Source organism: Xiphophorus hellerii, chromosome 1 (assembly GCF_003331165.1).
Source record: "Xiphophorus hellerii strain 12219 chromosome 1, Xiphophorus_hellerii-4.1, whole genome shotgun sequence".
NCBI classification, from domain to species: Eukaryota; Metazoa; Chordata; class Actinopteri; order Cyprinodontiformes; family Poeciliidae; genus Xiphophorus; species Xiphophorus hellerii.
Genome location: NC_045672.1, coordinates 7,437,654 through 7,547,773, shown reverse-complemented (window position 1 = coordinate 7,547,773; position 110,120 = coordinate 7,437,654). Strand labels below are relative to the sequence as shown.

General features: G+C 38.5%; 4 protein-coding genes across 12 annotated transcripts; 1 reads left to right on the top strand and 3 right to left on the bottom strand.

Moving 5' to 3' along the window:
* Positions 1–2,415: 2,415 nt before the first annotated feature.
* On the bottom strand, positions 2,416–55,646 carry mib2 (MIB E3 ubiquitin protein ligase 2). Of its 5 annotated transcripts, XM_032570250.1 has the most exons (20): positions 55,491–55,646; positions 51,291–51,620; positions 41,069–41,464; positions 39,251–39,422; positions 31,489–31,595; positions 30,188–30,382; positions 29,150–29,292; positions 28,677–28,784; positions 28,473–28,577; positions 27,153–27,315; positions 26,444–26,577; positions 23,784–23,932; positions 22,952–23,108; positions 21,626–21,780; positions 11,016–11,142; positions 10,627–10,887; positions 7,868–8,046; positions 7,375–7,568; positions 6,401–6,466; positions 2,416–6,218 (listed from the first exon to the last, which is right to left on the bottom strand). In XM_032570250.1, exons 2-20 carry the CDS (start codon positions 51,298–51,300, stop codon positions 5,977–5,979), a joined length of 3,063 nt encoding a protein of 1,020 aa, XP_032426141.1. In that variant the 5' UTR covers positions 51,301–51,620; positions 55,491–55,646; the 3' UTR covers positions 2,416–5,976. The 5 variants fall into 5 exon arrangements, with proteins under 5 accessions (XP_032426141.1, XP_032426149.1, XP_032426133.1 ...); XM_032570258.1 differs by lacking the exon at positions 51,291–51,620; XM_032570242.1 differs by lacking the exons at positions 51,291–51,620; positions 55,491–55,646 and adding an exon at positions 48,125–48,296.
* Positions 55,647–58,305: 2,659 nt separating this feature from the next.
* ubiad1 (UbiA prenyltransferase domain containing 1) lies at positions 58,306–63,844 on the bottom strand. Of its 2 annotated transcripts, none has more exons than XM_032570223.1 (3): positions 63,661–63,844; positions 60,634–61,236; positions 58,306–59,200 (listed from the first exon to the last, which is right to left on the bottom strand). In XM_032570223.1, exons 2-3 carry the CDS (start codon positions 61,208–61,210, stop codon positions 58,713–58,715), a joined length of 1,065 nt encoding a protein of 354 aa, XP_032426114.1. In that variant the 5' UTR covers positions 61,211–61,236; positions 63,661–63,844; the 3' UTR covers positions 58,306–58,712. The 2 variants fall into 2 exon arrangements, with proteins under 2 accessions (XP_032426114.1, XP_032426122.1); XM_032570231.1 differs by lacking the exon at positions 63,661–63,844 and adding an exon at positions 62,815–63,654.
* Positions 63,845–67,494: 3,650 nt separating this feature from the next.
* On the top strand, positions 67,495–81,441 carry mmp23ba (matrix metallopeptidase 23ba). Of its 2 annotated transcripts, none has more exons than XM_032575005.1 (8): positions 67,495–68,048; positions 74,196–74,332; positions 75,836–75,975; positions 76,408–76,575; positions 76,669–76,833; positions 77,755–77,865; positions 80,906–81,032; positions 81,111–81,441. In XM_032575005.1, exons 1-8 carry the CDS (start codon positions 67,851–67,853, stop codon positions 81,283–81,285), a joined length of 1,221 nt encoding a protein of 406 aa, XP_032430896.1. In that variant the 5' UTR covers positions 67,495–67,850; the 3' UTR covers positions 81,286–81,441. The 2 variants fall into 2 exon arrangements, with proteins under 2 accessions (XP_032430896.1, XP_032430902.1); XM_032575011.1 differs by having other exon boundaries at positions 67,935–68,048; positions 74,200–74,332.
* Positions 81,442–83,631: 2,190 nt separating this feature from the next.
* Positions 83,632–105,834, bottom strand: cdk11b (cyclin dependent kinase 11B). 3 transcript variants are annotated; one of them, XM_032570192.1, is made up of 21 exons: positions 105,813–105,834; positions 104,189–104,316; positions 103,693–103,832; positions 103,482–103,609; positions 103,232–103,379; positions 102,673–102,735; positions 101,660–101,796; positions 100,852–100,977; positions 100,665–100,763; positions 100,137–100,280; positions 99,981–100,055; positions 98,608–98,837; positions 97,523–97,613; positions 97,315–97,436; positions 97,113–97,218; positions 96,856–96,977; positions 95,248–95,355; positions 94,737–94,853; positions 94,219–94,367; positions 85,986–86,175; positions 83,632–84,144 (listed from the first exon to the last, which is right to left on the bottom strand). In XM_032570192.1, the coding sequence occupies exons 2-21, from the start codon at positions 104,300–104,302 to the stop codon at positions 84,052–84,054; spliced, it is 2,502 nt and encodes an 833-aa protein (XP_032426083.1). In that variant the 5' UTR covers positions 104,303–104,316; positions 105,813–105,834; the 3' UTR covers positions 83,632–84,051. The 3 variants fall into 3 exon arrangements, with proteins under 3 accessions (XP_032426083.1, XP_032426092.1, XP_032426102.1); XM_032570201.1 differs by having other exon boundaries at positions 102,673–102,732; XM_032570211.1 differs by lacking the exon at positions 102,673–102,735.
* Positions 105,835–110,120: the final 4,286 nt, after the last annotated feature.

Below are 110,120 nucleotides of genomic sequence, written 5' to 3'. Positions count from 1 at the left end.
ATGATTAAAATTTTTAAGGGGGGTGAAGCTATTCAAACAAACCTGAAAAAGTAATTGACCCAGAATCTAATAAGTAATTGTGTCACATTTAACAATCGTCAATGGCAACAACTGCATTAATCAGGTCTGGGGTCGGCTTGTGAAACAGTTCTCTAAATAATTGTTGTTAATAGTTGTTTTAATCACAGTTAATTCATTATTTAATAAGGAGGGCAATTACTATTTCACTTAGGGGCAGGTTGGTTTTCATAGTTTATTTTCCTCTAAAGAAATGAAATCATAATTTTGAAAATGCTTTTTGTTTTCACTCCAGATATCTTTATCCGTTATTGAAATTTATTTCATGACCTAAAACCTTCAAGTGCAAGGGGAAAAATATCAGTACATATTTAAGGGGACAAATACCATTTCACAGTACTGCACTCTGGACCGTAACTCTCAGGCCTCAAGATTTATGATGATACGCAGTTTGACACAACTGCTTTATTTAAAAAAAAAAAAAGTTTAAATTGTAAAAATATAAAATGTTTAAACTGAGGACACGGCGTGCAGTTTTTAGCCATTTGAACGTTTTGTTGATGGGAGATAAATGCAGGGTGGTCAGGTTGAAGCTCGCGTCATAATATGGCTTCGGTTCTGTAAACAAGTGCGCCCTCTGTAGGAGACAACATGCCCCTGTCGTCATTTAATTTAGAGATTTAAAAATATATAAACAACACAGATAGCTGATTGTTAATAACAATAAGACAAGGAAAGAAATGTAAAATGTTTTAAACTAATTAAGGAGAATGTAGATTGTTGGTTTGTTATTTAGATCCACACAACAAGAAGTCTCAGTTCATTCTTAGTATTTTTATCCACCACTAGGTGGAGCTCTCCCCTACTGGGTTTCTCCTGTGTTGACAAGTGAACAAAATAAAATCAGAAAACATTTTTTTTTTTATGTTAAAAAAAAAAAGTTAAAATAATACAGAACACAAAGTAATGGAATTAGGGCGATGGTAGCAATCATTACCTCCACATATAATAAGCAACATGACAGTTTATAAATAAATATGAAGCTGTTAGAAAGATTTCCAAGGTATGAAGCAATATTTCTGGAGGAACAAGATCAGGTCAAACCATATTTTCATCATGGGAGAAGTGAAGGTGGTTGAGGAATATAAATATCTCAGTGTTCGCCTGGACAACACAATGGACTGGAGATGCAACAGTGAAGCCGTGTACAAAGAAGAGACAGAGCAGACGGGACTTCATGAGGAAGCTAAGATCATTCAAGGTTTGCAGCAAGATGCTGAAGATCTATCAGTCTGTTGTTGAGAGCATCTTGCACCTGAGGTGTAAATGAAAAAGGAGTAAATGTCTTAGGAGTAGACAAAAAATCTTTTGTCTACTCCTAAGAAAAAGAAGAAAAGGGATCAGGAAACATGTCTCATTTAAAACAAACAAACAAACAAAAAAATCCCTCTGGAATGGAACAGGATCACAAACTTAAAACAAATCAGGAAAGAGTTGACTAAATATAGCACTTTCAAACACATTCTGACACACTAACACAAGTCTGAAATGACAGTGAGTTCGAGGCCACTTGCCAGCTTACGTCACGTTTCAGTGGATGTTTAGTGGCTGCCCTGTAGCTGCTGCAGCTCACTGTTACAGTTAAGCTGCCAAATGCATAAGAACCTAAGTTCATACAGAAAATAGCAGAAAGAAAATGAACAAATCACAGGAAACATCTGCATTCCCACCACTTTCTTCAACCCTTCTGGTGGCCGAGAACAGCAATAATCAAACATTGTAAATCTACCTCATAACGCTGGTCATAAATATTCTTATGCATTTATGACATTTACAGCCAGATAATAAATCAAAAAGAGGACAACCCATTATTTTTGTCAAACATGCAATTTCTCATTGAAAAACTGAACCATCATTTCAGGAATATGTAGAAGATTTTCATTTCAGACACAAAGAAGTTTCTGAAACAACAAACTAAAAGTAGAATTTCAATTAAAGGCGCGTCGCACAGCTTTCGTTACAACAATAACCCATCAATTTAAAATAAGTAAGTTACTGTTGCCTCAAAGAGGTTCATTCATAAAAACAAACTTTAAAATAAGGACTTATGAAGGAAACAAAAAGTAATATGTATTCTGGTTACAGGTATACCCATCAATCAGAAATTTAAAACTAACTCACACTTGATTGGTAAAAAAGAAAAGAATGGATTTTTTTTTTTTTCTGTTCAGCTCCAGCTTAAATCAGAAAGTCAACATATTGGTCATTAGTCACACGTTTCTGGGCAAACTGAATTCTAATTCATCTTCAAAACTGACAAAATATCTCATAAGATAGCTTTAAAACTCTATTCTTTCAGTTAAATACTGTTTCTGTAATAAAACAAATGAGCCAGTCTTTAAGAAACAGTTCCATATTTATTGCAAAATATTTTTGTACAGAATTCAACTGAAAAAGAAACATCAACAGAGGAGGAACGGACAGTAAGGCCAACATCAGAACTCCGAGAGTCGAACTGTACAAACACAGACAGTAACATTTTGCTGCTTTAATTAAGAACTTTTGTACAGAAACCGTTTCGCCGCGCTCACAGCAAGACTCCTTAAAAAGGAGGAAAGGAAATTAAAACAATTTCACACATTTTTTTCTCTTAAACATTATTGCCTCGCCTGTAAACCCATCAACTCAGAACACCAAAGGACAATCTTTAAATACTGAAACTTCTATAAGAAACATGTCCCTTGATTGATAATGTCTCACAAAATATAAATATATATATATATATTATATAAGTACATATATAGTTGTAAAAAGCTCAGAACGGCTCACGTTTTGGGAATGAGAGTAGCGTCTTCTGTCGTAGAGGTTCAGCGTGTGACTGCTGAAGCTAGAAGGCTAACACCACAAACAGAGAGAGAGAAAGAATACGTCCGATCCGGAGTCGAACCCGACGCTATGCTTTGTTTCGCTTTGTAACACACCGCTAGAATAATCTGCCCCCCGTCTGACGTCGAGGGGGGGGTTGGGGTAGAAGAGTGCATCTGTGTAGTAACGGGCGTGCATGTTCATGTTCAGGTTCATGTTCATGCACAACCTCATGCGATTTGGCACTGATGTAAAAGTCATTTCCTCATCATAAACCACAAGGATATCCTAGCTCTTTTTTTTTTTTTCTTTAGACGTTTTTGTTTTTCTTCACATATTAAAAAAAAGGCAGCGTGAGACAGGATACATTATCTCCCCTACCAACATTCAAATGTACATCTTTAACATTGTCTCTCCCACCGTCGGGGAGACACTGAGGACATTAAAAACCCCTCCTGTCTCTGGAAGTTCCAGATAAAAAAAAAAATAAGAAAAAAGATTCAATTAAAATTAGACTAGATTTGTTGTTGTTGTTGTTGTCGTTGTTATATATGCATGAGCCCTTCAAAGAAAACACAACATACAAAAAAAAAAAAACATTTAATAAAACGACGAAGCTGATGTACAATCCAGAACTCCAGAGGAGGAAAAACGGGGCGGCTTGCTTCTGAAATACTCCACTGGTAAGACAAGATGTGAACCTTAGACAGAAACACACAGATTGTTTGTGTGTGTGATTACACATTGCACGATACATCTGATAAAAACTAAAACATACCAAAAAAAAAACAAATAAAACAAAAACAAAGCATGAGCCTCTTTAAATAGGGGGAATCCAGTGAAAAACCCTAAGGAGCAGACCAACACAATCAGACATGAAGTTGTGTGGAACCTTCTTATATTGATTGGGGATGTTTGGACAACACCTGGCACCAGCACCCATCCTGGACAACCCAACCACATGGAAACAACCCTAAATACATGCTATGACGCATTTCAAACCACCTTCGTAGTTGGCCTGCACTCATTGCATCTGCAGTAATTCCTACTGTCTAGACTGTTTTACCATGAGGCCTGAGGATGACGGGAGTGTCATCATCAGTGCTGCTGGCTGTGTGACCATCAAGATTCCCACAGAAAAAAAAAACAAAACAAAACTCGCTCATCTGCAAGGTCCAAGTGGCTCACATTCACAGACTTGGAGAGGTATTGTCAAAGCATATAGTTGAGCGGTCAGACACAGAAATGACCCCAAACTGACCTGACCCAATTTCACTAAAAGAGCAGAGCTACTCAAACTGCTCCTGGATAAAAAAAAAAAAAAAACAACAAAAACAAAAAGCAGAAATAAAAACCTTCATTCTATAAATCGTGTTGCCCTAATCGGCACCGTTGTCGCCAAAATTGGCAAAACAGATGCTTTGTTCTCTATAAAAAAGATTTTCTTGGTTAAAAATGTTGAATAAAATCAATAAAAGACGCTCTATCACAAGTCATGATTTTTATAGATCAGAGGTCATCAGCCAGGGTAACAGCTTACGAGGTTCCTCCTCAGTATTTTATATCTTTTATATTTTTGGAGCTAAATAAGGTCAACAGATTATGAAATAACTCATGAAAAGCACATATAACTTTCTCCATCTTTCACATTTATGCAGCATAATGCTAGTAGCCTAATAACGGTGAGTGGAGCAGCTGCTGGCCGCCTGCAGACCCTCAGTGCTGCGCTCATGATCAGCTTAACTCATCATAAGTATGAAGCAGAAATAACAAAAACATGAAGAACTGATATTAATTTCAACTGTCATAATTAGTGAGGCCTATTTTCTTGTGAACCAGAGAGAATGTGTGTCAATATGAGATTTGTAGTATAATTTGTGAAAAGGAAACTTGAGATGCTTTAGACTAACAGGATAATCCATGTTAATCCAGATTTGGATCCAGTTTTTTTTTTTTTCCATTAGGAAGAGTTTGCACCTTCTCACTTCTTCATTTTGTATGTTTTGAAGGGAAATTGAAGTCTTTTCGCAGAATCTGCTCCGCGACCGTCCACATTCCAACTGAGAATGACACGTTTTGTGTTTATTTTAGTCATTAATGCCAAAATCTATTTGTTTTTGTTACATTTCCTCCTCTTGGTGCTCCACCAGAACAAATCGATACAACGCACTGTAATGGTGTTGGTGTGAGAGTCTGGGGAAGGGCTCCTAAAACATTTATGTATAGTCCAAGTGCTTCCAAGATGCAATACCCTGAGTAGCAGACGTAGGCTTGGGTTAAACCTCAGTAGAAACAAAACACAAAGATAAACAAGACAAAACACCTTTCACACATAAATAAAACTTTGTAGTCAAAGGTACATTGGCAACCACAAGCGTAACCCTAGAGTAAGACAAAACCCTAGTTTATCTGTGACAAAACAAGTCGTTTTCAGCTGGATAATATGCATAAACTCATGCATATATAGTGTCTGTCTCCCTTTGCATATAGACAGAAGTGTTTTGGGGTCTGCATAGAGAGCTTTCAGCTATACCCTCTCTCTGCAGAGCCTTACATTGAGAATGAAGAGATGGATGTAAATGAGAGCGATGTACTTCACGGGCCAAGGAGCGCCAGGACAACAACCGATCTCTGTGCAGACATGTAAACAAAAGAGGCCAGAAAACCACAGAGGATGATGGGTAACAGACATCCACTTAGAGCAGCAGAAGGGTCGGACAAAGTACAACAGGAAACACGAGGAGGACCCCCTCCGCCCCCAGTTGCTCCTTTATCAATCAAGAGGATTCAAAATGGAGGGCCCACTCTGCCTCATGTGATTCCTCAGAGCCTGTCCTGCAGCAGGAATTTAAATTAAAGCAATGTTCCTCCGCTGGTCCAGATGGAAATGAACCCAAAATGTAACGGCAAACTCTGAGCGATCTACAGCAGCGTCTCTTTAGAAAAAAAGTCGAACGAATGTTTGAACGCCGCTGGTGAGGTGCGGCGGCCAGAGACGAGAGGGCACGAGAGCGGCGCACCTCCGCAGCCCTTCCCGGGGTCCGTCTCTGGGGTCTGTGGGCCGGAGGACCCAGGAGGACACAAACCTGGAGCTCAGACAAACAGCTGGATCCGCTCCCGGATGGTCTGCCTGCAGATGGGGCAGGTCTTGAGCGCGGCGCTGCAGTCGATGCAGGAGGCGTGGCCACACTGGAAGACCAGCTTGATGTGGTTGTCGATGCAGATGGGGCAGGTGATGCGCTCCTCCATCTGCCTGTAGCGGGACTGCAGCTGCTCCAGCAGGTTATGCTGCTCAGAGTTCTCGGTGCCGGGGCTGCAGTCCACCTCGGTTTGGTCTGCGGAGTCAAAATCATTGACAATGCCCAGTTTTAATCCAGAGTTTTAAGTGTAGTTGCAGTATTATTGTGCAAGATGAGACTGGTCAGCTGTTTGTTGCCACTCCATTCCAGGAATGGACAGAAGCTAGCTCCGAAACGTTCCGCACACCAGAAAATAAAAGTTTCTAATCTCCTCTTACCTTGCCGTATTTTCTTGGTTATTGTGACCTGACATTTGATGCATTTCTTCATGCGATGTGCACATTCTGTTAAGACAAAACTAGTGTTACTGATTACAGGGTTTCTACAGGTTTCACCAACTCAAACTTAAGACTTTTTATGACCATTATGAAAGATCCTACAGGCCTGTGGCAGTAAACAGTAAACCAGTTAATACCATAATAAATTAAAACCAGCTCCATAATTTCCATTTGCATGATTTATCATTTTCTATTTTCTCTCTCTTTCTACCAAAAACAGGATGAGTCTCAACTAACCCTTTTATTAAAGTACAATTTTGTTTTCAGAGGCTTCATAGGTCATTTTATTTGTTGTTTTGCCTCATTTATGTTTATTTCATTTTGGATATTTAAAAGGTGTTCCAGTTAAATGTTCATTAAAATTGAAAGTTTATTGATCTTTGAGAATGTCTTCTTGCATTTTTTTATGCCATTATCATTATATTACTTTATATTAATTGAAAACTGTCTCAAAACAACATTATCATTTATCACAATAACTGCTGGGACAACTTATTGTCCAGCAAAATGTGTTATTGTGACATGTCTACCTCTATCTCCACAGAAATGTACAAACTTTCTCTGGCCATAAATTTATATTTACCCATCATAGATGCAAAAAAAAACAAAAAAACAAAAGCTAGCTAGCCAGCGAGGGTATGCTAGCATTGAGTCTGAATGAAGATGTCTGTGTGACTCAACCTTTTGCCTGCCAGAAAAATCCCATGAGAAAAATAAACATACACATAGAATATACAATAAAATAATTCTGCCAAGACAAAATTTAAGACGTGTGATCAACAAATTTAAGGTAAATTTTAAGGCCTTAATAGTAGATACATAGATTTATGGCTTTTTAAGGATCCGCAGTCAATCTGGAATACATAGAAGACACTCCTCCCGTCGCCCCTCACCACCTCAGCTTGCAGACGTACCTTCACAGGCCACGCTGTGCTGGCAGGGGCAGAACAGAACCAGCAGAGCCAGCTCAGAACAGATGAGGCATTCACTGGGACCGGCCGGTGTGGGAAAAACCAGGTTGGTCATGGTGTTGGGCGTTGTGTGGACCCGCCGCAGGCTCGCGCTGCTCAGGCCCTGCCCACATGTGATGGCCTGCAGGCGCTGCAACCTGAACGACAACAGACAGCCATAAGAGCTCCTCTGAAATGGCTAACACGTCAACATAAAAAACGACATTTTTTTATCTAAATCAAACTCTCACATGGATTTGTTGTCATAAAAATGTTTCTGTATGAGCTACATTTCATTTCTAGTCTGTCTTGCACAATGTTTCTGCTTCTTGCTATCCAATGAAAATGTAATTTTTTTGGGGGGGGGTTTATTGTTAATTTTATACTCAAACCAAAATAACCTTGTCGTTGCCCTGTAATCATAGCTGACTTCTATGCCAGTTTTCTGAACACGTACCTGTGCTTCTCAGAAAAGTTCTTAATAAGCTGCATCATGGTGCTGTCTCCCACCAAGTCCAGAGGACTCTTGCCCTTGTGGTTGGCGTAGCTGATGTCAGCACCTTCCTGGGCCAGAAAACAAGCAATCGCCATGGCGACGTTCAGCTCGGTGTTCCCCAGGAGACCCGAGGCATTCAGCTGTGGACACAGAAGGAGGAAGACGAGAGGATAAGGAGAAGGAGGACGGAAAGTCTGAGCTAAAACCATTATGATAAAACCATTATAAATGAGATTGTGTTATTCCAAGAGGAAACTCTAAAAACAAAAGTCAAAGATGCAGGAGAATTGAGCATAAGATAAGTGTAAGAAGTTCAATGAGAGTCATCCAGATTTAGACGCTACATAAACCCACATCTAATCAGCACAGAAAAACTCCCAGGACAACTCATCTGCTGACGGTGGCCAAAACGGCCCCGAGCACTCAAGTCTAGCCACCTTCATGGCTGTGTATGGGTGGGTTGGTGTGTGTGTGCGTGTGTGTGTGTGTGTGTGTGTTGGCTCAAAGCCCATGATGCTGAGAGGAGCTGCAGTGTTAGCGGTGATCTGGAGCGATGAGGATGTTCTTTTAAATCATGAAATATTTACACCATGTAATGGGACAGAGATTGTGTGAAATGTTTCACATCAGGGGAACAACAGAAGGTTTTTTTCTAAGAAAAAATAATAGAGTTTGACAAAGGGTTGTGTTAATGCCTCTGAAATACAAAAGGGACAAACATTTTGATGACAGTGCAGTTCTGGTCTGCACAATTCTACCAAACATCAAACTGACTCGATACTTACAAAGCACACTTTAGACACAGATGAGTCGGCTATTGACCGCAAATGGATGATCAACACTAATCACCGACCAGGCTAGTCGTAAACCCAAAAATCTATTTTTGTCTGATCAGTGAACGCACCATAAATAAAGACAACTACATTGAACAAATATCACCCCTCTAGGTGGATGCTGTTATTGAGAGAAGAAGATGAAAAGTTAGCTGATTTTAGCATCTGACTGTTCTATTACTACTAGCCATGCTAATTGGTAGCATGGTACAGACAAAATGCTAACTACATCATATTTGTTCTAGTAAAACCCTGTTTCACAGCTAAAGCTCACACGCAAACACTGTAAAATTACTTCTGGTTCTAATTTAATTAATCAGTGATGACCCTACAGAATATATTTTATTACTATTCTTATAAATTCTCACGCTAAAGTTTGTAAAGAGAAATCTGAGTCAACTAACACTGGAATTTGTAGATCAAAGCTTCAAAGGAAAAAGAAAATACGAGATCAGAAATTGTCCACAAAATTGATGAGAGTGTTTCTAGTCTTCCATAATGGAAACAGCTCAGTAAGCATCAGAGACCTAATAACTAAAGCTTCATCTTGGCTTATTTCCATTCTTGACTTTTCCCTCTAAATTTATTCCCAATAACGCTGTGGATCTCGTACAAATACAACCTTTAAAACAACAGAGCTGTCTGTGACATCATCTTTACTTCAAGAAAGTGAATCTTTTATGTTCTGTACCCATATTTTTACTTTTACTAAACACTGAAACTATAACACATTCCTCAGGTTATATTTAGCTCCACTTCTCTGCACTCTAACCTTATTACTGTCTCTTAAGTTAATCTGGGTTCTTGCGACCTGCTTGCACAATGAACTGAGGTCCTTTTTCCCCAGATAAATCTGTTCCAAGCTCAGCCACCTAAATCCCCATTTTACCTTCTTTCACCTTTCATCCTGCTGTTTACCTGGAACCCAACTAACAGCTTCGTCCTAAACATATCCCAGGAGACTAAACATACACTGTAACATTGATTGGTTAAGGTTTGTTGCCTCACTGTGTTTCCTATATGTTTCCCAGAGCGTCTTTTGTTTTATCTCACTTGGAGACTATATTTATCTCTTTAAGGCTACAAGAATTAGATGTTTCTATTTTAGAGTAGATCAGCAACGTCTGGTTAGGTCTTCATTACTTTATTTAGCTTATGTTGACTTATATAGGGGTTATTTATTTATTTTTACCTCTTTGTTTTGTAACGGTCACTTCAAGTTCTTAACTACATACTTGGTCATTTTGTTTACTTAAATAGACTCAGGTATTACACTTCAAAAACACAAAATATTACTAAGTATATTTGGTGTAGTTTCTAGGGCAAATATTTAAGTAAATTTAAAATAAGACGAAACTAACTGACATGTCATTTTTAAGCAAATAATTTTTAAGGAGCTTGTTTTAAGTCAGCAATTCCTTGTCAACAATATACAAGGAATATAAAATATGAATTTCTGTGTTCGCATAGCCATCATCCTCTCGCAGCTGAAAGTAGATATGCCGAAAAAAAAATTTAATTTTAATTGTATTTTTTAAAGCAAATGTGTTATCTTTAATCCAGAATTTACCAATAACACAGCTTAATGGCATAAAAAATATTGGTACACCTACAATGCAGAGCAACTGATATTTTCTAGACTTGCGCATTAGTTCTGCTAGCTCCATGACGCTTTAAAAATATAATTTACATCCTAAATATTGATGAAAAAGAACAAATTATAAGTGAAATAATCTCCCAGTGCAACTTGTACTTTGAACTTTGTGATTTGAGGCCTTTGGGTGAGTTTCTGTCCAACAATGCCTTTGTAATTCCAAGTAGAAAGTAACAGTAATCTATCATTTAATAAGCCCACCCTCCATGTTTAGATTCCCCATCGACCCTCACCCTGCAGTAGAGCGACGTGGACGAGCAGCCCTCGCTGCCCTCCTCCGTGCTGCTGCCCCCTGCTGACGGGGTGAGCATGACGTTGGCCAGCTGCGGGCGAAGCAGGGCCACGTGCATCGCCGTGTCACCGTCCTCGTCCTCCATGTTGACATCGGCGCCCTCGTCCACCAGCAGCTGCACCAGGTCCGTGTGGCCCTGTGTGACGGACAGCTGCAGCGGTGACTGGTTTCGGTTGTTGCGGATATTGACATCACAGCGCCCCTAACAAGAAACAAGACGAATGAAATGCTTTTTTTTTTTTTTTTTTTTTTACATCAAATGTGGATTTAAATGAATAAATAAAAATGAATACTAAAGAGGCGACACTGGAGCTCTTATTTCTGGCTCACCTCCTTGATGAGGACCTCGGCGACGTCTCTGTGGTTGTTGAGAGCAGCCAGATGAAGGGCAGAGAAGCCGTCTTCCTTTTTAACGTCCACCAGCTGTCGAGCTCGAGCCAGGATCTTTTCTGTGGCCCTGAAGGCAAAATGGACAGACAACTTGACCAGTCACAACTCAGATTATACCCATTTAGAAACTATTTGTAAGCTGGCAGAGGAAAAACCCAGAAAACACGCCATGTCTATCAGATTTGTATGTATTAAAGCAACAGAAGAGTACCCAAAAATTGTACTCAAATAAGAGAAGCACTACTTCAGCTAATTCAACATAGTTTTACTGAAGTAAAAGTAAAAAGTAGCCAAAGTACCAAAAAAGTATTTGGTTAAAAGGCTGCTCAAGTACTGATTACCGTACTGATAAAAAGAGCAATTATTTTATATTTATGTAATATCAATTACATAAATCAGACGAACAAAAGAATGAAGTTATGTGGACATTTTGATATTTTAAAGATTAAAATGAAAATAATACATATAAATAACATAGTTACAAAATCAGGCAAAATGAACTTTTTTTCCAAATTTCTTTCAATACGAAACATATGAAACTAACAAAAACTGCAGGTGTGCATGTCTGGTGAATTTTTGGCTAAAACAAGCTTGTTCATTATTCAGTAAGGCTACTCACAGTGGTCAGCGGTAGAGTAGCGGTACTTCATAATGAAATTACTCAAATAAAAGTTTAAAAAAAACACAGCGTAGTAAAAATACCCCTAATAGTTTTTTTTCTTTTCAAAAAATTACTCAACAAAATGTAACTGAGTAAATGTAACTAGTTACTACCAATCTCCAGTCAACACTTTGAAGGACTATGTATAATTTTCCCTTCACTACAAAATGAAATATTAGTTTCTGCTTGACTGCATCATTGAAAATCCCAATAAAATACACTGACATTTACTGTTGTGAAGAGGAGAAGTTTAAGGTGAATTTTCTTTATTTCGTGACCTTTTTTCATACATCTGATTCAACATGGAGTTGTTGTGTTGTTTTGTTTTCTTTTCACAAAAGCACCGTTGCGTACTTTTCATCATTCGTTTACAAAGCGCATAGTTTTCATAACAAGAGGCCCTCATTATTATAAGTCCAAGTTCCTGACATCTGAACAGAACAGCAGCTGGTTCAAAAGCTGCTAACAAGACAATCTGAGCAGAAAGCGCGCTCTTCAACATGACTCGAGACAAAGTTCCAAATATTAACCTTCCTGTTTGCCATCCATCAGGATTAGTCAGGTTGCGGCGCATTAAGCTGAATATCAGTCTGTTTAATTGCAGAGCGTAATGAGGCCTCAGTGAAATGAGACCATCGCAACTTTGTTTGCATTTTATGCAGTGCAATTCTGGGCTGCGCCGTTTGAATACCCTCTCCTCTCTGCCTGAGTGGGCTTTATGAAATGTGAAATTGAAGCCGACAGCCTTAGCAAGCGCCCAGGAAGCTGGCAAATCACCACAGAGGCATTAGTGTGACATGAACCAAAACTTCTGGAGGAAGTTGGGTTTAATTTACTGCTTGCCTCTGCAGGATTTTACTGTGTGGAAACACTGATGGCACACACGCTGCCATCAGTGTTTGTGCTGTCCGTTGTTTCAAAAGCGAAGAATAACGAGGAGAAGGGCGGAGAGCATCGGCTGATGTGGAAAGACCTCTGTAGAAACAGCTTTTACTAACATGATTAATCGATTATAACAACTCCTTATTCATTAGTTGCTCACTGCGAATGCATTCGGAGATGTGGGCTGAACTCGTTTGTTTGTAGCAGAGTCAGTCAGATGTGACTTGGATTGCCTGTGTGATTTAAAGGCATCCAAAGAAGACATTGCCAGAGGTCACAGCTACCTGCATTGCAGATCTGTAAGCTGGTGGTCCAAGCGCTGACTGAGCCTCTTATACAGCAGTTCCTGCTTTCCACGTCACAGTCAAAAGATTAAACTGCTCAGTTTTTTTATTTAATGTGGCCACTCCTGTCTGTACCAACTCATCCTCAGTTCTCTGCTTTCACATTAAGACCTAGTTGACCATGAATGAATTTTGAGACTTTTTTGTATGTGATCAAAGCTCAGCGAAAGCAAAATAAATTCAAAATGCAAAATAAATTCAAAATGCAAATAGTTCTGAATGAAGTGAGTCCATTCAGACTCACTTTTAAACTAAACCTATTTTGTGTATATGATATATTATGTGAAATTATCAATCCTGACTGTCATGCTATGAAAATATTTGACAGTAGATGGAAAAAGGAGTGATAAAGAGAGAAAAGTAAAGTTACAAAAGGGAGAAACATCATGAAGTCAAACCAGAGCGGCATCTCTTCTCCAGTATAAACCGTTAACCCATTATCTAACCCATTTGCGTCTTCAGAAGATATCTGGCAACATGCCTTGTTCCTTCACTTTCCCAGGCCTCCCTGTGAACTTGGCACATAGCTGTCTTTTTCCATTTCCTCAAACAAAATACATAGACTGATAAACAATCCATTTTTGTCTTTCTGTCACAAAAAAAACAGATGTTCACAGCTGCTCTCTGAAATAACTTCAGTTTATGAATTTGGAAACAACCCTCAATTTATCTGTGCAAGACAAAACATCAACAGATTAACAGATTGTTTTAGTTTGGGGTAAGTGTGAGGTTAAGTGTGAATCACATGTTTTTCCTAGTCCTTTTAGGTCAATATACAGTATTAAAGAGCAGATATAAAAGATCACTGTACAAATGATGGCAGTTTTTTCTACTGGGTTTAAATATGGAACTTGCAAAATTTAACCAATCACTCTATGGATGACTCAATCGAGATAGATCTGGAATATATGCGTTGTATGTCCTAAACTGTTCTAGACTGAGTTAGGAACCCTGTAGCCATGACTACAGCTCACCGTAAAAAAAACCAAATGACTAATTCACACAAAACTTTTAATATTACTAAAATTTATTATTTATAAAAACTCAGACCAGCGGAGATTTGAGAAAACTCTGACTTTGTGTTTGCTTGTGTACTAACTGAAATTTAGGGTGGCGCTCATTAAAGTCTGCCGCAAATAATGCATCAGCATATCCCCATACTTGCTTTGATGTAATTCTCAATCAACATTGTGTTACGTTTGATCAATTTTGTATTCTAACACGCTATTTTTAAAAATAAACCTCCTGGCGCCATGTTTAATTCCTAACAGGAAGCTGTGGTTGTTTTGAAGCAATCAGATTAGCTGACGTAGATTTTAGCTTTGCACCACACCGCCCCCTATGGGTCAGGCATGTTTAAAACACCTCTTTATTTTAGTGGGTTCATGTGGATGAAAACTTTTCTGAAACGGATTCTGTGTGCACAATATTAGTTTTTAAATGACACGGCGGAGATATTCTGTTGGCTACGTGTGTACAAGGTCTAAGAGTTATCAAGTTTGATTTTGTTACAAACCTATGTTTTATGACTCTTTCCAAACCAGTGTTGTATAGTAACGAAGTAAAAATACTTCACTACTTTACTTAAGTATATTTTGGAGTACTTCATACTTTCCTGGAGTATGAAAATTTTTGATGACTTTCACTTTTACTTCACTATATTTCCGAACTTAATTGCGTACTTTTACTCCGATACATTTTCAATGTGTGGTTTAGTTACTCGTTACAAAAAAGCGAGAGAGAGAAACGCAAGTGTTTTGACCCCACCTACTGATTAGCAAGTAGCAAGCAGGCTACCGAACAAAGTCCGTAGCCTGCTTGCCTGGGCTTGTTCATCACCACCAATAGGATACTTCTTCTTCTTCTTCTTTTCTATTATGGCGGATCACAAGCAACTTTAAGGTGCATACCGCCACCTACTGTACATGAGTGTGTAGAAGCATTACTTCATATCTATTAAATTCTACTTTTTAATTTTGTATTCTTAAGATAAATAAACAATGCTTTCCTTAATTTGTGAATATCTGTTATGTTTCCTTCATTTCCTAATATACCTTTAAGATTCCATTCATGCCCCATATTTCTAACTATTCTCTTTAATTCTTCCCTTTCGAGTTCATTTGACTTACAGTTCATCAATATGTGTTCTACATTTTCTTTCTCTCCACATCTCTCACATTTATCATTATTTTTCCTCCCTATTTTATAAAGCATGTCATTTAAGTAGGTATGACCTACTCTTAATCTACTAATTATTATTTCTTCTCTTCTGTTTCGTTCATTAATGCTTCGAATTCAAACTGACTTTTGTACTTCATATAATCTTCTTCCTTTCTTATCTTCATTCCACATTTTTTGCCATTTCTTGATTTCTTTACTTTTAATTAGGATACACCTGTTTCGCTTCTCCCATTAAACACAAAGCAAGTCTCGCAATCAGTAGCAGTCACATGGAAATTCTATCTTACAAAAACTCCCCGTCCAACTTGAAGAAACACATCGAGGTAACTTCTTATGAAATGGTTATAATCCTCCTGTTTCAGTAACTATAGCTTGGTCACTAGGCACTACTGTATTGTGAAATCTTGACCATAAATGAACTTTGTTTGGCATTGTTTCAGTTCCACACGTGGTGTATTTAGCTTAGGCCTAATGTTGACTGTAGCAGGCTACCTAGACTCCTCTGTTCAAGGGGGGACAGAAGCCATAGCGATAGCAATTTAGACTAAATTTAACGAATATAGGAAAGGCATGCAAGTTCAAAACCAGGTTTACAGATGCCAATAAGCTGCATTTCCCTCCCAATTCTTTTTTTCTTTTGCATAATGACCAGTTGTGTGCACCACCTACTGACTGTAGGATTGACTGGTTCACTGATTTGTGAAGTAGAGTAATCGTAACAGCTCTTTTTCTTCATGTTGGCCGCATTTTCTGTACTATTTATTTTTCTCATTTTCAGCACTGACCTTACTTGAAGGGAAAACTTAAGGCTTACAAAAACTTTGTATTTTCTGTCCTGGAGGGTTTACTAAGAAGCTGGTTCAGTTGTAAAGCAGGTTAAGTTAACCTTGTGCTATAGGTAAAGCACCTAATTTTCTTAACTAAATGATGCCTGCAGGTATATCTATTAGCAGGTTTAATTTTGCCTGCACTTGGTTGGGTACATTATTTTAAGTGTATTTGACAAGTTTACCAAAATATAAAAAATGTCATTCAAACTGCATTTGCTTTGTTTTACTTTTTACTTGTACTTTTCATTACATTACTTGAGTACATCCATTTTTACAGTAATTTCCATACTTAAGTACAAGAAGTTTCAAATACTTTAAGACTTTAACTCAAGTAACATTTCAGTCAGTGACTTCGACTTTTACCAAAGTCGTATTTTGGAGAGGTACTTATACTTTTACTTGACTCTGAGATTTCAGTACTTTATACAACACTGTTCCAAACTGAGCAGAAACACTGAAGAATAAAAAAAACACAGTTAGCTAACCTAACAAAGACAAATCACTTAAACTGAATGAGCCTTGACCTTTAAATGTAATGTATACACACACACACACACCCCCACACGCACACACACACCTACACGTGTGTCAGCGTCAGTGCAGTGAAGGACGTTTGATGATACATGAATGAACTAGTAAAGGGAGTCATTCCTGAACACTGTAAATCATGTCTCTCTTCATTGCGTGAAGCAGCTGGTGTCAGGCTGAATGAATGCTGAAGACTGCAGCCTGAACTCAGAGACCTGAACACACGACTCGTGCCAGAGCAGACTGAACATTAATTAAAGAATTGCCTGCAGAGGTCCCAATTCTCCTGCACTGTTCTTGCTCACTTGCAAGTTGTGTCTTTTATTTTGTGCACATGCAAACTCTCCTGTACAGATCTGAATGGAAATTATATTTTTAGAACAATCAGGAGGGTCCGTATCTTTTTAACTAGGTCAGATTTGACAAGGCGGTATGCATGAAGAATGTGACAGAAGTAAAGAGAAATAAAGATAGATAAAATAGGGGGAAAAAGTAATCAGGGGCGTTCAAAGAAATTGCCTGATAACAAGAGTCGGACGATTTTCAGCCATTTGGAAAGGCAAAAATCTGACTTGTTTTTTGTTTTTTTTTTAAATCAGTGAACGCACTACAGCTAAACACTCTTAGGTCACAGTAACAACACTGATACCAACATCAAAATAGTTAAGAAGAAAATGTACCTAGAAAAAGAAAGGCTGAACTTATTGCCTAAAAAATTGCTTTGCTTTTTTCCCCTCTCTCTCCTTTTATCATTTGTCATAAAACAGCTTGTATTTGGAAATATGAACTACCTACAGGAGACACTGACAGAGACTGATGTCTATGCTTGCTAATGATACTCAGACTAATTGTGATATATATATATATATATATATATATATATATATATATATATATATATATACGTATATCGTTCGATCGAAATCAGGACTATAGATATAGATAGGTAGATAGATCGATTGATAGATATAGGCAACATAAAAAAATAAGTTCTGTAGCTTTGCTAAATGTTAAATGCTTAAAAACTATACAGTTCTCACACAAGCTTTTCCAGATTAGTAAGAATGAAAAAAGTCTTCTTTTGCAGAAAACTGACCAATACCAAGTCTCTAAGTCTTCACTAATCGAAGATTTCTAATCTATCCAACAACCTTTGGATTTGTAGGTTTATACAAAATACAAAGTTTTGCACATGTCACCTCAATCCATCTGCTAAATTTCCTTAATTTCAATGATTAAAAAAACGTGAAATTGTGTCCATTGGGAGAGGGAACTTTCCAAATAACCTACTTTAACTATTTACTTCGTATAATCGGTCTTTGGTTAAGAATCTTGATATACTGTGTTTCTTGATGGCTCCTTTAAATTCATAAAGCAAACCAATTCAGGTGTCAAAGCTAGCTCTTTTCCAGATTTCACCTTTTGCCAGTGTAAAGCCTTGCTTTACCGCATGAAGACACTGAAGGAAGTATCCATGCTGTCATGTCAACACTTTCAGATGACTAATTCTCAGTATGTCAACTTAGATAAGTCATTACTTCATTGCTTGCAAAAGATAAAATATTCTGCCATTTGAATATAAACAGGAACTATAAGCAGAGGCTTATCACTCAACTGTTGACCTTACTAAACTGACTTCCTGTATTTTTTGGTTCTTTTCACAGGTTTGACTTTCGGAACATACATCTGTTTATATGTAAACAGATGTATGTTTACATATAAACATGTAAACATGTTTACATGCTATATTTGCATGCCATCATGCTATAAATGATGGAATAGTTCACCAATCTATATGAACAATAGACAGTAGGGCACGTTTCAAAACCCACCATGTTTATTTGGCTTTCAACTGAAGTAGAGATTCACATTTTCTATTTTTAAATTTCTTTTCACTTTACAGTTTTCTTTAAACATTGCAATGTTTATTCCAATTCTATTTTTGTTTTATTGTTTGTATGAGATTGCCTTTGTCATTTTTAGTTTAAGTTGACTTCTCTTTTTGTCCATTACTTTGGCATATTTTGCTTTATACACATGACATAAATATAATATTGCTGACGTTGACATATGGTGGACTTTGGGGGCATCATTTACAATTGATTTATAGGTTCTCAGTCACCAATCAGCAATATGTACTATTCAGGACTACAGTTTAAATATAAATAGTTGTGTTTCAAGCATTTTAATAGTATTTATGAAGAGACTTGGTGGAAATGAGAGTGCTAACTGGACCCAACCTGCTCAGAGAGGATTAAACAACAAAACCAGAAACAAGTAGTACATTTATATCATGTCTGGATGAGACTTTGTCATTGTGAAAACACACTCTGAGTAATCCACTAAGTCTCTTCCTGCCTGGTCAGTGTCATGCCCAGTTTGTGATTGAGATTTACACTCTGTGCCAGACAGACAGAAAACTAAGGAGCCTACAGTATATGTGACCAGTATCAAAGACACTTGGTGGAAGTGTGAGACACTGGTCACATGTAGCCAAGCGTAAAGAAATATAGGCAAGCTTAAAGAAATGAATTTTCTCAAGTATAAAGAAAATGGCTTTCTCCATCTTTCATAACTTGTTGATATCATTCATTTTTACTATGAAAGTAGCATGTTTCACTAGATTTCTCTAAATCTAATAAATTATCAGCTGCGCTAAAATTACAGGAATTCCCTTTGCCCCTAATTGGCATGTTTACAGAGAAAGCTGCGATACACACCTCACACAAATAAGATACACTAATTGCACCTTTCAGGGACAAGCTTTTAAGCAATGGGGACAAGAAGGGATGGCGTTATCTTGTGTGACTAACCACAGGGAGAAAAACATTCAGGTACCTGGTTTATTGTTTTGTACAACAGCAGTAGTCACACACACGTACACACACACACATATGAAGTGAGGACTGGTTGCTATGAGAGCAGATATGAAAAATAGAGACTTCCATGGTGTCTCTTTTGTCTGGAAATTTTTCGTGTCAGATTGAGGCTGCAAAATATATCATAATTTGTCAATATCGCAATATACATATCATGAAGATCTTAATGGGTTGTATTAATATGAGCTAATTATTTAAGTATCTTGGATTCTCTACTAGCATGCATCTGATGACACTTGTTGCAAACTGCTGCAGAAGGCTGTTTTAGAAGCTAAAGAACTAAAATCATTAAGAAACTAAACCAAACCAGCAGATGTCAACAAACTACAACTAGGTATTTTATGTGGCAAAATAGCACATAACTTTTCAATATGGTTGCTTACTTTTGCTAGTGTTCTGCAGCTCTTCAGATGATTATTCAAAATACAGTTAGTGTGAAGGTTTCTGGTAGAAAAAGGGAGCTGTGTTCACTCTTGCAGCCCCGGCAGCAGAAGCCCCATTAAGAAGCAGAAAGATGTCGCTCATTATGCTCCTTTTAATGTCTTTCAGTTGATGAAATTTAAACCATCTGATCTTGAACTGAACATCAAACAAACTCTTTTGGACACAAAAATGAGATATTGAAGGTTTTGGTTTGTTCTTTTACTAAAATGGAAGAAGAGAAAATTTACATTAAAAGCTAAAATATAAAATAAAGTCTGATTAAAGTAAAATTGATGTTTTATTGCAAGCAACATGCAAGGCATGTCCAAAGTTTTTGTCACTTGGGTCAAAATTGTTGAATCAAAAATGCTAGCAAGCCAAAAACAAATGAAATACTAGTTCTTCATTGTAAATTCAAAAATTTAAAAAGGATTTTCTACAGTTGGTGCATTACAAGAAAGGCATCTAGCTTTTTAAAAACGTTTTGCATCAATAGAGTAACTTTATTCTCATGATAAAAGTAGGGTTTAGTTAACTCTCTTTCAAAAATGGTTGTACAAGTTTAATAAATTACATAAAACCTGATTAGGGTACAGCAAAGTTGGCTTTTCCGTAAAAGTCTTGAACATGACTCTACTTATTATAACAAGACGAATATTTTGTACCACACTTAACTTTTTCAGTTGAAAGAAAATGATGTCAGTAACAATTTCATTCTTATTAAAAGCCTCCATCTGTATGAAGCACCTGTGCTGAGTGGATCAAATTTGTATCATTCTTGAATTGCAGCTGGAGGGGCAACACTCAATCAGTCCTGGGGGCATAAATGACCCTCTGCCCGCACTTTGGAGATACCTGCATTAACGCTATTAAAAATGATGTGAACCTTTTCATCTGCTGTTTTTACTTGTTCGTCTTAAATTATTTTGATTAAATAACAATTCTGCTACATTGAAGAATTTTCAGCCATTAGAAACAAAAGCTTGCTCAAGGTCATGCCACAGCATCGTAATACTTAAGTCCAGATGTTGACTAGGCCACTCAACAACCTCGAGTTGATAGACAGATATTCTCCTTCAGAATGTTCTTGCACAAAGCAGAATTTATGACTCTGTTAACTACAGCAAGTTGTCAAAAAAAAAGACAAAAAAACAGAAGATGAAGAAGAGAGGCGACAAATACTTTTCACTGCACTATCCCTGGTATTTACAATATATATTGATGTCAGAAAAGTAAACAGTGAGCTTGTCCTTCCTGTGAAACGTTCTCTGAGACTGTGATGAGAGCTTGTTTGGATTCCTGGAATGTTTTATCTAATTTGCCCCCAAACGGTGAGGTTACTGCATATAGTCTGGGAACAAGTTTGAGTACAAGTGTGTGTGCGTAGAGAGACAAAAAAATACAGATTGCTGCATTTCTGAGAGATATCGACTCCCAGCCTGCTGACAGCAGCAACAACTGTGTGGGAGACGAGCGCTCTGCAAGCTCTCTGTAACAGATAGCGTTGAGAGTTGACCTTGGGATCCTCATTTGAACTCACAGGAGAGATTCCCACACACACAGAAAAAAAAAAAACACATCCTTTCCAAAAATGAGATACATGCATTCTAATGAGATGCTGCAAAAGAGCAGGATACAGAACAATGTGAAAAGTGTAGCTACATAAAAATTACTCTGCATTTTTCTAATAGAAATTACTCTACACTATTATTTGTTTTTTACCTCAAAGGGACTGCTGCTTAAATTGATTAGCTTTGATATCGCCCGATTTTCATTGCTCAGCGATTTCAAAGTTTAATCTTTGGACTTGATTCCCACTTACAGTTTGTTTCCTTTGAGGGCGGCGTGGTGAAGCAGATTGAAGCCTCTGTGGTTCTGCTGGGTGAAGTCAATGTTGGGCACTATGACCAGGATCTCAATGATGCTGCGGAAATCCTTAGCAATGGCATCATGGAGCGGCGTGTCCCCGTATGAATCCTAACAGAGTAAGTTGACAGGCAGCACAGTAAGAAAAGATGTTGCGTAAGTTAAAAGAAAACTGAACCTGGATGCTTTTCAACGATAATTAAAAGCAAACGTTTGTTTTAGTCTGAAGACCTCTGAATACCTTCCATGAAATATTCTTCCAAGTCAGTGCAAAAGCAGACGGAGAAATAGACCATATGCACATTTGTCACAGATAAAACACAAACACACTCCAGGCTGACATGTTTTTAGCTGAGTAGCCACATCATTCAAGCAGAACAAACTGAGTTAGTTAGTCAAATCAGGGCCAGGCTGCAGGCATGTTAGACCATCTGAAAAAAATCTATTCAAACAAATACATTATCTTAATGAGACAGTAACACCGGGTCAGGAAAACTATAAATAAATATTCATACAGAGTTCCAACAATTTTTTTCATTTCTACGGAATTCTAAAGGAAGGAGAGAAAGACTAAAAATGGATGAACGACGGAGGGCAGATTAATTCATCCATGGTCGGTCGGAAAATGCGTAATCTATATCTAAAATTTGTCCAGACAGTGTAGGACCCCTGTATCCATGACTACGATGTCTGATGGTACAAGATTTTGAATTTCTTCCCAAGATATTTCAACAATCCTGTCACTATTTTAACAAGTCAAAGTTGAAACAACAACCAAAAGTAGTACAAAAAAAAGAGAAAAAGACAAAAAAAAAAGAGCTTTAAAAGAAAAAAATATCAATTAGAGTTGGGCATGTCACAATAAATTTTTTTGCTGGACAATAAATTGTCCCAGTAATGATTGTGACAAATGATAATATTGTTGGTTTGAGACCATTTTCAAGCAATATAATGATAATGGCATAATAATGGACCTTGATTTTGTAAAGAACTACTGGAACTTGAAGACATTTCAAATACACAAAATAAAGCCAAAAATAAGTAAGATGTAAATAAAAACCACAAATAACCAAAACCATAAATAAAATGGATTATGATGAAATAAAATATTAATTGTCAGAGTAGAAATTATTGAGCTCATTTTAATGTATTATGTGATAAATTGATTAATTGTGACAAGCTTAATTAGGGTGTTTTTTTTGTTGTTCTTTTCAGGACATGCATGTATAGTACAACATATTGTGGTTAACGCTGGAGAGGTAAGGACTCTGCACCCGCTCACCTGGAGATTGACGTCAGCCGCATGTTCAGTCAGCACTCGCACCACGTCAGTGAAGCCCTTGTTGACAGCGATGTGGAGCGCTGTGCACATGGAGTTGTTCAGTACGTTGACATTCGCCCCTTTGCTCAGCAGCAGCCGCGCAATCTCAGCCTGGTTACTGAGTCAAAACAAAACCAGTGCAGGTAAATTATACATTCTTTTGATTGGCAAGTCTTCATTTTTATCAAATGCCGAATTAATTGTGGACTAAATTAGCAATCGATTAATTGTTAACTGGAGTATACAGATTCAAAAACGGTCAGTTGCTGAAAGAACAACATACTAAGGGAAAGAATTAAAACTGTACAAGAAATATAAAATTTTTGATTTAAAGATGAACAGAAACCTTTGTCTGTAAATATGTTTTGCCCAGAACTCCTGAAGTGTCATAGTTTCAGAATCACCTGGTTCAAATTCTGTTATAAAAAAACTAATATTAAGGACCTTTTGCTATCCAATTATTAATTGATTAATCCAAAAAACAGTCACCAGATTTATCCTACACAGTACTGCTTTTCATGTGTTGATAGCAGAAGCATTTATTTGGCTGCTGATGCATCCTTTGCTACAAATGATCAAGTGCGCACTAGAGGGATTTTATGTTGTTGCATTTTAGGCAATAAAATGTTTTTCTCGTTTAAAAAAAATTCTGCCCACTTTTTTTATTTGATTAATCGATTAATCATCAGAACAGTCGACGGAAAAGTCGGTGACTAGAATGATTGTTAGTTGCAGCCCTAATCAAAACATTTCATCAACTGAGTGCAGCACAAGAACATGAATGCGCCCTCACCCGAAGGCAGTGTAGTGTAAAGCTGTGTCTCCGTCTTCATCTTTGACCTCGACGGAGCTGTTGGCCTGCAGCAGGGTCTTCACCACCTCTGTGTGGCCTTGGTGAGCGGCGACCTGCAGAGCCGTCTTGCCTTGGTTCTTGATATCCACCTGGCAGGAGCACAGACACAGTTGGAGATTCATCCGAAGCAGAGAAGCAGCGCACACCAACAGAGCTGATCAAACACTGGCAGGAAATAATCTGCGTATGGACAACCGTGCTCGTCATACACGTGACGGGAGATAATCCCACCAGGCAGTGGATAGCAGAATGGATCCGTGGGGGCACAACAAACACAGCAGCGAAAGTGTTCATCCCCCTTCAACCTTTCCTCATTTTCTCACTTTAATAACAACAAACTCCAATGTGCTTTACATGGGTTTGAAGTAATTATGGCTGAAACAATCGGATGAATAAATTATTGAAAAAAAGTTGTCAACTAAATTAGTGTACAGGCTCAAAAAAAAGGTGAAGAAAACAACATATTCAGAACAGTCATTAAGCCAAAGCTGTACCAAAAAATATAGACATTTTGCTATAAGATAAAAATGCCTTTGTCTATAAATGTGTTTCAGCCAAAGCTCCTCCAGTAGTAAAGTTTTACCTTCACCAGGTTCAGATTTACTAAAGGAATACTACAGTATCGCATTTTAAGAAAATGTTAATTTTCTTTATTATTTCTTTATTTCCATTTTTAAGGTATTTCTAAAACGGTATAAAAAAAAGGCTAATAGGGTTAAATGAAAAATTTGTAGAATGTGATTTTTTTTATCTGATTAATCAATTAATCATCAGAATAATTGATAAATTAATCAATTTCAAAAATAATAATTAACTGCAGCTCTAGAAGTAGCAGAGAAACAAGAAATGCATAATATATAATAAGTGTGTAATGAACTTGTGTTTAACCCCTCCGGACGTTGACGTGGTTGGAATGTGAAAAAACGTTTAAAAAGTCGATGGGGTGTCAATACTTTTGCAAGGCACCGTACCTGGACTACGCTTTCCGAAATACTCTAAGGTATAAAAAGTAGAATAATCTTTAACAAGAAATTTTATTTGTAAAAAAATAAATAAATAAATAGGCATAAAGATTTAAAAAAACAATATAAAGAGACGTTTGTCAGGACGCAGCATGTTTAACGTCTTTCTCCTCAAACAAGAGTTCAGATTGTTAAATTATTTGTAGCCTCACTTTATAAGTACTGCACATGGATGTGGAAAAGGGCTGTTTTTTCCCCAAATCACTGGGAAACAACTCGCTCTGTCCGACTGAAGGTCGCAGAGCTCCATTTATGAGGTTCATTTAATCCTTAGAAAGAGTTTTCCCTGCACATAAAACACGGCAGTGACGTAATCATTTCTTTGTGAAGCAAGTGTAAAGGTACAAAAGGGTAAAAAAAAAACCCAAAAAAAACAGCATTATCACATTTGTGCCTTTCTAATGTAATTCATTAGAAGGGCGCTCATACACACCAGAAGATATGGTTTTAAAGCTGGGGTCTTCAAGTCCAGTCATCAAGGGCCAATGTCCTGTGAATTTTAGATGGGTCTCTGAGAAAGGGACACATCTTAATGCTGCAGGACATCAGCCCTTAAGGCTTGGAGTAGAAGATCCATAACGTAAAACATTTTTTAAAAAGTAATGGTTAGAGTTTTCCTAAATTTGTATGGATGTTTCCAAGAAAAGCATTGGGGAACTTGATTAAACATGATGGTAATTCTGATCAGTCTGTGTTTTCTGACATAACTTCTGCTGTTCCTTTTCTTTTTATCACACAAATATATGATAGGCTTTGAATTATACTTCCCTTTCATGTTTTTTTAGATGTTTGGATTGAGATTTTACAGTTACTATAAATAGACACATAAATGCCAAAAATGGGGAAAAGTTTACAAGTGAACTTGTTAACACAATGACATAAATGGAATTAACCAAATAAAAAATAACAAACATTTGAGAGTTTTGATTTAGAAGGCAGTGTTGCAGTCACAATGGGAGTAGATCCAGAGTTCTCTTGTGGAGATAGGACCATCCCGAAGGTCAATCATTGCTAATGCACTCCACCAATAAGGTCAATATATCAACAAAGTATTAACAACTACTAACGGTTGTATGTATGATTTATTTCAGTTGTTTTTAGATTGTTTGATTAATTTACAATGAGGGATGTGCTGTGGTGGTGCAGGGGTTAAGCACAACCCACATATAGAGGCCCTAGTCCTCAACGTGGCTGTCGCAGGTTCGATTCCCGGCCTGGCGACCTTTGCCGCATGTCTTCCCCTTCTCTCATTACCCACTTTCCTGTCAATTAACTATCAAATAAAGGCCACTAGAGCCAATAAAACCTTTAAAACAAAACAAGAAAAAAAAAAAAAACGGTCATTATAATTTACAACAAAAAACTCCAACAGATCATTTCTACTTTGTCATTATTGTGTGCAGAAGTTTTCTGCATTTCTCTTTTTTTTAGAAAACGCACGTAACAAAAAGAAGGAAATGTGAAAAATAATCAGAATGCAAAAAAACAATTAAAAATAGAATCTGTCTGCACATCAATGCGCAGTTTTGTCTCTTGAAGCAATGAGACACACCCCTGACTGCAGCATGTCGCACTAACCTTGTCGGGATGTTTCTGCACCAACTCCCGCACTTTGCTGGCACTCCCGTGGGCTGCCTCGATGACGAGCCGGCCGGGGTTGTCCTGCTCCGTGGACTGAGACAGCAGCTTCTCCAGCACGGAGATGACAGTACCTGAAAAGATACAAAGAGGAACGGGGAAAGGTTGAGGAAAGGGAAGACACAAGAAAGAGGGAAAATGTTACTTTCTTTAATCCAAAAGTTAACTGCAAAGGATGTTCGGCGGGGGAAGACAAAATCTGAATGCTGCAACTGCTAATGAATTTGTCAGAACCGAGCAAAACCAAAGGAATGAGTCAAAATGTCCCTTCCATGCAGAGTGAATCTGACCACACACACACACGTCGGCATGTTAGCACCTTTCAATCCACTGAGGTGAACATAAACACAGAGTATGCCATCATTAAGAGGCTGCTGAGAACTTCAGACATGATGACAAATGTCTGCTGAGCTGCCAAAGCGTCTTGCTGTCAACACACTGGACCATAACATGCTTCGGGTGAAGAGCGCTTAAACAAACAGACACCTTGTTCGCACATTAATGGAAAAAAAGGAAAAAAGAAGGCCCTTATTGGCAGCCTGTGTGAGGAAACATGCAAAAGCAGAGATGGAGCTAGGAGGAAGGCTGGAGAGGACTGAAAGAGCGCAGCGTTTGAGTCGGGCCCCCTCGATTCCCGCAGAGGCCTTACTTCCAGATTCGTTGGGGTTCTCGGCCGTCATGAGGTTGGCATCAACCTCTGCAGGCTGGGCCGTAAGGCACGCCGGGTTGAACGTCCACGTCTGACCTCCAAACGCCACCCGCAGGTCACCGTCAGCGTATACTTTCAGCACCTTTCCCACCTGGCCAAGAACCTTCAGACAAAAGGCACCAAGTTAACAAACATCCTGCAGAACGTAGTCTGGTTACAATTCGTTTTGTAATTTAGAGATTTTCATTTCTAATTCGGATACAGGTCAGATATATTACAGATTTATTTTGGTACGTGAAGTAAGTACATTTATTAGAGATGTACGAAGAAACCAGATGGGCCGACTTATCTTCATCTGCCTCTTTTCCCCAATCAGCGAACACACCGAACATATGAGCTGCTGCATTACAACAACAACAATCCTTCACGTGGACAGAAAACCTAAAAGCTAGCTCCTTCAGGATCAGAAAAGTTTTACACAGCAGAGCAAGAGCAATGTGAGAAGCTATTTAAAAGGAGTTGCATTTTTACGACATGTCAAGATATATCAGTGTTTTATTCAGGCATAGTGAGAGAAAGAGACTTTCAATAGATAACAGTAAGGTTGAAGGTCTTACAGCAAAGTAAATCTGTTTTTTATCCATCTCTCTGAGAACATACTAGATTTTGAAATGCTGACAGCCTTTTCGAAGTTGTGGATCACAGAAAGTACTTTTATTGTCCTGAAAAAACATACATATTAAGGTGGTTTGGTGATGCGCAAACCTCATTTATCTCTAAGGTAACAGCTTAATATGTTAACGTATTTTAAAATAGAAAAGTCTTGCTTTACAGCCTCTCCTTGATGCTAACATAAATAAGCACAACAGAAAGGCTAGATGTAAATATATAACATTTTTATAGTTACTCTTCTTACAAAAATTATTTTTAAAAAAATCCATCTGATGAAGTTTTCTTCTAGTAGGTCAAAGAAATCAGCCACAAAATTATGACCGGGGCATTTTAGTTGTACGAGTGAGGTAAGTCAGACATGGGGCGATAATCAAGTTAGTTATAAAAAGGCAAGCAATACTTTCACAAATAAAAATAGTGATCATATATAGCCCAAAGGAAACTTTTCTTTACATCAGAATATGGACCTTTCACCACCAAATAATTTAATCCAATTAAGCATCTTCCTCCTTTTTAAAGGGAGATTGCATTAATAATAGGGACTCAAAGTCTCAAGACAATCTGTGTAAACTTCAGTTCTTCGTTTTACTAGATCAAAAATCAAAGCATATAAAACTAGAGTTAGATAAAAAGTCAAACTTAGCATACAGGAGTCATGCTGTCTGTCCACTCCCCATGGCCAGCCTGAAGTCTCTTCACATTTTCCAGCTCATCCAGTACTTTAACCAGTTCGCCAACTCCAAAGGTGTTCACCTGTCGGAAGAAAAGGGGGAAAACACATGAATGAATCTGTGAAGCTAAATTTAAATCATACAGAAGATGTGATCAGAGAGGTTTTCTGTGATTCGGTACTTTGGTGAGAGCTCCCGGGTGGAAAGTCCAGCGGATGTTGTTGCTATACTGGACCCGGACGTCTCCTCTGTCAGTTATTCTATGAACCGTCCCGATCCGACAAATGTACTGCAAACATAAATAGGTTGTGTCACTCCAGGTCCCCCCACAACTCCCTCCACTGCTGCTCTGACCTCAACGTTGCCTTTGGCAGCTGTGACTGAAAACGTGAATGCTCCGTTTGCCTTCATTTTATTAAAGCATCCACCTGAACCACTTATATAATATAAAGTCTCTGTGAGCCAAGCGGGCTCACATGCTGGACTTGTGACTGCATTCTCCCTGCACATGTGCACAGGACAAACCAACTGGAAACCAAAAAGAAGTGCATTTTGTACTTTACATTCCACGGAAACCAAGTGAAGAGTTGAGTAAAGCTGCCTGTTCTCATGAGTGGGATGTGAATTTCTCACCGGAAGGGATGCTTCTCGTACCTCTGCCATTTTGGGATTCCACCCTCCGTGTCCTTCCTGCATCTGTCGCAAGATGTCCACCTCCAATAGACATTTGACTTTGTCTCCCTGCTGAAACGAGTGGCCATCAGCGCTCTCCTGGCGCTGGAGCTCTGCATGCTCACCTGGATGGGGAGGAATCAGCAAGAAGACACCATCAATACTCGGGGACAGATTCAGAAGGATAACCTTTTAAATATTGTACTTGATGTTTCTACGCTGTCAGGTCTTGAAATCAAAGTCAAAATTTTTGTTTGGGCAGACAATTTTGCCTTGTAAGGCCAATTCTGAAAACGTAAAAGTTTCCAACCTAATGACACAAACTAAAACATTTTTGTTGTGGAAATTTACTGCAAATATCCTCAAAAAAGTTTGCATTTGTTGTTCTATTTATATTTAAAAATATTACTTGGTCCTTATTGAATTTTTGCCAAAGTTATTAAGAGTGGAAAGTCCAAAGAGCAACGGGTTACAGACTCCTGCACTAGCCCGGAGTTGAAAAGCAGAAGGAGAGAAATATATGGTTTTATTTTATTTTTGTCATAGAAATGAAAGACACATGTATCTATACGTAGATATATTTCAGTGCACTGAAGTGGCTTCCAATTAGTGACTTGTGTGTAATGTCATCCAAGGATAAATGCAGCTGCTGTTTGAAGACTGACAGTTTCTACAGATTAAAACTAAAAGTATCAGCAGGCAGGAACAGGGTTGTGGAGAAGCTTAAAACAGAGAATAGTCAATTACCTAAATAAATGTTAGTTTATTTTAGTAAAAGCTTTTATTAAAAGCTTTTAGTAGCTAAAACCTAGTCCTAACCTGGACCCAGAATTTGCTGACAAGACCTGAACATCGGTAAATAAAGATACAAGTCAATTTTCAAATTATTATTGTAAATTGAAAATCATATATTATTTTCCTACAACTACTTTGTGTTGGTCCATTACATAAAATCCCAAAAGAATGACAAAGTGTGGAAAGATGAATATTTTTGTAGTAGAAACAATATATCTTACTGACCAAGCTTAGGTAGGTGATCTTTGTAGTAGAAGCCTCCCTGGCCATCTGACACGTACTTCAGGTCCACTTTGCCTTTGTGGCCCATTCGGTAGACATTGGTGGTGCCATTGGACCAGGTGACACTGGCCACGCTGCGGCCAGACTCCGTGTCCCAACCACGAATGTCCACCACTTTCCCAACCTTACCCTCCCCGCCTAAACATAGAAATACAAACACACACAAAAAATAACACACACACACACACAAAAGAGATATGCAAAAAGCGGAGCTGCATAAGTTTGTGGGAAGAAAAGCTCAGTGAAAATTAAAATCATTTTGTTTAAGAATAGCAAATAATAGTTATGAAAAAAACACAGGGTGGAACAGAAACATGCAACACATGGGTTAAACACTTAATTGACAAAACAATTATTTCCATTATTTCTTTAAATTATTCTTTCTACACATACATTTCAGAGCCATATTATAAGAACACGTATTTTATGATGTCTTTAAACCATTTAAGTCACTTGATTGCTTTACTTCTAATTAACTCCAAATAAATCAGTGAACTACATAATGACTTGTTTGAAAAAAAAAAAGGGGAATGTGAGAATGCTCAGAAAGGCCCACATGCACTGGCTGAATACACCATTTAAGCCTGATGAGTGAGTTAACCAAACCCCAGGGCAGAAACCAAAAGGACATTTTGACTCATTCAGATTCAGACAAACAAACAAACAAAAAGTTATGACCACTCTGTCTTTCTTTGAAGGGAACATCACCAAGCGATCATTTTCATTTCAGTTTCTAATCATTTCTAAGCACAACTGAGAGCAAAGCTGTGCTTATCTGACAGAGGAAGCATTACAGACAGAAACATGACATGTCACATTGTGCAAAAACATGTAAGTGCAGATGTTCACAGATGACAACCAATACACAAATAACTGAACCACAGAGTTCAAGTAATGGGACATCCCCCCCCTTCCAAATAGGAAAAAAAAATGCAACGTTATAAAACAAGCATTCGATAAAGTCACTGACACAAACAGGCTGGCGCATCTGTGGGACAGACTCAGATGACTCACTGGCGGTGTAAGTGCACCCAGACACACACAGATGCAACATTTTTCGGGTTATTGAGGCGTGCGGTTAGAATGGTATTCATATGGTGAGGCATTTTGAACACATACTATGTTTAAAGAAACAGCACCAAAAAAAAAAGAGGAATTTCAAAATGAATACAACCAGGTCGGTAACAAGAACAACTCCTACCCTCACCCCTCCTCCTTCAAACACACAAACACACACCACTCACCGTCTTGGTTCCCCCAGTCCCAGTCTGGTCCACGGACGACTTTAACGCCCTGGAAGATTCCTTTGAGGATGATGCGTGGGAGGTTCTGCCTCGGTGTCAGGTTCACTCTGTGACGGAAAGAAGAAAGATGTGTCAGCTCACACCTGAGCAGACAATTTGAATTAGTGGTTTTTCCTAACAAGTATAATCTTAGCGCACACTAAGTATACCAAGTAAGACCACAGTAGTGGACAGCTGAACGACCGTACTTAGCTTCTTGTGTAACATCGTGAAAAAAAGAAAACTCTTCATTGATAATGCATCATTTTTTGAAGGAGGCAGTTACAGTACATTATGTAGCCAATTTTTACACAGGAGTTGAAATTCTGCAGAAGTCTAGAAATGTACTAAATTACAAAACTTTACTCTTCACTTATTACTTCCCTATTGTGTGGGATGGTGGGGTTCCAGATAAAACAACAATAATCAATAGTTCACAACGACTTATGTATAAATGCATGCCTGTAACAAGGTGCACCAAGGTTTTATAATGCTGATAAAAAGTCCAAAATTCAGACATTACAGTCACACACACACACCCGCACACACACGCCCACACACACACGCAAACACCCCTGCACTTTAACTTTATTCCACCTTGATCATTAGATTGTCAAGTGATAGCACCACAAAAACATCGGTGCTATGATGCATAAGCGGATCTATTTGGTTATGCTGGCAGAACGTCAGAAATATTAAATCCAAGGATTTAATCTACTGATCGTTCATGATAGAGTGCTAGTTCTGCTTCAAGAAACAAACAAATATAACAAAAAATCTTTCCACATGTCTTTTCGGGCTGAGGAATATCGGTTTTTGCAAGTATTAAAAAATGAGTCAAATATAAGATCAAATATCCTGATTTATAAAAGCATCATCCAGAGACCTAAGTAGTTAGACATTCTTTTTATTTAAAAAAAAATGAAAATCTAAATAGTTTTGGCCTATTAATTAAATTAATCAAAACTAAGAACTCGAATCATGTTCAATCTACAAACTGCTCAATAAACAGCTTGTGCTTGGATGCACTTCTGTGAGCTTAAATAAATGCAGATAAAGGTTAGAGAGAAAAGCTTTAATTCAAAACTGAAGACAATCATGCAATTTCTTCATGTTCTTTTGGATACTAAACTCCTACGTCTGCCCTGGAGCACATTTTCCTCTACTTAATGTCTAATAGTCTTAGAAAGAAAAAAAAAGGTCAAACCTAGAATTGACCTCAGAAAACATGACATTGGCATTCTACAGAGAAAACTGAGGCATACCTTATTGTGAAGATTTGATCAGGCCTGGTTGCAAAGGAGCTGCCTATTCCCATACTTCAACAGGATCCAGCACCAGCTTCCATTGCAACCATACAGCTCTCCGACGAACGCAAAGTCAATTAAAATCAGATGGAATTTAAAAAGAAAAAAGAAAGAAAGAACGGATTTTATGAGCACTCCCTCTTAAGGTCGTTGACGTTTTCTTGGCATATCCGGTCCCTTTCATGCTAAGTATTTTTGCTAGACATGCTTGCAGGATCCTCTGAGCTACAGCGGTAAATAGCTGCCCATTTGGCTCGTAAAGCCAACTAACAGTAAATCTCAGCGTGTGGCTGAGGTCGGGCAGGTTTGTGCAGAGGTTTTAGCCTAATCCTAGACAGCAGAGCGATCAGAAAGCACCTTAGGGCAAGTCATAAACATCCACATGCTGCCAAGTAAATGCCGACGTAAATATACAAATGCACCATCTATAAAATGAAATAAGGTTATTTTTAGAGCTTTACAGGGGGGGGGGGAATGATAAGATTGCACTTCGTCATGCAAAACTGATTGATAGACCGAGTCAAATGATCAAAACAAACAAGAGTAGCACTGCTTACGACAGCAAAGCTTCCTTATTACGATGAAACTGTAGCAAGAAGCGGATGTGCAGTGACAGATGTTCTAGTTTTATGACAGGGAAACATGACCTCAGCGCTTGACATTTGTTTTTAATTGCAGCCTCTCTTCCGAGGGATCAACTTTTGTAATCCTGCTGAACCAAATGTCAACCCCGATAACAGAAAGGATCAAGAGCAAAGACCTGTACCTACTGACACACAGGCAGGTTCAGCTACCACTCGTCAATACTTACAACAAACACACAAGAACAAAGGGCAAAGTGAGCCCTGCGTATTAAGCTACTCGTTTGATTAAACCCGGCAGCTTGAGAACGAAAGGGATGTCTCAGAAGTTTTGAAGTGAGGTTTTGTATGAAAGGTATAAGCAGTTAATGTCTTACCTGCCGTAGATTTTGGTGGAGTCATTTAGTAGAAATGAAGCCATTTAGTAGAAATGTTAGGTTCAGCTCAGGTTGAGCCTAACAGCTCATCAGAGAAGAGCCGAGAGTCTAGAGTAAAAATCAATACAAAACATTTCACTTACCAACCATTATGACACTGATGCTTTTTATACCACTGTCTAGATAATTGTTGGTTTGTATGTAAATAAGGCAAATAAGCATCTGGATTTATACTAAACAAAGATACTATGAATAGTATCTACTGTATATATAATGTTAGCTGCTTATAAACTTTACACAGAACCTCACTTTAGAAATTATGAACTATCCCGTTAATATCAGTGCCTTCTGAGGTATGATAGTCAGTAAAAAATATGTCCAGATTAAAACAAATGTGTTTGGTTCATTTCTTTTAACACATTCAAGAACAATTAAACAGTGAACCAGTGTTGAGAGTATGGAAATGAGAAGCTGTATGAAAAATGTAAAGAATTGTGCGAAGAAAACCAATTGTTCCCTGCAGCCCAAATGAGGCAAAAATATGCATTAAAAGCTCGACTTAAAGGTTAGAAAATCAACATAAAAGAAAATAAAAAAAATCACACCCTGTTATGGGTCTGACGTGAGCACGGACTGGAAAACAAACAATGATCCTGTGGCAGCAGTGTAGTGCTTTATGTGCAGAGTAAAGGATTAGACAGAGACTTGATCCGATTGGTTCCCTGGAACTGCATGTGTGCTGTTTGTGTAAGAAAGAGCCGATTAACTAGCTGCACGCCATCCCAGCTATTTGTAAACATATGGTCCAGACGTATGCCTCCAGATGCTTTGTCCAGGAGTCACAGAGATGTTCCACAGTCCGATTCAGCGTGAGAATCAAGCTTGATGAAATGGATCACTGAGAGAGCTGCCCTGAACACCAAATGCAAAATAGGAAACAATATTTATATATGCAAATAAATAAAAGATAATTCGCCAACATCTTCTTCTACCCAAACCTGTTCCTGATTTGCCTCTCGATGCTACCTGGGTATCTTCTAGGAAACTTAAAATTCTTAATCCGAACATAATCCATTTAAATCTGATGTAATTATAAAGGGACACTTATTAACGGTACATCCGGCTCACATCGCACACCATGTTTACGAAAGCGAAACTCGTCATCCCGTCAGGAGACTGGAGTTTCAACTACCCCGGTCATTAACCGCAACTCCAATAATTTGCCTTTAAGGCGTCTTTCAGTCTGTCTTAACACCCCTTTCATAAATCTTTCCTGGCTCTACGATAGGTCACACATATTAGAAAACCAAGCTAAATTTGGCAGTCTGGACACATAGCAGTGTGTCTCATGATTGCCAGAGTATAAATTAGTCTTTTGAAATGCTGTCAATGAAATTTGGGTCAATGTGGTCTAGCAATAAAGAGCCATTGTGTGTTAAGATGGGGAATACATATTCCTCGCCATTTGGCTGTACCATTTGTCTGACAGGTACAGCAAATAACTTTCATGTGACGTCCCAGATGTGAAATCTGCGTCAGTGTTGGTCAGAATCCAAAATATCATTTTTGGAGAAACTGCAAAGTCTGCAACTGGAAACAAAGTTTAATTTAGAAAAACAAATAAATAAATATCCCTCTTTGTAGTTTTTGAGTCTACTATAATCATACAAATGATTCGACACAATCAGCCAATTTCAACAATAGCGTCATAAACACATTCTCATGAGATGTTGGAGAAAGTGCTGAAAAAGAAAACGACTGCAAAGATAAATTTAGCTGTTTACAAATATTTCTATAAAAAAAATTAAAAAAAAAGAAACACGGATGCAGGTTGACAACAGACCAAAAACCCAGGGCAATAAACCAATTAATTTAGGATTAGCTCATTCTACCCCCTGTGTTACTCGCTGAAGAGCAAAATAATTTAAGGATATAGTGTTTGCAAAAAAGCATGCTTCTGTAAAAACTAAGGTTAAATTAATCGCCCTTTATTAGGGATGTCAAGGTGTGAAAAAGTTGCAGCATTTCTAGAATGCTTCAATTAAGAATAAAGAAAAATGTAAGAATATCTTATTAATTCAATACAAAAACAAGAAGATTAAAATGGGTGAATTGTTGGGAAAAGCCCTCATGACCACAAACATGTCTGCCGCTATAAAGACTCGTTAGCATTTGAGGCTGTTTGAATGTTACAGGCAGCTGGGTTCTATTTCTCCTCCATACCGGTGAGGATTGCCTTTAGCTTGTGCATTATGTCAAATGAGTAATTACACAAAGTGTTTGGTTGGTCAACCTTCCTTTGTCCATTAGATCTGTTCCTGTTCTTTGTGTTAGCACCGTTATGTAGAGATACACTGCGATATTTTTGCTCTAGGTAATCATACTGTAAGAATCTCAGTAGTCCATCACTGCATGGATTAGTTGGTTAGTATATGACAGGCTGTATCTCATGATAAAGGTTAAAAAAAAAAATCATTTTGCTAGTAGATATTGATTGTTGGAAATACATGCTTATGTTTCCTTTAAGTGAACTGAGTAGATAACAGAAAGAAAGAAAAAAAACCCTGAATCTTCAGTTGTCTGATCAAAACTGTATATGTTCAAAATACTAAAACTGTAAATGTTCAAAATAATACAAGGCGCAAATGAACAGGACCATAAACACCTGGATGCGAGTAAAGCCTAATTGGGAAAAATATGTTATTTTTCCCAATTAGGCCTCTCATCGCCTTTTGTTTTGGATTTGTACTATATAAATACACGGGCTTCCTGCTGTTCTTGTTAGTTATTCAATTCTCTCATTTCATGTTTACTTCCTGGCTCATCCCAGCTAGGTTCTGACTAGTTTCCAACCTCTCGAGGGGCAAAAACAAACCAAAAAAGGAAAAACAACAAAACCTGATGACTCGGTCACATTGAAAAGAGCAGTGAGTCATGATTCCTACACCTATTTGCGGCATTCATTGGACAAGCAGGCTCAGGGAAATAAATGGAAAGGGGCTGGACCTGTACCAGGCTAAACTCTAGAAGAAATCTGGGTCATACATATCACCTCGTTAAAATGAGAACAGGCCATCCAGCTGACATTCAGACAGTGCCGCGAGCCGTTTGGAGCGTTACTGTGAACTGATGCAGAAGAGAGGATTCTGAAGGGACAACTCAGTCGAGTAAATCTGGGTTCACAGGACACTTGCAGTCAGCTCACTAAACATTTGTACAAATCTAGGCCACATGTGGTTTGTCCAAGCTGGCAAAAGAACAAAGCTATTTGAAAATATGTGCGCCGTTAGAAACAAACAAACAAACAAAAGCAATAAAAATCCAAATTATTTACCGGTAACTGCAGTGATAATGAGGCAGGTTTGTTTTTTGCTTTACCTAAGAACCCTTCTCTTCAGCTCCTTGAAACTCGCATGCAATTATTTTGTAGTAACAGACAAGATTCAATATTTACTTGAAGAAAATACACTAAAAAGACACCACAGACCCGGTTTTTCTAATTTTAGGTTCGTATCCAAAAAATACTTTGTTTACCAAATGTGAGCAACTATTGATTGATATGTGTCTATTACAAGCTAAAAGACTGACAGCACTATTATGGAAGAGAACAACGGGACCAGGCATCAAACAACGGATCAGGCAAATGTTGAAGACTTTACGTCTGGAACGCATAACATATCTCCAAAAAGGGAAAAGTGAATTATTTGAAAACATTTGGAGACCCTTCAGGAATTTTGTTGAAGGACTGGACTTGTCTCAAGACGAAGAAGCCAGCTAAAGACAAGATTAATGTCAAACCATAATGTTAAACAAGGGAGCCTCAGCAGTGGACTATTATCTCCTGTGTACTTAAATGTATGCAGATATGTATCTAAGAGGGCGTTTGTTGGTCTTGTTTATTGTATTGGTTACATGGCAGGTATATCTGTAAAAAATACAATAAAAATATTGTTGGGAAAAAAAAAAAAAAAGACACCACAATGGATCCCAATATGAGGGAAAGGCACTAATGAATTGAACATAAAAGTAAGGGTTTCTTCTAAATGAGAATCAAATTGTATTTGATTTTATTAAGGCTTCTTTGCTTTCTGAAACCCAGTTCCATGCTGGTATGCGCCCTTTTCGCAACTGTAGTTCTCCATACTCTCTTGGGGTTATTCATAACTCATGGTCCTTCATTTTAAAGACCACCGTTTTTCTCGCTGTTGGTGGGTATTAAAACAAATTTAATACTCACAGTCTCAGAGACACCATAACAGTCCTACAGTATGCCTCATTATTGATGGGATGTGCTTTTCCTGGTTTAGGCCTATAACGTTTGTGCCAAGTGAACATTACTGGGCACATTGTAATGTGCCAAGTAATTTATGCTTGAACTAAATATCTTTGGGTTATACGTATTATCAGTCTTTTTTTGTGATGTCGGCAAACTTTGCATAATTTAATTTAACATTTTACAAACCACTTAATTAGCTGTGAAGATAATCTTGTGCTTATTTGGAAACAAACCTAATTCCAACTAGAAGCCCTAGCCAAAAGCTGAGAGAGACATATATGAGAGAATTTAAGCTTCTCTTTCATAAATGGCTTATTTAAATAAATGTAAATAAGATACATTTATTTACTTGTGATAAAGGCAAAATTGACACCTGAAGGCATAATACACCTTCAGGTATTATGATCACCTGAAGGTTTGTTGCATTATAACTACTTAATCAGAGTAAGCAGCATCAATTTTCAATGACAGCTCTTGTATAAATGGAGTCCACCTTTACCGCTGTTTAAATATGAATAGTAATAATATGGCTAATTAGTGGTGTATCTAACAAAGCAGTAAACCTTTCATAAATCAGTAATCGGTGTGGAATAATTCCGTTCAAAGTTTGACCTGCTGATACGAAGTAGATTTCATGCATTATCTCGAACTAATGTGGTCCTGCTGCCTCTTTTACATTTTGTCATCAAAAAATACTGACTTTTTTTAAATTTCAAATTTTACCTTAATAAATGTCTATTCAGGGCAGAATAATCCAGCCGTCGTTAACTGAGTTTAAGTGTTTTAGATTTTCAAGCTGGAGACATTCAGATGCAGCTCTAAAAGCTGCAAAATTCTCCTTTAATTGGACGTCAAGTTGAAAACTGTGAATTTGACTCCTTTCTGAGCAACATTACTCACCTGTGGCACAGACCTAGATTTTATTACATTTCTGCACCAAACAACAATCACACTCCCTGCTGACGAGACAAACAATCAACCAAAAGAAAGCAAAAGAAGGTATAAGTGACAGATAACTGTTTTGTGTGCATCCATATGAACCACATAAAAACTGCAACTTATCTTCCTTTTTTGGGCTGGAAAGGATTTGAGCTATGAAACTTTCTGCATAGATTCCTGCACACGGACAAGATCATTGAAATTTGGGGAAGGTTCAAATTAAAGGTGAAGTGCAGCACTCACGGCTGGGAATGGGCCGTCTCATAACGCTCAAACGGATGACTGAGGTCGTGCTTGTTGTTCATGTAACACTGGGTACACAGGTCGTAGTCGAAGCACACTTTGCACTTCCACCGCATTCCCATGATGCCATGCTTCTTGCAGCTGTCACAGATGATGTTGGAGTGACGGACTCCTGCAAACAGAACAAGTGGTGAGGAAAAGGAAATGGCTGGGCACATTCCTGACATTTCAGTTTTCTATTTTTAACTGAAGGAAACAGTTTTACCTACAGTGTGGAGAACAGACCAAACTAAACCCAACTAATGTGGCAAAACATTCAAGTTATTTGATATATGTTAAAGCATAATAGTATCTAAAGCTAACAAATAGTAAAGAGGAACAAAGAGGTTCAAACAATTGAACAAAATACTCTCAACCCCAAGGCCTCTTTTTTGTCTTTTGCTGAACTAATTGAAGGAGCTTCTGAAGCAGAAGTATGTTGTTGTAAATGGAGCAAAATGCTCCAGAGTGTGTGTGTGGGGGCCTGCGTGTGTGTGTGTGTGTGTAATCCCAAATAGACCATGATGGGTGATGACAAGACCCCTGAAAATGGGTTTCGCAAAGCTTGAGCACAGACGATGACATACAAGCTGGAATATTGCAAACAAAAAAACATTTTAGGAATCAGAGGAGAACAGAACTATTTCGTCACATCGTAATAGGGTAGAAAATGTACTTTTAAAGTTAAAAAATATATATATAGATTTTTGGGAGAAAAATATAAAAATTATTCATGAAGATGCACAGAGAAATCTGTTGGTGACCATGTTTGTCTGAGTTTGGTGTGGCAGTTGAGGGAACTCAGAGTCAGCTGTATGTAGTTAGTTGTTTAAAGATTAATTCAAAGGAAGCACAAAAAAGCTATATAAAATAAAACTGTATTTTTTTACATTATTTACGCTGCGAGAGAAAGAGGATTTCTGACAAATAAACTCAGAAGAATGTTAAAAAGTCTCAAAGTAGGGCGTGCCGTGGTGGCGTAGTGGTTAGCTCGACCCATATTTGGAGGCCTTGAGTCCTCGACGGGGCCGTCGCGGGTTCGACTCCCGGATCCAACGATATTTGCTGCATGTCTTCCCTCCTCTCCCTCCCCGTTTCCTGTCAGCCTACTATCATATAAGGGACACTAGAGCCCACAAAAGACCCCCTGGAGGGGTAAAAAAAAAAAAAAAAGTCTCAAAGTAGTTTATTTCTGTTCTACTTGAACTGTCCACCTCTGGCATGGAACATGCTGCGATTAGAGGAGGTGGAAGTTTTATGGAAGTTGAGAGCTAAACTGTTAATAACCAGGGAGACAGAAATGTTAGCACTGCTAGCCATGCTATGTGGTAATAAGTTGCTAAAAGCAGTTTAAAATGACAGCACTGTGAACGTTCACCTAAAAATGTTAATGTAAATCTAATTTTTACTTAATGGGTAAAATTAATCTGATCAGAAGTAGGCCAATCAAAATACATTTTGCTGGATGATAAATTCTCCCAGTGTTTGTGATGAACTATAATATTGGGGGTTTTGTTATAGTTTAACATACTTATATGATAACCTATAGCAATGTTATATTTTATCATATAAGTATTGATAATGACATAATAATCCAGTTCACGCTCTCAAAAAGCAAAAATCTTTGATTTTGTAAAGAACTTTTAGCACCGAAACTGGAAGATCATTTAAATCCTCAAAATAAAATATGACAACTAATTTATCCAGCAATTAATCGCTCAAAGCAACGGGCGTAATCCTGAGTTTATGTTTTAGCACAACCTGATCTTCACTGCTTACCAATTTGAGCATTGTCATACAGCAGCAGGTCATAGGCAGCCTGGTATCCTGTGCGGTAGTTGGTTCGTGTGCCGCTGTCCCACTGAACCACCACCGTCTTGTCCGGGGTCGTCGTGCTCCCCTGCCGACCGATTTCCACCACGGTGCCCACGTGACCCTCGCCGTCGTCCTGGTTTCCCCACTTCCAGTCCAGGCCACGCACCACGCGCATCCCTACCTCCATGCTGCCTCTTTTCGGGCCTGGCCTGCAGGCTGCGGGCAAAGGCCGAGGCCTGGCAGCACAGTCACCCCCGCTGCTGCGCCTCCGGGCCTTGTGGGAGGAGGAGGCGGATCGCACAGAGGGTATCGCCGGGAGAGACGGCACCAGCGTCGTTTCCGGGAACAGATCGGGGGTGACTGAAAGAAAGAGCAGGAGGAAGCGCATGAAGCACGTTGCAAATGTAGGGGTAACCACTCAGACATAAGCTATGAGAGAAATAAAAGTGTCTTAAAATGCTTTGCCTTTGGCACCAATCGAATAAACATGAGATGTTGTTTAGATCAGATTCCAATACTTTTAAACAAGTTAATCCTCCAACCTGTATGCACTTTCACACAGCCTGCGCACAACTGTCAGCTACTGCTGAGGGATTCGACACACAGCGCGCCATATGTCTCATTAATTTCAGAACATAGTTCTGTTGGCTGGTGGATCGTTCACTGGAGGCCTCACTGTGTGTCATGGCATACTTCTGCAGAGAGCAGCTGGACTTGACTGCTACGCCCTGCTGCGCTAATCAAGCCCTGACCTGGCACAAACACTCACCGACAGCCTTGTACCAACATCCTTAACAGGATCCACAACTATTGTTGACCTCATTTTGGCTCCTCTGGTTCATTTTTGGGTAACATTTCCAGATGAAGATAGCACATTCATCTGTTGAAACTGTTTTATTCAAGTAAAAACACAATGGGAACATCCTCCCATCGTCCTGTTCTGGAAGGAAATGGGTTCTACTTTCCAGATATGGACAGATTTGGTTTGAAATGTCCATCAACCCAAAAATAAAAGCAAAAAAACTTTGTGAGCAAAGACAAATGGGGCCCTTAGCCATGAAAAAGCATTCACTCCAAAAGAAATAAAAAGCTAAATTTACAGTTTACAAATGCTTACAGAATACTTGATGTAATCTGATGAAACTAAAACAAAAAGTAAAACATTTTTGGACATTATGTTCATTGGTACATTTGCTGTAAAACGGGAATGTCACCACATTGCTGAAATACCGGTTAGTTAGCTGAAGGAAGGACTGGTGCACTTTACAAAACCAGTGGCTTCAGGAATAAAAAACATGATGTGAAAATATTGAAATGACATCTCAAGACATTGGCCACAAAGTTTTAGTTTTGGTGCAAGAAGGTCAGTGACCCTGCAAACACCACCAAATTAGTTACAAAGTGGCTTAAGGAGATTTTAAAAATACATTAAAGTGACCATAACAAGGCCCTGATTCCAGTCAGGGCCAAATCATTGGTTTTATAGACAACTTTTGGAAGAGCTGGAAAGGTGTCTGCAAGCAAGACAGCCTACAGACCTGACTCAATAATGACCGTTCTGTCAGGAGCAATGGGCTAAAATTCCAAACAATTGAGCAAATGTATATAATGTGACATGCAGGAAACAGTAATTATTTTTGGTCATTCTAAACAACCAAAAACAGGAAGCATTCAGTGTGAATTAATGTTTGGTTTCAGTTCTGTAAACGTCTGAAACTGGAAATAAGAAGCCAGAGCCTCGTCACAATAAAGGAGGTCTAAGGACTTGTGTTTCAACCCTATGATAAACAGCACCAGTGGTTTTAATGACTGCAGCTGAGGGCTAAGTGCTAGAGACAGGAAGCGATACAGAAAGGAAGCAACATTTAGAGGATACGAAAGCTCGAGTCAGCAATACAGCAAGAAACTTCTGCTGAGGACCATGATAATCTAATTACACTCATTAGTCACATATGATGTATTAAGACGTTCAATTATGCTCTTGCAGTTTTCTTCCTTTCTGATGCATACAAAAAGTTGTGGGATTTCTGTGTCTAATCACACTACAAGAAAAAAAAAGACAAAGAAATTGAAAATGCCAGGAAGCAGAGAATAGTTCTCAGCAATAAACGCCTCGTGTGTGAGGTTTTGTGTGCACAATGAATTGTTTTATTTTAAGTGGCAATATTTTTACTCAATAATTTGCAACAAGTGTCCATCGTTAATGAAATAAAATGTATGTCTATAAACTGCTCTTATTATCAGGTCTTTAAACAAATTTACCACAAATGTAAAGCGAATAACATCAAAATAACAAGATGGAAAGAAGCTGAGATTACTCATACTGCATCTTTATCAAGATTGCAAGGTGATTTCTGCATTAAGCTGTCCCTGCTTATGATTGAAAACATTTAGGATGTGGGGTGTTTAAAGAAGAGAAAGTAAGCTGCTTAGAATCTTTTTTTTAGGTCCAAAATGTCAGCTCAGCACACATTTTTAAAAAATCCAGCCACCTAATCTTAAAGAATGAAGATGGAGGAGGTCCTTCTCACTGAAGAAGTTTATAGGAAGCCCCTTGTCAGATCATTTTAACACTAGAACTTCAAAAACCTTAAAACTGCAGAAAAATTGCACAAGGAAAAGAAACAAAATAGTCCATCACTGAAAAGCAAATACAACGTAGGACCTGAGAGAGATAACGTTAAAAATAACTGTTTTAATTTTATCCAGTAGGTTTCTTCAGACTGGAAGTACTATTATCATTTTGAAGTAGCAGAGCCAGAGTCCCAATTCAAGGAAGTAGAAAGATTAGGGTTATGAGGAAGCATCAAAACTCAAACATTTTGGCGCTCATAACCAAAGATAAATCAAAATAAGGACAAACATATATTTGGTCAGTAATTAAAAGAAGGGTTTGATAATTGAAATACCCATGATGTTTTTTATTGATTATTGAGAAAGGTTTAAAATCATTTTTGACAGGTTAGTTTTTTTTAATAAAATGAAAATAACTCTGTACAAAATTGGCTGTCCTCTTACATTGCTTTAGTATCTTTTGAGAGATGTCTTTCTCTCGTACTTTAACTTCTTCTTTTTAAAAAAAACAACTGAAATTCACAAACACACAATCCAGAGAAAAATCTGGCTCAGTTTTCAGAACTAAGGCAACGTGAAAAGTGAGGGCCTTCTTAACGAATCAACCACTGGGAAATCCGAGATTTACATCGTAGCAAGTGTTTAGTGAAACTATTTCTTGAAACTTTGTTGCAAAAAGAAAAAGGAACATATCTACGCTTGGGGGGAAAAAAAACAGCAACAATAAAGTTAATTTGTTATTAAATCTTCAAGGCTCTTTTATTGAAGTTTCTGCGTTGCACAACAAAATGACACCAAACTGTGAAACTTTTAAATGTGGCATTAACTGTTTATTGCGAGTCACAAAAGCCAAAAGAAAAAAGCGAAAGAAAAGAAAAGCAATCAAACTGTAATGTAGCTTTTAAACAGAAGATTAAATAGAATATCTGGTAACCAAAGAGTATATTAATGTTTTTATAACAATGTTTATTTTCAAGTTTTAAAAAAACAATGTTGGATAAAAAGAGATGGCAAATTAGATATTATGAATTTAGTTAGCAGTATGAGTTTCAGCTTACTGATGCCGTTTTGGCCCAACAGGTGAAACCGCAGAGGATGTTTTGTTATTCCAGGGGTCGGCTGTCTGCTGTGCATTCCTCTGTCATGTTTGTCTGTGTCGGCGTGTGTGTGCGTGTGTGCGCTTGTCATGACTAGGCCACCTGTGTTGATGAAATGTCACTGCCAATCTGCAACAAAGGGCTAGAACATACGGGATTACAGCTCTCTGCCTGCAATAACAGATGGGTTGGCTTCCGTCACACACTGCCGAGGGCTGGTTGCCGATGCCACCGTCAACCGCCTTCGCAAAATCAGCCTTTTAGCTACAATGCAAAACACATGCATTCAGAACCAGGAGATATTTTCTGTAATAAGACAGAAAATTACAATTCTCGTGTTCTAAATGGTGTTACACACCATGTGCTTCAGCAACATAACTACATCAACTGTGAATTATTAAAAAATAAATAATAAAACTCTACTGGAATGACCCGCTTCCTATAAAAGTTTTCCCATGATAATGTCGGTACTCAAACTTTTATCTACGGCACCACACAGCAACTTGCATTGCATAAATATCATACTTTAACAGAAATGCTTAGCTTGAACCATCAAATACTGTACAGTGTTGTTCTTCTAAAAATTACATCTACACAAACACAGCTTAATAAGAGTACAGATATGTAACTAACAGTCAGGCAGTGACTGGTCAGTGACCCCAGCCCTTTAATGTTTTTTTCTGTCCAAGTAGAAAGAAAATGATATATGGTTTTTCATCTGTATTTTGTATGCAAAATTGAAAGTGTTGCGTTTTATTTTTTTGTTTTTTGACGTCAGCCACCTTTACTGCAATATCCGTAAATCAAATTCAGCAACAACCACCTGCCTTCAGAAGTCACTCATTGGTAAACAGAATATGCCTGCAAGTAATTTAATCTCAGGATAAATACAAAAAAATGTTTTTTTTTGTGTTTATACAAAAACAGAGTTCTTAGCGATTTATTACAGAGCATTTGGGAACAGAACATCGTGAAGTCTGGTGTGTCTCCAAGTAGTTGCAATGAAATTTATTTCCACAAATTATTGACATAAGGGGGAGAATATAAAAGCATGTCACATTTTCAGATTTTATTATGATTTTTTTTTAATAATAAATCATTTATTATTTTCCTTCACTTCACAATGTGGAATGTGACAAAATACAGAAACTTCAAACTAAAGCTCTTAATTTGTACAAAAGAGAAATCTGTTTTTGTAGTATAAACCTGACCTGCATTTTTTTTTTCAAATGTGGCAGAGCGCGATTTAATGTAAAGTCTAGAGTTTGCACTGGTTGTCAGATGAGGTGTTGCAGTGGGATTGTGATGTCACCAGTGCCACAATGACTTTTTGCTAAAGAGGATCCATGACAGCACAGAAATGATTGACTATTTCACTGTTGCTGTACTGTGGAACCTATTTAGAATCGATAAATGGTTCAAACATCCATGTTTGAAAGCTTTAATAAATCTGAGAAGAATACGTTCCCCAGAAGGGTGAAAACACAGCTTTGTTTTTGGAGCCCTTTTTTGCTTTTGGTCCAACTTACATTCTTCATACCACTAAACAAATGTTAGGGTCAAGTAAAGGTAACCTTTTCAAGCAATCAGCCTGATCGTATTTGAAAATGCATCTGCCCTCCTTCCTAAATGATGAATAAAATGTAATTAACCACATTTTTTTTATTTTAGTTGCACTAACCAGAAATCACTTAAATAAAACCTGTCTGCTAATATAAATGAGGCTAAATGATCACAAAAAACAACACATCATGCCCTGAACTAAAAAGAAATAAGAAACAATGACTGAAGAGGGCTACAAAGTTCCTTCTAAGTGTTTTTAGAACTATTATCTGCAAATGGAGAAAACAGGGAACTGCGGTAAATGTCCCCAGAAGTGGCTGACCTTCCAAAATTTACTTCAAGAGTGCATTGATGGCTCATACAGGAGATCATAACAGGACGCAGAACATCCAAAGCACTGCAGGCCTCACTTGTCTCAATTAAGGGCCGTGTTCGTGATTCAAAAAGACTGGGCAAAAATGGCCTCCATGGGAGCGCTCCAGGAGAAGAACGGCTGCTGAACAAAAACAAAACAAAGGTCCGTCTCACGTTTGATCAAAAAGTCTATTGATCTTGACTTTCTTTTTGTGAAATAAAAAAAAAAAAACATCCATCAAAAAGTCTCAAGGCCTAAATGTAACTAAATGTTTTCTCGCATTATATTTGCAGGAAAACTACATTATTATTCACCAGATTTTGTGGAAAATGTTCTATGGACTGGTGACACAAAAGTAGAGGATTTGGAAGGTGTCTGTCCTGTTACATCCAGAGGAAAAAAAATCAAACAGCATGTCAGAAACAGACATGTAGTCAAACATGGCTGTGGTGGTGTGATGGTCTGGGACTGCTTTCTTACTTCAGTTTCTGGATGACTCGCAGTAATTGACAAAAATCATAAATTTTCCTCCCTTTTGCAATCACATAAAGGAGAATGCCGAGCAATCAGTTTGTGACTTTACGGTCAAGAGCATTTGCATAGAGGACAATTGTCCAAAGCACACCGCTGAACAACTCAAAAAAGAAACATGTTGGATTTAAGTTCAGTTGCTTAAATCCAACTGAGCTGCTATTGTACGACATTTTGCAGACCGTTCATACTGAAAATCAATCCAGTGTGGCTGAATTAACAATTCTGCAACATTTCAAAATTCTTACAGGATACTGAAATCCGTTTGTTATTCTGAGACATTTAAAACAAATACATCAGAACAAGAACAGGAGACATACTGTATGTAAGGGTGCAAATAGTTTTTCACAGCTATTTATTGCTGTACTCAACAAGAACTGGTGCAGTTTTTATAAAGAAATTAGTAAAAAGCTGCAGAAATGGGAACCTGTTGAACACATCTGGTAGCAGATGGGACCAAAAAAAATCAATAAGAATCTAGAGTAAATAATACGTGTACTAACAACTTTTTGCCTGCATAAAACTCCATAAGTTGCCACCTTATTTTTAATTCATAAAATTAACAATGTCATCTGTATCCACAAAATAGCTTGTAAGTCTAAACATTGATGTAATAACATTTAACTGAGCAACCATCAAATTAATTCCTGATGCTCTACATTGCCATATTTAAACATCCATCAGGGATTACTTCAAAAGATGTCTTTTTAAAATGCAATAATCTCAACAAAACTCTAAAGATTTATTAATATTCACTCATAATCCCCAGAGCTTTTTGAGAGCAAACATTAAAAAAAAAAAAAAAAAGCCCACACACACACAAAGACGTCCACTGATCCCCAAAAGCACCCAATGGAAACTTGACGAGATTAAGTCATTATCACGAATTATCGTACTCACTCCCCATGATCTTCATTCCACTTTTGAACATGCCAGAAGCCGTGCAGGACTTTGTTTTCGCACACGAGCTTACAATCCCACTAATATCCCTGCGTCTATCGGGCTGCGAGAAGCGGCTGGAAATCAGCAGCTCTGTGGGACCGTGGCTCAAACTGAACAGGGGACTGAACCCGCTCTGGCACAATCTTAGTATTTGGTTAGCTGTGAACTTTGATCCATGCTTTGGAACATACTGTTTTCCATTCTGATGTGTTTTGTTTTTTTTTGTTTGTTTGGCAGATGTCGATCAACAAGCAGGGTTACTTATCTGGGTGAGAAAGAAAAAAAAATAATAAAAACATGAAACCTGTCTAAAGCTGGGCAAATAATGGAAGAGGTCTAGTCCTTTGAGAGGACTATGTTTAAGGTAAATACATTTCGTTTTCATTTCGTTGCTAATCACTAGATTACTCGGCTATAAAAAAAAAAAAAAAACCAAGAGGCTTTCCAGACAGTCTGCCCTGGGTCAAAATTTGTGTTAAACATTGTTTAAAAAGTCTACGCTGTGCCAGATTTTGCTACTTGCACATTAATCTTTCAATTTATACCAGAAAAAAAAAAATCATCAATTTGTAAATTAACATAGCCATCCATCATTCTGTTATGGCACTGAAATCCTGGTTTTATGATCGTTTTCAGGATAATCAGGTACCAAATGTTTTCATTCCAACTTGTAATACCCAACGTGATTTAGTAACCCAAAATGACCTGCACAGGTTTGGGATCACATAACAGACTGGTGTGATAACGAGTCTGCAGGTTAAGGCAGGGATGGTTGTCAGCAATTTGTTGCACAAAACTGGACATGCCTGATGCCTTATAGTGGAAAAACTACAACCACACAGGCTGGGAAAGGTGGAGAACGTGATCACAGGTTGCCTGTAAAATAGTGTTAAATGGTGTTAAAGCTAATTTATTCTGATAAATTTGGGGGGGAAAATAAACTGAAGTAAGCTGGGAGGGATTTTTTTTAACATGTTATCTGCTAAAGCGTTCTGACCTTCACTGCCTGCCGTAGTTTTTATGACGTCATCGGCTGAGATTGGAGCGGCTTGCTGCTATTTGACGCTTCTGGCTTTCAAGATTTCTGTTAGTGTCTGTAGAAATGGAAGGAAATAGTGTGCAGTCTTTTCATTTAAAAATAATTATTTATTTAGTTGTAATAAGGTTGAAAAACCCCATTACTGATTCACAGATTAAGCATTTTTTTTAAACAGAGGATGAAAACCTCGCTTTAATTTTCTTGTGTTACTACTCTCCTGTAAAAATCCCTTATACTACTTGAAGCAATACATTTTTAAATATTTGTGTTAAATTTTAAGTTGAAGCAAAACCAACTCATAGTTAGATTGCAGGTAAAACATCTGTAAGCATCATTTCACTAATTCAGAGGTAGATTTAGGTCTGGGTCTAACATGCATATGCTTTGACTCACAACAAACTATGTTATGAATTGTAGGTTGAATTATTTCTGTCTCATCTGACCAGACATACCCATTGGTTGCTTCTCTGATTAATCTTCTCATTGCCCACAATGTTTTTTTAGATCGACAGCCATGTCTTAGTAGGTTTACACTTGTGCCATACGCTTTACTGAATTTTTAGATGATATACTGAACAGTTTGCCATGAGTTGTCAAACCTTAGAATATTTTTTTTATAGTCTAACTCTGCTGTAAGCTTCTCCACAACTTTCTCCCAGACTGGGTTGGTCTCAATGATGCCGTTCGTTGACTGATGTCAACGAATAGTTGACATTAGATTAATGTTCCCTACTAAGATTAAATTTCACACAGGTGTATTCGGTTGGATAATTATGAATGCCAGTGATTATACCGGATTTTATGTGGGGGCATCACATCAAATGGGTCTAAATGCAAGTATACACCAGACTTTTCTGAATTTGAAACAGAGTTTCCGCTGGTTTCCCCAAATCAAATTTAAGACCTTTTTAAGACCATTGTGCACGAAATTTAAGACGTGTATCATGACAGAAATATACAAAAGAAAATAGTATATTTTATAGAGATGCCAAGCTTTCTTGCCCAGAGTGCACTTAGCACCGCACGGATTGGCAACAGAAGACAAGCTTACTCCAGCCAACTGGCAATAATTTACACTTACCACTAAGAGACACAAACAAGCTAGCTAGCCAATAATGGTTTATTAGCAGCTGGTTAGGGGTAGCCTCAACCACCTTGAGTCACAGAATGTAATGAAGATGTCTGCATGTGATTCAAACTTTTGCCTGACAGAAAAGTCTCACAAGAAAAATAAACCATATAAAAGAGTAAATAGTCATGTCATGATCAAATTTAAGACCTCTGATTAACGTATTTAAGGCCAGCTCACATTATTTTAATAAACTGAAGACGTTTTAAGGCCTTAATTTTAGATACATGAACGTAAAACTTTTTAAGAATGAAAAGCCATGTATACTATTTATTGATTGCACTACTTTTATGTTCATATTGTCAACCTCAAATCTTCATAAAATACACTGAAATTTCTTGTTGTGATGTAAACCTTCAAGTGGCTTGAAGGCCTGCTTCACTTTTGTTAACCTGTTAAAGGGTCTGCTGATTCATGTACAGAGTCCACACAGTGAAACAAAACTACAGGGTCAACTCTGGCATCGCGTATCCATCACCTCAATGCAGCACCACCAGGTACAAACTGGGACAAAGAGGGCTTCGCACACCCAACTCCCCCAACCCCCATTTAATCAGCAATGCTCTGTTCCACAAATGGCGACACTTACAGCCAATGCAAACAACAAACTGCTTACTTGGCACATCATCTCGCTTTACTACAAACCACAGCAACATGTGCAGCGGCATGGCCGTGGACCGACACCAGCTGCACGCGTGCTGCCTTTGCTCTTCATCACCCCACCTGCAGACACGTCCTTAACAACTATTGACGTGCAATATAGTAATAATTCTTTTTAAACAAGGGAAATAGAAGATGGATATGTTCCACTGTCCATCCCGCGCCGTTGAAGTCTCATTTGTTGAGAAAAGCTTTAAAACCAACTGAAATATAAGAAGAGAATCACCAACACGGAGCGAGACGACTCACACTGCATCACCTGATAAATAAAGCATGTGCCTGTTTGGCTGGTTTACCTGTTGGCATACAGATGTGCAGCGAGACCGACAACAGCAGGATGCAGCTCTGATATTTAGCTACATGAACCCATCAGATGTTTAAAATAAATAAATAATTAGCCACCTGTAGTCTAGGAAAGAAATGGGAAATGTAGGAAAAAAATATTTTAAAAAAGCCTCTGCTGTGATGCTCTCCCTGAATGAACCGGCCAACGAATGAGGAGGAGGAAGAGGCGGAGGATTAGAAGAGCCAGGCCAGCATTCCAGGGATGTGATTTATAGATCCAAGTCCTCTTTAAACAACATCCCCGACGTATGGACAGACAGGTTGGCCGTGTAGGATCAGAGCTGAAAGAAGAAGAAGAGAAGAAGGCTACTGGAGGATGCAGGCGGCATTTAGTCCTTTGTGCGTGGTGTCAGCAAGGATTACCACTGTAGATGAGGAGGAGGAGGAGGAGGAGGAGGAAACGGAGGAGGAGAGCGAGAGCGCTGCGTTCAGCCTGACGTTCAGCTGCTTTCGTATAAAACTGGGCCAGTGGGCTTTGCTCTGTGCATGCTGTATTCCATCACTGGGTGGGAGGGGGAGGTGAGCGTGTGAAGCAGACGCGTTGCCTTTATGGACCAATATGTGCAAACACATGCGCATCAAGAAGCTCTGCATAAAGATGTACAGCCTCCCCCCTTTTCCTCTAGAAGCCTGTGGGGACACTATTCGCCCTACTGCCAGCCAGAGAGCAGAAGACAAGAGGGGAGGGGGGAGGGGCGCACATTACAGGGGCATGGTCTGGATGTTTTTCCTTTTCTTTTTTTTTTTGAGGAAAAAAAAATGGGTGTGGCTGGAGGCAAATCTGATGAATGGACACCTGTCACAATTTTCAATTTCAGGCTTAAAAAATCTTTTTTTATTATTATTATTATTATTTTGCTACGTCCACTGATTCCCTAAAGCACAGCCAGGAAGGAGCAAAGAGGGAGACTGTCTGCATGCTTCCCGAAGCTTTCATAGCCTTGGAATATTTACTTTAATGTGGCCACAGCTGCAAGAGACAACAATATGGTTACTAAAAAAACAAAGAAAAAAAAAAAACAGACGACGCAGCGTTCTGCTGATCCCGGCAAACACACGTGAATCTATACAGCTGGCATTGGCAGGACAAGCACAGGCAAAAGAATGAATGGGTGTTTAGGAAATGGCTGAGACACAAGCTCATAATGAAGTTTATTACGGCACACTGCAAGCTGGTGAACAAAGCTATCGCTGTCCAATGAAACATTCATGTTGGTGTGAAACACATGAAGGGAGGCATTCAGTCCTACAGCTCTTCTCCGCTTCACAGTTAAAAATAGAAAAACATTTCAGCAGATGTCTGTCATCAGAGTCAGAGGGGAGATTAAAGGTAAAGGCTTACCGCCAAGCAAATACCAATGAAATGGATAATAAGTAAAAAGTTTCAATGTAGCGAGCTGCAAGGCAGAATGACTAGATCTCTAGTCTAAAAACTAAAAGCAACTATGATCCAATGAGCTGGACAAAAACATAAATGCCATTATTTATAAAAATCAATGTAAAAAACCTTTTCATTTTATAAAATTCAGAATTTTACTAAACGAAGGACTTAATGTGTTTGATTTTTTTTTTGTATGTTGTTTTTGTACAAGCACTGCATAGGCTCTGGCTGAAAGGTGCTATAAAGTTGCCTTTAGCTTCCAGTTGATGAAGTAAAGAGCAAATGTAAATGTTTTTCTATATTCAAACTTCTTCTTTGAATACTTATTTACACTTGAGAAATGTTAAAAATCTAATTCCAGTTACTTCATATTATTAAACATAGACTTGTAGTTTGATTCTGAAACTTAAGACATTGATTAAATGCCCACTAAATATTTATTACACTATAATAAGTACAAATATTTTGACGTAAAATCAAAGTGCTGCAATTTTCCTAAAAAAAAGTAAGTGAAGTTGGTATCTTAACTTACTACACACGTATGTGTGGATTTATGCATCCACACATACGTCCCTGACCGTTATCCGATTTTTACTTAACTCTAAACAAAGGGCATCAAAGGACAATGCTGTTTGTTGATGCATTTGCTGGTTGAAAACTGTAGGAGTTTACAGCTACGATGCATTTAGCAAGCGGAAAAAAACACCCAAGCTTTTCCACGTCAAAGGAAGATTAGCTAACTGATTGGTTTATCACGCTTTGGCAATTACAGTCGCTTCCTTATGCTGACTGACCCAAAAATCAGCATCAAGATTAGAACTGGGTTTATATTATAAAGAGCAAGAAAAGCCTTTTTACAGAACAGGGCATATAACACAACACAATGGCACCAGGCAAAGCGCATGTCTGACGCAACAAAAATGCTAACAAAGATATTATCTCTCAACAATGTTTTGGGTCAAGCCCATAACATCCTGATAAGCAGCTAACTCCATGTTTACTGGCGTCTCTCAACTCTCAGGAGCATCAGTTCTCTCTCACAAGGAGCCAATTCACCTGTAGGCATAAAGTAATCATAGTCACTTGTTTTCAAATTTGTATTTTCACTTAGAATGAAAACTAATGCAAAACTGTACTGATTGTAAGTTGCATTCTTCCGTTCACAGACAATGCAGATACTGAAACTGTCTGAACCAGACTAAAACTTATTCTTGATTCACTCTCAATACTAAGACAAACCAGCAGTTTTGAAAACGATACCTTAATGTTTTGCAAGAAAATAAAGCCTTTGCTTTTATCTTTCAACAGTCATAATAATTTTTATTATCTGATCAATGAATGAAGTCGCAGCTATGACTACAACGTCGGTGCGTTTAGTATTGCATCCACAAAGGATTGCTTGGGTACTTTTCTGGAGTGGTATAATAATTCACTTATTAAGTAAAACTCGCTTTACCAAGAATATGTCTACATTTTAGTTTTAGTCAAATTGTTTTCAATTGATATGCTCTGATCAGAGATTAGCACAACAAATACTTAATAACAACAACAACAATAATAATAATAAAAATAATAATAATAAACAGCAATAAAATAACATTGTAAAATTCTCTACGTATTTAATCAAAATAACTAAAGTATAAGCCACCGCCATAATCTGCAAACGCACCAAACAACAGCTTGTACTTTGACATACTTTTGGAGGGGTTGATCAAAATGAAATCAAGATTTGGGGTTTATGTTTTGAAAACTACTACCTTTATCAAATGACCAGTAGTACATATTTATCTTTCTTCTACTTATTATAGTCCTTAAGAAAAAAAAAATGTTAGTCAGAATTGTTATCAGCAGTTCAGAGTTTAAACGAAACTGGTATAACGGCTGTAATAAAATAAATAGATAAATAAATAAATATAAAAGCCCATGTACATGTTTCATTGTGGTTCATATCACTGTCTTACCAGATTCGACCAGCATCTTCCCAAAGTTGGCAGCTGTTCTGAGATTAATTCACACATTTTGCGCTCATATGCTGAACCCGTTCCAGAGAGAACCTGTTTGGTAATCCTAACTGATATACACCGGAAAAGTGTAGTCTGACTTTCCATTTATCTAAAAAACGCTCTCACGCTTTTCTTTCAAATTTGCCAAGTTCCTGCTCACCGTCATTCACAAAAGTCCAGACAAGTCCTGTAAAGTCCAGGACTCTCTTTTTAAAAAATCAGGGCTTTTGTGTGGTTTTCCCCACTTTCAGTCAGGTGACAGTCAATGCACGTCTTTGAGAAGCAGCAGCAGCAGCCTGCAGCTTGGCCAGTCCTGACAGGTATGACCCCACATGCAGCCCGCCTCCAGGCAGAGACAACACCTTTCCCGTTACTCCCAACTGACACTGTCAAAGCCACACGGTGGATTCACCCGTTTTCAACACGTAACTTAAAGTCATAACATTTTTTAATTTTTTTTTTTTTTTTGTCAGACAGGCGCATCCCTAAATCAGAAGAAGAAGAAACAGCTTCCACAACAATACGTCCCTACTAGGATTGTCATAATGAGCCATTTTTTAAACAAGAAAATTAACTGCACCCCCGCAAATCCCACATTTTAAACAAGCTCATATTTACGCATATAGATGCTGACACTCTGCTGTACTTCTCATCGCTTCAAAGCATAACCAGACTGTACGTAGCTGTAAGCCTGTCTAAGGCTGACGCTAGCTTGCTAACAGCTGCCCTGCCGTAAACGCAACTTCCCTCGCAGTGTGTCCACTTACCGGCTCCTTGTCAAGAATGCTCACTTTGCAGTCAAATGAAACTCCATACTGTCGTAAACTAATAACCCCGACTTGGTTTGTTTTAGGATAAATATGTATTTACAAGGCTGAGAGGTTTTGCTGCACACAGCCATGACAACACTCCCATGCATTGCGTCACTGGTCATGCTGCCTTCACTGGCTGCTCGTAACAAGCAGCATTCTTCATGACAGCTGATTAAAAGAACCCAAATATAGATACCCAATGTTTAGTAGAGGTTTTGTTAGTAACGTTTGCGGTTTATAAGAAATACGTCAAAATGAAACAGCAAATAAATGAACATATTTGCTTTGTGTATGTTTATTGAGGTAATTCGTGTATTGTTAGTTTGTTATTTGCTTTATTGCTTCACGTCAGTTGGCACCCCAAGTAAAGATGTGAACCAAAACTTTAAAAGACCAGATAATGCTGCATTTTTGCTTATGCATTTTTGCTTATGCAGCATTTTCTCACTGGAAATTAGAGAAAAATCCGACCTCCATTTTCAGTACGCGTATTACGTGCAGGAAAAATCCTAAATGTAGAAACCAACTGATTTTAGTAACATCACTATAACAATAATAATAATCAGTTTAATTTATAAAGCCTTTTATGTCTCCAATTGAAATCACCTCACTGACGGCACAATGCTGGCACCCCGGCTGTGCAGTTATTTTGCTGTTGTGATGTTGTTTTGTTTTGTTTTTTTCTAGCAGACCAGCACTCATAGCATTTGACAAAGTCTGAGCGCAGAAAGAACAATCTGTGACCATTCTGCTTTGTGAAATGTCTGTAAATCCTTTCTTCTCTGAAAGCTTCTTCTCCAGTCTCATGTTGTCCTTTCTTCACCTCACCACGTGTTCTCTAAAGGGCAGATGTCTGAGGATTGGAAAAAAGATGGAAGAGATGGATTTTGTCTTCCAAAAGACCCGATGACCTATTCTCATTTTTTGTTTTTTTTTTTGTTTTTGTGTTTTTTGTTTTTCTGGTTTTCTGGCACACTCCTCAAAGATTTTTCGTTTAAAATATCCTGGTATTGCAAGGTGTTCAGAGTGCTTTGCACAAGATTTCCAGAACATTTGGGAGAAAAACAGTCCCAAAGCATCACAGACTCCAAAATAACAGTGGGCATTAGGTATTTTTCAACATATTCCTTCCTTGTATCATATCCAACTTGCCTGAACTGTTTGTTGCCGAAAAAAAATTTCTGTCAATCTATCGTAACTAAACCATACAGTTTCAGTTAAAATCCCACACGAGTTTAGCAAATAGCATATGTTTTCAGGTCCTGGCATGCCTCTTATCCAAACATTTGACCTGGAGATACCATCTACTGGTTGTCATAGAGACTTGGTGATTCCAAAATGTTTGCTGACGTTCTCCAAATGTGAGCTTTTGAGATGTTTTTGTGCCTTCCTTCGTATCCACAGTTCTCTGTCCATAACAGTGTGCGGTGGGTCCTTATCCAGCCAGTCAGTGGCTAAACGAAATTACCTTCTGTGTGACACCATATTTGTACCTCAGGAAGTCATGGATTACAAATTAGAAGTTTCTAGAACCTTGGAAAAACTTTAAAACATAAAATATAAACACTTAGTTACATTTACCCAGAATGGATTGTTAGGGGTGGTGGTAAGAGATACAGTATTTGAACTAAATTAACTATTTTTAGAAATATATTTCAGAGAGACGGTGGTTGTCAGCTTATTCTGCCCGCTGGTACTGCAATAAAATTACTTATCTGTGGCCAGAGTTGATCTGGGTGTTTGATGAGTCACACTAAATTATGAACATAATGCTTATAGTGTCTGTTGTTGTCTCGTGGCTTCTGCAAAATATAGCACAAGCCACGTCAGATCTCCAGTCTTTCTTCACGTTCAGCATTATTTACCTTGTCACTTGCATGACAAGGTAAATGTATGAAACGATGCACTCTAGAAAAGATTACAAAATAACTTTGAAAACCGTGTTGTTGGTTAATAAATGAAAAGGGCATCTGAGGACAGCAGTATTGTAAAGACACAGCAATTCTATGATTGCCGGAAAATAAAAAGTGATGCAAATACAAATATTGATTTCTTTGGGACCAAATCACTAAAACTGCTGAGATATTAGAGATTTTAACATATATTTATTCAAACATTGGAACAGCTGCCAATGTGCTGGTTCAATACTGCCCCCTGCTGACATGTGACATGTTTTTCTTCTTTTATTATTTTTTGGTAAATCTAGTTTTCAACTAAACTGTGATGCTATATTAAAATGTGTATGTCCTTAAACTTTTTATATTACCAGGCCCACTATACCTTATAAAAACAGTAATGTAGACTTGAAAGGAAATAATGTTGCTATCTTTTAATATCGCAAAAGAGGTGTTGTTTCACAAAACTGATCAATAGAAGAAAAGAGACATGTATAATAATAAAAGCTAATTACAAATTTCACAGAACCAGGTTACTTGCAGCAATTCCCCCACCCCCTTAACCCCCACCTACAAAAACAAAATCTGGATTTTTTTGTTTTTTAATTTGCCCTCTTTCATATTGATATAAACTGGTCTAAAATAAGCAAATGTGACACAAAAGTTAAGATTGAAGAAATTTCTGAGGTGCCAATACTTTTCACAGCACTGATCAGATATAAAGCAAAAATGTGTTCAATGTTTGTAAATATTCTGAAATATGCTTTCATATATGTATAAAAAAAAACATTGAAGACATTTTTGCTCTACATCTGATTTTAATGCAAAGTGTCAGTACTCAAGTAAGCATCTTTTGACCAGAAACGGAGACATTGTAGTTCAGCACAAGTGAGTTTTATTACAATGACCTCAAATTATTTGGCTCTTGAGAAATAAAAATGACAAACACCAAATGGACTCTGAGTACCATAAAAACAAAACAAAACAAAAAAACAACATAATGTTGAGGAGTATGGTTTATTATATTTGTGCTGATATCATGTACTGTACTACAAATCCGGCAGCTGCAGATTTGCTTTTCTCTTAACAGATTAAAGATGGTTTAATACTGTCAGAAACCTGCTTTGCTTTGTCACTTTGAAAGCTAAACTTTTCAGCTTATAAATTAGCAAATAAATAAAAGCCAGCACAAGCCTTTAGACTTTTTCTTTTTACAAATAAAAAGAGGTACTATAAACTAGTGAGTAATAAACAAGAGTTTCGATGCGTTGACTCTAAAGAATCACAGTAGCGGCAAGCTGCCGGGAGGCGCCAGGATGATCCCAAAAACGTAGAAGAGTCCCATGAGGAGGTTGAGCTTGGCAGTTTTTTGGGGGATCTTGGCGTAGCAACGACTCCTGAACTGCTTCTCCAGAGGGAAGGCCATCGGCAGCGTGAGCAGCGGTAGAGCCATGCTGATGGTGTACCGGGTGGCGAGGATGCAAAACAGCACGTACGGGACGAAGAGCAGGAGATTGTAGAGGACGTAAGACAGCGTGGGGCCTATGAGGATGGCCAGCGTGACGATGCCGGCTTGCTTGTCCGAGTCCATGTCTCTTGTGTTGTTGCTGTGCAGGATGGCTTCTGTGTTGAGGGCCAGCGGGACGGCGTAGACCAGCGGCAGCACCGACAGGTAGCCCACCTGCACAGCATGGGCGAACATCACCGCCAGGGGGCCGAAGGTGATGAGGATCACTATGTCTCCCAGGGCAACATACTTGAGGCCGATGCCTGGAGAAAAGAAAAGAAAGAAAAATGGTTTGGTTTGTAGGCTGGGTATTTAAAGGCAGTTTATGATGAAAGTTCATAAACAGTAAAAAAAAAAACAACAAAAAAACTCCCCAGATCCAATGAAATCGTTTTATTTTCTTCCATCCTGTTGAAGTTACTCATTTCCTGTGTGCATAACACACAATAACCTGTGAGGCGGTGAGCATACACCGCCTCACAGGTTATTTTGCTTTTAAGCATCACATAATAAAGTCTGGTCATTATAATGTAGCGAACTCATCTTTATATTCCTGAGGAAGCAGATGTACCTTGGCCATAGCTGCTGACGAATGCTACGAAAATTTCCAGAATTTGTTTTGTTTAGTAATGGTGTAAAACTTAAGCCACAAGATTTTTTTCGCATTTAAATTCAATATCTTTAGATGGAAATTGTATTTTATTGAATCATAATGTGAAAAGGTTTTTGACAAGGATCTAAAATAATGTGTGCACTTCCAAGTAGAACATTTATATTTTTCAATTTGGAACAAAAACTGCAAATACGTGATGCAGAAATAAGCAACAGATAAAAATTCTACTTTATTTTATGTCTTTCTGCCTCTTTCCAGCATTAATTTATTGTTAGAGTCAATATTTTTGCTTCACTGTGTACTATTTGATATAGAAACAAAAAACATTATTCCAACCATATTAATGTCTGATTATTTTGGCAAGAACGAGTAAAGAATTAGAGAACAGAAATGAGAAACATTGCTCCCTGTATTGCATAGGAAGCAATTCTGCATGTCCTTTCACTATTCAGTTTGGGCTTTCTCCCATTGAGCTGGATTTCTCCACTAGAATTTCTACTGGGTTGATCAGCAAACAGAAGGAGAAAGTTATGAATGATGACAATGATTTTCTGCAATGTTTTAAAATTTGAGTCTGACTGTAGGTGTAGCAATGGCAGCAGAGAAAGGGAAGGAAGCAATTCAGTCTGTGTTGGTCACGCTTCCAAATATTAAATTAACATCGACAGCTGCCTCATTCAGATCGGCACTTTTTTCTTTGCAGAGAAGGATGGTTATGTACAGAGCAGGTGATTTCTGTGAAGCTCTTTAGCATCAAACTGGCACATTGCATACGTCACTGCCAAATGTTAGTGGCAAATTAGGTAAAATTTCAAACTTCTACACAGACGTTTCTCAAGACCCAAGCAAACCTCCAGCAAGCAATTGTTGCTCAAGAGCCAAGACTCCAGACCCTCTGTACAAAGAAAGGAGTAGTACAAATGGCTGGTTATTTCTCTAATTTTAAATCTAAAAATGATTACTAATCACCCACATATACTGTTCACATTCCTGCCATTTTACAAAGACTTTATTTTAAAAGATACCAATATGCAATGTCCCCTACAGCTAAAAGAAAAACATTCAGGTTGGAAATCTACTCACCTCCAGTGTATAAAAAAGAGCTGGAAAGACCCCCAAAGTAAATAAGGGCGAGGTGCTCCAGCTTGAGCGTCGATAGGAAGTAGAGGAGAGTGGCGCACAGGCACCCCAAGGAATACAGCAGCGCACCGAACATGACGACATCCTGTGGTGCCAGAATTTCATCGACGAGAGTCCTGTCATCACTCTTCTTGTGGTCGATTCCTTTGGAGAAGTCGTAGTAGGTGTTCACAAGATTCCCGGCACCGTGGACCACGAGGACGGCCACGGCGCACACCATCAGGACCACCAGGTCCACAGAGCCGTCCAGCTTGTACGCCAAGGCACTGCCGAGGGCCACGGGTATGAGCGAGGCGCTGAAGCTCCACGGCCTCAGAGCCAGCACATAGGCCGCGCACTTGTGTCTGACGTCGGAGGCGACGCGGGCCATCCTAGAGACGTGGTTGGCCGTGGCAGGGTGGTCTGGTCTCGAGTTGTTGGCGTCGGTCTGCCACTGCTGGCCATTGTGACCATTCGATCCAGCCAGCACAAATGTCTCTACTCTGTTGTGCCTCTGATCTTTAGCCATCTTCCTCAGCATGAGAAGCGTTAATTAATCTGGTGTTCCTGTGGGAAAAGAAAATATAAAACAAAGCAGGAAGCTGACATTCAGAGTAAGGGTGGGAAATATGGATTTCCACTTCGATCACAATATTTCGTGGTGTTTACATCGTACCTAAGAAGTACATCGATAACCTAACCGTACACTTAGTGTTTAACTAAATATTTATGAAGTTACAGCTCCACAAAAACTGTAAACAACAAAGCCATCCTTGAACAACCCAGGAAAAGTAAGAGTAGTAAAACATCTTGCAAATTACAGCAACAAAACTGTAAGGGACTAAGGATCTATGCAACAAGACGGTAGTGTTGAAGTAAATTATTAATGACTATTATTTCATAAAGGTTTTGAATACTTTTATTATTATTAATTACTTTTTACTTTTACTTGATTACTTTTATTATTTGTGTTTATTGATTACCTTACTATTATTACCTTACTATTGATTGTTTTACTCATCTTATTACTCATTTATTCTTATTTCATTTTATTATATGTTAGATGTGTTAAAGGTCACAGTTTCTGACACTGACTGCAGTTTAAGGGTGACAAGTTGTCTGTTCTCTGGAGACTTGTTTTAACAGGAAACTTCCTGACCACAATCTAGCTCACTCAGCAGCCACCGTTAATTGGGGCCCCTGAGCTACACGGATGCAAGACTTGTGAGTTGAACAAAAGGGCAATAGATAGGATCTTTTTCTCACTTAACTATCCAAGAATAAACTGTTGATTCTGCAAGTAAACCGCATACAACAAAAAGTCAGTAAAAGTGTTATATGCAGAAGTGTTTGTGGTTAAGGTGTCAACGTTTCGAAACTGCAGATGTTTCCACCAGATGACCTGTGTGTCACCTATGCCCTATTGTCAAGAAGAAACTGTCTGTACTTATGTTTTTTTTCTTTCTTTGTGTGGTTAATGCTCCCTCCATTGGCTACGTGTTCGAGTCTGTATAAGAGGAGGCTGTTCAGGCGACGCAGCCAGAGAGATTCTTTGACACTCATGTGTGTTGATGACCGCTGTGTGTTAAATGACCTTTCTCCAATTGCAATTGCTTTAATAAACTTGTATCTTTATTCTGATATCTGCCTCCTAGATATTTGTTGCTTTAACAGTAGTAACAAATACAGACTGAAACATGTTATTCACAATATTCACAATATCGTCTGTAGATGTTATTCAACTAAAAGGCTTTTAAAACTGTCCTGAAGTCTTTTTTTTTTAGACTTGCTTTGTCTCTTTAATCTAAAAAATAAGGAGAGGCTAGCTGCAGTCATGTGCCAGGATCGTTTTAATAAACGAAAAGGATCCCAAAATGGCAATCTAATTGCAGGACTGACCTCACGAAAATCCTCACAACTTGCATCAAAGTACACAGCCCAGCTCAATAAAATATGATGATTTGAATTACCGTATATTTACAGGTGGGATGGTATGTGTTGGCGTGTGTGTTGCTAACTTGTCATCTGGAGGTGTAAAGTTGCTAGAGTGGGGAGAAAGGTAAAAACAGCGGCGCAGCCCCAAGGCATTACACTCCCACCACCCAGCTCTACTGTAGGGAACACACCTGAATTTGGACTTCTCACCTGGTTGCTGCCACACAAACTTCACACCATGTGAACCAAATAAGTTGATCTTGACATCATCAGACCGCAGGTTCTAGTTTCAGGGTCGTGGCAATCTTCTTGTAGCCTATAGTCCATCTTTATGTTTGGTAACAATTCTTGTTTTTAAATCCATTGAGGGTTTTTTGTTTTTTTGTTTTTTTTTTTACCATGTTAAGCTTCCAGTGACTAGTATAAGAGAGCACTGAAGCGATAACAACGAATTTAACACGCCTGCTACTCCATTCACACCTCAGAGCTTGTAACACTAGCGGTTTAGACATTAATGGCTGGGGAATAGCAAACTTACATTATTATACGAACTGGCTGCCTTACGTTGTCTCAAGTACAATATATTAAATATTGTCCCATGATAAAGATACAATATTTACAAACGTGATGTGAGGGTTGTGCTCACTTTTGTGGGACGCTGTACCTGTTTTGTTTCCGGACCAGAATCTATACATATGGGGCCGAGTTCTTTTAAAATATGTTTAGACACATTTTAAATCTGAACATCAACGAGCCTTAAGCGTAATGCTTTAAACTCCTATTCAAACACTTTTGCTAAAAGCATGCAGACCATGTCTGACACAGTTAGATAAGTGCTTTTCACAGTGATGTCGTTCTTTACGCTCATTCTGATTGGGTCTCTTGACGACCATGCGGGATTCTGTTCGAAACTACATTCAGGTGAAGCCAGCTCGGACAGTCAAACGAACTGACCCTAACTGTTGAGATTATAGGATTAGAGCTAATAAGCTAGCCGCCTAGCCTTAAGAGTGGTAACTTAGGGCGGTGAATATCAGTGACGGCAGTAGCTCTTACCTGCTACGTCTTTATTATCCGACCAGAACCCGGTTTCTCTCCGCTTAAAATCATATTTCTAAGCTCAACGAGCCTGGCGCTGCAAAAAGCAACGACAAAGTCTACGTGTCAACTCCGAGGGTAAAGTCACTGGTTGGCTACGGAACGCTTTTTCTCCCACCCGAGCGCGACGACGCGTGAGGGACAGAAGAAACTGTGTATCTCGCACAATGGTTCCGCCCTGAAAATATGTTAATAAAATAAGACGCGGATGTGCAGGGTTGTCAATTAAAATGTACAAATTCGGTTATAATTAGTTATGAATAAATAAATAAATAAATAAATAAATAAATAAATAAATAAATAAATAAGTTTTTTTCCTTTGGTTCATTAGGCGTTAATAACGGAAAGGGGAACATCATTAACAGTATGGAGTTCAGCAGGTGACAGGTGGCAAACAAAGTCACTAACTGGTTTGCACGAATTTCTTAAGTCGTGCTTGTGGATTTGGGATTTGTTTTGTCAGCTAAACGCACGTGTTCCCTTTATTTTTATTAAATCCAAATGTATCCACAAAAATACTAAGATGCTTATGTTCTACAAATTATACTTGTCCTGTGCAACATTTTAATGCAGCTGCAGGAATATGAAGACCCCAATACTCCCCATAAACGAACATTTCCACTTGTGCAACTGTCAAATGAAACCATTAGAATAACTATTAACACACTTATTTGTAGAATTTTGTAAACGAGTCTCTTTCAATCGTTAAAACAAGTTATTTAATCATGAACATATTTTATATAGTGATCCACTGAAGTTCTGCCCCACCACATGCACACGACCCTGTTATCAAAGAATTTAGCATGGCAGAGAAAGAGATGCAGTGAATCAAATGACATAAAGTAAAGGAAATGACCGAATATCAGTTTTCTCTTGCACTGTTTTTCACTTTACATGCCTGGTAATCCAAATTCGTTTTTATTATTAGATTTATTTTATTAATTTTTATTCAATCATGTAGCCTTACCAGGAACATGGATATATGCACACTAGGAGGTGCTAGAACATTTGCCCCTTTTCCTCTGGACAAAAAAGTGCCTTTCTGAAATCTACATTTCAGAAGGGCACATACAAATACAGAGCAAACCAGGATTTTAAAGCCATGTATATACTAAATCATCTTGTTTGTGTATTGTTATACCGGTACATTTTATGCATGTTCTTATTTCAGATCTCCTGATGTGAAAACCATAACTGTATGCTTCCACAATCCCAGCTGGATCTCGCCAAACCAACTTTAACAAAGTGAATTACTAAAAGATAGAATGCAAGGTGCATGTTTAGCCAGAACTATGATCTGAAAGAGATTCAAGATAACAGGCTAATTTAGTTATTGGATAGCAATATAAAGAATAGCAACAGTTTTACAGTCTACAATTGCAATTTAATATTAAGTAAATCACCAGAAGTGCAAATAAGCAGTTTATCACAGCAATTATGACCCTCTTTTATTTGCATTGGCAGCTATACCGGCTCTGGAAGTTGGACTAGATGTGGAACTGCCAGACTCCTGGAAGCATTCTAGGTAATTTTATCAACTACGAAAACAAAAATTCAGACATCAAGTCGAGTCCATTTAGTTTGTTGTATGATAATTTCTCTTGTTACCATTAGTGCAAGTACATAGCAATCTATTTCTCTAAATTTTATACACTCAACACTGTAGTAATACATACATGACTAAAACTTTAAATGGCAATGGGTTTTCTTGACATACAAACTGACAAAAGGGGAACAAATAATGATAAATTGCCTTGTCAGGGTTTGGGATGTCAGCAGACATGTTTGCTTTGTGACATCTTACTTAACAACACCGACTAGAATGCACAATAAGTAACTGTTCATGCAATGGCTCTTCAAGAGTCGAGCAGCTATGAGAATGTATTTGCTAATAGAGGTCAATGTCATTGTTCCCAAATTATAGTCAAGCAACAGATTATTATTTGCATGCAAATATTTTCTCCCAAGACTGAGTAGTTGTAAATAAATCACTGCATAATCATTAAATACCTTGCATCAGGTGCAATAAAGTAGAAAGTGCTGCTGATTTATATATATAAAAAGTTTGTTTGTTTTTTTATTTAGTTTGGACAAGCTCTTGGGCAAAATGTATAAAGCAACAATAACATACAAAAAAACAAGAACAAAAAAACAAGAACTCACTGATCCAGGCTTTACGTTCTCTAGTTTACTCTCACATGGCCTCATTGTTCTTGTTAGTCTCTGGACCCTCAGTTCTCCATCTTGCACAGCTGGACTTCATGTCAACCTGAACGCCTGTGTACATATCTCACAACTGACAGCAAGCCCAGATCTATCACTGCCACTTTTTGTCTTGCATTCCCCCATAATAGTAAGCATTTGTACTTTCATTGCTTCTACAAATTTAATTATGCAAACCTCATTCATTTCTACCAAATAATACTATATTGCATGGTGAAATGCTTGCCTGTTAAGCCAATGGTAACTATTAGTACAGCAGGTAATACTAGCTATTCCTAGCTAACATTTATATCACTTTTAGTAATAGCTACTTCCTAGCTGAGTGTCTTTTCACCACATTGTATGACTCGTTTCAATGTGAATAATGACACTCTCGTATTTTCTGATTGTCTTTTGCTTTTGTTCTGAGGATGTTTCACACATTTTGCACCAAACTATGTTTTTCTTTGAAACACCAGAACTCATCTTCTTCCAAAACAGCAATGATGTCTGAAAGCATTTGCAAGCTATAACTTGCACTTTTGTTTTACTTTGGGGGTATTGGTTTCGTCTTTGCTGAGTGGCCTTTCAGCCCACGGACTTGTTTCACTGTCTTGCCATCTTTGGCCAGCATCTTCACACAGTCTTTTGTTTTTGTTCTAGGACAGATTCATACATTATGCACCTCTAAGTGTCTGTCTCTAGGATGCAGAAACTGTCTCCTTCCTGAAAATTATTATGACTGGACATTCCAGTGGTGTTTATACGGGTGGATAATTGTTTAAACAGATGAAGGTGATACCTTCAAGCAACTCTGCTCTAGTCTCTTCTTGATATCTTGGCTGATTTCTTTCGATTTTCTCAATATCTTACAAAAGAAGGATGTGTATTTGAGGTGTTACCCACATGTTGTTAAAAAATTCAGATCTCTAGCCAACTTATCTGAGTCAGGAAGCAGGGATTTGTCCTGCAGGTCATTGTGTCCTTGGGCAAGACACTTCACACGCCTTGCCTGCTCCTGGGGTTCTGATGGCACCAATTCAATGGCAGACTAATTTTGTTTGTTTGCCCTAGTGTGACCACATTGTAGCTTACTTACCACTATCAGTCTTCGTAGTGTGCATGAAAGGGTGAATGACTGATTGCGTTGCAAAGTGCTTTGGAGTCCTCAGACTTGATAAAGCTCAATGCATATGCAGGTAATTTACCTTTTACATGTGATGCTCTTGTGAAAAATCGCAAATTACACGATGACCATGCAGCAATTCAGAAATTCAATATGATGCTCATGTGAAATTAAAAATCTACATACTATTGCACACGTGAAACCTATAGCTAATGTCATTAGAAAACCACAAACTGCAAACTGTGGCATGTGAAGGCCATTTACTTCAGGTGCAGCCCCCACCAAGGATATGAATGATATTAATAGCAGTGGCTTGCTATGGGAGGAATAAGAGCAACTAAACATCCAGGCAGGTGAAGAAAAAAAAGAGGGCTCCAGCCCCCCATGTGCTTTAAAATACTAAAAACGCCCCTGTCCGTTCTCCTGTGCCCAGATGCCTGTGCATGAGCGTTTTTTTTTTTTTCCCCAGGAGGATTACATAAACACTAAAGAAAGAGAGAAAAACAGAACAGCCCATCTGATAGTGCTTTAACCGAGGTTTCGTGGTTGGAAGCAGTGGTGCGACGGACAGCGCGTTTGGTTTTCATTAGGTCGTCTCGACACTGACCCCCTGCCCCGACTACAGCAACGTGAATCCAGCCCGCTGGCAAGGCAGGCAGGCAGGCGTGCTGCTGAGCGGAAGAGAGCCGAGCAGAGCTGATGTGCAGTCTGCACTTTTCTTTACGCGGTCCGCAGGCTGGACTGCGCTCCCGCACAGAGTGACAGAAAGCTACACGCAAAGTTGCGCGCAATGGGCATGAAGTAGCGCCGGCGGGCATCGATGGTTGGAGCTTTCTTCGCAGACAGACGCAAATACTTCCCACAGTGTGTCAGTGCTGCAGCCATGGTGAGCTGCGGGACTCCTGGAGGTTTACGCAGCGGTGACTGGTGTTCCGCTCCTCTGCTGACCGCAGCGCTGCTCAGCCTTCTGTTCGCAGGGATGCATCTAACCACCGCGTTTCCCTCCTGGAGGTTAGAGGTATGCTGTGACCACTCGGTGACCCGGAGGACTCGGAGTTAGAGCTGCGCATTAAACTAATTAAGAAGCTGGTTACCTTTTTATTCATTTTTTAACGACATATTCTGTCTATATAATTGTCCAAGATAATACATTTCCCAAAAATAATCGTGATTTTTCAGAAAGTTACAACTGAATGTTAACTTTTGAAAGACAGCACTAGTACTTCAAAAGATTCTAAGTGCTGTGAAAAGATTGACTTTGAAAATTTGACAAACCTCTTTATGTGGAGTCTTGAGACTTCTAAGGAGCTGGATGATTTCCTGCTATCTTTTTTTATATTATTTATTTATTTACAATTTATCATAAAGGACTTTAATTGATATTAACTGTTCAGTCTAATCACTACCAAAAGCTGGAGTCATTTAAAGTAATGGACATCAGATCTAGTTAAAGTTCAGTTCAGTTGACGTTAGATGAATACCAGAATTGGTTTCGGCAACACAGTGGATCCTTGTAAGGTAATGTCTTCAGTGAATAGGAAAAATGTCTTCCCCTCCACATTACTTCACTTCTCTCCAGCCACCCACTGTGATCGATAGCCTGAGGGACAGCTTTGTGTCATTTCCTTTGCCACACTTTCTTATTAGCTGTCATTCAAGAGAACTGCTGCGTTAACTTTTATTAGATAAACTGACAGCATAAATCCGGCATGTGAAAAAGATTCAGTCCACTGTGTATTGCAAAAGTATTTGCACCACCTGAATTTATTCTTTTTTTCTTTTTACCTCACCTCTACCTTACTTTTACATTTAATTATTGGGGATGTTCTGAAATAGACTAACACAGAGAAGTGCATAATATGAAAGATGATTCATGGCTTTCTTTTTCTTTATTTATTTTAGCAAATAAAAATATGAACAGTGTGGTGTTCGTATGTATTAAGCTACATAGACTTACCCCGTTTTTAAAAGAATGCTTTGCACATCTAGAGACTGACTTTTCTCTCTTTTGTCAAATATTCTTTACAAAATAGCACAAACTCACTTAGATTGAGTGTCTGTGAACATTAAGATGCAAGTCCTGCAACATATTCGTAATGGGACTTAGGCGTGGGCTTTGACTGGACCATAAATCTGCTTTCATCGAAACAATTCCACAGTAGCTGTTGTACTTTTAGAGTTGTTGTCTCCTCAACTTTTACCAGCTTTCCTGCCCTTCTAAAAGAACAAAAAAAATAATAATAAAATCATTCACACAGCATGATGCAGCCATCACCATGTTTGTCAGGGGGATGATGTGTTCAGGATAATATGAAGTGCTAGTGCTCCACCTCAGACAGTATTTTGTATTGGTCTTATCTGACCAGAGCATCTTCCTACATTTCTTTCACTGTGGCAAACTGTAAGCAGGACTTCGTATTACTTTCTTTCAACTGAGACTTTTTACTTGCCACCTATTCATACAGACTAGATCTGTTTTGTTCTTGGTAGGGTTGAAGTCGGTCGCTCTAAATGTTATTTTGCGATACTTCGGAAAAGAGAGTTTAATATAACTGAATTCAGTTCGAATCTAAAAGTACTTTATTGATCTCAACGGGAAATTAGATGTGCGTTGACACACTTGTCAGATTTATTTGTTCTAAAGCATTTTTGAAAACCACGTAAATTTACCCTTGACTTTTTAATTATGTTTTGATTTGTGTTAGTCTGTCCTCAGAAAACCCCAATGGAAAACGTTTAAGTATGTGGTCGCAGCATGACAAAATGTGAAAAAAGAAAAAAACAAGTCAAAAACCTTTGTAAGGAACTCAGATGTACATCATTCAACAAACAGACTATGTTTTAAATTACATTCAAAATGCAGCATTTGCTGCAAAAAAAAAAAAAAGGATTCTTGTGTGTGTGTGTGTTGGAGATGAGGAATGAAAATCATAATCCCTTGTTTAGTAGTTTGAGGCTAAGCTATTCCAGACTCCCTCTAGAGTCCTCAGAGATGTCTCCCTGCATGTTTTGGTCTGCGAGCTCACTCACGGCTTCAAGGTTTAGTCTAGAGAGAGCCTGCTCCGGTCCTCGCAGTTCCCCCAATTCATCTTCATTTGAGCCAAAGCGTGAGTGCCGATGTGCAGTGACACGGCACATGGAGAGAGGGAGAAAGCTGTGCTGGCCTGAATGCATCAGACGCCTCATAAGTCACCGAGTGCATGACTGCGAGGTGTCAGCGGAGGTCAGTAGAGCATATTGGGGAAGTGATTTGGAAGAAAAAGAGCATTTTTTGAAAGTCGAGGGAGAGACTTTATCAAGTTTCCCAACAGAATACGCCTGCCTCTGTTTCAGTATTTTTGGAAAGGAAGTAATATATTACTCATGGCGGGGCAAATCTGGAACAGAATCCAGAGGATAAGGTGCGGAATGCAAAATAAGGGGTGCTCTAGTTTACATTTGCCATCTACAGTAGTTCTACCATCTTACCCCAGACAGGTGCTGCTACAGAACAGGTTGCGTCAGGTGAAGTTTTTGACTTACTCCATGATGATGTAATGACACACATGAAGAGAATGTAGTATTTATCATAAAATAAACTGTAGTTCTGCAGTGAGACAAGCCAGCTCTTCGACTGAGTCCGAAGCTTTTTCTGGGCTTTTTGCTTGTGAAAATATGCCTGGTGTTTTTAGAATGCTGCTGGTCACACTGAAGGCATTGCACTTAATTCAATCCGAATGCAACTGGTAAGCTCTATTAACGCTACCTTAGTAAAAATAACACAGTTTCACAGCATTTATACAAAAATGTTAAACTAATGTTAACCACAATCCAATTGCATTTACGCGAAACAGAAAAGCAGCAATCCTTCCAAGTGTTGCTAAAATAATATAACACTTCACAATGTAACCGTAATGAAAGTGATGGGCGGTGCTCATTTTGATTCCACACCATGACCCCTTGTGTTTTTCACAGCATTGGATTTTTCCAAACAGCGGAATTTGTGTTTCTATAAAAAAACACAAATCAGCCAGCACACCACCAGGTCATGGAACGGGCATATAGAATAAACGTTGCTTTAAAAGTCGCCCAAAGAGTCTGACCAACATCTGCTGACATCTAAAGTTAAACGGAGCAAATCAGATTGATATCAAATTGAGCCAATAAATGCAAGACTTAGGTCAAGTCAAGTTCACTTGTGTGGCACTTTTCAGCAACAAGATGGTTCAAAGTACTTTACATCATAAAAACGTCATACAGTCACCAATTACCAAACAAGCGATAAACATTACATTTTGTCAAAAGTCGTCATCAAAATAATCAAGCAAATACTTGTTGATCAGTGTTCCACTTACGACTAATCACATGTGTGCTTTAAGTCTTGATCTGAAGGAACTCAGTGTTTCAGCAGATGTGTAGTTTTTCTGGAAGTTTTTTACAGATTAGTGGTGCGTAGAAGCTGAGTGCTGCTTCTCCGTGTTTGGTTGTGGGGATGGAGAGCAGACCAGATCCAGAAAACCTGAGTGGTCTGGAAGGTTGATAGAACAGCAATTAATTTAAGTAAGCTGATGCTGAGAGCAGCATGTCCCTCACATTTGACATAATGCAGTCATTAATGGGTGTTTTACTGGCAACTGCCAACGGCAGACTCATCCATTCAACTGCCAAATGCGTCATGATTCATTGCTCCAAAGCACATCTCCACCGCTTCAGAGTCCAGTCCAGTAGTGGTTCAAACCATTGCTCCCAACTTGCTGCATTGCGATTGGTGATGTAAGGTTTGGATGCAGCTGCTCTGCCATGGAAACCCATTGCATGAAGCTTTTTAGTCACAGTTCTAATACGAAGACCAAATAAAGTTTGAAAGTCTGTCTACTGGGTCTGGGCACTACATGCCTCAGCATCTGCTGATCCCACTCTGTGATTTTTAAGTGCTCTACCACTTCAAGACTCAGTTGCTGCTGTTCCCAGTAACTTCCACTTTGTTATATTACCACTAACAATTGACTGTGGAATATTTAGTTTGGAGGAAATTTCACAAGTGGATTTATTGCACAGATGGCATCCTATCATGTTACCGGACTGAAATTTACTGAGCTCAAGAGCAACCCATTCTTTCACCGACGCTTGTTGAAGCAGTCTGCATTTTGTTGTGATTGGAATACCCAAATTCAATGATATGGGGGCGTGGCTGGATACTTTTGGCAACATTAGTATACTTTGTTGACATTAGTCAACAAAGTATACAGCCAACATTTATTGGCTGTATACTTTATACAGCCAATAAAGTATTTGATCAAGCATCTTCTTCCCCATTTTACTATTAGATCCACTGTGCAGGGCTTGGGGGAGCTGGAGTTTATCTCCAGCAGTAAGTGAATGAGGAGGGTGGCAGACCCTGGTTAGACCAGCTGTTGATCAAATGTCAACAGGTCACACAGAGACACAAAGGCAACCATTGAATATTTATGAATTTTTTTACAAAACAAAGCACCAGATCACAGGCTTTAAAATCTATGAGAAAATGAAAACTTCAAGTGGTATAATTTGGAGTTTTTGTTACTCATCCCCACTTTAAATGCCTTAAATGCTTCAGAGCTTCATTTCTTAGAAATGCTTTTGCACAAAATCTATTGACAATCATACCAAACAGATTTCGTCCAGACAATTGCCATTGTTTCGCACTAGCACCTTAAAGGGTTTTAAAGGTTCTGTTAAAATTTTAAGCAGTTATCGCCCACGCTGTCTTAACTTAGTGTTATTCCAGATTAGGCGTAGACCGAGGTGGACATCTATATTCCTGAAAGAACTCCAAATACTGCAACACTGCTATTTAATGACCCTGCTTACTGCTGTCATTTTATGGAACTGAACTCCTGAGTCTAACACACTCAAAGAGCAGAGCAAGTGGAGCTCTGTGCCCATTACTGATCCAGCTGCGGGTCGATCCATCTGGTCCGTCAAGAGTCACTCTTATCTCATGAGTCCATAAAACCTTTGACAAATCCGTCTTCAGATGTGTCTTGGCCCAGTCTTGACATTTCAACTTGTGTCTTGTTCAGTGGTGGCCGGGTTTCAGCCGTCCTTACTTTGGCCATGTCTCTGAGCTCTGAACATCTTGTACTTCTGGGCCCTCCAGGTAGGTTGCAGTTCTGGAATGTGACAGCGCTGATAAGATAACGGGATCCTGGTAGCTTCACGTTTGATTCTTCTCAAATCTTTGGCAGTAGATTTACCTGTTTTTTTCCTCAACATGTTTCTTGTGACCCTGCTGACAATTAGCAGCAAAATGTTTGATGGTTCTGTGAACACGCCCCAATATCTTAGCAGTTTCAAGAGTGCTGCATCCCTCTAAAAGACTTTTTACAATTTTTGGACTTTTCAGAGTCGCTTAAATCTCTTTTTGTCCCCATTTTGCCTGAGGAAAAGAAACTGCCTAATAATTATGGTTGATCTCCTTAGGAACCACCCTCCCTCATTAAACAAAGCATTGAAGTTTATACAGCTTGGAGTTGGAAAATATGCATGAAAATGATAAAAACTAAAACTTGCCTAGTAAAAGTGCACACAGTATATATCAGGCAGAAATTCTGACCAGAAATGCTGTTCTCTTTCTCCCTAAATTTCATGACAGGTTTGTTGGGTGTGCACCACCTCCTATTTACATTTCCTGTGTAATTAATCATCTTATTGTAAGTTTAAAGATTCTTAAGTAGTGATCACATGAACCATACCATGCCATGGTGCTTTTGAGTTCGGAGTTGCTTTAACCCTCCTGTGGTCTTAGTGAAGGCCACTCAGGAGGAGTGCGCTAAAGGTCATGGTTGGACAGTGGGGTAGTTAGCGGGGTCAGTGCAAAGAGTAAAAAACTTGTGAGGTCTACATGATTCCATCTCTGAAGACCACAGAAGGGTTAAGATAGTAGAAGTCCACTTTAGACTCGGGCTCTCTTACGGTTAGCTACAAACTCCAGCACCGACTAATCTGAATGACGCTGTACGAAGATGCAGATCCAGTAGATGCCGAGGTGGCTTCCAGCTGCATTGGAGCCCACCTCACCTTTAACAGGGAGCCACTTCAAAAGTTCTGAACTAGATCTTTAATACGACGTGAAGTCGAAGTGAGCACTCTGTCTTCACTTCGCAATCTGTAATGTGAAACATTAAAGGTTTTTGCTTTGTCCAAGGAAGAAGCTCACACCACCATGTTGGTCATCGGGATCCGCAAAGAGGCCCGCTCACAAGTCCTCCACCTGTCCAGGAACAAGCGCTACACCCTGACCCCAGAGCAGCTCAAATGGGACAAATTCAAGCTAACTTATAAGTATTTACTCACACACTGTTCCCTTATTAGCACAATTAAGTAGACAAGAGCATACCAAGACTTTGAGGGCGATGACACTAACACCAAGACCAAAGTGGAGGAAGAGAAAACTAATGGGACACAGTTTCTATAATCATTGCTCTGTTCATAACAATGCAGCTGTTGATACAAACATTTAGAGAAAACACGTCTGTTGCATTTCTTTAGCAAACTGGCACTTCCTCAGACAGATGCAATGCCGCAACATTTAAGGGAACCCAAACTTGTATGTCGGCAGACCCTCAGCTACATGCAGCTACTTGTTCAATGAATCTGGCAAGCTGGTAACAAGATAAAACAGAGCAATTATGTGCTGCCAAATGTTAGCTAACTTAGCATTAGTTGCAGGCAGAGTGAGTAAAATTGGGTGGCTTAATGGTCTTTCTTTGTGTGTCTTGTACAGACAGAAAAATACCCAAGTATTTGCACTGGAAGTTATTTATTCTAGGTGTTTTCTCATATATCAAGTAAAAAAGAAAACTATAGGGAGTTTGAATCCTGTCAGGATTCAATCCTGTCAGGATTCAAACTAAAAAGAAGGGACATTGCAATTGTGGTCTTGATTGGTTTGAGAAGAAAGTACTGAGATTCCTGTGATCATCATATCCGAGACATAAAAAAAAGTAGAAATGTAGTCGAGATTTAGACAAGACCAAGACTTAAATAATGTGGTCTCCTTACCGGTATTGAGTGCTACACAAAACAGCTTATTGCAGCTTGCAGAAAGTGCTGAATAAATACAAATTTACTTGAAGCAATGCGCGTACCACAGTCACGATGGTTTTAGCGTGACAATACAAATACTTTCGTCTTAGTCAAAGTCTGCCTTTGCAAATATTCAAAACATTTCTGAAGGTACTTAAATCTGACATCTGTGGATGTGGTTTGAAGAAATTGTTTATTCCGAATTGAAAAGCTTGCCATGTTTTTCTCACACATTCCAAGGTACACACTGACTTGTTATCCACCAAAAGTGGCTCTACATCACCGCCATGCTTAACTATAGAAAGCTACTATAAAATTGTACAGAAAGGACTTCAAACTGTTTGGATACCATTGTACAAATTGCTTTGAAGAAAACCTTCACCAATTTTTACGTCCTCTGGCGTCCTCAGTCAGCCCATAAACTCTTCAGTAAGACTAGATTAGAAAAGCCAACACTGAATTTCACCAACTGCGGTGATCTAAAAGTCCCTACAAGAAGACTACAGACGATCTGATTAACACATAACCCTCATTAAAAGTTCCTGCACAGATCTAACCCTGGCTGAGATACTCAAGAAGATGAAGTAATGGAGCTGTACTCAGCGACACTTGTGGGAATTTGTGTGCTACTGAACAGTAGCTGCTGTGTTTTTCTTTTATTTCTTTTTTTTTTATTTTTTTATTTTTTTTGCTGACTCCTCAGCTGCAGAGAGGAATGCGTACAGAGAGCAGTACTAACGGCACGGTGCTTCCCAACAGGTTGCTGTCTTTTCCCACAAACCTGATAAATGCCAGCGACACGCGTCGAGGCATTGCCAGGGCTTTTGGCCTGTGGAGTGACATTTCCCCGTTCTCATTCAGAGAGGTGCCAGCTGACGAGGAGGCAGACATTAAGATTGGTGGGTGCTTGCTCTGCCTGCATGCTGCTGTCTCCAACAGATGTTGCTTGGCACCCGGCTCCAGAGTTCTGCTTTGCTGTTGCTTTTCCTTAAATTGCCGTGTGCCGAGACTGGGGTACAAAGCCTATATTCAGCATGACTCATAATTCTGCAAGAAGAAAAAAAACTGTAAAATGCTTGACAGCTTCCATAGCAAAGCGGTGTGAATTATGCTTTATTCGTACTTCTGGGACTAAACTCAAGAGCCCGGCATAAATTGTCAGTGACAAGGAGAGGCATGGTTGTCATCCTGCAGGCTGAGGCTTTAGCAAAGAGCTCTCTGTCTTTGGTAATTCATCACTTCCCATCTGCAGTCTGCAGAGAGCAGAAATAATGGGGTGAGGGCTTCCCTCCTTGACTCAGAGGTATGCATTCTTCTCTCTCTCTTGGCAGGATTCTACCCGGTCAACCACACGGACTGCTGGCAGTCCTACCTGCACCACTGTTTTGACGGCATCACGGGTGAACTGGCTCACGCCTTCTTCCCTCCAACGGGCGAGATCCACTTTGACGACCATGAATACTGGATTCTGGGAGACATGCGCTTCAGCTGGAAGAAAGGCAGGAATATGTATATATATACAGTATATATTTTTTTGTACCCACAGACAATTAGTGAAGTGAACGACAATAGCAGTTATGTTCGTGTTGCAGGGGTTTGGCTGACAGACATTGTCCACGTGGCGACGCATGAAATCGGCCACGTCCTCGGACTCATGCACTCTATGGATCCGAAGGCTATAATGCACCTGAATGCTACTCTGACAGGACGCAAGCAGATCACACAGGATGAGGTCTGGGGTTTGCACCGTCTCTATGGTACGTTTGTTGTTCTCCGGTTTGAGACATCCCTGTCGGACCAGAGCAAGATTTTAGAAAGTTACCATTTGAAACTGCTGAATATTTTCTATATCACCATTTTGGCTAGTGCAAGGGGTGTCATTTACTCAATTGCGAAAGTTCAAAAATATCAAATTACCATGGAGAGGGTGGGCAAAGAAAGAAAAGACTGAGACATCTGTGGCATAAAGGGATAATGCCTGAAATATTTTTAATCAAAGATTGGAAAGTGTCTAACACTGATGCTAAGGCAAGCTCAGATGTGAGTCAAGACAGGTGAGCGAATACTTTTGGCAACATAGTGTAAGCGGTAAGTTGATGTGAAAAAAAACCAATTCATATATATATATATATGAAAACAACAACAACAACAATAATAATAATACAGACCTTTGGGCACTTAAATAACTTAAAAACAACATTATATGCAGGAGAAAACATAAGAAACTCCATATATATATATATGTATATATATATATATATATACATATACACTGTAGGCCAAGGAAGGGAAGAACATGAACAAAATGATCAATTTCATCTGTGAATGACAAAAAAATGCTGAAACATTTTGTACTCTGATCCTGGAATTGGAGGAATTACACTCAGATAAACACGTTAAAAACTGGTTAAATAACACGCAGTGACACATCTTTGGATCAGAACCAAAGGGAAAACAGACCACCGAGTTTGTCTTTGACGCTGACAGCCAACGTGGCATTAATGCACATTGTATAAACTCATGAGTCATCATTAGTGTATATTACAGTGACTCATTTTTGTTGGCACAAAAAAAAATGATTGGGGATCCAGCTTTTCTTTTTGCTGCTGACTGAGCGCTGCATGTCTGGTCCTGCTCCTCCTAAATCCACCCTCTAATCTCCCCACTCTTTCTTCCAGGATGTTTGGATCGCTTATTTATCTGTCCTTCCTGGGCTCGGAAAGGCTACTGCGACAGCAAGCGCAGGCTCATGCAGAGGCACTGCCCTTCCAGCTGTGATTTCTGTTACGGTAAGGCAGCAGAGAGCAGCAGCAGCAGCAGCAGCAGCAGCCTGGGGAGGGGGAAAAAAAAAAAGAGAAAGCTTTCACAGCGTAAAGAGCTGCTGTGAACCGTTTGCCAATGGAACAGCTGGAGCCAACAGGTCCAACCTCGTAGAGCTGTGATGGAGTTTTTTTAAGTGTGTGATTTAAGAGGGGAATTAAAGTGTATTTCTACTGAAGGAGAAGCCTTTCCTCGAGGCTCGGCGGAGTTGGTACTTGTTGGCTGCCACCCAAAGGGACCTGCTTCGCGTGCAGTCCACCACATCAGCAGTCTGAGGGCCTCCTTAGGTTCCACTGTGGGATGCTCTTCTTGCACAACAGGAAACGGCCCCTCTAAACTATCACAACCCTCGCATTTCTTGGCTTTCCAGTGGGTTTTGTCAGCAACTGGGGGGACAGTTCGGAGACAGACGCGAGGATACGATTTCTGGCCTGCAGGAATCTGTTCCTCATTGTTGATTTCAGAGACGCTGTACGGCTGTGGAAAATTCCAGAGCGACTCCAAACCGCTGGAATTTCAGACTGTGGCTCGAGGGTTAGAGACGCACAGGGTCAATTGGGATTTTTGCGGCATTAACGAGAAAATGAGGGGCTCTTAAGCAGCCTAAGAACTGATCGCAGACTGCTCTGTTTGTGTTTGTCAGAAGCCAGATGGGAGATGTTATAATGACAGGAGCCCCACGGCCCCGACAGGTCAGCATCACTCTCTCAGATGAGGGTTGGATCACGACATTTATGATGATCGGGTTTTAGTGGAGGTGCTTATCGGGGAACAATGTTGTATTTTTATATTACGAATGAAACAGAGATGAAACTATTTCTTCATAATATGTATTAATAGTATTGGGATTTTGTGTGACAGACTAACCCAAAGGTCCATATAATTGTGAAGTTGAAGATTCCCATCTTCTATTTTGGACTAGTTTAAATTTAAGCAACATGCTGAGACAAAATCTACCGCAAAAATACACGTGCACTAGGGGTGTAAACAATTAATTGACTTGCGGCTAATAGTCGAATGGTTTATTAGATTAAAGTTAGTTCCAGTCGATTAACTAATAACGTCCACTTAGACATTCTTTTAGTGTTTGGCCGAAGGCAGAAGGAGCTGCTGGTCATCCTACAGCGGAGCCCTGTTGATAACAGAATAAAGATGGCGGGAGCATACCAGAGCGGGAAAGAGAAACGGACCAAACAGAAGCCAGTGTGGGATGAAAAATGCCCTTTTTGCGGTTCTGCTGTGAAACGTAAACACTCGGCAAACTCCTTATGTCACGCCTTAACAGTGCCGATTCAGTCGAGCTGCTTGGCGGGAGCAGCGTCAATTTCTCATTCAAAACTTAGAGATGTGCTACGGCAGAAAAGCGGAGGACACGAACGGAAACAACGGTGACATTATAAGAGAAAGCATGGCGGCAAAAAAAAACTGGCTGATGTTGGGGGCTGTCGCGAGTTAAAGAATTTCATGTAGGGAAGTTTTAGCATTCCTTCAAGAGTAACCACAGACACTTCTGTATGAACATCTGTCCGTTCATGGAGAATTAAGTGTTTCACATATTTATTCATTTTTATTTCTATTCAGCAATCTAAGAGATTCCTGTTTTGTTGTATTTCACAAATGTCTAAATTCAATAATAAGAGAAAACTACAATTTCCTGTTTATTCACTCAGTATTTAATACAGCTGACACGTAAATAATGTTAATTTTTTTATTTAATTTAATTTTGCATATTGTGAAACATTCAGCCTTTCATGCTTTTGAAAGACGGTTAGCCCTCTGGATTTGAGAGAAATCTCAGGTTTTTAAGAAAATGACCACTTATCAATTAATCCTTAGTTGATTAACCCTACACTAACTCATTAACCAGTGACTTACACCTAATTACTACATAGAGTCTACCTATGTGCCATTTAATGGTAGTAGAAATACGGCTGTTCAGATCTTTAAGCAAGCATCATAAAGACTAGAGACCGCTCACAGATAAAACTACAAAGAAGTTTAAATCAGGATTAGGTGGTAAAATGATATCCAAAAATTTTAATTTGAATATCTCACCAAGCACATTAGCCAGGAATGGAAAGAGAATGGCACACTACAGTAGACGTGCCAACAGCTGTTCATATAAACTGAAAGTCTAGAGCTAGAAGAGGATTAATCAGAGACGCAGCCAAGACGTGGTGAAGATGCAGAGGTCCACAGCTAAAACTAGGATAGCTTTAGCAGGTAGAGTATTCGTTGTGCAGTCCACAAATCTAGCCTTTTTGAAAAGGAGCAAAAAGAAATTTATTGTTGTATTAAAACTGGGCTAAATTGATTAAAAGATCATTAGTGGCTGCTGAAGACTTGAAACTTCGGGTTGGAGGTTTTCCGTCTCATGTGGCCATGACATGTGACGTACAGTCACTCTACAATGGTGTGGTCTACATCAAACAATACTTGTGTAAGAATGGCCCAGTCAAAGTCCGGGTTGTACATTGAATCAAGAATCTGTGGTAAGATCTGAAAATTAAGTCAACAAATTTGCTTAATCCAGCTTATTTTGTAGAGAAGAATGACCGCCAGTGGCCGTTCCTCTTAAGATGATCTCAGTAATCGTAAAACACTTGCAGCTGGAATAGCATGATAATAATAGTAATAATACACTAGAACATAAATGCAGACTAAACTGCTGGCGATAGGCACCAACACCTAATGATGCGTGGATGGAGGATAAATGCAAAGTTTTCAGATGTTTCTTTGTAAACAAATAGGGGAAAAAAACACATGTATGTTTGATGTCCTTTTTTTGTAATTGTGCTCTGTGTTGCGTCAATTTGTCCAATGAAATCCCAACACAAATGCTGAAGTTTGTGGACGAAATACGTACAAGTTCGAAAGGCTTGAATGATTTTTGCAAAGCTCTGAATGACGCTTCGCTATTAGCTGCTCCCATTAAAGGAATAAACAAATTGATTGGATATCTACACCCTTTTCTTTGTTTTCCCTCTAACGTGTTCATTCCCGTTGCAGAATTTCCTTTCCCCACTGCCGCTCCCACACCCACTCCACCTAGGACCAAACACAAGCTGGTCACTGAGGGAAAGAAGTTAACCTTTCGCTGTGGGAAGAAAATCGCATCAAAGAGAGGCAATATATAGTAAGTTCATGTGACGCGTCATCACTTGTCCTACGGCTGCGGTGACGACACTCGAACAGCGTCTGCCTTCTGTTTCAGCTGGTACAAAGACGGGGAGCTGCTGGAGCACTCTCACCCAAACTACATTTCCTTGAAAGACGATCACATCACCATAGTGGCCAACGCCATCAACGAAGGCACGTACACTTGCATCGTAAAGAAAAGGGACAAAGTTCTCACGAGCTACTCATGGAGGGTACGCGTGCGCTTCTGATGGAAAGCGGCAGAGCACACAGGACTTTAGGGCACTTATTTCAATTTTACAAAAGAAAAAGAATCTTGTATCATCCATAAAACCTGTCTGCCTTTCATTGTCATTTTGTAAATCAATGTTTGTACATGCAAACAATAAATGGTTTATACTACCCGACACTGAAAAGCTACTTTTTGGGGGGGAAATGTGTAGCTGTTTGAAGCAACGTTAGTTTTACTGGAATGGTATCATGGAATCTGAGAAATAGCAGATTTCAAATCCAAATTCTGCCAGAAAACCCAAGAGATTAGAATTGGGTCTTTCACCCAGGACTCCGCAGAACCCAAAGAAATATAGGACTGAAATGATTAATGAATTAAAACTAATCAAAACTAATTTTGTAGTCAATTAATCGTTAAATTGGAGTAGAAAGGTTTTTTTTAATGTTTTTTTTTTTGCAAAAAACAACACATTTAGAGCAATAATTAAGTCAAAACTGTACCAAAACATATATACATTTTGCATTTAAGTAAAAAAAACAACAACAACAAAATAACAGCCTATTAATATGTTCTCCCAAAACTCCTCAGGTGGCATACTTTTAGCTTTTCTTTTTTTTATTTTTATTTTTTACAAATTCTATAAACAAAATATATAAATAAAATTATCTAAGAAAATATCTATTAAATTATCTAAGAAAATATCTATTAATTGGGTTTGCTACCCAATTAATAGGTTAATTGAAACGATAATTATTAAATCAACCCTAAACTGTATTGATAAGCAAAAAGAACTGAGCTTTTCATGTCGACGTCAGAAATATTTCTTTAGCTGAAGATGTATCCTTTGCTACAAATGATGAAGCATGCTAAAGAAATGCTATGTTGTTGAATGCTAACTTATTGTATTTTACAAAGGAACTGAAGTACTTTTTTGCATCTTTTAAGGTATTTCTAATATTGTTCCAAAAAAGTTTTTTTAAAGGCTTAAGCAGTTAAATGAAAAACATGCAAATTGTGTATCTGATTAGAATAACTGATAGAATAATTGAACTGAATACTACAATAATCCCTTGCTGCAGCTCTAAAGAGATTCCCTCTCTCTGTACGCTAATATATATATATATTTAACCCTCCAGTGGTCCGAGTGTGATGATCAGGAGGAGCGCGGCAGATATCACGGTCGGACAGCGTGTAAACACGGGGCTGTCCCGTGAGACCACCCAAATCCACACAGACAAAAAACAAAAACTGTCCTAGAACTGTCCACACATGGGGTCAGTGCGACCCCGCCGGAACCAAACATGGGGTAAAAAGCTTGTGGAGGCTTTTAACATCACATCTAGTGTTGTAAAAGCAAGTGGTGAAAAGAATTGAGGGGGGTGCTAATGACTGTGACACCAGTGATTTTTGTTGGGGGTTTTTTCCACCTTCTAATCAAATTTTTCACTTCTCTAAAGTTCCAGCACAGTGCAGCATTAAAAGAGAAAACCTCTGGGTGTGAAAGATAATTCAACACCATCGGGGGAAAAGAGGTGAATTCTTAAAAAAAATTTAAATACGGTAATCAATCCTATTAAAAAAAAAAAAAAAAAAAAATCTCTCCCACTCCAACCAAAAGTAAATCCTTACACGGTCGATGAGTTTTCCTTTTCAGCGCCCCCAAAAAGTCACAGAAGCCGTTTTCTCTGATGCAGCGTAATTACACACCCACCAAACTGAGCCACTGAAGCAAAAAAAAAAAAAGTCGTAATTTCAGCGGCCTTTGGAGATATCTGGACCTTAAAACCGCACATGGAACATCTCAGACGTCTAGCTTACTTTACTAGCCTGACAACGAGGCCAGCAGTCTGCCTCCAGGGACTCCGCAGCCAGCCCCACTCGCAGCTCTTTCCAAGCTCATTCAACACATCAGGTGTAATAATCTGCAGAAGGAGCTGCGGCGGAGGCAGGGGACAGATAAAACTGATTAATGAATTTTTCCATTTACGGCTGTCTGCAGAAGAACCAGGACAAGCGGAGGGGCGGGGGTGAGGGGGAGGCGGGAGGAGGTTCTACCCGTCCAGCGAAAGCAGCTCGCAGCCTTGCAGGAACCGAAGCGAGACTGTTTATTTTTCTTTGGCTCTCAATCAGAGAATTTATTGGTTTAAAGCTGATGCCATAAAGCTGGTTACTAAACAAAGGCAGTCAATTTTTTTGATTTTTTTGTTACTTAAACGAACAAAAAAAGAAAAAATTGAGACAAAGTGTGCAAATCAACTTTAGTTCTCTGAATTCAACAGTTTAGTTAAAAGACTGGACTTCTGCAAGGTTTGATTTTCCTGTGTTTGTGCAGGCTGGGCAGGCTTTGTAAATACAGCAGACAAAGCAAAGTTTCAATTTTTATTTCTTACAAAAACAGTCAACCTAAGTCATGTCGGCAGTAAATTTCTGATGGATCATATGGCAAGTATGCATAATTATACAGTAGCTCAGGTAGTCAGGGAAGCATTTAAAAATAAAAAAAAAAGGTCAAACATGAGAGCTAAACTTCTAGATGGTGCGTTCCTGTTGAGGAGCAGAAACAAGTCACTTCTGAAATGTTGAATTCACAGAAATGAGAAGATTTCCAACCACAATGAGTCCTGCTGTTGGACAGTCCTGAGTATCTGAGATCAGTTGTTGTGTAGCAAACACCAAGCTGGTCTGCAGCGGCAAAGCCGCCTGGCTTCAAACACACGAGTCCCAGAACTTGTTGCTTTGTTCCTCTCAAGCGAGGCAGAGAAACGTCCCGGCTGGATTTTCCTGATCAGAATTTGAGGCTGAACCCGGGCCCAACAGCAGACGCTCCGAGGTTGCTGGTCGTCAGGTGGAAACCAGTGTCTTTCAGGTCGTCGTCACCCTGGTGTTAAAAACGAAACAAATGCAATTGTTTTACATTTCTATGTTTGTTATGACCAGCCCCTTAAAAAATTACTCATACGCCTTTATTTTTTCTCTCCACATTTTGTCACGTTTCAACCACATTGGACTTTAGGTGATGGTCTCAAAGTACAGCAGGACTGTGAAGTGGAAGGGATAGAAATGTTTTACAAATAAAATTTGGAGAAGTGTGCCATCTACGTGTTTTCACTGAGGCTCAAGATCGATGTCAAAACCAAATTTTCGACTAGATCAAATTTTGGTCTAGTTATGGACTCTAAATTTTTACTTGATTATATCGTGGTCTTGGGATGGAGCGTTCGAGGATTTTCCTTTTTTTGTTTAGTTACAAGAATAAAGCCACGATGTTAGCAGAATAAAGGCACAAAATACCAGAAGAAAGTCGTAAATTTAGAAGAAAAAATTGTTTAGACGAGAGCAAAGCTTGGATAGAGTTACCCAGGTGTGACGTGACCAGATCGTCGGGTCCGTGATTTTTTCTTCAAAATAGACACAGCAGTTGGCTCAATCATTTCAAAGTTCAACTACCGAAGATAATTTGATTTTGATGTGTTAAAAAATTTGTAAAACCGATGCCAAAGTACAACTTGACAAGATGCTCAACATTCCTCATTTAAAGTTTATTCTTGTATTATTCAGATTTTATTGTCATACGACTTTTTTCCTGTGTTATTACAACTTTCTTCTAGTATTATTTTAACTGTCGTACGACTATCACAAGACTTTACTCTTGTAATAATTTTTTTTTCTTAGCCTTGACCCTAATATTCTGTCGTACAGCCTGGGATGTGCTAAACTGGGTGCATTAAAGTTAGGGAAGCACCGATCCACTTTTTTCATTTCCGATACTGATAGCTGAGATTTCGTATTGGCCGATACCGATCTGATACAGAAAAGCAACACTGAATTGACTTAAAACATTTCTTTTTCTTTCTTTTTTAGAAACATAAATGTACGGAACTACAAATACATTTGGTCATTCTGAAACAGTACAGCACACTTAAATACAGCAGCAGCTTCACAAACTTGGGTCAAATATGCAAAAACAACTCGACTTTAATTTGTTCAGAAACTGAAACTAGCTAAAACAATAGGTTGAGTACCTTCATCAAACATGTAAAGAATAAACTGCAACAAATTTTCTTTCAAATGGTTCAGAAAGTAGAATTAGACATTTTTAATATAATATAATTACCCTTCCTAATCAGCACAATGATTTCCTTATGTGGGGAAAGATGGTGACTGCATGATATTTTCCTGTATGACTGAGTTGGTCAATTGCAAAATATCCAAATAAATACTTTAAAGTTGGTATTTGTATCTGGAAAGAAGCAAGCAAACTGAATACTTTTGCAAGTGTTTAGCACAGACCATTATAAATTACACTGGAATTATTTTTCAAGTGGATCTTTTATTGTTAATCCAAAGAAGCAGCCAAGAGAACGCTAATTATTAACACAGTTATCGATCATTCCGGGTTCGGCAGCTTTATGGGTTTGGGCGTTTCTCGAGAATAAAACTGAAATAACAACCAACAGCTTTTTGGCCCGCTTCCGTTTCGTCCGGGAAGGTGGAAAATATTGAAACTGCTGCTGAAAAGGTTCAATAATATCCTTACGGGTGAGCGGGACCGCTGCAGAAAACATTAGAAACTTCAGGGAGCACATCTTGGAAAACACAAGGAGGAAATAGTCGGACACTAAGCAGAAGCTCGAGGGTCTGTAATCTATTTAACACAGACAGCACTAAGAAAGCCTGGTAGCTGTGTGTAATGGAGAAAGTGGAGTCTAATGTCATTACCAGTTGACTGTATCCCAGGCCTCCCTCGGGCGGACGAGGGCTGGTGCCTCTCTTCACCCTCTGCTGCTCGCTCTTGGCCGGCCAGGTGGGGAACATAGAGGGGTCGATCGGGAGAGGCGTCTCCCTGAAGTACTCGTGCTTCAAAGCCTCGTCAGCTGAGATCCTCTTACCGGGGCAGTAGGTGAGGAATCTGGAAAACGGACAATCACTTATTATTTATTCGTTGATCTTTGAAAGGTGCAAAAGTGCCTAGTTTGGACTGCGATGTGAAATGGGGCAATTATTATTTGAATTTCTCCAGCGCCTGACTTGTGCATAGCTGACCTTGCCTCTGATTCTTTCATCGCAGGTTTGGGGTTTAGCTCATTCAGAGCCGTCTCTCTCCATTTGGAAAACAGATTAGGGCTTTCTAGGCAGAACGAAATACAAAGGAATCCTCTTTCTGTGCAAGAGCCAAAAAAAAAATGGTGGAGAGAAACGGCCAGTAGATGCTGCAAGAGATGGTGACACACACCAAACTCAATTTCTTTTTCTAACACGCTACCAAAAGGCTAAAACCAATAGCAGCCAGCCATTTCTGTGTTAAAAAGTAGTGAAATTGATCCAAGAGTGATGATTTGACCTAGAATCCACCATTTTGGAAAGTCAATGCTTTCAATCAACCAGCAACTGACTCCTGTCATTTCTCTTCTGGGGCGCTGCTAAATTAGCCGCACTTCAGGGTGTGTTTGCTGCTACTGTTTTCATGTTTTAATGCTGTTTTAATGTTAATAATTGGGATGTTTACTGCGTCAGATATATGAACATTCATATGTGTAAGATTTCGCTGATTGCCAGATAAAGGGGGATTGCTTGGTGGTGTGGTTCCAGCAAAACTTGGATCTCGGGGTACATCTTTTGTTTGTGCCCAAGATTATTTCATTCTACCCGTGTGTTTTAGTATTTTTAGGTAGAAAAGCCTCTGCCGTCTGGCGTCATTAATTGATTCTAAAAAGTTCAGTTTATACAAAATTTAGCCTGTTGTTTGTTCAGAGTTAAGATACTACACGATCAGGGTGATCCCAGAAAATGTGCTAAGCCTGGTAGTCGGGGCGCCGAGGCGGACCACCATGTTTTTGTATTAAAAGATGTTAAGTTGAAAGGAAATGTAAAATATTGCTGGGTAATTCTGTTACTGGAAGACACTGCCGACAACACTTAAACCCAAAATCATATAGTCTTAAAAACAACAAATCAAAAAAACAATTAAAATAAATATCAATTATTTGCACTTCCCTTAAGTCCAAATTAAGTCATCAGTCAGTGGATCTACGAACACGACGCCAGGCTGATCACATTTAGAACAGGCCCATGACATAAATGAAATAATCAGCTCCTTAAGGCGCCCTGGCCTTCAGGGGCCCCATATGGCCTAATGATTTAACACAGACCACAGACATAGAATTTGATCACTTGAACGCTCAATGCGCACCTCTGAAGGCGTGACTACAGGTTATATTTGCAGTTCACATTGAGCTGAGCAAGCAGAGCAAACGCAGTGGCTTTTAAACTTGATAAAGATTTCTCCAAAGAAACATGAGTCCTCACGGGGGGCGTTGACATAAATGTCGACGCAGGTGAGCCGATGTCCAGCTTGAGTGAAAAGAGGCCCAAGCGATCCACACTGAGGAGACCTAGTCGCTGCAGCGCGCTGTGCGGCCAACGCGCAGAGGTGCCAGCTGTGTGATTGGTGAGCGCTCCCGGCTTCATGCCATGTTTAACGCATCAACTATAAACCCGTCTTTCAGAAATGATTCTGCCAGTGAAATGCTCAGTGCAGCAGAGACGCTTGCAATCCAGCTTATTAAAATACAAAAACAAATGTCTTTAAAAAAACAACAACACAAAAACAAGCAATGCTCAGCCTCGTGGGAGGGCAAGTAAAGCCTGGCGTGTCGCTGAGAGAAACCCTGACGATCATACATCATTTTCACATTTTTGAGACTGTTTCAGTGTTAGCTGTTGACACAGATAAAGAAAAATTGAGCAGAAGTTTAACTTTTAGCTAATTCTTAATGCTATTTGTCTACATGAAGTATCTTAATTATTTACTATGTTAACTTCTAGTCATTTTCTAACTGGATTAGGAGGGAAAATCTATTCGCACATTAGCCCTACCAAGAAGCCACTGCTAAAATTAATACTCGATAGGAAGAAATGCCAGCAGTATTCAGGATCTTTAGATTAAAGCCCCAGCTACTCACTACTCTGGACATTATCAAAATATTTTTTCCTGATTCTAATATAAAAGCTTTGGCAAAGCAGCACCAAGCAAATGATTTTCTTCAATAAAGATGCACTAATAAAACAGACAGATAATGGATTGGACCAATTTCCCCTAACTTAAAAAAATACTTTAAAAAAATGTTTTTGTTCCCCCCTATTTTGTATTAAATGCATTTTTTCTAAACAAATAAAGCAAGAAAGAAATGCCACTATTTCCCATCTGTAAATGTACTTTGTACTTTCAGGGTGTACTTTGAGGCGTAATGTTTGAACTTAATACAAACTAGATAAAGGTCAAGGACATATGCTTCGATGCTTAATTTTATAACGTCTTTATTTTCAGATACGTGCAGCATATTCTCTTTATTTTTTATATTACATTGCGAATTAGCAAAAATGACTTGAATTTAATGAAAATCAAATTTTGAAGGTGAAACTTCTAAGAAAAACAGAAGATGGTTTCAGTCCATCATTTGAGATGATGTACCTCACTGATTCATCTCTAAATGTAGTTCCTGTTCTCTTTCGTTTCAGTCTTTTAAACGTTTTTGTTTACCTCTGGCCTTCAGTTGAGACAGTTAATACAAAAACTGTGAAGGACAAATAAAAACCCATAAAAATGGCTCCATTATTGTTGTGGTTACGAGCTAACAGAGCCAAAGTGGGCAAGCTCGGTTTCTAATAATCTCCAGCATTGGCCTTAAAGGGACAGCGTGCTTTTTAAGAGAATCAAAAAACTGTGTAGGTGGAGGAAAAAAATGTGGTGAAAAATCTCAATTTTGCAAAAGTATTCGTGTTTGGACATGCTGTAAGACTGAGGATTCTCAACATCTATTCTTGGAACTCCGAAAAGTTAAATGCCCTGACTTGGTGTCTCAATGACACCATTTCTTATTGATCCAATTAGGGTCACTGAGTGCATTTAACTCCTAAACTTCAACATCATCACGCCTGAAAAACAGCTGCCAGTAGAGTCATGGCAAAGCCGAGTCAACATGTCTGCAGTGTGTAATTATTAAAAGAAAAATCACTACTTTTAATGTCTTTAAGTAGCTCTTTTCAGGACCCGGTAATTGCAGAGATTTGTTTAATACCGCCAATTTGATTACACATAAATGGTTTAAAAACTTAAATACTTGGCTGAATACAACGGGTTTACTCAGCTGAATCGGACTAAGGCACAGCTGAAGTAAAACACTTCAAATGGATTTCAACTCACAGCACTTTATTTTTCATTACCTACCAGATGCTACACATCTAAAGCCAGACGTTTGATCTAACCCACGACCCATCATCACTGTGGTTTGGTGCAAAAACTGCCCTTCAAGTTCTTCTTTTTTTTTTTTTTTTTTTTTTTTACAGATTCAGTTTCTTCAAAACATTCTGGACGTTTGAACGCAAAATACTTACCTGGTTGGATTTAATTTTCGGTATGTTCCACAATTTATTAAACAACAATTCTGATTCACGTGGCAAAGGAATATTTTGCTGCGTTGACTGACTGAAGTCAGGTGTTTCTTTATTCACCGGAACGCCGTAATCACTTCCTGACTTTACCCGTTTACATGCTAGCAACTTCAGCAAATAAAGTGGCAAGTGTATTTTTTGTGTTTGCTTTTTTACAGTTTCAAATTTCCTATCAACCTTAAACATTTAACTCAAAAGCACACTTGATAACTGCCCATGTGCCCCTACGACCTGGCCAAGTAAGTTTTCTGGGGGAAACCCTGAGCCTTCTCTCATAGGAGAGGAAAAGGAGACAGTGGCTGATTTTCAGACCTTTGTGGAGGCAAATAAGATCGGTGGTCAATCACAGATCTCCCAAAATTAGGGCTGTAAAAGACTATTTTAGTAATCGAGTACTCTATAGAATATTTTTACGATTAATCGAGGAATCTTCTCTCTCTCTCTAAAACAGTGACGAAGCAATTCCGAAAGCACAAAAGCTATCGCAAAATTCAATAATCCTTAAGCCTGACAAACCCAACCCAAACCCTGACAAAGCGCTGCACAATTCAACACCATGCTGCTAGCACTTCACAACAACTCATAGGCGGAAATAAGAGCGCTGCCCTCCACAAATAATGATCCGGGCGGAACACGGTGCGCTACATAATAAAATGTAGTTTAACGAAGCTTTGAGGCAAATTAATTTTCCTCAAGGAATTTTAATAATCGAGGTACTCGAATCATTCAAGGAATCGTTTCAGCCCTACCCACAATTAAGAAAATCTGTAGCACAGCCCTTGTTGGGGGACGGGGAGCCCCTTAGCGCTAGCTCCCTCCTCGATATAGCTAGGTAGCTCGAGGAGGAAAACATCAGGGCCGGCCCAAGGCATAAGCAAACTAAGCAGCCACTTAGGGTCCCAAGTCCAGTAAGGGGCCCCCTCAGTGGAGGTGATTCTTTTTTTTTTAGTAATAATTTCTGTCATTATAATATCAAAAACACACAATTTTCCAATAAACTGATTTGCTTTTACAATAATATATATTTGATAATGTATGTAGAAATTATTACTTTATTGATAAAAAGAAAAAAACTATAAATTGCTTTTGGGGGGCCCCTGGTGGCCGCGGTAGGTACCGCACGCTTTGCCGGTAATGAGCTGCTGCAATGTGCAGAGCGCATCCAAACGTCCAAAGCTCCGGTCAGAAGTTAAGTTAGCAAAACAATGTCTCTAAAAAGGACTTATCCTTCAGGGAGAGAGAAAAGAAAGAGGAAGAATAGAAAAAAAGCCAAGATAAAGGTTTGTTTGAATGTGCCTTGGTAATGTAATGTAAAAGATTTGTAAAGCTATAGCTTGATAGTGACGTGGAACGGTCCAGTTCAACAGCCAAACATTGAATCTCCTGCTTGGCTCTGTATATTTCTGATTTTTGGTCTGTCAGTCACACCTCTCACTGCAGAGCACCAGAGGACAGAGACTGATTTTTAAACCTTTGTTGACAAAGATAAGATTAGGGGATAAGATCAGCTTCACATGTAAGTATTAGCAGATCACAATCCCCCAAAATTAAGGAAATCTGTGCCCAGAAATCAACTGGTTGATAAATCAATTGGCCAATAAATGTATCCTGTATTATACATATATATAATGTAAACGGCACTGCCAGAGATGCAATAAGTTTATAGCAGGTCTGTGAATGATCTAATGATCGGGCTGCTGATTGCAGCCAGTCCACATTGTTAGCAGAACCAAAGGGCCCCAAAACCACATTTTGCTTAGGGCCCCAAGGAGGCTTGGGCCAGTCCTGAAAAACATATACTAATGTTGGATAAACGAAAGCTTATGAATGATTCAAAGAAAATGCTGCATAGGATGCTGGTTAGGCAGAGATCGCTGTCCCAATGCATGCAGCATCACATACATCACAGTCTTGTTTTCCACAGAAAGGAATGAATATAAAGAATTTAAACTTTGCATCAGCAGACGATGAAGCTTAGTTAATTCGGATAAGATGATGGAAAAAAATCTTGATTCCCCAGGAAGTTGAACAGGTTTAGAACGTACTTCTGGTGATGAGGCCCCTCTGAAGTCCGACAGCAAATACAGCAATATTCAAACACATTCCCAACACAAGGATGTGTGACATTCCAAACAGTCCACTGGAATCTAAACCTACAGACTCCCACACTACTCTGCCCTCATGCTTTTTACCCTGAACGCCTCTCCATGTTGACCTTCCATGGTTTGAACAAGTCCCAGGGTAAAACGCTTTCCGACAGATGGAGAGTTTGGGCAGCCCTGGCCAGACTTCCACTGGACTGTGATTCCTCAAGCAGCACAGTGGACTTGCTGTTAGTGTCACGAGTGTAGACAAAAGACTCAGCGGGTCAGGAAAAGTCTGAGTAAAAAGACTCTCGCCCTGCAGCTGGTGAGCAAATATTTGGAACACGCGCGAGAAAATTACGTCATTACTGCGATATGAAAATGATTTTCGTAAGAACGGTGCTGTCCAAACATTTCCTTGAAGAGCGGGTTGTGAATTGGAACGTGTGCTTGGATCTGACTCTCACAGGGGCGTGTTGACGAATGACCGACCCGTCACTGTTGTCATGTTTCGCATCAGCTCGCCAAGAACGTTCCGACCCGACGGGAAAAAAATGTACAGCAGAAGGCGCTTAGCACATTTTAAACATGTTTCGCTCATTTATAGGAATTTTTACTGTATGCTTGTAACCAACTAATGAAGCATGCTCTCTGTTTATGAAATATTCAATACTGGCCACTGGTTCATTTAAGGTTCTTTTCTTATTATTCCTTGTAATTCAGCTGATAATATTGCCATAAAAAGTTGTTTTTTTTAGTCTCCTGCAATATCACCAAATGTTCCAAACAATGTGACAAATAAAACTTTTTTTAAAATGCAGCATTAATCACACTGACTGTTGATCTGTGTTTGTGTGTTATGCAGCAGTTACTGTGCAAAAAGCAAAGAAGAGTCCCTGAGGTTCCCAAACCAAACCACCTTCTTTCCGTGACTACACCCTGAGATCCCGACAACGAAATACAACAAACAAGATCAAAGACAGGGGATGCAGTTAAAACAGTTTACATTTTCTTCATTTGTTTTTGATAGCCATGCTATAAAGCATAAGAGATTTTGTGCCTTAATGAAAAATGTAATGTGTGAAGCTGTGAAAAATATCATTACTGCAACTACTAACGTTACCAGTTATTGTGATATAGCATTTTCACACCACTGCACAAGTATTACGTAGCAGGAGTGGCGAATCAGTGGTGCATCCTTGTTAAAAGTGAGTACAATTTTTTTTTTTAGATAATCAGGCAGCTTGCACAAATTTCATCCACATATTCAATAAAGGGATGCACGATATTGTGCATTATATTGTGGTGAAGTCAGCAGTATGGTTGTTTGTTTAAAGATATTAAAAAGAGAAGTGAAATATAGATAATATCAGTAAATATCAGTTATCAGCCAAAAGGGCAATATCAATACTGGTCCAAATTTTCATATCGGTGCATCCCTATTTCAATGTTAACGTCTTCAGCCAAAATAAAGTTGTTTAGAGCCGCAAAAGCAATGTGACTCTTTGAAACAAAAAGCTTCTTTTTGCAATTTGGACTATAGAAATTTTAGTTGGATTTTAACAAAAAAGAAAAGAACATTTATTTACATTTCACACATTGTTTTAATAGGAATTTCAAGCCTAAGAATAAGGATGCATTTTTGGCTTTTTTGGGGGGCAAATCACTAATATTTAAAAAGTCTGACCTGCCGATTTAGATTTTGGCCAGTATGGATTCATTTTTGCCTTAAAAGTTACTAAATAATAAGACAGTCGCTAAGTTGGCGATAGTCGGGTGACTATTGTTAACCAAACATGTTCAGACATGCACAGGTCTGTCAATCAGCTCTCTCTCACGGCAGAGCAAAAGTGAACTGCAGCTTATTTTCAGACCTTTGTTAAGCTAGATAAGATCGGTTTCTCATGCCAGCGTCGGCCGATCGTTGATCTTATAAAATGAAAGAAATTGGGGCCAGTTTATTGGTGCAAGTCTACTTAAAAACCACAGTGGAGGGTCACAAGTTGCAACAAACTAGTGGTAAAACTGGGATCTGGACTTCACCGTAAAAGCCATACTGTGTAATTTTTGGCATATTGTCCAGGTCATATTTCCACCCCAGACAACAACAAAATTACGGATCATTATAAACTTTCTATGCTCCTCGATCAACTTTAAAAAATCAAACTAAAAAACCCTGTGTATTTTACAGGAAACAATGACAAACAGTGGCAAGAGTGATTAAGAACAAAAACAATTATTTCTAAACGTGGGGGTTTTTCCCCATCGAGTGAATTTAAAAAGTTAAATTAAAGGTTGGATCTTTTGTCATTAAAAAGTGTGACGCTATGTCACTTTATAGAAAAAAAATGTATATTTTTAATACTTTTTATGCGTCTTTCTCAGAAGTGCCAATGGACTCCAGAAAAAAGTCTTACTTGTTCATGAGGTCGAAGCCTTGGTCTGACAGCAGCGCTCCAAAGCGCTTTCTCAAGTTATTGTAGGGATACTCTGTGAAGCTCATCTTCTTCACAGCAGGCAACTCGCTGTAGCCAGGCCAGATCTTCTCACTGGGTGATCCCAAATCCTGCAGTCAACACAAACACAAACACACACGTCAACTGCTATACTTGCATAAGATTGATATAGTTAGTTAGAGAACAATTTCCCTCCTGGGAGAAATGAAGGATGCATTTTTAATTTGTTAGTCGTAAAATAGGAGGAATTAATACACGCATGCAGGGCTATATTGCTTTACAGCATGTGAATCACTAAAATATGGAAAGCTTTTTGGTCTAGTCAGCTGTCTGCCAACAGCTCCCCCCTGAGAAAAACTGTTGAACTACGTTCTTAATCCTCTTAACACTACATTAAATTCATAGGCAGTAAACATGGTAATTTTGCTCTTCGCAGTTACAATTTAGCTTAAATTTGAAGGGCAAATGATGGCATTCACCTTGTAAATCTTGTTAATTTGGTCAATTTCAGATTTTCCAGGGAAAAGAGGTTTCTGGGTGAGGAGCTCGCCAAATATGCAGCCCACTGACCACATGTCCACAGCCGTAGAGTACTCCTGCAGAGAGAAGAACAAACACGGCGGTAATCCACAGAAACATCAAGCAGACGGTCTTGCCTGGCAAAATTCTGTTTGAGTTCATCGTCCCCCCCCCCACAAGAAAAGAGAGAGAGTGTGGATGTTCTCCAATAGCTTTCTGGGCCTCTGCCGTCTGGCTGAAACAAAGCCTGTGCTCTACAACTCCTGCAACAACTTGCGGTATTTGGTGACTTACAAGCCAAATGCTTCACAGATGTTGTCTTTTAATGGAAATATATCTCTGAGACCAACAGTCCAGATGATGCAATCAGTCTGAAAAAAAAAAGTTCATCACTTTTGTCTGGAACGTCAGCTGCTGCTTAAGTATTTCGTCTGACAGCCCCTTTGCGGTTTGCAAAACTTGAGATCTCACCTTGGCTCCGAGCAGCAGCTCCGGAGATCGGTACCACAGAGTCACCACAACAGGGGTGTACTGCTTCAGGGGTGAGCCGTACTCCCGCGCCAAACCGAAGTCCCCAACCTAGAGAACAGGACAAAACAAGGGAAACTGTAAGACCTCAGGGTTTTTGTTGGCGAAGGGGTTCATGTCTTCGGAAGATTTCCCCAAACACGTCTATATCAAGTTTCTCGAATCAAGTACTAACCAGTTGTTTTGTAAAATATCAAGATGGGTAAAATGTAAAGCTCACAGGTGTCTACGCAATATTTTTCAACTTGGAGATTCAGAAACATTTGCATTTGGCTTTTTTCAACTATGTTTTCCCAATGGAACTTCTTTCCCTGGAACGTTTTAATTTACCCTGGCTGTTTCTCGTGCGTTTTTCCACTGCAGGTTACAAAACAGAGACATTTGTGTAAATTATATCCGCAGATGCTAGGCTGCAGCAATGTTGATGTGGACAAGCTACGAATGTGTGGGGGAGAGACTCCTGTGATGAAAAGAAAATATAATACGCTCAGCAATAAAACTATAAATGATGACTAGGTGATTAATTAAGGCATAGTCACTATACAGTCTACAGAAAGATTAACTGCAAAAACTTCAAAAGGGACTTTGACACTTTTTAAGCAAGAAAGAAGTGGTAGAGTTGAGATTCTTTCAAAGCGGTTGCACTCTGAATCTGGGAATGCACCACTTTTTTCACTTCCGATACCAAATCCGATATCTGAGGTTCAGGTTCAGCCAATACCGATCCAATGGAGAAAAATAGTGCTGAATTGACTTAAAACATTTCTTATAAATATAAAAAATTGGGAAGGGAGCGAGTTGGTGGGAGCGGTTTGCATTAGCCACTGTTCACATTCAGATTCCAGTTGAGGGCAGAGGGGGCAGCCCCCCACAAGATGCCGCCCTGGGCGGTTGTCCATGTCGCATATACCATTTCCATGGAGTTTGTGCGGTGAGGCGGCAGTTGCTTGCACTCATCCCAACAAGCGAACAGTATAATTTGTTCATGTGAAATTTCTAGCTCATACACGTAGACACGCGGGCTACCAACGCTACGCAAGAAAGTTGAAAATTGATCAACTTTTGTCGGCATTTCGCTGCCGTGTCCCATGTATTGGGTTCAGCTCGAGTGGAGGAAAACGGAGGCTTTTAACTCCCCGGGTGTTGAGCCGTTACCATGGAAGCAAGAGAGGAGGAGTAACTCCAGAGTGAAGCTTTTTGTCATCCAGTCTCTTTGATAGAAAGAGAGAGAGACGCAACAAAAACAACCAAGCATAATTATCGCCCTCATTTTCTTATCGAGCTCATTTTAATTGATTTGTTTATCATGACAGGCCTAATTTTAAGTATAATTACTTAACTTATATAAAGTTTTAACAAACTTGATTCTCAGACTTTCCTACCTCTTGTTATCTTTACATGGCATGAGGTAATTGAACCTCTTTTTATGTTTGTCACAATCGCCTTCTCTACCTTTTATTCTACACAGAGGCCATTAACCCATCACACACACACACACACACACACACACACACAAACGTACTTTAGCTTACAGTTTCTGGGTCAGCTTACCTTGAGGATTCCCTTGTGGCTCAGCAGCAGATTAGACGTCTTCAGATCCCGATGAAGAATCCAGTTGTCATGGAGATGTCGGACTCCTCGAAGGAGCTGAAGCATTAGAGTCTTTATTTCTCCTAAAAGAAAAAGCCTTGCATGAGCTTCTAATAACTGCCTGCTAGTTAATAACCTTTTTACGTCACAAAAATGTCAGAATGAATTTTTCACTACTTTTACAAGAAGAAGAAGAAAAAAAAATTATGCCACAATACCAGGCAAGAAAGGCTGCTTCATGGTTTCCATCAGACTCTTCAGGTCATGCTCTACATAGTTCATTACGATATAGATCTTATCCATATTGCTTCCAACAACAATTTCCTGACAACAATGCAAAAAAGAAACAAATAGGTCATTCTAGAAAAAAAGCCAAACAGCAAATGTTATTCACCCAAACTTATTGTCAAGTTGTCTCACCCTGACTGTGACGATATTTGGATGTTGGGCTTTCAGAATAGTGTTGATCTCTCGTAAAGACGTGATGGGAAAGCCTTCCTTCTCCTTCTCCATCTTCAACCTCTTTAAGGCAACAATCTCATCTGCAAATATAAAACAGCATTCATCTAGAAAAAGCACATTAAAAAAACCACAAAATCAAAACATAAACAGGAGTCTATTTACATACCAGTCTTCTTGTCCTTGGCTCTGTACACCACTCCGTAGGTTCCCTCCTCTATCCGGTTCAGACACTGAAACTCTTCAACGCTGCGGCAACCCTAAAAAAAATGTCATTCCAAATAATCAAACTTTTAGAGGTTTATTCAATTAAGGTAAGGATGCATTTTCTTTTCTCTAAAGCATCACCTTGTGGTTAGTAGAGTGACTGAAGGGAGACTAAACAGTCTGTCATCATGACACAGTCATTTGTTCTGATGCAAGGCTAAATTTACTTGCTTATTAAATCTGGTTGAATAAAGAGCAAAGACCTTTATTGACAGAATTTCCTTAACTCACAAAACCGAAACCTATGTGAACATAATCGAGAGGCTGTTGGGAGGGAAACGATGTAAAATGAAACTGAAACAAAAAAAAGAAACATTTCGATACTCCACGATCGCCAGAAAAAACACAAGTTCACAATTGTAGTGGTTCTATTTAATCAAAATCACATATATTTTTAAATATATATCACATATATTTTTCAACCATTTAAAACAACCTTCAATATGTGGGCTATTATTGTTACAGGTTAATTTTCTAAACTGTAGAAAGGTAATTGTTAGGGATACTCAACATTGGTGCAGATGTCAATATCTGACAGTATTACTGTCAATATCATGGCAGTATTTACCAATATTTTATTTGATAGAATGTTTTATTTCATTACTTGATTAATTGTCAGAAAAATCAATAGAATACTCGATTACTAAAATAATTGTTTACAACAGTCCTAATCCTGATACACTGGTGGAGCTGTTTTCAGGCAGTTGCCATGGCAATGAGTGTGCGTGTAGTGTAGCCATTAAGTGGTTTTGAGTTATTCTTCCAACGATTTTCCTGCGTTATTTTTCCATTTGTTGTGGTGCATTGCACTAAATTAATAACATCTCCAGGCTTTATTTAGTGAACAGAATTGTTCTACCAAGGTAGCGAGACTATGGATGGCATGTAAAAGAATCGTCTTTTTGCCCTTCACCGTTGTGCACATGCTCGAAATTTCCAAATGTAAACAACATGTAACGTGTCTACATTCGTAGAGCTAACACTCACCTGTAAAGCCGGCAGATATTTGGGAAGCTCCTTCTTCAGCTCCACAGGTGAAACTGGCGGGGACTCTGGAATGTAGTTCTCCTCGGGGGTGGGCGAGCGGGAGTGAGTTTGGGATTGAGGGGTGGGGTCACCCTCTCTACCTTCCTCTTCGTCGTCCTCCTCTTCGTCATCCTCCTCCTCCTCCTCCTCACCTGTCTCCTCAGAATCGTGGTCAAAACGGGATTCTGGAACTGCGACAGCAAGAGCGAAGTCATTAAAAATGATTTGATTAAGTTTGTTTGATGAGGGCCATAAATTCAGAAACTACATGAACAATATTGTGATTCTGTAGCTGAATTTATTTATTTTTGTTCTTTTTTATGGCAGATGCTATTAAAGTCCAATCTAACAACGTATTGTATTGATTGCATTAAAATCAACAATCTAATAAATCAATAAAACAGTTATTTTCTTCTGTACAACAAGCAAAAAAATATCACTTTGTGTATGTATTCTTATTCTTTTTTTGGTTTAAAAATTTTAATTTAATATTTCAATTTCATGGCACACAAATTGATCTGACATATCAAGCATACTGAGGCATTTTAAAATGATTGGTGCAACAATCAGTTATGAAACTCAACTCCTAATCTCTGTTGTTGAAGTGCTGATAACGAGTTTGAGTTTGAGCAAACCATGCCGCTAATTTGTATCGATTATCTTCTTTTTTTTTTAGCTGCAAAGCATGAAAAAGTGTAACGTAGGCTGTGAAGATTATTATTTTGCTGATCCAGTTCATTGTTTATCAAGAGATTTAGAACAAAAAGATTGAGTGTCACAGAAAGCAGCCAAAAAACTAATCATTACATTTTATGACGCAACGCCCTAAATTTACAAACTTCTTTAACTCAACTCCTAATCTCTGCACGCATAAGATTAACTGCAACCACAATGAGAAGTCAAATATGAACATGATGAACAAAAAAATTAAATTTTGATCAATCTTTAGGAACGAATTATAAAGCAATAAGAGTGATGGCTATTCAGATATCTGGAAGAAACTGAGCAGTTGGGACAAAGTGTTTGGTGCCATCAAAAAAACACACAGGAGAGATCCAGAACCTCATTGGTGAGTAAATTCAGCAGAAAACTGAAGAAACGTTGAGCTTTATTTTACGGCATCTCAAGCATTTCAATGAAGAATGAGACTGTAATAGAAATGTCTTCTCTTAATCAACTACAGAGATGGACTTAAAAGCTAGAAGCTCCTGAAAAGAAACAATTAAGGAGCTGTCAGCTGAAGATGACCAGCATTTGAGAAATAAGAAACATGTTTGTGTCAATTTCACAAAAATGCCAGTGTCTGACAGCTCATGAATGTGGGCTTCACCAACCTGCAGGTATGTGCTTTCCATTTTCTCTCTCTTCCTCAGCGTCTTCCTCTGACTGCTCTTCCTCACTCACGTCCTCTAAATGGGGAAAAGGTCATGTTTTTATTATTATTATTAGGCTTGAGTCACATTTAGAAACAGAAAAACAACACATTTTACCTGCACTCTGCTCAGACCGTCCTGATGCTGATACAGACTCTCCTTCGTCGTCTTCTTCTTCTTCCTCCTCCTCCTCCTCACTCTGGCTACTGGACTGGTCCTCTCCTTCCTCTTCTTCCTCCTCCTCGGAGCCTGACCCTGATGCTAAACAAGACAAAGAGAATTTGACTGTGGAAAAAGAAAATCAATGAAGCTGAGAAGGTAAAAAAAGAATCAACTTATAGCGCAGAAAGAGGCCCGATGCAGCTAATCTGAATTTTTATATCTGTAAAAGGGATAAAAATTAAATTTCCTTCAAAAGTATTTGGGTTGCAACACTAGTCAACTAGTTATTGATGGAACTTGACTTAATGTCGTGTTTTGATTGTTGATTCTATGTTGCATTGTGTTTCTGTGTTTGATATGATGTAAAGCACTTTGAAATGCCTTCCTGCTGAAATGTGCTATACAAATAAAATTTGATTTGATTTTTGATTTGAACATGAGTTTAAACCTATATGGTCCTTGTTAAGTGCAGCTCCGCTTTACCAATGGAGGATTCTGCCGTGCTGGTCTTCCTTTCAACATCACTAATGTCTTGGAGGTCTGCAAGCAGGTCTTGAACATCTGGCCTCTCCTCTTTTGATGCTGGATAAATTTTTTAAAAAATGACTATAACAACAGCCGACATGGAAATGATCTGAAGGAGGACACAGGTTTTACGCTAAACCCTCACCTGGAATTTTCCGTGGCTCACTGTGCTCCGACCGGTCCCGGGAGCCGCGAGCCGGACTGCGACTACGGTGAGCTTGTTTTGACTTGTCGTCGTACTCGTCGGATAGTATGCGATGGTGAGACGGTACTGTGAATGAGAGCGCCTCAGATTCAAAAGAGAGCTTTGCGAATTTACAGGGTGAAACTGATAAGTCTTTTCTGTTAATAGAGATGTACAAATAAATTGGCTGTGGACCTAAAGCTGAGAATTTTCAACTTGATCGGAAACTCTGTCATTGAGCCTGTAATGTCACTTTTGGTTCCAATATAAATAATTTACTTTTCAAACCAGAAATGCATGAAATGTGATGCTCAATGCAGTCAGTCACAAGAGCAGATAAAAAGGGGAAATCGTAATCTCCTCAAGTTCGTATTGACAGGCCAAAGTTTAATCACAGATTGAAAAATCTGTCACAACACTCACTGATAACAAATATATTTAGCGTAACTCATCAAGATTAGAACTGTCAAATTATATCAATTTACATGCAGTTAAAACATTGTTGAATGTAATTGTAACATTGGTAATGTATTATTTCTCTCAATATTGTGGTATTTAGCAAAAAGAAATAATTTTGGTCATTTTGACAGACGTAATCAAGAGATGTTTGGTCTGATTTAACTTCAGAAGAAACCAAAAGATGCGTGTGTCTTTTATTTGGTATATGTAAGCTTCTGATTTACTGTATATGATTTCATCCCACTGAAGACAGAACATCATTCAATAAGCAGGGAAGAATGTAAAAAATACATCTTTTGCAAAGACTAACTTTCTCGTCGACTCCCTCTCTCTTTGTGTCGATCGTCCACCCTTCGCTCTCTCTCTTTAAATTCCCGTTGCTCTTTCTGTTGCTCACGAATCTTCCGGTCTCGTTCGCGCTGGCGCTCCTGCTGCTCCAGACGGTCTCTGTTGTCAAAAACATCGAACAAGAAGCAGATTGTTTACACCAGCAACAAAATTAAGAAACTCTGCCACATCATCCAAATGTTTTGTGTGTTTTTGGTTTAGATGCTTTTAGGGAATAAATGCACAACTACAGCAAAACTTAAGGATGGGCAATATGTCCAATAAATTTGTGTAATAAATCCTGATTTAATGACATTAAAGCACAGGTGTTAAGATAAAGGCCTAATGGAGCACTTTGGTAGAGATTTTGATCATTTGCATAATTTTCATAAGTTGTAACCAGCACAACTGATATTTAATTTGAACACTGGCATATTTACACCTTGTCTAAAATGGTTTTGCCAAATTCAAAATGATTAACTATAACTTCAAATGTAAAACAACACCAGTACTCAGGTAAGGTGCACTGTTACTACTTAATATCTATGTACTATCTACTACTTAATAGCCTGCATTTTGATCATTATGTATATTTATCACAGATATTATTCAACTTAATTATAAATGTTACAATTATTACTATTACTATTATCATTATTATTATTATTAGAAATAGAATTTTCATATTCTTCCCAAGTTGATCACTCTCTCACCAACCCACTCATGTTTTTGGTTTATCAAAATAAAATACAATGTTTCAACCCAAACAATACTGTATGTCTTTTTAATTAGCTGCAAATATTATATTTTAAGTTACTGTTAAGGTCTGCTGCAGTGACACTGTATGAAATTACATCTAAACCCTGCTGTAATTATTTTAACTGTCGCGCTGAGTAGAAGCACGTTGTTCACAAAACCTCACAAATCAACAACAAGTTCAACAGACTAACCAGACCACTGAGGAGCTAGCAAACAACCACCTAAATGTTTACTTACTTAGCATTAGCCGCTAGACACCTAGGAACAGCTGGAGGAGGGGAGTGTTCTTGGAGTTTTCTTCTGTGTGTAATGAGGACAAAATAGCTTCAATTGCATTTGGTGGACAATCAGAAACACCTGAGTCTTTAGTAGCACCGTACCTGAATATGGCTTTAAAGGTAATTTAACTTTCAAACTCTTACAATTGACTTGTTCGGATATCAAACGGATACCATGGTACACATGGAAAACCAGTAGTCATTTCATTCCTGCTACATAAAAGTTAATTTATGAAGCCGAAGGAAACAGACAAAACAGAAACTGATGTATCTGAGCAAAAGCGTAAACCCGCAGGACCTGTGAGCCCACCAGATCTCTGCTTTGGTAAATCCTCAACAGGTTGTAGTTGTTTAAGATGTAATATTGTCATATCGCCCACCCCAAAGTTTAACATATTATTAAAAACATAACTACATTTATAAAATCTATTACATCCATAGATGCTGGGGTGGTTACATTTAAAACCATATTGGCTTTACTACCATGAAATCAATCGATAACTAACATTAATGCTCACCTCTCTCTGCGAGAATGAGCTCTGGCTTGTTCTCTTCGTTTCTGCCTCTCCCAGTCTCTGCGTGCCTTGTCTTCCTCCCATCGCCGCTTCTGGCGATCGCTGTCTCGCTCCTTTTCTTTGTCTTTGGCTCGCACATGTTTACCTCCAGCTTTAATCAACAGAGGGAAAAAAAGCAAAAGAAATGATCGAAAGTTTGGTAAGACACTCCGTCAATCACGTTCCTGTGTGCGTAATCGATCAAACAACTCACCGCCTTCAGCAGAGTGACTGCGGTGACGTCTTTTATCCTTTCTCTTCTCCTCCTTTCTGTGATGCGTTTTGTCCTTCCTCGCAACCTGCTGTGGGGGCTTGATCGCTAGTGACTCGTCTTCCTCTCCTCTACCAGAAACATAACACAAACCCTGTTGGATTTCACTAATGACCGTTACTAATTAACGCATCTGTATCATGATATAATCTACCTGTCCTCTGTCGAGTCCTCCCGTACGTACGGGGAATTACGAATTGTTATTTCCATTCTTTGATCTCGTAGTTCTCCTTCCTCCGGAGTGTCTCGTTTCGGTTCCCGATCATTCGTCTGTGGAACAACGCCCTGTGAGAACTGCGTAAAACAAGACGACATTTATTAGTGTCTGAAATCCAAAACCTTATCAATATCAAGTGACAACAGCTAATTCTTAGAGCAAGCTCAAATCAGAAACAGCCACATTTAAAATACACCTACAAAACTCAGTTAGCTTTTTGGGCATTTTTTGTGTTACACTTGTTAAGAAAGAAAAAACAATAAATGCTGATTTGATACAAAAAAATTACAAATTAAAAATATCTCTGTAAATGAAATTGTAATTTAGTTTATTAACATTACCAGGAATATTTTAGGAATAATGCTCACATTTTCATAAGCATGCATGTTTTACATCGTTACAATATTTATGTTTTTCCTTAAAGGCACTTTACATTTTTCTGGCGCTTAACAGTTTTCTCTTCTAATTCTCGTCGACGTTTTTTTTCCTGCAAGATTTCGTCAAGAGTTTTTACTTTCCAGGTCTCCTTTTCGTCCCCCATCAGCATCCACAATCCACCACCTGATTCACATGACAAACACAGACGTACACAAAGATTTATCACAGCATTGGTGTTACAGATTTCTCTTCTCAAGAGGCATTAGTAAACACAAGCCTGACATTTCTATTTAAGGTGGCCAGATTGGTCCCACCACTCCTATTTGGCTGGTCAGTTTCAAACTCCTGAAAAAAAAACACCCCGTTTTAAACGCAAGCTAGAAGTACTAGAGCTACTTTAAGAAGTTATCTCTCCAGCATTTTGGGCAACAAATTAGAGACGCATTACAACATCGAATAGGAAGAATCTAGTAAGCTGTGAATCTAGCAGAGGTGAAAGTGAACTTCTGTTAGTGAAAATTGAAGTATATGCTGCGCCTAAATAAAGTTTTTTTGTTCAAGAAATTGTTTCCGCTGCAACAAAACCACACGAGCGCAACTTTGTTGTTTATATATATATATATATACACAGTACAGACCAAAAGTTTGGAAACACCTTCTAATTCAATGGGTTTTCTTTATTTTCATGACTATTTATTATAAGGCAAGAAATCCCACTTATTAACCTGACAGGGCACACCTATGAAGTGAAAACCATTTCAGGTGACTACCTCTTGAAGCTCATCAAGAAAATGCAGAGTGTGTGCAAAGCAGTAATCACAGCAAAAGGTTGATACTTTGAAGAAACTAGAATATAAGGGCTATTTTCAGTTGTTTTACACTTTTTTGTTTAGTGCATATTTCCACATGTGTTATTCATAGTTTTGATGCCTTCAGTGTGAATCTACAATGTCAATAGTCATGAAAATAAAGGAAACTCATTGAATTAAAAGGTGTGTTCAAACTTTTGGTCTGTACTGTATATATATATATATATATATATATATATATATATATATATATATATATATATATAGTATAGTATAGAGTAAACAGTAATGCATTTGTTTTCAAAATGATTAATGTCTGACGTTACTGCAACCTTTTTGAGTTGTATTAAAACCGCGTTTAGGTACACAAAACACTAATAATATACAGTACTGTTCATACGTAAGCGGCATATGTACAGTTGTAAATCAGGTGTCTCGTTTCCACCTTACAGTGCTAGTTAACATTGCCACAGCCGTGTTATAAGCAGGTTTATATAGCCAAGTCAGTAAAATAGCTTAAAACCTTAAACTCTATGACGAATTTGTTAAGCTGTACGCAGCGTGTAAACTCACAAATTGCAAAGAGTAACATAGCAGCATGTTAAACTTTCAAAAGCCGTTTTAAGTTTTATGTTTCACAGGAATGCTAGCACGGTGCTAGCATTAGCAAACTTTAGCCTATGCTAGCATGTGAGACCGTTGCTAAAGAAATACTGCAGGTTAAAATATACATTTTACAAAGAAATACATATCACAGTTCTTATACATTTTCACTGGCGTGCGTGTAGCAGTTTCGATATCTTAAAATAAAGTTGTGAATGCAGAGCTTGATTAAAATAATCGCTGAGAAAATAAAACACCCAAACACACCTGAAAATGCGCAGCGGAAGTTTAATCGCGTAACAAACGTTCGCACTGCTTCCGGTGTTAAACAAAACCTTCCGCTTGAATAATTAATTAGCACGTCTAATCGAACGAAAATTTACGAAATTCAAGAAATCTTTTGTTCTATTTAAAAAAAACAACTGTGTCACTACCCCTTATGTTATATCATATCACGTCATACTCAAAGTATAAACTGGAATACAGTTTACATTTTCCCCTATACACTATTAATAACTAACTATTAATAATCAATAATATTAAAACCTTATGGTCTGTTAATTAAACCATAAGGCAAAACATTCAAGTCTTTTTCTACTTTCAATCTTTTAATTTTATGTAAAAATGACCCTTGGCTGCTGTTATGCTTCATATCCCGTATTCTAGATCAAAAATGTTTTTGTTGTTGTTGACAAAATGAATAGCATATATGCCAGGTGAGCTGTCAGGAACATATTTAATGCCTTTTTGTTCCATGCTTTGCATTTCTTTGTATCTGCTCAGGATGTGATCAAACTCAGAATTTAAAATAGCAAGTAATAAACTGGGTTTATCACTGGGAAAGTGTTATAAGGTTAAGTAGAAGAACTAGAACAGCTCATAGATTTATGACAGGATGGAAACTGTGAACTTTGGCCAAAGTCTGACACTGAGACCGAGGCACTGCTTTCTTTTCAAGGATTTGAAAGAAGACTTTCCAAACTTGCTGTTGTCAGCCACAGGTAAGACTGACAGAGTTATTGTTTGACATTAGTATTGAAGGTAAGAATCTATATGAGGTTCCTTTTTTACTCATCAAAGTAATCAGCCAACCTTACAGATATCAAACCTCATTTTAAATCAGATTAATTTCCTTGCTAGTGCAAATATTGACTTCCTTGTAACATCTTGTACTTCTCCTGCGTCTAGACTGACACTGACCAGGGAATAACTACACAGCAACCCATAATAATAGAAGAAGACACTTCCAATGGAGTCCAGCGGGGAGGGCAGCGTGCATTATGAGTGCTGGAATGAGAGTAACATCAACATGAACGTGGAAGCTTCAGAGTCTACTGCAAGGAGGTGAGATGAAGATGAATCCCAAAAATCTATTTCACATGTAGGGAATAGTTTTCTCACACAGTCGAGTAATCAGCTAAACTGCTAGGTTCCTTAGACAGGGAGGCACAACAGTGAAGAAATATTTTAACCTTGTTTTCATAATACATTTATGTAAATAATTTCACCATTTTACAACCTTGGAAAGTTCTCCAGACTTTTCTAAGGGTCTTTTCAGAGTAATGCTGCTTTTTACTTGTCTTCTCTACAGTCCTGTGTGTCTATCTGTAAAATAAGTAAAGTTGATATGTGAAACACTAACTAAAAACCTATTTCCTGCATGATGTCTATAATTGGGAAGGAAAAAAACTAATGGGATGGAGCCTGGGAGCATGAATTAGTTGATCATTTACTCATCAAGATTGAAAAATCTTTCAGCTCTGCTGGACTTTTAATATAAAAACTTCAGTATCCACCAAGGTGGAAATTAAATACCTAGGAACATTTGAACAAAATATTAGTCAACTGCCATTTGTACAATTTATTTCATATCAAAATTGTTTAGTAAAAGCATTTTGCACATGACAAGGTCTAGTAAAATGGGCAGAACCTTAACTCTAATCTTTCATATCGTTGTGTAAAAGTTTTGACCCAGTTTCACATACATAACTGTTTAATCCAGCCCCATTGGAGGGTTTCAAAGTTCACAAATTAAAGTTTTATCACGATATTTTATGGTAATGTTGTGATAAAGATAAAATGATAATACAAACTATTTATTACTTCTCTGCTATATAACTGTAAGGCTGTGACAGCATGACACATCAATCGCAGCCCCAAAAGCACAAATACTGCCCTGGAAAACACAATGCATTTGTAATATGCCCAATGAGGACACTAGTCACAAAAAGAAGTGTGATTTGTATCACTAACATGCATACAGTAAAAGAATTTAATTCAAAAATATTAATCAATATTTATTGTTACTTGTTTCATTAAACAAATAGTGAATAAACTGGAAAATAAATAGAAATAGAAATATTATTCATTGGAATTTATTGCAGCTGAATTCTTATCATACAAAGAAATTTCTTGTGATAAATAACAAACTATCCTTATTTCCAACTCGTCCAGGTTATAAAGCATCCAAGCAGCTTCAAAAGACCACAAGAAAAATGTTTGACTGGGATTTTGTGTTTGTTGTTTTTGTTTTTTTTAAAATGCTGTATTATTCTGAGAGTAGCAAGATTCACATCTTCCTAAAAGTTTGATTTTTTTTTAATCTCGTCCACCCACTTATGGGAAGCCTTGGGTATCATCCAGATGTTTTTTCACAAACGTGATACAAACTTGGGTATAAATGCTGGAATTTACCTCAGATTTCCTAAAAATCTGGTTGATCAGCTATTTTTTTTTTTTAGATATGACCAGGTTGAGTCAAATAGCATTCTAAAAAAAAAAAAAAGAATCAGAATAATAATAAATGAATTAATTTGAAAGTTACAATTTGTATTCACCTTGGTGACCTTTGTCTGAAATTAAGATCTGAAACTTTCAAGCAGAGACAGGAAAGATCTGTAGGGGCACAGATATCTATTCTTTGCTGTGTTTATATGGCAGGTTGATGGCATCAAACTACCTAAATACTCAATTTAGAGTGGGTTGTTTGCTAAATTTCCTAAATACAGCACCTAGTTTAAGTTTGTGATCATTTTAATGCATGAATTATTCAAAGATACAAGTTAATTGTATTACACAAACACAAAAACAGTCTTCTGAAAGTAGTCAGATGCTAGACATAAAAATTCTAACTAATTATTTAGCTCTATATTAGAATTTTTATGGTTCATAAACCCAGACAAGGAAGCAAGGAAGGCGACGAGCTTGAGTAGATAACAGATTTTGAGTAGATATTGCCCCTTTGGCCATCTCAACAGTATTTTCAGATTCTGATTCATTTTTGAAATAATTATGTTCAGTAACTTTATGGTTGGTCTAATTCATAGGCTCTACAACAGACTGTGCATCGGAAACACTGGGATCGCGCTGAGGGCTGTTGGAGCGTTAGCTGCACTGGTGGGGATTTACTTCATAGGTTATGTGACAGGATACTATGTCCACCGGTGCCCATAGTAAAGAGTGTGTTTGAAATTTTGTGAAATTGCACATTGACCTAACCAGAGTACTGTCTGCAGAATACAGAAATTTTTTTTTTTTTTTTTCAAGAAATTGGAAAATTAAGAAAATTACAGAAAACGTTTGATTGAAATGTTATCCCTGTTGTACGAATGCATTTCTCGGATTTAAAATGATGTACTTTTGACACTTTACTTGCAGTAAAGTGCAGTTAAAGCTCAAATAAGTAACTACTCATATGATTTTAAGAATAAAGTGCTTACATAAATGAAGTGTGGCTGCATTTTTTAACATATAGTGTCAACAGATGCTAAACACTGCATTGTGTTCTGTTTTTTTTTGTTTGTTTTTTTTTACCAGTTATTTGTTAATTCTTACATTGTGTGTGAATTGTGAGACAATTATTTTTTGTTTTCAAGCATATGCACTGACTGATGGCACTTTTTCAATTTCGTTGTTCTTGTGACAATGACAATAAAGATTTATCTATCTATCTTATCTTTATTGTGTTCATGAAACAAAACACAACAAAAGACTTTCCAAAATGCGAGAAAATAAAATACATTTGCCAACTGTTTCCTCTATTTGTACAGAATTTCCAATCTGTCACCCATTTATAATCTGGCCATTGATTCCTTGTGGATTAGACTTTTTGCTTTATTGTGGAAATTAAGGAGATGAGATTAGAATTATCTGCAACATCAGATACATTGTGCCAAAGTTAACTGGTTAAAGGTCTCAAGAAACATGATCTTTATATCAGTACAGGAGAACAATCATCACTCAGGATTTGAATGCACAATTATGATTACTGATCAAATAACTATAAAAAAAGGTTGAACAGCCATGAGTGACAACCGATCTCTAAGCTAAGGTTTACAACAAAAATGGGAAGGAAAAATAACAAGTATTGTATTCTGTGTTGACCATTACTTTAATATTGAAATGATAGTCCACTCCACAAAAACACGTTTGGATTTGTTTTGTCGCAAAAATCATTTTAATAATCTTCATACGTGCATAAGTATATCTAGATTATTTATGTGTGCTTGTGAGTCTAAAAGGTGCTTCCTTTTAGACTCACATTTTAGAGAAGAACTAAAGTAAATCAAGTTGTTT

What these genes read in the sequence shown, in the direction of transcription:
- mib2 (XM_032570242.1), bottom strand. Translation starts at nt 48,155, where the DNA reads ATGTTCAAAAGTGGAATGAAGATCATGGGGA. An exon ending in TGGAATGAAGATCATGGGGA is followed by an intron (nt 41,465 to 48,124) that starts GTGAGTACGATA and finishes TCTTTCTTTCAG; the next exon opens with TCACCCCCGATCTGTTCCCG. An exon ending in GTATGACAATGCTCAAATTG is followed by an intron (nt 39,423 to 41,068) that starts GTAAGCAGTGAA and finishes TTCTGTTTGCAG; the next exon opens with GAGTCCGTCACTCCAACATC.
- ubiad1 (XM_032570223.1), bottom strand. Translation starts at nt 61,210, where the DNA reads ATGCTGAGGAAGATGGCTAAAGATCAGAGGCACAACAGAGTAGAGACA. An exon ending in CTCTTTTTTATACACTGGAG is followed by an intron (nt 59,201 to 60,633) that starts GTGAGTAGATTT and finishes TCTTTTCTCCAG; the next exon opens with GCATCGGCCTCAAGTATGTT.
- mmp23ba (XM_032575005.1), top strand. Translation starts at nt 67,851, where the DNA reads ATGGTTGGAGCTTTCTTCGCAGACAGACGCAAATACTTCCCACAGTGT. An exon ending in TTCCCTCCTGGAGGTTAGAG is followed by an intron (nt 68,049 to 74,195) that starts GTATGCTGTGAC and finishes GCTTTGTCCAAG; the next exon opens with GAAGAAGCTCACACCACCAT. An exon ending in CAGCTGTGATTTCTGTTACG is followed by an intron (nt 77,866 to 80,905) that starts GTAAGGCAGCAG and finishes TTCCCGTTGCAG; the next exon opens with AATTTCCTTTCCCCACTGCC.
- cdk11b (XM_032570192.1), bottom strand. Translation starts at nt 104,302, where the DNA reads ATGCTGATGGGGGACGAAAAGGAGACCTGGAAAGTAAAAACTCTTGAC. An exon ending in CACGGCAGAATCCTCCATTG is followed by an intron (nt 100,281 to 100,664) that starts GTAAAGCGGAGC and finishes TGTCTTGTTTAG; the next exon opens with CATCAGGGTCAGGCTCCGAG. An exon ending in CAAATATCGTCACAGTCAGG is followed by an intron (nt 97,219 to 97,314) that starts GTGAGACAACTT and finishes CATTGTTGTCAG; the next exon opens with GAAATTGTTGTTGGAAGCAA.